Source organism: Salvelinus alpinus, chromosome 12 (assembly GCF_045679555.1).
Source record: "Salvelinus alpinus chromosome 12, SLU_Salpinus.1, whole genome shotgun sequence".
Lineage (NCBI taxonomy): Eukaryota > Metazoa > Chordata > Actinopteri > Salmoniformes > Salmonidae > Salvelinus > Salvelinus alpinus.
The window spans coordinates 41,724,911-41,869,089 of NC_092097.1; the positions used below are offsets into that span (position 1 = coordinate 41,724,911).

The window sequence follows — 144,179 nt, forward strand, 5'->3', positions numbered from 1 at the left end:
GTGAAACAGGCTTGTCTGCATGATTTAAGGCAGACAGGTCCTCTTGTGTCAGGCAAGGTAACTGTCATAATTTGAATGGAGTAGCAGGACTAAGTTGTAATAATGTGTATGTCTATGTCCAAATGGCAACATATTCCCTATTTTGTGCACTACTTTTGACCAGAGTCCTATATGGGCCCTGATCAAAAGTAGTACAGTTAATAGGGAATAGGGTGTCATTTGTGATGGACATAATGTCTCTCTGTGCAGGTTTCTGTGTATAATATTTAAGTTGGTCTGTCTGTGCAGGTGAGCCTACAGTCAGTCTGAATGGGTCTACAGCCAAAGCTCCAGTAGAGTCAGAAAGACGAGCACGTTCAGGTACCAGTCACTTGGATACGTTCACCTCCACCTCTGAACCCGTCCAGACCAAGCAGCCCTGCTCCCTCAAGGGTTCCCTCTCTTCAGACAACATTTACGCTGGAGCTGGACTACATGGAGAGAGGACAGGACCACAAGCTTCACCAGGCCAAGGTGACCTACAAACTACACATCCCAGTCATGCAAATGGAGAACATTATCACTAGGATTACAAAATTCTGGTAACTTTCCCAAAATTACCAGGTTTTCCAAAACTCCTGTTCGGAGGATTCCAGATTTCCTGCTTATTTTCCGTCCTGAGTAAATATTCCAACCGGGATTTCGGGAAAACCTGGGATTTTTGGGAAAAGGTGCAGAATTTTGCAACCCTAACTATCCATTTTTTTACAGTAATGTCACTGAAGTGGCAAGCTACAGATACAGCTTCTGGGTCATTCTCATGTTTAGAGTAAGGACTGCAATGGGATGCCTTAGCAAATTATGGGACATGTAAAGTCTTATCACAGGTACAGAGGAGGATCAAAACGGAAGTAGGATGGTGCAACGTTTCGGTCACATCGACCTTAATCAGGCATCTGCAGCCTTTAACCTTTATGGTTCTGACATGGTTTGTTGTTCAAACCCATCTCTAATGTGTGTTCTGTCCAGAGCTGTGTGCTCTTCTTACCCTGGTGTCCTGTGTTTCCTCTCCTCCTCCTCTCCTCCTCTTCTCCACAGGCTGGCCGTCTTACCCTCCACCACCAGAGAGAGTGACCTATAAATCCAGTAGCAAACCACGCGCTAGATTCCTCAGTGGGCCTGTGTCTCTGTCTATCTGTTTGTATCACCTCCTCTCCTCTCCTGCACTGCTCTCCTTCCTCTCCTCCTCCTCTCCTCCATCGCTCCACCACTCACTCTGCTCCTTGTCCTCCTGCACTGCTCTCCTTCCTCTCCTCCTCTTTTCTCCTCTTCTCATGTCCTCTTCTTTTATCTTCCTTGGTTCTCCTCTTCACTGTCTCACTCCTATCCCTCATCTCTTCATCTCCTTCTCTTTACTGTCTCACTCCTATCCCTCATCTGTTCATCTCCTCCTCTTTACTGTCTCACTCCTATCCCTCATCTGTTCATCTCCTCCTCTTTACTGTCTCACTCCTATCCCTCATCTCTTCATCTCCTTCTCTTTACTGTCTCACTCCTATCCCTCATCTGTTCATCTCCTCCTCTTTACTGTCTCACTCCTATCCCTCATCTCTTCATCTCCTTCTCTTTACTGTCTCACTCCTATCCCTCATCTGTTCATCTCCTCCTCTTTACTGTCTCACTCCTATCCCTCATCTGTTCATCTCCTCCTCTTTACTGTCTCACTCCTATCCCTCATCTCTTCATCTCCTTCTCTTTACTGTCTCACTCCTATCCCTCATCTGTTCATCTCCTCCTCTTTACTGTCTCACTCCTATCCCTCATCTCTTTATCTCATTCTCTTTACTGTCTCACTCCTATCCCTCATCTGTTTATCTCCTCCTCTTTACTGTCTCACTCCTATCCCTCATCTCTTCATCTCCTTCTCTTTACTGTCTCACTCCTATCCCTCATCTGTTCATCTCCTCCTCTTTACTGTCTCACTCCTATCCCTCATCTCTTCATCTCCTTCTCTTCACTGTTTCACTCCTATCCCTTATCTCCTTCTCTTTACTGTCTCACTCCTATCCCTCATCTCTTTATCTCATTCTCTTTACTGTCTCACTCCTATCCCTCATCTGTTCATCTCCTCCTCTTTACTGTCTCACTCCTATCCCTCATCTCTTCATCTCCTTCTCTTTACTGTCTCACTCCTATCCCTCATCTGTTCATCTCCTCCTCTTTACTGTCTCACTCCTATCCCTCATCGGTTCATCTCCTTCTCTTTACTGTCTCACTCCTATCCCTCATCTCTTCATCTCCTTCTCTTTACTGTCTCACTCCTATCCCTCATCTCTTCATCTCCTTCTCTTTACTGTCTCACTCCTATCCCTCATCTCTTCATCTCCTTCTCTTTACTGTCTCACTCCTATCCCTCATCTCTTCATCTCCTTCTCTTTACTGTCTCACTCCTATCGCTCATCTCTTCATCTCCTCATCCCACCTTATCCTCTGTGTCTCTCTGAGCTAGTTAAATGTTTCTCTCTGTCTGTTGTGCTTGGCTGATGAGTAGTGCATGTACAGTATAGTGATGCACTGCAGCAGCACTGTGTGCTCAGCTCACTCTTACTCTCCTCTCCTGCCTGTCTGCTCGGCACAGATCCTCTCAATGTATCCCTGTCTCTGCCCCTGCAGTCCTACATAGTGGACCCCGTCTGCACTGTCTACACACAGCCACTGTTATGTTGCGCCCTGTTGGTTAGGATCTCTCTCTCTCTCTCTCTCTCTCTCTCTCTCTCTCTCTCTCTCTCTCTCTCTCTCTCTCTCTCTCTCTCTCTCTCTCTCTCTCTCTCTCTCTCTCTCTCTCTCTCTCTCTCTCTCTCTCTCTCTCTCTCTCTCTCTCTCTCTCTCTCTCTCTCTCTCTCCTCTTACAGTTCTGTAGCTCACTTCTGGAGTGACTGCATGATTGGCCTTGTCCATCAGTATTCAGATAGTTGACTGAACCATGCTTTCCCACAGTGTTATGTACTGTATGTGTTAATGTTGCATATGGCCATTGAGCAGCTCTGTGCAGCAGCGTGTCTGTATGTTTGTAGACATACATCTGCGTGTTTATGTCTTCATGCTGCATGGAGTCCTAACTCTGTTGTCCCCTAGGGTCAACTCTGAAACGACTCTGCCTTGGAAAAGAACGTGGAAGGGGTAAGAATAACTTGCAGCAAAGACATTAGCCATTTAGAAAACCCCAATCTATGTGTATTATGTATTTATTGTAGCTACTCCTCTACCCTGTTTTCCATCCCCAAAGTTGTTATCATAAGCACATTTTATTAGATAGAATGCATTTTATAAACAGGATTGTCCATCTAATGTTCATGGTAGCTACATTTAGTTAAAATAACATGCTTTAGCAACAGAGCTAGTTTGAACTTGAGGCAGGGTCTGAACAGCATGTCCATCTCCCAGGGACTGGAGCAGGCCCAGGCCCAGGCACAGGTGCATCCACCCAGCCTCCCCAACAACAGACAGCCAGCTCTACCCCTCCTCCCCACCAGCCAGTAGCAGGGTTGGCCCAAGCCCAGGCCAACAACAGCAACAACAAGACAGGCACCTACACCGGCACCTACATGGGCTCCTACACAGAGTCCTTCACAGACTCCCCTCACAGGATAGTGGATGATTGGACCATGGAGGCCCTGGGTGTCGCCCGGCGCCCGCGGACCAGCTCCCTCAGCCTCAGTGGGCAACCACTTTGGAACGAGGACCCCAGGGGGCCCAGAACAAGAGACAGACTGTTCAGCGCTCCAGATGTGAGTAGTTGTTCGATACGGTATGTATGTGAGTTTATGTATTATCCATTATTTAGTAGTGGTGTAGCTAAATGTAATGTATGTTTTGTGTTTGTGGGGATAGCGTGTGTATAGTTTAGGCCTGGGTTCAAATCGTGTTTGTTTTCTATAAAATGATGAAATTATTTAACTGCACTTGATCGAGCATGTTTGGCACAATAGAACCGATGGAATAGTCCTACAAGTGCAGACGCTGCCAGCTGGCACTGCAGGCAGACTTAATCAAATGTTTATTGTATTTAAAAGAAAACAAATACTATTTGAAGTCAGGTCTGGTACAGTCAAGGTGAAAGTCTGTGGTGACTGAAAGCTCACCTCCATATATTTCTCTTAAGGCACCTGCCAGGACAGCCCCTGGCTCTGAAGGCCCCCAGCTCCCCCTGTCATGGCCGATGATTGACAACCAGGCCCTGGGCTCAGTGATGAAGACCAGCTCCCCGAGACAGGCAGGGTTCCATCCTGGCTACGTGCTGGCCCATTCAGGCCCAGACCTGTTTGGGGGGCTGCTGCTCTCGCCCCTCTGTGTAAGCCTTTGGCCTGAGCTGCTGTCCCCCTTGAGTTCAGGGGTGTTTGCTTTACCTGCCGTGCCCCCAACCTGGGGCACCACCATCCCTGGTCCACCCTACGAACCACCCGACCCCAAACCCAGGAATCTCTAACCTCTGTAGCACCATGTCTTCCAACTATATTTCCAAAATTAGTTATATGTAGTTAGAGCTCTAGTCTTCCCTTACCACAATGTAAACTGTTTCTATTTAACCAGCATCTATGTATATAATAAGTATTTGTATACACACTGAGTGTACAAAACATTAAGAACACCTTCCTACTATTGAGTTGCCCCCCACCTTTTGCCCTAAGAACAGCCTAAAATCGTTGGGGCATGGACTCTACAAAGTGTCGAAAGCGTTCCACAGGGATGCTGGCCCATGTTGACAGGGATGCTGGCCCATGTTGACACAGTTGTGTCAAGTTGGCTGGATGTCCTTTGGGTGGCGGACCATTCTTGATAAACACGGAAAACTGTTGAGGGTGAAAAACCCAGTAGCGTTGCAGTTCTTGACATAGACCGGTGTGCCTGGCACATACTACCATATCCCATTCAAAGGCACTTAAATATTTTGCCTTGCCCATTCACCCTCTGAATGGCACACATACACAATCCATGTCTCAATAGTCTCAAGTCTTAACAATATTTTTTAACCTGTTCTCCCCTTTATCTACACTGATTGAAGTGGATTTAACAAGTGACATCAATAAGGGATCATAACTTTCACCTGGATTCACCTGGTCAGTCTATGTCATGGAAAGAACATGGAACGTTCTTAATGTATTGTACACTCAGCGTATGCTGTTATCAATGTGTGTGACATTATCAACCTCAATTGACATACCTCAATTGACATACCTCATATTTATGTACATAAGGGACATATGTCTATCTTATCACCTGTGAGAATGTGCTGTAGTGTATATAAATAAGGTGTATGTGCATAATCCATTCGTTTCTTTGTGTATAAAGCTTTTGTGTATTTACATTATCTATTTGTATATTATTCATTCATACTGTATGTCTTTGTACATAAATTGTTCATGTTTGTGTGTAAATTACCCATATGTGTGTACAGTATGTGTATGTATATACAGTAACCCCTGTGTGTTTTTGTGTGAGCGTGTGTACATTAGGTGCTGCAGGGCTCTGTCTTAACTCAGCAGAGAGCCATTCACCATCTTGCCATCACTGTGAAGCCTTGTCACACTGGTTACCAGCCTGGTCACCCTGGTTACCAGCCTTGTCACCCTGTTTACCAGCTGTGTCATCCTGGTTACCAGCCTGGTCACTCTGGTTACCAGCTGTGTCGCCCTAGTTACCAGCCTGAGCCCCTAGTTAAAAGCCTGGTACCCCTGGTTACAAGCCTGGATTATCTGGTTACCATGACCCTCTGCTTTATTACTCTGCTATTTATGTTGTAATATATTTCAGCTTCCTCAAACTTCATTGAAATGCGTACAACACAAGTGCTTGAAATAGTCTGAAGAAATGTGGAAGAACTTGAACTTAAAGTGCCTTGAACAGTAGTTTCAATGAACTCTGGAGACGAGCATGAGGCCATTTGAGATAAGATAGGATAATGTGGTCATGTGTATGGTTCAGCCTTCAGAGGTACTACATACATTTGTGTGATTCACTTATGAATGTTGTATTTAGGGAAAGAAACTGGTTGGTTAGTTTTAGGTTGCCAATTTAGAATGTTGGGAGCATGACCATGTTATTGGTTGTTTTGTGAATATTATAATAACAGATGGTAAAGTATCTCCTTTAGCACTGTAAGATTCACACAGGGGACTGAAGCTATGTTGGTCCCTTTGTCCAGAAGCTTGTACAAAGCAATAGCTACACAATTTTTCTCAACACTTACCACAACCTGCATGAACACACACTCTGAAGCTTGCACAGGATAAAAGGTGGAGAGTCAGACCTTAGCATTCTCTGGGTGATAACTAGTGTTACTTGGCTGTCATTAAGTGAGTAATAATTTCATTGTTAGTCCACACCTGTTGTTTATGAAGCATGTGACAAATACAATTTGATTTGATTTGATTAACACCATGCAATAAACAGTGGATGTTTCATACTGTACTGAAGCAGGCTATAGGTGATTTCTCCTACAGTATGCCTCACTGTAGGTTTGAGTCATTTACCTTAAAGAGCTCTGTATGGTTTTGGTGGGTTAATGCATTAGATGTACACAGTAACGTATGACATATATGGATGTTAGAGGCAGGTATGATATGTGATTTATTGCAGGACCTAAGCAAGTAGACTACTATAAAGACAATGCTATACCTATTGGGATACACATGTCATACTGTATCTTTTGGGTTTATGTATGGTTATAAAAAGTAATAATGTTCAATAAGGAGTTTCATCATTGTTGTAAAATCAGTGATAATCTGTATCATAAGGATCATAAGGACACAGTAACTCCTGTAGTGCTCTGGGTTGATGACAGAGAAGTCATCTTTTAAATGCACAGTTTTTCTACTGTTCTTCTGTGGTCCTGAGATTCATAACAAGACCAGCCTAGTGTGTAGAAATCAATGCTTCTTTCAGTTTGGTTTTGTGTTGTATGACACAATAATTTCAATCCAATGCAACATACATCATCTTGTACAATAATACAGTCATATCTATCAAAATAGTTCAGAAATCACATTACCTAAACAATCCAAGCAAAGGCTGTCAAGCCTGTGGTTGTGTATGAGATAAACAGTGTCTTTCGATACCACTTTCGATACCACATGTCAACCAGTTGGCAATTCTTGGATATTACTGATTAGCTTGTTATGGTTTGAAACCCTTTCGTAACTGTAGTCATTCAGTCAATTCAGTTTGAATATAACTTTTTAGTCGAATAGTGCAGAACAGATCTATATTTAGATATACACACTACATTAACAAATGTATGTGGACATCTGCTCGTCGAACATCTCATTCCAAAATCATGGGCATTAATATGGAGTTGGTCCCCCCTTTGCTGCTATAACAGCCTCCACTCTTCTGGGAAGAGATGTTGGAACATGGCTGCAGGGACATACTTCCATTCAGACACAAGAGCATTAGTGAGGTCGGGCACTGATGTTGGGCGATTAGGCCTGGCTCACAGTCAGCGATCCAGTTTATCCCAAGTGTTTGATGGGGTTGAGGTCAGGGCTATGGGCAGGACAGTAAAGTTCTTCCACACCAATCTCGACAAACCATTTCTGTATGGACCTCGCATTGTGCATGGTGGCATTTGGGATGCTGAAACAGGAAAGGGCCTTCCTCAAACTGTTGCACAAAGTTAGAAGCAAAGAATCGTCTAGAATGTCATTGTATGCTCCTAGCATTAAAATGTCCCTTCACTGGAACTAAGGGGCCTAGCCCGAACCATGAAAAACAGCCCCAGACCATTATTCTTTTTCCACCAAACTTTACAGTTGGCACTATGCATTGGGGCAGGTAGCATTCTCCTGGCATCCGCCAAACCCAGATTCGTCCGTCGGACTGCCAGATGGTGAAGAGTAATGTATCACTCCAAAATCCAAAGGTGGCGAGCTTTACAAATCTCCAGCCGACGCTTGGCATTGCGTATGGTGATCTTTGGCTTGTGTGCGGCTGCTCGGTCATGGAAACCCATTTCATGAAGCTCTCGATTAACAGTTATTGTGCTGACGTTGCTTCCAGGGGCAGTTTGGAACTCGGTAGTGAGTATTGCAACTGAGGACAGATGATTTTTACGTGCTACGCTTCAATTTGAAGGGTGTCCACATATGTTTGTAAATATATATATATCTATATATACAGTGCATTCGGAAAGTATTCAGACTCCTTGACTTTTTCCACACTTTGTGATGTTACAGCCATGTTCTAAAATGGATTCAATTGTTTTTCCCCCTCTGTATCAATCTATACACAATACCCTGTAATGACAAAGCAAAAATATGTTTATTTTTTATTTTTTTGCAAATGTATTAAGACAAAGTACTTTGTTGAAGCACCTTTGGCAGTGATTATAGCCTCAAGTCTTCTTGGGTATGACGCTACAAGCTTGGCACACCTGTAATTGGGGAATTTCTCCCATTCTCTACAGATCCTAACAAGCTCTGACTGGTCAGGTCTCTTCAGAGATGTTCGATTGGGTTCAAGTCTGGGCTCTGGCTGGGCCAAACAAGGACATTCAGAGACATGTCCCGAAGCCACTCCTGCGTTGTCTTAACTGTGTGCTTAGGGTTGTTGTCCTGTTGGAAGGTGAACCTTCACCCCAGTCTGAGGTCCTGAGCGCCCTAAAGCTGGTTTTCATCAAGGATCTCTTTATACTTCGCTCCGTTCATCTTGCCCTCAATCCTGACTAGTCTCCCAGTCCCTGCCACTGAAAAACATCCCCACAGCATGATGCTGCAACCACCATGCTTCACCGTAGGGATGGTGCCAGGTTTCCTCCAGATGTGATGTTTGTCATTCAGGCCAAAGTTCAATCTTGGTTTCATCGGACCAGAGAATCTTGTTTCTCATGGTCTGAGTTCTTTAGGTGCCTCTTCGCAAAATTCAAGTTGCCTTAAATGTGCCTTTAATGAGGAGTGTCTTCCGTCTGGCTACTCTACCATAAAAGCCTGATTGGTGGAGTGCTGCAGAGATGGTTGTCCATCTGGAAGGTTCTCCCATCGCCATAGAGTAACTCTGGAGCTGTCAGAGTGACAATCGGTTTCTTGGTCACCTCCCTGACCAAGGCTCTGTTTGGCCTGGCATCCAGCTCTAGGAAGAGTCTTGGTGGTTCCAAACTTCTTCCATATAAGAGTGATGGAGGCCACTGTGTGCTTGGGGACCTTCAATGCTGTAGACATTTGTTGGTACCCTTCCCCAGATCTGTGCCTCGACACAATCCTGTCTTGGAGCTCCACAGACAATTCCTTTGACCTCATGGCTTGGTTTTTGCTCTGACATGCATTGTCAACTGTGGGACCTTATATAGACAGCTGTGTGCCTTTCCAAATCATGTCCAATCAATTGAATTTACCACAGGTAAATCAAGTTGTATAAATATCTCAAGGATGATCAATGGAAACAGGATGCACCTGAACTCAATTTTGAGTCTCTTAGCAAAGGGTCTGAATACTTTTAAAAATCTATAAAAACCTGTTTTCGCTTTGTCATTATGGAGTACTGTGTGTAGATTGATGAGGTGAAAAAATGTGTCAATCCATTTTAGAATAAGGCTGTAACATAACAAAATGTGGAAAAAGTCAAGGGGTCTGAAAACTTTCCGAATGCACTGTATATACTGTACCGTTCAAAAGTTTGTACACACCTACTCATTATAGAGTTTTTCTTTATTTTTTACTATTTTCTACATTGTAGAATAATAGTGATGACTTCAAAACTATAAAATAACACATATGGAATCTTGTAGTATTCCACCCTCAGGGGTGTGTGCTCAGTCCCCTCCTGTACTTCCTGTTCACTCATGACTGCACAGCCAGGCACGACTCCAACACCATCATTAAATTTGCCGATGACACAACAGTGGTAGGCCTGATCACAGACAACGATGAGACAGCCTATAGGGAGGAGGTCAGAGACCTGGCCGTGTTGTGCCAGGACAACAACCTCTCCCTCAACGTGATCAAGACAAAGGAGATGATTGTGGACTACAGGAAAAAGAGGACTGAGCACGCCCCCATTCTCATCGATGGTGCTGTAGTGGAGCAGGTTGAGAGCTTCAAGTTCCTTGGTGTCCACATCACCAACAAACTAACATGGTCCAAGCACACCAAGACAGTCGTGAAGAGGGCATGACAAAACCTATTCCCCCTCAGGAGACTGAAAAGATTTGGCATGGGTCCTCAGATCCTCAAAAGGTGATACAACTGTACCATCGAGAGCATCCTGACTGGTTGCATCACTGCCTGGTACGGCAACTGCTCGGCCTCCGACCGCAAGGCACTACAGAGGGTAGTGTGTACGGCCCAGTACATCACTGGGGCCAAGCTTCCTGCCATCCAGGACCTCTACACCAGGCAGTGTCAGAGGAAGGCCCTAAAAATGGTCAAAGACTCCAGCCACCCTAGTCATAGACTGTTCTCTGTTCAACCACACAGCAAGCGGTACCGGAGCGCCAAGTCTAGGTCCAAGATGCTTCTAAACAGCTTCTACCCCCAAGCCATAAGACTCCTGAACATCTAATCAAATGGATACCCAGACTATTTGCATTGCCCCCCCCTTTTACACCGGTGCTACACTCTGTTGTTAACATCTATGCATAGTCACTTTAATAACTCTACCTTCATGTACATATTACCTCAACTAACCGGTGCCCCCACACATTGACTCTGTACCGGTACCCCCTGTGTATAGTCTTGCTATTGCTATTTTACTGCTGCTCTTTAATTACTTCTTACTTTTATTTCTTATTCTTACTCATATTTTTTTATTTTTAAACTGCATTGTTGGTTAGGAGCTCGTAAGTAAGCATTTCACTATAAGGTCTACACTATTGTTTTCACTATTATTCTACAATGTAAAAAACAAAATTAAAATAAAGAAAACCCTTGAATGAGTAGGTGTGTCCAAACTTTTGACTGGTACTGTGTATATATGGCTCTGGTGCATAATGTTCTGCTCAGACTCCAATCTTTCATTCCATGTAGAAAGAGACTTGTGTTCTCTGTAAACAGCATTTGGCCTATGCAGCTATTGATAGGACTCATCATGCACTCCTCACAGCAAGGCTTTCTCTTTGAACTCGGTTGCACTAGAAGCTCTGCTTTGTGTACGATTGCTCTGCTCTGTGTATGATTGCATTTGCCTGCTCTAGCTCATACTCTCCCTGCACTTTCCTGACCACTGGTCAGTAGCACTCGTCTCGCTCACAAAGATTGTACATTTTTGAAGACAGAAATAAATAATACACCAATTTTTGCTTGACAGCATGTTCTCTCTGCCTCTGTCATATTACTTCTCTAGTCCAAATTCACTTCACAAATGGCACCCCTTTCCCTTGACCAAAGTAGTCAACTACAGGGAATAGGGTGCCATTTGGAAGGGGCCCCACATCTCCAGCACCAATGCACACTGAACACATTGTAACCGATCTCTGCAGTGTTTATTGACTTCTCCCAGCAACACATGCTGAGTTGTTCTGTTGTGTGCAGGTTTCACAGTGGAGTTTCTCAACCTTTAGTCTGTGGACTGGCTTACCCCTCTCTAACCCCATAAATGAGAAGGGTTACGGGAAACCAATCCCCTCATCTGAAGTCAGGTTAAAACTATTGATCAATTCTCACTTCTCTAAAAGTTTGAACTCTTGTTACCATTGTACTTATTTAATATTAATACCCTATGGGACATAAGGCTACAATGAGCTCCTTCCACTGCTCTTTGTCCTAGGCCATGTGTTGTGCCTCGCCCAAGAAAGGTTCATCTTGGCCAGCTCATCCGTCACAGTTCTGCACCAGGTAGTTTTAGACCTACCAGGGTTTCTTTCCCAGGTGGAGTCTACCTTAGGGATATCTTTGGCATGCGATCCTGCACCTCATCTTTCCTGTAGAGTTTGTGGTTGGTGATTTTATGTAGCCAAAAAATGTAGCAAATTCTTCAAAGGCATTCATGACGGAATGTCTGAACCTTTAACGACATTCCAGCATTCAAACCCATACAACAGGATGGACGTCACATTGCTGTTCTGAAGGTGGACCTTTGTCCAGGCTGTACTATTTGGACTTTCAGATGGTACAGAGTTGGGAGAAGGCACTCTGAGCTTTTCCCAATCTTGCCTTGATTCTTTTTGAGCCCTGCTGTACTTGCTGATGAGGCTGCCCAGGTATGTGAAGTCATCCACAAACTCAAATGGATCTAAATTCACTCAACAGAGACTGCTCTTCTATGTGTCACTGTCAAAGCTGACTCTCTCCCCTCTGTTATCATCCACCTAAACCTATCTGCTGCTTTCGACATCAGATCCTCCTCTCCTTGGGGCTGGGCGTCTCAGGCTCTGCATGCTCCTACCAGGTGATGTGGAGAGGATCTGTGTCTGCACCACATACTCTCACTACTGGTGACCCCCAGAGCTCGGTTCTTGGCCCTCTCCTCTTCTGTCCACACACCAAGTCACTCTGCTTTGTCATATCCTCACATGGTCTCTCCTATCATTGCAATGAGGATGACACTCAACTACTTTTCTCCTTCCCTGCCTTTCTGACACCCAGGTGGTGACACGCATCTCTGCGTGCCTGGCAAATATCTCCGTTTGGATGTCTGCCCAGCACCTCAACTTCAACAAGACAGAGCTGCTCTTCCTCCCTGCTCAAAGACAACTCCGTCAAGGTTGACAAGTCCACTGTGTCGCCCTCCCAGAGTGCAAAGAACCTTGGCATGACCCTGGAGAACACCCTGTTGTTCTCTGCAAACAAAAGCAGTGACTCGCTCCTGTAGGTTCATCAATCAATCAATCAATTTTATTTTATATAGCCCTTCGTACATCAGCTAATATCTCGAAGTGCTGTACAGACACCCAGCCTAAAACCCCAAACAGCTAGTAATGCAGGTGTAGAAGCACGGTGGCTAGGAAAAACTCCCTAGAAAGGCCAAAACCTAGGAAGAAACCTAGAGAGGAACCAGGCTATGAGGGGTGGCCAGTCCTCTTCTGCCTGTGCCGGGTGGAGATTATAACAGAACTATGCCAAGATGTTCAAAAATGTTCATAAGTGACAAGCATGGTCAAATAATAATCATGAATAATTTTCAGTTGGCTTTTCATAGCCGATCATCAAGAGTTGAAAAACAACAGGTCTGGGACAGGTGGCGGTTCCATAACCGCAGGCAGAACAGCTGAAACTGGAATAGCAGCAAGGCCAGGCGGACTGGGGACAGCAAGGAGTCACCACGGGCGGCAGTCCCGACGCATGGTCCTAGGGCCCAGGTCCTCCGAGAGAAAGAAAGAGAGAAGGAGAAAATTAGCTCATGCTCTACAACATCCGGAGAGTACGACCTTAACTCACACAGGAAGTGGCGCAGGTCCTAATCCAGTCCAGGCACTTGTTCTATCCTGTCTGGACTAGTGCAATTCTCTATTGGCTGGGCTCCCTGCTTGTGCCATGAAATCCCTGCAACTTATCCAGAAAGCTGTATCCCGCCTGGTTTTCAATTTATCCAAGTTCTACATTGTCACCTCACTCCTCCGCACACTCCACTGGCTTCCAGTCAAACTTCGCATCCACTACAAGACCATGGTGCTTGCCTACGGAGCAGCGAGAGGAACTGCCCCTCACTACCTTCAGGCTATGCTCAAACCCTACACCCCAAACCAAGCACTCATTCTGCCACCTCTGGTCTCTCGGCCCTCCCACCCCTATGGAAGTGCAGCTCCCGCTCAGTCTTCTCTGGCCTGGCACCCCAATTGTCACGTTCTGACCTTAGTTCCTTTGTTTTGTCTATTGTTTTAGTATGGTCAGGGCGTGAGTTGGGTGGGTTGTCTATGTTAGTTTTTCTATGATTTTCTATTTCTGTGTTTGGCCTGATATGGTTCTCAATCAGAGGCAGCTGTCAATCGTTGTCCCTGATTGGGAACCATATTTAGGTAGCCTGTTTTCTGTTGGGTTTTGTGGGTGGTTATTTTCAGTCTTTGTGTGTCTGCACCAGACAGAACTGTTTCAGTTGTTTCTTTGTTATTTTGTTATTCAGTGTTCTGTTTTGATGATTATTAAACATCATGAACACTTACCACGCTGCACTTTGGTCCTCACCTTCTTCCACCGACGACAGCTGTTACTGAACCACCCACCAAAAAAGGACCACGCAGCGTGGTAACAGGCAGCAGCAGGAGCAGCGCTATAAGGAGGAATGGACATGGGAGGACATTCTGGACGGCAAGGGTTGCTACACATGGGAGGAGATCCTGGCTGGAAGGGATCGCCTCCCATGGGAACAGGTGGAGGCAGCCAGGAGAGCGGAGGCAGCAGCTAAAGGGAGCCAGCGCTTTGAGGGAACACGGCTGGCAAGGAAGCCCGAGAGGCACCCCCAAAAATGTCTTGGGGGGGGGGGGGGGTCTAAAGGGGAGTGTGGCGAAGTCAGGTAGGAGACCTGCGCCAACTCCCCGTGCTTACCGTGGAGAGAAAGGGACCGGGCAGGCACCGTGTTATGCCGTTAGGCGCACAGTGTTCCAGGTGCGTGTGCATAGCCCGGTGCGGTACATTGCAGCGCCTCGTATCGGCCGGGCTAGAGTGGGCATCGAGCCAGGTGCCATGAAGCCGGCTCAGCGTATCTGGTCTCCAGTGCGTCTCCTCGGGCCGGTGTACATGGTACCAGCCTTACGCATGGTGTCCCCGGTTCGCCAGCACAGCCCAGTGCGGGCTATTCCACCTCGCCGCACTGACCTGGCTACGGGGAGCATTCAACCAGGTAAGGTTGGGCAGGCTTGGTGCTCGAGACCTACTGTGCACCTCCAGGGTCCAGTATGCCCTGTTCCTGCTCCCCGCACTCGCCCAGAGGTGTGTGTCCCCAGCCCGGTACCACCAGTTCCGGCACCACGCACCAGGCCTACTCTGCGCCTCCAGGGTCCAGTATGCCCTGTTCCTGCTCCCCGCACTCGCCCAGAGGTGCGTGTCCCCAGCCCGGTACCACCAGTTCCGGCACCACGCACCAGACCTACTGTGCACCTCCAGGGTCCAGTATGCCCTGTTCCTGCTCCCCGCACTCGCCCAGAGGTGCGTGTCCCCAGCCCGGTACCACCAGTTCCGGCACCACGCACCAGGCCTACTGTGCACCTCCAGGGTCCAGTATGCCCTCTTCCTGCTCCCCGCACTCGCCCAGAGGTGCGTGTCCCCAGCCCAGTAAGGTTGGGCAGGCTTGGTGCTCGAGACCTACTGTGCGCCTCCAGGGTCCAGTATGCCCTGTTCCTGCTCCTCTCACTCGCCCAGTGGTGCGTGTCCCCAGCCCGGTACCACCAGTTCCGGCACCATTTATTAGGGTTCCCAGGCCAAGGTCGGCGGCGAGGGTCGCAGCTCAAAAGACGCTACTGAAGCGGACTAAGACAATGGTGGAGTGGGGTCCACGTCCAGCGCCAGAGCCGCCACCGCGGACAGATGCCCATCCAGACCCTCCCCTATAGGTTCAGGTTTTGCGGCCAGAGTCCGCACCTTGGGGGGGGGGGGGGGGGTTTGGTACTGTCACGTTCTGACCTTAGTTCCTTTGTTTTGTCTTTTGTTTTAGTATGGTCAGGGCGTGAGTTGGGTGGGTTGTCTATGTTAGTTTTTCTATGATTTTCTATTTCTGTGTTTGGCCTGATATGGTTCTCAATCAGAGGCAGCTGTCAATCGTTGTCCCTGATTGGGAACCATATTTAGGTAGCCTGTTTTCTGTTGGGTTTTGTGGGTGGTTATTTTCAGTCTTTGTGTGTCTGCACCAGACAGAACTGTTTCGGTTGTTTCTTTGTTATTTTGTTATTCAGTGTTCTGTTTTGATGATTATTAAACATCATGAACCCTTACCACGCTGCACCTTGGTCCTCACCTTCTTCCACCGACGACAGCCGTTACACCAATGGTGGAACCAACTTCCCCTGAAGCTAGGACATACAGTAAGAGTCCCTGCCTATCTTCTGAAAGCACCTGAAACCTTTCTTCTTCAAAGAGAATATCTCAAGTAATCCCCCTCCTCACCTCAACTCCCCTTCAAAAATAAATAATAATAACATTTTCCTTAAACACAATTGCACTTGAAACCCCTCCCCCATCCTCCCCCCTCCCCAAAACACACACTTTGAAGCTCGGTGTCACGGCCGTCGTAGGGAGGAGACCAAGGCGCAGCGTGATAAGCGTACATTCTTCTTTATCTATAGAACGAACACTGAACAAAACGAACAAAATAACAAAACGAACCGTGAAGCTAATATGGCTAGTGCAGACAGGCAACTAAACATAGAATAAGAATCCACAAATACCCAAGAGAAAATGGCAACCTAAATATGATCCCCAATCAGAGATAACGATAAACAGCTCCCTCTGATTGGGAACCAATTCAGGCCACCATAAACCTACATATGCCTAGACTTACAAAAACCCTAGACAATACAAAACAAGCATACCCACCCTCGTCACACCCTGACCTGACCAAAATAATAAAGAAAACATAGATAACTAAGGTCAGGGCGTGACACTCGGACTTTGCTGATAGCTACTTTATTGAGGAAAAGTGTACGTGGTTTTCCTACCCAGCTATCTGAAGGTGAATGCACTAACTGTACGTCACTCTGGATAAGAGCGTCTTCTAAATGAAACATTTTTAAATGTGAATGTGAACAACTGGTGCTGGGGTGGTGGTGTTGATCTACATCACCTGAGTTGAGACCAGTCTGCCTAGCAAAGTTAAGACTGTTGTTTTTTTCCCCCTGTAGGTTGGAGTGGTTGGTGGAGAGAACAGCGAGGTCATCTGCAAAGTCCAAGTCTTCCAGCTGGGTGAACAGGGCCCACTGGATGCCTCTGGGTTTATGGGATGTGGTTTGGGTTATGATTCAGCGGTAAGGAGGAAGAGGATAGGAGAGATGATGCACCTTTTGTCTCAATGCAGAGATGGTATTACCTATGAAGACCCCGCATTCAAAGTGTTCATATAATTGTCCTATGATTGTACTCTTAGAAAACAATAGGCTATCTAGAACCTAAAAGGGTTCTTCAGCTGTTTCCATAGGATAACCCATTTAAGAACCATTTTTGGTTCCAGGTAGAACCCTGTTGGTTCCCGTTGGAAACCTTTTTGGTTCCATGTAGAACATTTTCTACAGAGGGTTCTACATGGAACCAAAAAGGGTTGTCCTATAGGGAAAGCCGAATAACTCTTTTGAAACCTTTTTTTCTAAGAGTGTAATGATCTTCGATGGAAGCCCATAGGAGCTCACTGTTTTGCATAGGGTGTTTCTATGTACACAATTAAAAGCCTTTCTTGAAGTCAACAAAATTGATAAAAAGGGGTGTGTTCCACTGTAAGCATAGTTCTATAATGTTTCACAGTGCAAATACCTGGTCCATACAATACTGGCTCTTCCTTTCCAGAATCCTTCCTGCTCTTGCCTGAGTGCATTGAGGAAAACCTTGCTTGCTATGAATAGTAAATTAATTCCTCGCCAGTTATCACAGTTCTTGAGAGCGCCTTTTTGGGGGAATTATCACTGAGGCCTTTCAACCAGTCATCAGGAATGGTGTCATTCTACCAGATGTTTTTAATGAGGTCGGTCAGAACTTTAGTTGTTGTGATGTCTCCCTTCACTTCTTTAACCTTGGTTTTGTAGGCTACCTGGGCCTGTTCCTGAAGCCTTGGTGATTTGGTGATCAGTAATCCTACTTTCAGTTGTTTCCTCACCTCCATTTTCTATGGAACGCCATTTGGATCTTTGTGTGTAAAAAAATGGTCTGCGTCAAATAAGCTTTTTAATAACAAAATTATATTCTAGAATGTTGTGTGAATTTGCATCCGCAAGCCAAGCGCCACCACTACAGTCAGTCAGTAGCACTGCCAAAGCTGTAAAAAAAAATTAAGTATGGAAACAAGCACACACAGCGGCCACGATGTGTTTACAATACCACGAATTTACGAAGCACCCAAATGTCCATTGAGAAAGCACAACGACTATACCATTTAGCTAAGAATGACGAGAATAATCAAGACCATAAATGTTGGGTAGTTAGATGTATAACTACTAACGTTAGGTAGCTAGCTAACATACCGGTACATTCTGCTGTAATAATATGCTATGTGGTTCTTAAGGACAGCGTAGCTAACAAATTGTCAGCCAACATAATGTGCAAAGTAACTTATTTGAAAAGTTATTACTTTATTACATTGAGTAGCAAGCTACCCCTTGGTCATTAGGGCAAATCTGGTCTGTGATAGGAGTTTTTTTTTCACACCTAGCTTGGCTATTAGACTATTCTTTAGTAAAGGTTGAATAGTCTATTGTTCAGCTATTAGCCCTACCCAACTTGCAACAAATTGCTGTTCCCATCTCATTCCTTTTCCTCTTCCACGTGTCATCATTCTGCTCCTGAGTGGCTCGCTTGTGGGCGTGCTGGCAGGATATGGCAGCATCTTCGGTTGTGCGTCAAGAATTCTGAATACAGTAGCACGTTTGTATGAAGGTGTGGTTATTCACAGGCAAATTGTTATATGCTATGAAGGTACATTTGTGTCTTTTTGTCGAGCAAAACCTTTTTAATTTTCAATCAAAAATAATTGTTCTGAAAGCAATTTTTTTCTGACACAAAGGAAGTCAAAGCGGACACCTACAAAGATGGCATCTCAGGTGAGCAGCCCTGGGCTTTATTGGGAACGGTCATATCTCAGTTATTGTTTTTATATCCACAAAAAATAAGCTGTTTTCTTTACTTTCAGAGAGCGAGCTGACCAAGGGGTGGAAAATGTAGATATTGCCAGATGTTCACTGTCCGAGGAACAGGCTGTGGAAGCTGTATTGCTGGCAAAAGTGTCCATAACCAGAGGTAAACTGTTCTGTGTTCTTTTTCTCAATTTCTGCCTGTCTTGTTGTACATGGAACCTGTCTCACATGCATTAATTAAAAAAAAACTTAAGATGTCAGCTGCTAATTTTCAGATTTACACCACATAAAGACAGCCATTTTCAATGGACTATCTTTTGCTGCCAAGTCATGATTTCCCTGGGGGTTAGCCTTGCAATAACCAAGTGGTGAGACACATAGCCCTCTATATTTAAATGTTTCAGGTACACTCCGATAGGTGTCTGCGTCACATACAGTATCTTCTATTGACATTATCTTCTATTGTTTGTCCTCATGTCTGTTTTCAGCATAAAGTACGCTGTAGCCACTTAGTGTGGACACCACACACACACAATACGTCCCTCTTCTCTCTTCACTTCATCCCTCTCCCCCTTCTCCCTAAATCCTCTAGGTTATATCAGCTGTTTTGGTGAACCCCTCCCGCATCTGAACTGGCTGACACAGAGGGCACAGCATGATCATAGGTGAGATGTCACTTGGTCAGGTCAACAGGAAGTATTATTAAAGAGATGCTTTACATTGAAATACAGACAGAGATGTAGTAGTCCCAGAGTTAATGATCCAAGGTCAGTTTTGCATCTCACCTCCTGATTTAAGATGACTGACCGTGTTAGAATACAAAAACAAGGCTTAGTCATGCTCTCTCGTCTGCAGGTATTTTTTGACGTGAGAGAGGAAGCCAATCCCGTCATCGCCACCCCACCCACTCTTAAGATAACCTTCGAGCCAACTGGGGGCCCAAGGCTGGTTAGGAAACACCGCAATTGTGATGAACTGAGAGAATTTTAGGATATCACTGTAATTCATGAATCATATGTTGCCTGCCCGTTCTTACCTTTTTCTCTTTCTGTCTTCTACACCTCTCTCCCCACCTTGTCTTTCTTCCTCGTTTTATAATGCACAACATATGTGCATTGAAGTACAGATTGAACTTGTATTTATAATATTACAATTATTATAATTATTATGTATTTATGTATTTATAAAACCTGGATAATGAACTTCTTTCAATAAAGCGTTTCACATCCTCCACTGGTTGAAATTAAGTATATCATTGTAATACTATCTTGTGTCCTCAGATTAATGTAGATGAAGGGAGTTAGATATGCATAGGTTTTTGTTCTGTATATATGAATTACAAGTCAATCATGTTTCTAGTCTATTGCATAGTTACAATGTGTAATCATTGATGTCCCAGGAGCAGGAGTGGTAAACACTGCTGAAGTGTATAATTGTAATACATACATGCTGACACGACATCATTCAAATAATGGAGTTTGATATGACTGAAAAAGAATGTCTCAGAGATTCATACCTAAACCGCACCTTTATTTGCCAAGGAAGAGTACATGATCAGTGAATATATTCAATGTACAGGCTACAATGTGGGAATCTCATGCGTGGTAATAACTTCAGTACATGTGTATATAGGACTTGCATCCTTGGCACAATAAAGTTATTATATTCTACTCTATCCATAGGCTTCATTAATGCTATTCAGACTTGAAGTTGATACAACAACTATAATAGCTGAGGTTCATAGATAGGTTCTGAACTAATATTCATACCAAACGTTTTAGGGTCCATACACAGATCGGCTAAATACTGTAGCTAGCTACACATCCATAGGCATAGTTATTTTTGTTATCCTCCACTACACAATAAGCAAGTAAATAGTTAGCTATGTTATTTCAGCTGCATTGCAAGGCAAGCTTACCCAATTGTACATTCAATTTGCAGTAAATGCTTAGCTAGCTAGATTCTTTACATCCACTGTTTCACAAGATGACAGCCTTGTTTGCTGGTTTTCTCAGGAGTCCCTAAAACATTAAACAACACAAATTACAAATTCATTCTCCTAACACTAGCTATCTGGCTAATGTTAGCTAGTCAGTTAACTTGGGAAATAGCGATTTTCGTAAATTAACTTTATGACAAAAAAATATGCCAAAACGTTTGTCTCTATGTAACAGTATAACTTTAGTCCGTCCCCTCGCCCCGACCCGGGCGCGAACGAGGGACCCTCTGCACACATCAACAACAGTCACCCACGAAGCATCGTTACCCATCGCTCCACAAAAGCCGCGGCTCTTGCAGAGTAAGGGGAACCACTACTTCAAGGTCTCAAAGCGAGTGACGTCACCGATTGAAATGCTATTAGCGCACGCTATTAGCGCGCACCACCGCTAACTAGCTAGCCATTTCACATCGGTTACATCTACATTAACTAACATATTCCTCTCAATTGTACATTTTTCGCTTGACTCGTTATGACGTTATAAAAACTTACATCTGGTTCCACAGTAATGTTTTGTCAGCCATCTTTGTTGAGGAACGCCACAAGGCAAGGGTGGCTCGCGTCAAAATTCGTCATTGGAACCAATCAATATGATTGGTCATGTAAAAACCTTGGGACCCAAATGCATAATGAGTGCTCTAACTCCCCCTTGTAGTGGTCTGGAGCAATGAAGCCGTGATGCTGTATACCTCTAAGTCCCGCTGTTCATTCATCCCCCTCCTCTCCCCTGTAACTATTTCCCAGGTCGTTGCTGTAAATGAGAACGTGTCCTCAGTCAACTTATCTGGTAAAATAACGGTACAAAAAAGGTTGGAACTTTTAAAGGAGGAACCATTGTAGTTGATTACCCCTTCCCTCCCACTTCTTAGAAAGATACAGTGCATTTGGAAAGTATTCAGACCCCTCGACTTTTTCCACAGTTGTTACATTACAGCCTTATTCTAAAATTGATTAAATCTTTTTTTTCCTTCATCAATCTACACACAATACCCCATAAAGACAAAGCAAAAACAGGTTTTTAGAAATGGTTGTCCTTCTGGAAGGTTCTACCATCTCCACAGAGGAACTCTGGAGCTCTGTCAGCATGACCATCGGGTTCTTGGTCACCTGCCTGACCAAGGCCCTTCTCCCCCGATTGCTCAGTTTAGCCAGGGGGTGCCAGCTCTAGGAAGAGTCTTGGTGGTTTCAAACTTCTTCCATTTAAGAAGAATGGAGGCCACTGTATTCTAGGGGACCTTCAATGCTGCAGATTTTTTTTTGTACCCTTCCCCAGGTCTGTGCTTTGACACAATGCTATCTCGGAGCGCTACGGACAATTCCTTCGACCTCATGGACTGGTTTTTGCTCTGACATGAACTGTCAACTGTGGGACCTTATATAGACAGGTGTGTGCCTTTTCAAATCATGTCCAATCAATTCATTTTACCACAGGTGGACTCCAATCAAGTTGTAGAAACATCTCAAGGATGATCAATGGAAACAGGATGCACCTGAGCTCAATTTCGAGCCTCATAGCAAAGGGTCTGAATACTTATGTGCATACATTTTATTTTATAAATTAGCAAAAATAAAAATAAAAACATGTTTTCGCTTTGTCATTAGGGAGTGTTGTGTGTAGATTGATGAGAAAAACAATTAATTGAGTACATTTTAGAATAAGACTGCAATGTAACAAAATGTGGAAAAGGGGAAGTGGTCTGAATACTTTCCGAATGCACTGTACTTTGGGATTTTGGCAATGAGGCCCTTTATCTACTTCCACAGAGTCAGATTAACTTGTGGATAACATTTTTATTTCTCTATGTCCAGTGTGAAGAAAGTTAGAGGTAGTTTTGCAAGCCTTGCTATTTAGCGTTAGCACAATGAAGATACCCATAGACTTACAGTCATTACGCTAACGCTACTTAGCATTGGCTTGCAAAACTACCTCTAACTTCCCTTAATCACTTTGCTATACCCTAGGTTAGCTGAAATGACGCCCCTGCTCTCTGGTTGCTGGCCAATAGCATACTGTGCTCCTCTTTAAAAGGCTGTGTGTGTTTTGTGGTGCTTCATTTCTGCTGAGGTCATGATGGAGGGAGTCACAGTACGAGTCGGCCTTCTTGGACTGCTGCTGGCCTGCGTTACCACAGCAATGACCAATAAGGTACAGTAGGGTCACGCACAGGACACAGGGTCACAAGGGGGAGGGCACTCTGTCAGCGATGGTATTGTGTTTTGTTGTGTTGATTAGCATGCATGTGATTGACTGTGTGTTTTTGTGGGGTTACATCAGTTCAGATGTGTCTTTTGACTACAGTTTTGGATGTGCAGAGAGCACAAGGTTGGAGAGCTCAAGATCCCCTCAAGTTTTAGGGGTTAGATTGAGCTATACTGTGTTAGACTTAGACAAGTCTACTGTTGTCCTGGTTGCTGTTTCCCTAAACCGTCCTATCAGCTCAAAACAGATAGAGTGCACCATGTCTCCTAGCTAGACAAACAGCAACATGTTATCATATCACGTCTGGGGTGAAAGACCGACTGGTCAACACCTTTTTCTCTTTCGAGAGTGCATGAGTCTAGAATGCAGTCAAACAAACAAGTAGGTGTAACCAGTCCGAGCCCAATCAGGTTTCAGATATACTAATCTTGAGTTCTACTAGTTATTATTTATTTGTAAGTGGTGTGATTGCTTATGTGTGTGTGGGCGCTCGCGCGCGTGTGTGTGTGACTTGAGTGAGTGTGTGTACAGAGGCAGTCTTGTTTTCTGAGCAAGTCATGCCACAGCATGCCACAGTATTATAGAGGGTTATCATTGCTAATTTTAAAATGCAACTCTTAAATGCTAAATTGCATTAATAATTTTTGCATCCCAATCATTAAATGTAATTTGGAATGGGTATTGACAAATGCAATGCTTAAATGCTAAATTGGAATTTCAATTGATTATTTAAGCATTTAATTTGAGAAATTGCACTGCTAACACTGTGTGTGCAAAAAAAGTCTACATCTGTGTTCAAATGTTGTCTGACAGTTAACAGTGCTGATGGTGTTTCCTGATCCTTTATAGAACAGGGACTGGGACATCTACAGCTTTCACGTCAACTCCACAGTGACCAGTCGCTATGCGACCACTATTATCACCAGTCGCGTGGCCAATCGGATCAACCAGTTACAGGAAATAGAATTCCATGTCAAAATTCCCAAGACGGCCTTCATCAGTAAATTCAAAATGTGGGTCTACATGAATGTATCCCTATTGAGCCTGAGCAGATATCTCTACTGTCTTACATATAGCTTACACAAATGTTTGCATATATACTCTCTCTTCCTCAGGACCATTGAGGGGCAGACGTACGATGGGGTTGTGAAACAGAAGGAGGAGGCTCAGCAGCAGTACACTCAGGCAGTGTCTCGTGGCCAAAGCGCTGGCATAGTCAGGTGTGTGTGTGGGTGTCTGCAGGGCCGATCCTAGCCAATAAGGGACATAAGTGGCCACTTGTTTGTGGAACTCAGTCATGGTCTCAACCTACTGTTGAGCGTTAGAGTAGTAGACGACACAAGGTTCAATTTCAAAATTTGGTAGTGCATCAACAGTTTTCCTATTATGTAAGTCACTAACAGTCACTCAATTACCAATAGGGGTCAGTGGTATAGTGGAGGGTAAATGCAAGTAAACACAGTTTGCCCACCTTTTGAGAAAAAATGCATTGCAAGTATAGGGAGTCTTACTTTTTCACTGTGACCAGCAATCAGAGTTTTCCCATCTATCTTTTTACCACTATATCTTGGTATACTACAAAGCAGGATCAATGCGTTAGCCAGCTAATTTGCCTACATATAATGAAATATTCTCTCCCCCATCGTAAAAATGTGTAGAATTGCAGGAAATTAATTTTAAAACAGCAACATCTTCTCTTAGCCACACGACAAAATGTTTGCAGACAATTTGCTTTAAAACTGCAAAATGTTCTCTAAGATCAATGGCAAAAATGCGTAGAATTTAACGAAATTTACTTTAAAACTACAGATTTTTCTCTCTGCTACCGAGGGGGACCCCTCTGTGCGTCTCTGTCTAGTGTCTACAGTATGTGCGTGTTGGTGTGTGCTAGACTGTCTCTATATGTCTCCTCAGTTCTGTGGGGAGGACCCTTGAGGAGTTTAAGACGTCTGTGACTGTGGCCGCGCTCAGTAAGGTGACCTTTGAACTGACCTATGAGGAGCTGCTGAAACGCCGACTGGGCAAGTACGAATTACTGATCCACGCTCGACCCATGCAGCCTGTCGCTGACTTCAAGGTGAGAGAGAAATTGAGAGAGAGACAGAACATTGATTGATGAGTCATTAGCATTATCAAGGCATATACTCATGCACAGTGCATTCGGGAAGTATTCAGACCATTTCCCTTGTTCCACATTTTGATATATTACGGCCATATTCTAAAATGTATTAAATCATTTTTTCACTCATCAATCTACACACAATACCCCATAATGACAAAGTGAAAAAAATTGTTTTTAGAAATTTTGGCAGAAATACCTTATTTACATAAGTATTCAGACCCTTTGCTATGAGCCTCGAAATTGAGCTCAGGTACATTCTATTTACATTGATCATCCTTGAGATGTTTCTAATACTTGATTGGAGTCCACCTGTGGTAAATTCAATTGATTGGACATGATTTGAAAAGGCACACACCTGTCTATATAAGTTCCCACAGTTGACAGTACAAGTCAGAGCAAAACCAGTCCATGAGGTCGAAGGAATTGTCCGTAGAGCTCCAAGACAGGATTGTGTCGAGGCACAGATCTGGGGAAGGGTACCAAAAAATGTCTTGAGCATTGAAGGTCCCCAAGAACACAATGGCCTCAATCATTCTTAAATGGAAGAAGTTTGGAACCATTAATAAGACTCTTCCTAGAGCTGGCCGCCCCGCCAAACTGAGCAATGGGGAAGAAGGGCCTTGGTCAGGGAGGTGACCAAGAACCCGATGGTCACGCTGACAGAATTCCTCTGTGGAGATGGGAGAACCTTCCCGAAGGAGAAGTATCTCTGCAGCACTCCACCAATCAGGCCATTATGGTAGAGTTGCCAGTTGGAAGCCACTCCACAGTAAAAGGCACATGACAGCCCACTTGGAGTTTGCCAAAAGGCACCTAAAGGACTCAGACCAGGAGAAACAAGATTCTCTGGTCTGATGAAACCAAGATTACACTATTTGGCTGAATGCCAAGCATCACATCTGGAGGAAACCTGACACTATCCTTATGGTGAAGCATAGTGGTGGCAGCATCATGCTGTGGGGATGTTTTTCATCATCAGGGACTAGTCAGGATCAATGAAAAGATGAATGGTTGTCACGCGGGACTAGGTGGGTGAAGGAATCAGACGCAGAGAGTTCCACTGGGGAAAAGTGCTCTTTACTTCGGCACACAAAATGATAAGCCCAACAATACAGGGCGCGGACAACAACGTGACAACCCAAAAAACACAGGGTGCCAAGTTTAAGAAAATAAATCCACCTCTACCTAAAACGCACACACGTAACATAAAGACAATCCCGCACAAAACAAGGGCGGGTCCACCTACAAAAAATAGGGAAGCTCATTAAACCAAACAACAGAAACACAGGTGAAACTAATAAGACAAAACAAACAGACAAACGAAAAAGGGATCGGTGGCGGCTAGTAGGACGGTGACGACGACCGCCGAGCACCGCCCGAACAGGCAGGGGAGCCAACTTCGACGGAAGTCGTGACAAAGGTGCAAAGTACAGAGATCCTTGATGAAAACCTGCTCCAGAGAGCTCAGGACCTCAGACTGGAGCGTAGGTTCACATTTCAACAGGACAACGACCCTAAGCACACAGCCAAGACAATGCAGGAGTGATTTCGGAACAAGTCTCTGAATATCCTTGCCAGTGGCCCAGCCAGAGCCCGGACTAGAACCCGATCGAACATCTCTGGAGAGACCTGAAAATAGCTGTTCAGCAATGCTCCCCATCCAACCTGACAGAGCTTGAAAGGATCTACAGAGAAGAATGGGAGAAACTCCCCAAATACAGGTGTGCCAAGCCCCATACCCAACAAGATTCGAGGCTGTAATACCTGCCAAAGGTGCTTCAACAAAGTACTTTGTAAAGAGTCTGAATACTTATGTAAATGTGATATTTCATTTTTTGGATATTTGTCATTATGGGGTATTGTGTGTCTATGGATAAAAAAATATATATATATATCATGAATTTTAAAATAAGGCTGTAATGTAACAAAATGTGGAAGAAGTCAAGGTGTCTGAATACTTTCCGAATGCACCGTACAGTAATACTCATCCTAGTTAATCAGGTGGATAGTGCTCATAAGGGTTGATGTGATGTTTTCCTTCTCTTCCTTATGGCCAGATTGACGTGTACATCAATGAGCGACCAGGCATTAACTTCCTGGAGATAAAAGGAGGGCTGAGCACCAAAGAGCTGGCTAATGCCATCACCAAAACACACGCTTCTAGTGAGGTAGTGTCCACAACAGAGTAATGTAGAGCTAACCAAAAGAACATGTCAAATCAAATCAAGTTTTATTGGTCACATACAGGTGTTTAGCAGATGTTATTGTGGGTGTAGCGAAATACTTGTGTTTCTTGCTCCGACAGTGCAGTAATATCTGACAAGTAACATTAACAATTTTACAACATATACCCAATACACACAAATCTAAGTAAAGGAATGGAATTAAGAGTATATAAATACAGTGGGGAGAACAAGTATTTGATACACTGCCGATTTTGCAGGTTTTCCTACTTACAAAGCATGTAGAGGTCTGTAATTTTTATCATAGGTACACTTCAACTATGAGAGACGGAATCTAAAACAAAAATCCAGAAAATCACATTGTATGATTTTTAAGTAATTAATTTGCATTTTATTGCATGACATAAGTATTTGATACACCTACCAACCAGTAAGAATTCCGGCTCTCACAGACCTGTTAGTTTTTCTTTAAGAAGCCCTCCTGTTCTCCACTCGTTACCTGTATTAACTGCACCGGTTTGCACACGTTACCTGTAGCAGGGACACCTGGCCCACAACCTCAACCAAACAGACTCCAACCTCTCCACAATGCCTTCAGGTTCCAGGGAGCTGTCGCTGGGCGATATCAGGGCTAAATTGTAGCTACCTCCACAAGGTTGGCGATTGGGCTACAGGACAATAGGCAAGCAGCTTGGCTGAGAAGGCAACAACTGTCGGCGCACTCATTAGAAGATGGAAGAACTTCAAGATGATGGTCAATCACCCTCGGTCTGGGGCTCCATGGCAAGATCTCGCCTCGTGGTGCATCAATGATCATGCTGGAAGGTGAGGGCCCAGCCCACGAACCACATCGTCAATGACTCTGGTCACTGACCGGAAGGAGAGCTGTTGGACCACAGATCTCAGCGATAACCATTGGCCACACATCCAAGCCGTCCTGGCTCAAAATCGCTGCAGTCGCACGCATGGTCCCCCTTGCTCAAGCCAGCGCATGTCCAGGCCCGTCTGAAGTTTGCCAATGACCATCTGGATGATCCAGAGGAGGAATGGGAGAAGGTCATGTGGGCTGTTGAGACAAAAATAGAGCTTCTTCGTCCTCCAAACACGAAACGCTGTGAGTTAGACCAAGAAGCTCGATTTTTGTCTCATCAGACCACATGACCTTCTCCCATTCCAACCTCTGGATCATCCAGATGGTCATTGGCAAACTTCAGACAGGCCTGGACATGCACTGGCTGTAAGCAGGGGGACCTTGCGTGCGACTGCAGGATTGTAATCCATGACGGCGTAGTGTGTTACTAATGGTTTTCTTTGAGACTGTGGTCCCAGCTCTCTTCAGGTCATTGACCAGGTCCTGCCGTGTAGTTCCGAGCTAATCCCTCACCTTCCCTCATGATCATTGATGCCTCGACGAGGTGAAATCGTTGCATGGAGCCTTCCAGACCGAGGGTGATTGACCGTCATCTTGAAACACTCATCCAGTGTTACTAAGTAGTGGCGCCATACAGTAGTTTCCTTCTCACCAGGCTGCCTGCCGAGTGGCCTGTAGCCCAGTCTCCAGACCTTGAGCCCAGGTCGTACAATTTTAGCCCGGATGTCCTTACACAGCTCTCTGGTCTTGGCCATTGTGGAACCTGAGGATCTGGAGAAGGTCTGTTTGGATTGAGTGTGTGCGACAGGTGTCCTTTTAGCTACAGGTAACGTAGTTGCAAACAAGGTGCAGTTAATACAGGTAACTGATGTGGAGATACAGTCATGTAAGGTGCATTAACTTAAAGACAAAACTAACTAGTGTCTCCCGTGAAGAGTCCATGGTAATTCCCTCTACTGCTTTGTTAGGTCATCGTAGTGTATCAAATACTTATGCTCCACTGCAATAAAATCGCAAATTAATTATTTAATAAATCATACAATTTGTGCATTCTTCTGGTATTTTTGTTTTAGATTCCGTCTCTCACAGTTGAAGTGTACCTATGATAAAAATTACAGACCTCTACATGCTTTGTAAATAGGAAAACCTGCAAAATCGGCAGTGTATCAAATACTTGTTCTCCCCACTGTATATGGACGAGCAATGTCAGAGAGGCATAAACTTAGATACAGTAAAATAGCATAGAATACAGTATATACAGTACATATGAGATGAGTAATGCAAGATATGTGAACATTATTATAGTGCATTATAAAAGAGACTAGTGTTACATTTTTTAAAGTGGCCAGTGATTTCAAGTCTGTGTAGCCTCTCTGTGCTAGTGATGGAAATGTAACAGTCTGTTGGCTTTGAGATAGAAGTTGTTTTTCAGTCCCTCGGTCCCAGCTTTGATGCACCTGTACTGACCTCGCCTTCTGGATGATAGCAGGGTGAACAGGTAGTGGCTCGGATGGTTGATGTCCTTGATGATCTTTTTGGCCTTCCTGTGACATCGGGTGCTGTAGGTGTCCTGGAGGGCAGGTAGTTTGCCCCCGGTGATGTGTTGTGCAGAACACACCACCCTCTGGAGAGCCCTGTGGTTGCAGGCGGTGCAGTTGCCGTACCAGGCGGTGATACAGCCCGACTCTCAATTGTGCATCTATAGAAGTTTGTGAGGGTTTTAAGTGACAAGCCACATTTCTTCAGCCTCCTGAGGTTGAACAGGCGCTATTACGCCTATTGCGCTATTGCGCCTTCTTCACCACACTGTCTGTGTGGGTGGACCATTTCAGTTTGTCAGTGATGTGTACGCCGAGGAACTTGAAACTTTCCACCTTCTCCACTGCGGTCCTGTCAATGTGGATAGGGGGTGCTACCTCTGCTGTTTCCTGAAGTCCACGATCATCTCCTTTGTTTTTTTGACATTGAGTGAGAGGTTATTTTCCTGACACCACACTCCCAGAGCCCTCACTTCCTACCTGTAGGCCGTCTCGTCAATGTTGGTAATCAAGCCCACTACTTTTGTGTCGTCTGCAAACTTGATGATTGAGTTGGAGGCGTGCTTGGCCACGCAGTCATGGGTGAACAGGGAGTACAGGAGGGGGCTGAGCACACACCCTTGTGGGACCCCAGTGTTGAGGATCAGCGAAGTGGAGGTGTTGTTTCCTACACGTCAGGAAGTCTAGGACCCAATTGCACAGGGCGGGATTCAGACCCAGGGCCTCAAGCTTAATGATGAGCTTGGAGGGTACTATGGTGTTGAATACTGAGCTATAGTCAATGAAAAGCATTCTTACATAGGTATTCCTCTTATCTAGATGGGATAGGGCAGTGTGCAGAGTGATGCCGATTGTATCGTCTGTGGATCTATTGTGGCGGTAAGCAAATTGAAGTGGGTCTAGGATGGCATGTAAGGTAGAGGTGATATGATCCTTGAATAGTCTCTCAAAGCACTTCATGATGACAGAAGTGAGTGCTACGGGGCAATAGTCATTAAGTTCAGTTACCTTTGCATTCTTGGGTAAAGGAAAAATGGTGGCCACCTTGAAGCATGTGGGGACAGACTGGGACAGGTAGAGATTGAATACAGTATGTCTGTAAACACACCAGCCAGCTGGTCTGCGCATGCCCTGGTCAATACATAACATATATCACATGAAGATGAGCTAAAGGGATTGACACCTTCAAATGTATTAATTTCAAAACATTGTAAAATATGGTGGCATAATTTCAAACCCTATTCTTCGCACCCATGTCATTGTCACATATCTGTGCATGTTAATTCTAATGATCTCAAGCTGAGGTAAGCTAAATTAGGCTGTATTTGTAAAAGCAGAAGCCTAAACTACCACCATCTCCGCAGGCCTGGGTACATTTCTACCCAAGCAAGGAGCAGCAGAGTCAGTGTGACAGCTGTGGAGAACAGGGTCTGAACGGAGACCTGGTCATTGTCTATGACGTCCACAGGAAGACATCCATGGGAGAGCTCAAGGTACACTTATCTCACTCTAATCGTGTCATTAATTTCTTTATTTCTACCCTGTCATTTAATCACCATCTCTGATTCTCTATTCAGGAGTCAAAGGGGTATTTTGTCCATCACTTTGCTCCCAGTGACCTACCACGCATACCAAAGAATGTAGTGTTCATCATCGATCAGAGTGGCTCCATGCATGGCAGGAAAATGGAGCAGGTTTGTTTGTGTGTTTTGAATGTGTTGCCTGCTTTAATGACGCTAAAAGCTTAACGATTGAGCATTGTACACATATTTCTATTTAATGCATGTAACAATTAATTTTGATTGGTTGATTGGTTAATTTTGATTGGATGCACTGTCAGACCCGTGAGGCCTTGTTGAAGATCCTGGTAGACCTGGTGGAGGACGACCACTTTGGCCTGATCACCTTCGACTACACTGTGTCTACCTGGAAGAAGGAGCTGCTGCCGGCCAACCAGGAAAACTTGGAGGCTGCCAAGAGCTTTGCACGACACATTCGCGACAGAGGAGGTACAATTGATTATTTACCCTGCAATCCTCTTCCCTATTTTCAAAGGTTTCCAAAGCCAACGGTACAATTACACTGTATCATAATTTTGTAAGACTCAGTCTGCATTTACACTGGCAGCCCAATTCATATTTCCTATTGTGTAAACAGCGATAACCACATGGTATCCCATCATTTAACTTCTGATTTATACCATCTCCATATGTAGATTTGGTTTGGATCAGATTTGGTTCATCTGAAGTGGGTTTTTTTTGGCACATGACCTGCCGTTACCATGACAACCACCCCAACATTTTTAAAGGAAGAGTGACAAGAAATCGACAGTCAGAAAGAAACATTGGATTTCGAAAGAAAATCAGATTTGGGTTCTTGGGTTGGCTGTGTAAACAAATCAAAAGTGCACAAAAATCTGTAGATTCTATTCGATTAGATAGATTGAAATTGTACGTTAAACATCATAGCATAGTTGAAAGATATGTGTTGCGTAGAAACACGAAGTGGGTGGCCAGCAGAGACAGATGGGATGGGCTGAGGGAAGCTGAGGGTTGGCATGTGGAATTGGAGACAAGTGGGAGTGGAGTTGCTGTGTGAGAGAGAGAATGATGGTCAAAAGATAAAGGGAAAAAAAAGTCAAAATAAAACAGAATAAAAGTATATTTGAATGACACTAAGTGGCAGTGTTTTTACAACTAATGCCGGTTTGCCTGAGGCTGATGCCGTGCAGGTGTTTGTACACATGCATATACACACACTCTCATTCAAATAAAAACATACAAGAACACACACATACATGTAATAGTGGCAGACATGCACACAAACATATAAATTAGGCATTGCTGTTATGATTTCAGTTGTCCTTGATGTACTTTGTTTTAAATGTATTTATTTTTATTTATTTTCCATTGTTTGTTTGCTGTTTTCTTCTGTCTTTTCCTTTTTTCTCTTTAGTTAATTATCTTGGTTGTTGGTGCATTGGGGGGGTTCTTGGGGGTGGGGAATGGAATTAATTGTATTTTAAAAAACAAATCTTCTGGGGGGGCTGTGGGAGGGGTCTCGAATGGTTGAGGGACAGCTATTGGGGAACTGTGGGGGGATCTTGGAGGGTTCGGGTTTCACAAGATTGTGATCATGAAAAAGGAAACTATGACATATATTTTATATCACTATCATGCACACGCACCCTCACACATAAGGATGGCTCTGTTGCAGAAAAACGGATACATGTTTGATAGTGTCTTGATGCTGTATTGTTTGTCCTTCATGTTGTAATACTTTAATGTTACCCCTTAATAAAAATAATGGATAAAAATACATTACATTTTTTTTAAAGTGCACTAAAGGGTAAAATAATGGGAGCTATGAACAATAGCCTAGTTAGTGACAATAGGAGCTAATACATACAATACATCCTCTCTCTTCTCTTCTTAGCCACCGACATCAATGCTGCTGTGTTGGAGGGCACAGCCATGCTAAACCGAAACCCACGAGAGGGCTCAGCCTCCCTCCTTATACTACTCACTGATGGAGACCCAACCACAGGTACACACACGCACACGCACACACACACACACACACACACACACACACACACACACACACAATAACACAATAAAAGCCAATCTCACTTTCCTCAGGTGAGACCAACCTGGAAAAGATCCACAAGAATGTAAAGGAAGCCATTGGTAAGAAATTCCCGCTCTACTGTCTCGGTTTTGGAATGGATGTCAACTTTGAGTTCCTGGAAAAGATGGCACTGGAGAACAGCGGTGTGGGACGCAGAATATATGAGGATTCTGATGCTGCTCTGCAGCTGCAGGTAAGGGAACACCCACTGTGAAGCAGTGCATTCACACTACAGTCTCTGCACTACAATGGATTTGAATGATTTAAATCATAAAACACCAATGATCAAAAATGGTCCCAAGTAAGCATAATTAGCTGGAATATAAAAGGGCTGAACCAACCTTTAAAGCGCAATAAGATCATATCTCATCTAAGGAGGCTTTACTGTTATGTCTTGATTTCCTAAATGTAGATTATGCGAGAGGAAACCAGGAGGAGCAAGGGGCGTGACTAATGGCCTCTGTACATTTTAGTCATTTAGCAGACACTCTTATCCAGAGTGACTTACAGGAGCAATTAGGGTTAAGTGCCTTGCTCAAGGGCACATCAACACATTTTTCATATAGTCGGCTCTGGGATTTGAACCATCAACCTTTCGGTTACTGGCCCAACACTCTTAACCTCTAGGTTACCTGTAATGTATGATTAACAGGGCTTTTATGAAGAGGTGGCCACACCCCTATTGACGGACGTGCAGATGGTGTATGTGGGTGGGGCTAACCTGACCCAGACCAACTTCAGCCAGTACTACAACGGCTCCGAGATCGTGGTGTCTGGCCAGATCACCGACAACAACATAGAGACATTCACTGCAGAGGTCATAGCCATATCGGTGAGGTCACCTCTACTCTGCTACCTTCACAAGTTAATAGGTTTTGTCCCTTGTTTTGTATGTTCTTTTGATTTTGAAAGCAATAAAAAAAATATATATAAAAATTACCACTCCATATGAGTACTTTGGAGAGAGTTCAGCCAAATGTCAAAATATACAATAAAGTCAATGTTTAGTATTGTAATGTGAGGATGCCTTGATTATTTCAGAAAAGCAATAGGGTGATGTACTCTGAGACAATACCAACGGACGAGCCCATTGAAGCCAGGCCTGATAGCCACATCCAAAGGCTGTGGGCCTACCTCACTGTGAAGCAGCTACTGGACAAAGAGTGAGTCTGCTTTGCATGGCATTGTGTCTGTTAGTGGGTGTATTTGCACCTGTGTCTATGCAGGTCTCCATCCTAGTTGTTCTTATATTATTTTAAAAGATACTGATCTAATTAGTGTTTATTCATCTTCCTCTGAAAAATGCAGTCCCCACTTTTGATGTCACTACCAAAACACACACATTAAAAGACTGTAGAATGAATGTGCCTTAAGACACACCCCTACAATTAAAATCAGGAAATGGGATTGCAACCCTCTCCATCATGGCCACATAGTGAGTAGTCTGTCTGCCACATTTTAAGAAAATTTGAGAAAAAGTTAATAAATCTTCATGTATTTCTAAGAAGTGCCAATACCGAACATATAATATTTTAAATATATAAAGTTTGGTTTTGGGACTCACATATGTTTTACGGGGGATGTACATCTGTCCAAAGGATATGCCAGCCATGGGGATTCATTAAAGTCCAAAGTAAGTCTATTGACACTGTTTTTCTTTACATTGATTGAAAAAAACATCTGATGTGATGATCTACATTAAAAACATAGATATCAACATATCGACTGTACTACTTGCGCTGCTAAGACTCTCGACCATTGCTATTCAAACTTCCGGGAATGCTGACAACGCCCTCCCCCGCCCTCCTTTTGGCAAATCTGACCACGACTCCATCTTGCTCCTCCCGTCCTATAGGCAGAAACTCAAACAGGAAGTACCCATGCTTCGAACTCTTCAATGCTGGTCTAACCAATCGGAATTCACGCTTCAGGATTGTTTTGATCACGTGGACTGGGATATGTTCCGGGTAGCTTGCGAAAATAATCTACACGCATACACGGATATGGTGACTGAGTTTATAAGGAAGTGTATAGGAGACGTAGTACCTACTGTGACTATTAAAACCTACCCTAACCAGAAACCGTGGATAGATGGTAGCATTCGCGCAAAACTGAAAGTGTGAACCACCACATTTAACCATGGCAAGGTGACTAACAGTGTAGTTATTCACTCCGCAAGAAAATCAAACAAGCTAAATTTCAGTATAGAGATAAAGTGGAGTCGCAATTCAACGGCTCAGACACGAGACGTACAATATGTAGTAGGGACTACAGACAATCACGGACTACAAAAGGAAAACCAGCCACGTGGCCGAGACCAGCGTCTTGCTTCCGGACAGGCTAAACACATTCTTCGCATGCTTTGAGGATAACACAGTGCCACCAACGCGGCCCACTACCAAGGACTGTGAGCTCTCCTTTTCCGTGGCCGACATGAGTAAAACATTTAAACGTGTTACCCCTCACAAGTCTGCCGCTCCAGACGGCATCCCTAGCCACGTCCTCAGAGCATGCGCAGACCAGCTGGCTGGTGTGTTTACGGGCATATTCAATCTCTACCTATCCCAGTCTGCTATCCCCACATGCTTCAGGATGGCCACACTGTCGCCCCATAGCACTCACTTCTGTCATCATGAAGTGCTTTGAGAGACTAGTCAAGGATCATATCACCTCTACCTTACCTGCCACCCTAGACCCACTTCAATTTGCTTACCGCCCCAATAGATCCACTGATGATGCAATCGCCATCACTCTGCACACCGCCCTATCCCATCTGGACAAGAGAAATACCAATGTAGGAATGCTGTTCATTGACTACAGCTCAGCATTCAACACCATAGTACCCTCCAAGCTCATCATTAAGCTTGAGGACCTGGGTCTGAACCCCGCCCTGTGCAACTGGGTCCTGGACTTCCTGACAGGCCGCTCCCAGGTCGTGAAGGTAGGACACATCACCTCCGCTCCTCTGATCGTCAACACTGGGTCCCCACAAGGGTGCGTGCTCAGCCCCCTCCTGTACTCCTTGTTCACCTATGACTGCATGGCCAAGCAAGCCTCCAACTCAATCATTAAGTTTGCAGACAACACAACAGTAGTAGGCTTGATTACCAACGATGACGATAGGAGGCGAGGGCTCTGGGAGTGTGGTGCCTGGAAAACAACCTCTCACTTAACGTCAACAAAACAAAGGAGAGGATTGTGGACTTCAGGAAACAGCAGAGGGTGCACCACCCTATCTACATCGACGAGACCGCAGTGGAGAAGGTGGAAAGCTTAAGTTCCTTGGCATACACATCACTGACAAACTGAAATGGACCACCCACACAGACAGTGTGGTGAAGAAGGCGCAACAGAGCCTCTTCAACCTCAGGAGGCTGAAGAAATGTGTCTTGTCACCTAAAACACTCACAAGTTTCTACAGATGAACAATTGAGAGCATCACCGCCTGGTACGGCAACTGCACCGCCTGCAACCGCAAGGCTCTCCAGAGGGTGGTGCGGTCTGCCCAACCCATTACCGGGGGCAAACTACCTGCCCTCCAGGACACCTATAGCACCTGACGTCACAGGAAGGCCAAAATGATCATCAAGGACATCAACCATCCGAGCCACTGCCTGTTCACCCCGCTATCATCCAGAAGGCGAGGTCAGTACAGGTGCATCAAAACTGGGACCGAGAAACTGAAAAACAGCTTCTATCTCAAGGCCATCAGACTGTTAAACAGCCATCACTAGCACATTAGAGGCTGCTTCCTATAGGCATAGACTAGAAATCACTGGCCACTTTAATAAATTGAGCACTAGTCACTTCAATAATGTGTACATATCTGGCATTACTCACATCATATGTATATACTGTATTCTATACTATTCTACTGTATCTCATTCACTTAATGTTTACATATCTTGCATTACTCCTCTCATATGTATGTACTGTATTCTATACTATTCCACTGTATCTTAGTCCGTTCCACTCTGACATCGCTCGTCCATATTTATATAGTCATAATTAATTCCTACTTAGATTTGTGTGTATTGGGTATATGCTGTGTAATTTGTTAGATATTAATTGTTAAATTTCACTGCACTGTTGGGGCTAGAAGCTCAAGCATTTCGCTACACCCGCAATAACATCTGCTGATCACGTGTATGTGAACAATAAAATTTGATTTAATAATTTCTGTTTTGGATTATTTGTAGTTATTGAAGGACAGGGACATCCATTAGGTGCCAACATGCTGAAAAGTACAGCAGAAAGACAGAGAGGATAAAAACTACCCCTGTGATATATCAAAAATATTTGAAAAAAGAAAGGGTAAAAAATGCTAAAAGAAAGGAAGAAGGAAATGTACATTTAAAATATTTATCTGAGAGGGAGAGGATGTATACAAGGGCAAGATGGAGGTCAAGTCAAAGACAACACAGGGCAGGAGTGAAAAGGCAAAAAGTCACAGACAAAAATACTGAAATGAATGTATTTAATTGATTGTGATAATAGTATACAGTATGTCAATCACATATGCCAAGGTTCATGGAAGCTGTTCTGGCTCGTGGTGGCCCAATGCTCTATTAAGACGCTTTAGCCTGTGTTTCCTTTATTTTGGCAGTTACCTGTATATGAAAGGTCACAACCAAAACAAAACACAAAATAAAGATAGGAAAAGTGAATTAAAACATATACCAACATAATTAATTAACAAGGGCGATCCGGATGGAGACGGTGGAACTCCCGCAACAACGAAGGGTCCAAGACGTCCTCCACCGGCACCCAGCATCTCTCCTCCGGACCGTACCCATCCCACTCCACGAGGTACTGAAGGCCCCTCGGTGTCCAGAGGGGGCGGAGGAACCTCCCGCACCTCAGACTCCTGGAGTGAACCAGCCACCACCGGCCTTAGGAGAGACACATGGAACGAGGGATTAATACGGTAATCTGGGGGAAGCTGTAACCTGTAGCATACCTCGTTCAGTTTCCTCAGGACTTTGAATGGCCCCACAAACCGCGGAACCCAGCTTCCGGCAGGGCAGGCGGAGGGGCAGGTTTCGGGTCGAGAAACCTCACTGCGGTGGCGGTCGGCGCTCGCCTTCGGCAGCCTCATGGCCCGTTGCAAATGCACATGGGCGGCGTCCCAGGTCTCCTCCGAGCGCTTAAACCATTCGTCCACCGCAGGAGCTTCGATCTGGCTCTGATGCCAAGGTGCCAGAACCGGCTGATACCCCAGTACGCACTGGAAGGGAGAGAGGTTAGTGGAGGAGTGGCGGAGTGAGTTTTGGGCCATCTCTACCCAGAAGATGAACGCTGCCCAGTCCCCCGGCCGGTCCTGGCAATATGACCGCAGAAACCTACCCACATCCTGGTTTACTCTCTCCACCTGGGTGAAAACCTGAGGTGAGGCTGACCGAGACCCCCAGACCTTCCATGAACGATCAGAGACTATGTCCTCAGGCACCCCGTAGTGCCGGAAGACGTGAGTGAACAGGGCCTCAGCAGTCTGTAGGGCCGTAGGGAGACCAGGCAAAGGGAGGAGACGGCAGGACTTAGAGAACCGATCCACAACAACCAGGATCGTTGTGTTGCCCTGTGAGGGAGGAAGATCCGTCAAGAAGTCCACCGACAGGTGCGACCACGGCCGTTGTGGAACGGGTAGGGGTTGTAACTCTGGGCAGGTGCCTGGGAGCCTTGCACTGGGCGCACACCGAGCAGGAGGAAACATAAACCCTCACGTCCTTGGCCAAGGTGGACCACCAGTACTTCCCACTAAGGCAAATGAACGGTCAATAAAATTCCCAGCTGGGACTGAATCTACGAGCGCCTTATGCAGGGAAAACTCAGGAAATGTAATAAACACATACATGTGAGCAACAGGGGGCTCTGGGTGAGCCTGGTGCCAACCCACCTGGGGTGACACGATAGTGCCCTGCCTGCTGCCTCGACTCCCTGAGGAACCTCCCCAGCACCGACCAGCAGTGTGCCCTCTCTGGCCACAGATGGTGCAGGGAATGGCCCCTTCTCCGGTCGCCCTAAGCCCAGCACCTCGAATCCCGCTGGGACCGGGTGAAGGAGGGGTGGACAGTGGGGCCTGCTGTAGTGGGGCTGGTGGAGGCGCTGGACTACCTCCTCCTCTCTCCCAACGATCCATCGTCTGCAGCATGCGATCCATGGCGGTGCCCAGACGTTGCAACATGGTCGCGTGCTGCTGGACGCACTCCTCTACCGCCACAGGGAGGGCGTCTTCTCCTGCTGACTCCATTCGTTGGTGAGTAATTCTGTAAAGCGACTTCGGTGGATGTCGTGACAGCGAGCTGCACTTGGTAATGAACTAACTAGGTCAAGCTAAAATGTCTAACCCAATGACTACACAAAACCCGCCCACAAGGCCTGAAAACTAGCCTCCGCAGTCTGTAGGGCCGTAGGGAGACCAGGCAAAGGGAGGAGACGGCAGGGCTTAGAGAACCGATCCACAACAACCAGGATGTTGTTTTTTTGCAGCAAGAGGGGAGTTGCCACATTTAGCTAATAAACCCTTTTTTCATAATGTTATCGAGCGAACTAAGAATTAATCTCGACTTAACTTCTAACAACCTAAGAATCAAAATTTGGTTTTCCATCAAAATAATAATTATTGCGAGCTATTGTGACTAATAAAGGAATTTGAATATGTAGCAATAGAAAATATAATTTGCCCTTATTAAACTTCAAAAAATGTATGTTAAGCTATTTTCTGGCAGTCGTGACATTATTATGTGCCAGATGTTAAGACTACAAACTGTTATAAATGGCTTATTTGCGAGATTGACATTTCAATTGGCATCTGGGTTTATGATTTGTAATTCAACTTTGTCATGGTTGGGTTAGCTAGATGCAGGTAACCTATAGCTCCTGATAGGCCTACATCTAATTTCAGAGAGCCTACAGTAGCCTAGGCAAGATTTTAGATGAACGATTTAGCAGCTTGCTTAGTTAAAATTGACAGACTCATTTATTCAACATGAACAGCGAGGCGATTTCGAGATAAGAAGTGCTTCCGTTGCCCAACAGCCTGTTGGAATAGGCTACTGAGGATGGGGTTGTAATTTCAATCACTGAATCAAATATTAAAATATGGATATGAACTGAATAGGCATGTGCTTGTCAACAACAGCCAGTGTTGTTTTTACCTGTAGCCTAATCTGACTGACTGTTGCCTTCAATCTAATGCATTCTAACATCAGCTGATCGGCAATTGCGACAGAATTGTGACTATGATCACAATTGATAACTTCCAATTTTATTAACTAAACATGTCCATAAATAATTGAATAATAACACAAGGCTACAACAATAATAATCTGAAGTAAGTTATAGGCTATTTATTAAATCTGTTTGTCAGCTCCAGATAGGCTACACAAGTGGCACAAATTGATTTCCAATGACTCCAGTGATATCATCATTTCAACATATTTTTTGTATTAAATGGTAGCCTACATAGGCATAGCAAATAACAGGCTAATTCATGGCCAGTAGATGCAAATGTATCATTCTCCACATTTTAATGTTAGTTTCATTGTGGACTTTTACCCATAACCAGTGCTTAATTTTATGCCGGATCCTGTCACCGTTCCGTATTGGACTGTTTTGTTCTGAAACCTATTTTGCCAGATCCGATACCTCTCATGGCATGAAAAATAATTTAGACTTTTTACAATGTAAAACTTATAATAAAAATGTTACAAACAAAGAGACAAAAATCAATCGAGTTACCACCTGGACTGGTCACAGATAGACAAACGTATCTTTTTGAGAAGATTAGGGTGTTTTGCGACAAAGAGGCTATGGACAGAAACAGGCTCTCCGAATATAGATTCCCTTGTTCATGCGTGGTTCGGCTGGACCAGTCATCAGCACTAAAACACACGCCATACGTTGCTGCTACTGTTTTTTAAAATCCTGCTGCTCAGCCACTTTACCCGTGATTGTATGCATATAACCACCTCGTCTATCACTATCATTATTGATATTGTTTGTGCACATACTGTATATTATTTAATTTATATTGACACTATCTATTTCTGATATTGCTACTACGCAAGTAACCATTTGGCTGTACCATTTACACCTTCTGTAGAGACCCATCCACTTAGCAAGACTTATATAAAATGAATATTGATATGTGTGATCGTAACATGATTTTGTAACATACCACAACAATGTCATGTGACCATATCAAGTGCCCAACACATAAATATATGGTGCATGCATCTGTTTATGTACTGTACATGCGCATCTCACTAAGGTATCAACTCAGGTTGCATGGCCTTAACTTATGTATGGAATACTAGTTTATAAGTGCGTGTGTAACAGAATGATAAGTATGCTAATGTAATGGTGTGAAGGCATTTGGGCAGTGGTGTACTTCAGTTAAAATACTTTAAAGTACTACTTAGGTATTTTTTGGAGGTATCTGTACATGACTTAACTATTTACATTTTTGGCAACTTTCACTTCACTACATTCCGAAAGAAAATAATATACTTTTTACTCCATACATTTTCCCTGACACCCAAAAGTACTCGTTACATTTTGACAGGACTTATCAAGAGAACATCCATACAACATCTGATCTGGCAGACTCACTAAACACAAATGCTTCGTTTGTAAATTATGTCTGAGTGTTGGAGTGTGCCCCTGGCTATCCATCAATACATTTTTTTTTTAATTGGTCCGTCTGGTTTAATATAAGGAATTTGTAATTATTTATACTTTTACTTCTGATACTTGAGTACATTTTTGAAATTCCATTTACTTTTGATACTTAAGTATTTTTGAATCCAAATACTTTGACTTTTACTCAAGTAGTATTTTACTGGGTGACTTTTATTTCACTCATTTTCTATTAAGCTATCTTTTACATTTATCCAAGTATGACAATTTAGTCATTTTTCCACCACCAGATGTGGCTGGGTGTTATAGTATTTCCTTCACATGACCCATCAATTTAGACAAGTTTGTCTGGGTAAGGGTCATAAAATATTCATATCTGGACACATAAATAATAGCCCACTACACTATGAGAAGGCCAATATATATATATTTTTTTATATAGCCTAGATGTAGATGTAGCCCAATAACCAGGCAGTCTACAGGAGGGAACACTCTGAAAATCTGCCAGTAAACAAACAGCATGCTGACAACAGACCTCTAGCAATATTTAAAATGCAATAGCGGGAAAACACAGATTGGAAAGCAAATGGCTCCTGCTGAAAAGAGAAGACTCTATGCTGTAGGCTACCAAAATATTTTAATAACTTCCAAATATTGTTTAACGAAGTGCTTTGGCACGAGTGCCACCTATGCCATCACAAAGGAGTGTGAAACTGGAAATAATTTTTAGGACTAATTCCTCCTCATATTGTAGCCTACAATATGGGAAAGGGAGGATTCCTAATCAGTTGTACAACTGAATGCATTCAACTGAAATATGTCTTCCGCATTTAACCCAACCCCTCTGTCATAATTGACATCCACAGCGCCCGGGGAACAGTGGGTTACTGCTTTGCTCAGGGGCAGAACAGATTTTTACCTTGTCAGCTCAAGGATTCGATCCAGGAACCTTTTGGTTACTGGCCCAACGCTCCAACCACTAGGCTACCCGCTGCCCCTCAATGTCTCCAAACACCTAGACCTAGGCTATTGATGGATTCATGACATGGCTGTTTTTATTGATCTCAGTTTGTCAGTGTCAAAGTAGCCTGTCATTGCGATTATTTGTGTGGTATTAAAAAAGATTATGCCAAAGTCTCCAGTCATGTAAAGTAATGTTGAATTGCATGAAATGCATTTATAAAAGGCCACATTTTTCCCAGACCCTAGGCTACTAAAAATGTTCCCCATGTGTGCAACTTCTGTAAGTGCCTCTACTCTACTGCTCAATGCCACTACATACAGTGGGGAGAACAAGTATTTGATACACTGCCGATTTTGCAGGTTTTCCTACTTACAAAGCATGTAGACGTCTGTAATTTTTATCATAGGTAGACTTCAACTGTGAGAGACGGAATCTAAAACAAAAATCCAGAAAATCACATTGTATGATTTTTAAGTAATTAATTTGCATTTTATTGCATGACATAAGTATTTGATACATCAGAAAAGCAGAACTTAATATTTGGTACAGAAACCTTTGTTTGCAATTACAGAGATCATACGTTTCCTGTAGTTCTTGACCAGGTTTGCACACACTGCAGCAGGGATTTTGGCCCACTCCTCCATACAGACCTTCTCCAGATCCTTCAGGTTTCGGGGCTGTTGCTGGGCAATACGGACTTTCAGCTCCCTCCAAAGATTTTCTATTGGGTTCAGGTCTGGAGACTGGCTAGGCCACTCCAGGACCTTGAGATGCTTCTTACGGAGCCACTCCTTAGTTGCCCTGGCTGTGTGTTTCAGGTCATTGTCATGCTGGAAGACCCAGCCACGACCCATCTTCAATGCTCTTACTGAGGGAAGGAGGTTGTTGGCCAAGATCTCGTGATACATGGCCCCATCCATCCTCCCCTCAATATGGTGCAGTTGTCCTGTCCCCTTTGCAGAAAAGCATCCCCAAAGAATGATGTTTCCACCTCCATGCTTCACGGTTGGGATGGTGTTCTTGGGGTTGTACTCATCCTTCTTCTTCCTCCAAACACGGCGAGTGGAGTTTAGACCAAAAAGCTCTATTTTTTGTCTCATCAGACCACATGACCTTCTCCCATTCCTCCTCTGGATCATCCAGATGGTCATTGGCAAACTTCAGACGGGCCTGGACATGCGCTGGCTTGAGCAGGGGGACCTTGCGTGCGCTGCAGGATTTTAATCCATGACGGCGTAGTGTGTTACTAATGGTTTTCTTTGAGACTGTGGTCCCAGCTCTCTTTAGGTCATTGACCAGGTCCTGCCGTGTAGTTCTGGGCTGATCCCTCACCTTCCTCATGATCATTGATGCCCCACGAGGTGAGATCTTGCATGGAGCCCCAGACCGACGGTGATTGGCAGTGTATCAAATACTTGTTCTCCCCACTGTAAGTGTCACGGCCGTCGTAGGGAGGAGACCAAGGCGCAGCGTCGTATGCGTACATTCTCTTTATTTTAAGAATGAACACTGAACAAAACTATCAAAACAACAAAACGAACCGTGAAGCTATACAAAGAGTGCTAACAGGCAACTACACATAGACAAGAACCCACGAAACCAAAAGGGAAAATGGCAACCTAAATAGGATCCCCAATCAGAGACAACGATAAACAGCTGCCTCTGATTGGGAACCAATTCAGGCCACCATAGACCTACAATTACCTAGACTTACAAAAACCCCTAGATCTACAAAAACCCTAGACAAGACAAAACAAGCATACCCACCCTCGTCACACCCTGACCTAACCAAAATAATAAAGAAAACATAGATAACTAATGTCAGGGCGTGACAATAAGGCTGCATTGAGACAATTACTTATCAATGACCCAAGACCAGATCAGTTAATCCCTACCATTGTGTCGCTGAATTGTCATAATGCTGCAGCAAATGTACATTATCCCAGGGGCGTTGGCAGACACAATGTAAGTAACTTAATGTCTGTCCCCGTAACTGCCCTGAATGCCTCTGTTGATCCTACATCTATTGTATGCAGTAATCATATGCCTATGAACCAGAGTTCTGCTGTTAGCACTGAGGCGGTGTGCCCTAGTTCGAAGTCCACTGTGTACAACTTACCCTGCACTATCAGCTCAAATATAAATAACATGTGCATGTCTACTTCTGATTCGCTTCCCAGTAAAGCAATAAAAACAATCAAGCATCCCAGAAAAGTGCTAAAAATAGCCCACATTAACATATGTGGCCTAAGAAACAAGGTTAATGAAGTCAATAACTTGCTAGTAACAGATGACATTCATATTTCTGAAACTCACTTAGATAATATCTTAGATACAGTGGTAGCAATACATGGTTATAACATCTACAGAATACAGAAATGCCAGTGTGGTGGTGTTGTGGTCTATATTCAGAGACGCTTTCCTGTAAAGCTTAGAGAGGATTTCGTTTTAAATACTGTCGAAGTAATATGGCTACAGATTCCTCTGCCTCACCTAAAGCCCATTCGTGTGGGAAGCTGCTATAGACCACTGAGTGCTAATAGTCAGTATCTGGATCATATGTGTGAAAGTATTGATAATGTATGTGATATCAACAGAGAGGTATATTTTCTGTTTGATTTCAATTTGGACTGGCTTTCATCAAGTTCAAGAAAAATTTGAGAGAACATTACACCGCACCACACCAGGGTTAGAGTAGTACAGAAAGTGTTGTATGCCGAAGGAGTATACAGGGTGATAGAGGAAGATGGGTACAGGGTGAGGGATCCTGAGAGGATTCCTGAGAGGATTCCTGTGAGTAGGCAGAGATCAAGAGAGAGAGCGATAGGAAGAATATGTGATTCAGTAAGGTGGGCTTTTTAGCATTTATAGCCATGGTTGTCAATTGTACTGCAGAAATGGATCAAAGGTCACAGAAAATAGACGTTGTGGTGGCAGCGGTAGAGAAAACTAGAGCCTGTAGGACCTGCTTTGTTAATAGTGTTAAAAAGGCAGAGTAACGCTTTATTACGGACAGACTTCTCCCCGTCATAGCTACTGTTGTATTACCATGTTTTGACCATGACAGTTTATAATTCAGGGTTACTATAATATAGCAGGGGGTGTAAAGCTACAACACATATGTTTTTCCAGCTGTAGACTATGATCGATAATGTCAAAAGCCGCAGTGAAGTCTAACAAAACAGCTCGCACGATCTTTTCAGCATTTTCTCTCAGCCAATCATCAGTCATTTGTGTAATTGTTGTGCTTGTTGAATGTTCTTCCCTATATGCATTGTGAAAGTCTGTTATCAATTTCTTTACAGTAAAATAGTATTGTATCTGGTCAAACAGTTTACTAAGGGTTGGTAACAGGCTGATTAGTTGGCTATTTGAGCCAGTAAAGGGGGCTTTACTATTCTTGGTTAGCCGAATTACTTTGGCTTCCCTCCAGGCCTGAGCTCTCACTTTCTAGTAGGCTTAGATTGAAGATACGGCAAATAGGAGTGTCAATATCGTCTACTATTATCCTCAGCCATTTATCATCTAAGTTGTCAGATCTCGGTGTCTTGTCATTATTGACAGATAACAATAACTTTTTCACTTCTTACTTACTTTACGGAATTCAAAATTACAATGCTTGTCTTTCATAATTTGATCAGATATACTTGGATGTGTAGTATCAGCGTTTGTTGCTGGCATGTCATGCCTAAGTTTGCTAATCTTGCCAATGAACAAAATCATTAACTTCTACAGGGTCGGTGGGTCCCCAGCTGGACGGTTGAGCTAACGTAGGCTAATGTGATTAGCATGAGGTTATAAGTAACAAGAACATTTCCCAGGACATAGACATATCTGATATTGGCAGAAAGCTTAAATTCTTGTTAATCTAACTGTACTGTCCAATTTACAGTAGCTATTACAGTGAAAGAATAACTTGCTATTGTTTGAGGAAAGTGCACAGTTATGAACTTGAAAATGTATTAATAAACCAATTAGGCACATTTGGGCAGTCTTGATACAACATTTTGAACAGAAATACAATGGTTCATTGATCAGTCTAAAACTAGTGGACTAAATTTAAATTGTGCCTGGGCTGGAATAATACATTATGGCCTTTCTCTTGCATTTCAAAGATGATGGTATTATCTTTTACCAGATCTAATGTGTTATATTCTCCTACATTAATTTAAGATTTCCACAAACTTCTAAGTGTTTCCTTTCAAATGGTATCAAGAATATGCATATCCTTGCTTCAGGTCCTGAGCTACTGGCAATTAGATTTGGGTATATCATTTAAGGTGAAAATTGAAAAAAAGGTGCGGAGCCTTTAGAGGTTTTAAAGTAGTTGGCAATATCAGTGGGTTTTGTGATGAATGAGCCATCTAATTCAATGAATGATGGAGCTTTAATGATAAATTAAATTACATTTAACGAGCTCAAAAGCTTTTTACTGTCATTAATTATGTAATTTATCTATGTTTCATAGCGTAGTTTCTTCTTTTTATTCAGTTTAGTCACATGATTTCTCAATTTGAAGTACGTTTGCCAATCGGTTGTGCAGCCAGACTTATTTGCCATTCCTTTTGCCTCATCCCTCTCAGCCATAAAATTGTTAAATTCCCCATCAATCCACGGAGATTTAACAAGTTGTGCAGTCATTTTCTTAATGGGTGCATGCTTATTAGTAACTGAAATAAGCAATTTCATAAATGCGTCAAGTGCAGTGTCTTGTTGCTCCTCATTACACACCACAGACCAACAAATATTTTTTACATCAACAACATTGGAATCACTACTGAACTTATGGAATGACCTCTTATACACTATATTAGGCCCAACCTTTGGAACTCTGCTTTTCCTAGATATGGCTACTATATTTTGATCACTACATCTAATGGATTTGGATACTGCTTTAAAACAAATTTATGCAGCATTAATAAAGATGTGATCAGTACATGTTGATTATTTCATTCCTGTGCTGTTTTTAACTACCCCGGTAGGTTGACTGATAACCTGAACCACGTTGCAGGCACTAGTTAAATTTTGACGCTTTATCTTGAGATGAAAGCCAGTAAATTTTTAAATCACCCAGAAAATATACCTCTGTTAATATCACAAACATTATCAAGCATTTCACACGTGCTATTCAGATACTGACTGTTAGTACTTGGTGGTCTATAGCAGCTTCCCACCAGAATGGGCTTTAGGTGAGGCAGATAAATCTGTAGCCATATTACATCAACAGTATTTAACATGAGATCCTCTCTATCAAAACAAATCAATGGTTATCTCTCACATGCGCCAAACACAACAGGTGTACACCTTACCGTGAAATGCTTACTTACAAGCCCTTAACCAACAATGCAGTTCAAGAAATAGAATTCAGAAAATATTTACAAAATAAACGAAAGTTTAAAAAAATTCAATCAAAATGTAACACAAGAAAATGACATAACAATAACGAGGCTATATACAGGAGGTACCGGTACCAAGTTAATATGCAGGGGTACAGGTTAGTCGAGGTAATTTGTAAAGTGACTATGCATACTGTAGATAATAAACAGCGAATAGCAGCAGTGTAAAAACAAAGGGGGGTCAATGTAAATAGTCGGGGCGGCCATTTGATTAATTGTTCAGCAGTCTTATGGCTTGGAGGTAGAAGCTGTTAAGGGGCCTTTTGGTCCTAGACTTGGCGCTCCGGTACCGCTTACCGTGCGGTAGCAGAGAGAACAGTCTATGACTTGGGTGACTGGAGTCCTTGACAATTTTTGGGGCCATCCTCCTCCCATGTAAAGCCATGTGACATACAATTATTTTTAAGGTCCCTCAGTCGAGCAGTGAATTTCAAACACAGATTCAACCACAAAGACTAGGGAGGTTTTGTTGCTTTGGGGAGGGTTGTGTGTTTTTTCTTTATTGGGCACAGGGGAGGATAGTGCGTTTTTCCCCCCTAGGTTTACATTTGCTTTTCTGCTCGTATTTTCCCTTTAAACAATGGCTTGACGTACTTTGATGTTACCCTAATAAAGTTTAGAAATGTTTGTGAAGGTGTGGTATTGTGTGGCTGTTATTAAGCTTTAACTAATGCAGGCCTATGATATGAAGGAAGTGCGCCCCAGCGATCCAACTGACTCTGACAATTGAACTTGAGGTAAGGAAGACTGTTTCAGACCTACCAGAGTTACTTCTATGATCTAACAATACAATGCTTATATACAAAATATTCTGACCGAACGATAACAAATGACCCTCCTTCTGTATGTCTATATCTGTTTGGCAGACGTAGTAGCCATCTGACATAAAGAAAAGCACGTCGGTGTAATAACATGCCACATATACAGCTCTGGAAAAAAGCTGTATAATGATCTGTAAAATGATCAGTTTCTCTGTGTAACGACGTTCTAGATCTTCCTCCTCCTCAGACGAGGAGAGGAGAGAAGGATCGGAGGACCAATACGCAGCGAGGTATGATGACATAATGTAATTTATTGAAAGACGAACACGAACACGAAAACACTTGGAAAATTACAAATTAAGAAAACGACGTAGACGAAACCTGAACATGGAACTTACATAACTACACGCAGAACTCACGAACAGGAACAGACTACATCAAACGAACGAACAGCCATAACAGTCCCGTGTGGTGCACAGACACGAAAGACACAGGAGACAACCACCCACAAACAAACACTGTGAAACTACCTACCTTAATATGATTCTCAATCAGAGGAGATGAAAACCACCTGCCTCTAATTGAGAACCATATCAGGTACCCATTAACCAACATAGAAACACAAAACATAGAAATGCCCACCCACACTCACGCCCTGACCGACTAACACATACAAAACAACAGAAAATAGGTCAGGAACGTGACACTCTGGTTTTACTATTTATAGGTATGTGTTTGGGTAAAATGAACATTTTGTTTTATTCTTTAAACTACTGACAACATTTCTCCCAAATTCCAAATAAAAATATTGTAATTTAGAGCATGTATTTGCAGAAAGTTACAACTGGTCAAAATTACAAAAAATGTCAGACCTTGAACAATGCAAAGAAAATAAGTTAATATTAATTTTTAAACAACACAATACTAATGTTTTAACTTAGGAAGAGTTCAGAAATCAATATTTGGTGGAATAACCCTGATTTTCAATCACAGCTTTCATGCGTCTTGGCATGCTCTCCACCAGTCTTTCACATTGATGTTGGGTGACTTTATGCCGCTCCTGGCGCAAAAAAATGAAGCAGCTCGGCTTTGTTTGATGGCTTGTGACCATCTGTCCTCCTCTTGATCACATTCCAGAGGTTTTCAATGGGGTTCAGGTCTGGAGATTGGGTTGGTCATGACAGGGTCTTGATCTGGTGGTCCTCCATCCACACCTTGATTGACCTGGCTGTGTGGCATGGAGCATTGTTCTGCTGGAAAAAACAATCCTCAGAGTTGGGGAACATTGACAGCAAGCAAGTTTTCTTCCAGGACAACCTTGTACGTGGCTTGATTCATGCGTCCTTCACAAAGACAAATCTACCTGATTCCAGCCTTGCTGAAGCACCCCCAGATCCTCACTGGTCCTCCACCAAATTTCACAGTGGGTGCGAGGCACTGTGGCTTGTAGGCCTCTCCAGGTCTTTCACCCAGTGAAATTTGGTGATTTAGTTATTGTTTTAGGAAAGTAGTCTAAAAAACAATAAATAATAACCTATCAAGTTTCCCATGTGCTTCACGTTGAAACACCAGGAATAGTGTTTTTGTAAATTGGTATAGGCTGTTTTTAGGGACACGTAAATGTGGCTCATTTTGCCAATAACCCTTGTTGATGGCGTTGGCTGCGCCAGGTCAGATCTGAATGTTTGTTGATGGCGCTGGCTGCGCCAGGTCAGATCTGAATGTTTGTTGATGGCGCTGGCTGCGCCAGGTCAGATCTGAATGTTTGTTGATGGCGCTGGCTGCGCCAGGTCAGATCTGAATGTTTGTTGATGGCGCTGGCTGCGCCAGGTCAGATCTGAATGTTTGTTGATGGCGCTGGCTGCGCCAGGTCAGATCTGAATGTTTGTTGATGGCGCTGGCTGCGCCAGGTTAGATCTGAATGTTTGTTGATGGCGCTGGCTGCGCCAGGTCAGATCTGAATGTTTGTTGATGGCGCTGGCTGCGCCAGGTCAGATCTGAATGTTTGTTGATGGCGCTGGCTGTGCCAGGTCAGATCTGAATGTCCAGCACCAACATTTCCTAAAGGAAACTAAAATGGCATATTGTTTTTATGAAGATTTTAGAATATTCGCATGAAAATCTGTAGACAATTGGATGGAAACCTAGCTAGTGAGCTAGTCCAGAGTCACTTTGGTTATGGCTGTGCATCATGGTTCTACAGCAGCCCCAAACATCTAAAGAATAAGCTACCAGCCAGACAAGCTTTTAAGAACTTTACTTAAACTCTCTCCTCATAGTCATCTGGAGGTTGTGTCTGTATCTATGTAATTGTATAAGTATTTACGTAAAATATAGGGACCACAATGGAAATAAGTCCCCGGCTTTATTGTGCAATCCCGGTCGCTTTAAAAAATCTTTGTGCATATACGGTAAGTATTTTTTTAGCGACAAATAGAATAAATCAATAAATCAATACAAACTGTGCATTGGCCAACTGATTAATGCCACCAAACATTTTAATGACATTCAGAAATTGGTGGGGGGAATTTGGAAAGTATTCAGACCCCTTGACTTTTTCCACATTTTGTTACGTTACAGCCTTATTCTAAAATTGATTAAATTGTTTTTTCCCCCTCATCAATCTAGATACATTACCCCATAATGACAAAGCAAAAACAGGTTAAGACATTTTGCAAATGTACTACAAATAAAAAATGGAAATATCACATTTACATAAGTATTCAGACCCTTTACTCAGTAGTTAGTTGAAGCATCTTTGGCAGCAATTACAGCCTTGAGCCCCCCCAGTAAATGTCGATCTGTCCATAACTTAATTGATAGAGTGAAAGAAGGAAGCTTGTACAGAATAAAAAATATTCAAAAAACATGCATCCTGCAACAAGGCACTGAAGTTATCTTCTTTGGGCTGCAAGCCCGACGTCGGTACACGTATGACAACAGCCAGGCCAAGTGCAGGGCGCGAAATTCAAAATATATTTTTTAGAAATATTTAACTTTCACACATTAACAAGTCCAATACAGCAAATGAAAGATACACATCTTGTGAATCCAGCCAACATGTCCGATTTTTAAAATGTTTTACAGCGAAAACACCACGTATATTTATGTTAGCTCACCACCAAATACAAAAAAGCACAGACATTTTTCACAGCACAGATAGCTTGCACAAAACCAACCTAACTAACCAAGAAACAACCAAACTAACCAAGAAACAACTTCATCAGATGACAGTCTTATAACATGTTATACAATAAATCGATGTTTTGTTCGAAAAATGTGCATATTTCGGGTATAAATCATAGTTTTACATTGCACCTGCAATCACAAATAGCACCGAAGCAGCTAGAACAATTACAGAGACCAAATTGAAAAACCTAAATACTCATCATAAAACATTTATGAAAAATACATGTTGTACAGCAAATGAAAGACAAAACATCTTGTGAATCCAGCCAATATTTCCGATTCTTTAAGTGTTTTACAGTGAAAACACAATATAGCATTATATTAGCTTACTACAATAGCCAACCACACAACAGCATTGATTCAAGCCAACAGTAGCGATAACGAATAAACCAGCAAAAGATATAAATTTTTTCACTAACCTTCTCAAACTTCATCAGATGACAGTCCTATAACATCATATTACACAATACATATATGGTTTGTTCGAAAATGTGCATATTTAGCGGCACAAATCGTGGTTATACAATGTGAATACGTAGGCAAAATGCAATAAAATGTCCGGAGAAATCTTGGAGAGGCACCTAATCTAATCAAATAACTATTCATAAACTTTACTAAAAAATACATGTTGGACAGCAAATTAAAGATAGCTTAGTTCTTAATGCAATCGCCGTGTTAGAATTCTAAAAATAACTTCAGTACGACATCCAGCTTACGTTATAGCGAGACACCGCCCAAAATCAAAGCGGAAAACACAACGACACATTTTCGACAGAAATAGGAAATAACATCATAAATGGGTCCTACTTTTGCTGATCTTCCATCAGAATCTCGCACAAGTGGTCCTTTGTCCAGAACAATCGTTGTTTGGTTTTAGAATGTCCTTTTTCCCTCTCGAATTAGCAAGCAAAACTAGCTAAGTGGCACGAAGCTGTCCGTCGTCAACAAACGCAGAGAATGGAACACGCCAAAACTCCCGAAAAAAATTCAATAATCTGATTAAACTATATTGAAAAAACATACTTTACGATGATATTGTCACATTTATCAAATAAAATCAAAGCCGGAGATATTTGCCGTCTATAACAACAGCTTTTCAGAAGCCAATGCGGAAGTCCTTTCTGCGTCTATCTGAACAAAGGAAATTGGGGTCCTGTCATTCCAAGCGCTCTCTTTTGACCATAGAAAGAGCTAGAGACCCCATTTCACCTCTCACAGCCTATTGACATCTAGTGGAAGGCGTATGAAGTGCATGTATACTAATAGATTTCAAGCAAAAGATTAGGGAGGCCCTGGAACAGAGCCTCGATTTCAGATTTTTAACTTTCTGACAGGAAGTTTGCTGCAAAATGAGTTCTGTTTTACTCACAGATATAATTCAAACGGTTTTAGAAACTTGAGTGTTTTCTATCCAATAGTAATAATAATATGCATATTGTACGAGCAAGAATTGAGTACGAGGCCGTTTGAAATGGGCACCTTTCATCCAAGTTACTCAATACTGCCCCTGCAGCCATAAGAAGATTTATACTGCAAAAAAATGTGGCAAAGCAGTTCACTTTTTTGACCTGAATACAAAAGTGTTATGTATGGGGGAAATCCACAAAAAAAATATATATATATTTTCAAGGATAGTGGTGGCTGCATCATGTTATGGTTATGCTGGGGAGTTTTTCAGGATTTAAAAAGAAATTGAATAGAACTAAGCACAGGCAAAATCCTAGAGGAAAACCTGCTTCAGTCTGCTTCCCACCAGACACTGGGAGATGAATTCAGCTTTCAGCAGGACAATAAGGCCAAATCTACAGTGGAGTTGTTTACCAAGACGACATTGAATATTCCTGAGTGGCCCAGTTAAAGTTTTGACTTAAATCTACTTGAAAATCTATGGCAAGACCTGAAAATAATTGTCTAGCAATGATCAATAACTAATTTGACAGAGCTTGAATAATTTTGAAAAGAAAGGGCAAAATTGCACAATCCAGCTGTGGAAACCTCTTTGACACTTACCAAGACAGACACAGCTGTAATGGCTGCCAAAGGTGCTTCTACAAAGTATTGACTCAGGAGTGTCAATACTTATGTAAATGAGACATTTCTGTATTTCATTTTCAATAAATGTTTTCACTTTGTCATTATGGGATATTGTTTTTAAATGGGTGAGAAAAATATTTAATACATTTTGAATTCAGGCTGTGACACAAAAAAATTTGAAATAAGTTAAAGGGTATAAATACTTTCTGACCATAAATGTCTACATTTTTATTTTCTTGGAAAGCTTTTGCATTTACAACTTGTCTAAGATTTCAGCCAGTCTATGGCTGTGGATTGACTGCATTGTTTGAATGGAATGTTGGCATATTGGCAGTTAATTAAAAAAAATGTATAGAATCTTTCCTCTAAAACTGTCTGGCTAGTTAGCTAACAAACATACAGTGCAGATAAATTCTTCAAGTTAATTATTTTAAACAATATTTTATCACAGCCCTGGCAAACCGTGGTTGACCATTTCCCTGACCTTTATCCCATCATAAGAAGATTCATGTCCATTCTAGTTGATGGTTGAATAATTTGGTCCACTGTTTAGTTTGAGCACAAAATATATACTTTCTCATGCAATATCGACGGATGGAGGTGTTCTAGACAATTATGCCCGTACCATATATTGGCTGACATGGCGATCAGGATTGCAGGTAAATAGAAAGTGTTATGAAATGTGATAGTTTTTATTCCATAACTCCATTGACGAGAATCTTATTGTGATGATGTGGCACAACACGATTTCGTGATTTCACAGATGGACCACTTAAAAGGAGAATTTAACCCAAATCTCTATATTTTTAAATATAAACAGCATGTTATAGAAGGGTCTAGACACTTTGTTTTCCAATTTTACCCCCAACCAGCGATACACTTTCTTATCCTTGCAGTATGGAGGCTCTGAAAAAAAATGAACAAATGCTCAAAAAAAAAACAAATACTGTATGTCCTTTTAGAAAGGGAAAAGCTCTCAGTATAGTGACGCAGGTCTTTACATGTTGTACACATAAAACTGTCATTCAAACTTTATCCGCCGAAATTACAGAAGTTAAATTCTCGAGTGGATTATCCCATTAAAGGTTTTGCAAACCAGGTAAAAAAAAACATTTTACTATTTTGTAAATGTTTTATGCAAATAAAATTATTATTGTACTTAAATCATACCTGTGTGTGTGTGTGTGTGTTTCAGGGTGCAGTCAAGCGGGAAGGCGAAGGAGAAGGTGAAGAAAGAGGCCCTGGACCTTTGTCTGAAGTACGGCTTTGTGACTCCTCTCACCTCCATGGTGGTCACCAAGCCCCAGGGAGAAACCTCACAGGTGGCCCACAAGCCCAAGGAGGGAGAGAAGCCCTCAGGAACCAGGCAAGGCTTCTCTGGGTGGAGTTTCCAGTTCATGAGTGGCCAAGCCGGATACCCCGGTGAGCAAAACTACCATCATCAACACAAGCACACCAGCACGCATGCACACACCATAGGTATACTGTCGTGGCATTTTCCTGTATTACCAAATGAGGAGAGTTACAAACCACACACCAGTCAGAGTTATACTTAAATTTCATCTTTAATAATATTATATGAGCTTCACCATAGCCCTTTGACTCTCAGATCAATTCAGTGTCTATAATGTATTTTGAGAGTGCCTACAAAAGAATACCAATATCTTTTATAGCCAAGATACACCCCTCTCAACTTACATGACGAACCACAGATCATAGAAAAACTTCACAAAGGGCCTTTTACTTGAGAAGGGAGTATCCCATAGCCAGATAGCATTAGCTGTAAATTATCGTTCAGTTAGGTCTCTAAGACGAGGTTCTAATCTCGTTCCTGGTACTTCATAGTACCAAAACATTACCTCATCCAAGGCATAACTCAATTGTCAACTCTATTTTCTCCCATCTCAAGTAAACCCCCTCTTCTCCCCACTCCTGGACAAGCTCACTGAGGGGAGTGACTTGCGCACAGACATTGTGGAGCCAAGAGATAATTGGTTCCCCCTTAATCACGCCATCCCTTCACATGGTTTAACAGATACATTCACATATGAAGACAATGTTCCATTCTGACCTCTCCGTTTCTGATATTCTGCATATTACCAGACATGTAAAAGACAAGCCTGACCTCTCCCCTCTCTGGGCCCCAAGTGAATTTTCCCTAGCTGAGAAGGGAAAAGTGCAACTGCCAACCCTATAGTCCAAAGGGAAACATTCTAATGACAAGTATCTCACATAAGCATATTATGCAAATAAAACATCTTATCTATGTTACCCAACTAATTCTGATTCAGCCGCCACAATACACACACATACTGTCTACAACAGTGAATGACAATTACTGTATGGTGTGAGTCAATGGAGTAAATAAAAGAGCAAATACTGTCATTCTATAAACGTAACATTATAACTACCAGACCAAAAGTATGTGGACACCTTCTCATCGAACATCTCATTCCAAAATCATGGACATTAATATGGAGTTGGTCCCCCTTTTGCTGGAATAACAGCCTCCACTCTTCTGGGATGGCTTTCCACTAGATGTTGGAACATTGCTGCAGGGACTTGCTTCCATTCAGCCACAAGAGCATTAGTGAGGTCGGGAAGTGATGTTGGGCGATTAGGCCTGGCTCGCAGTTGGCGTTCCAATTCATCCCAAAGGTGTTCGATGGGTTTGAGATCAGGGCTCTATGCAGGCCAATCAAGTTCTTCCACACCGATCTCGACAAACCTTTTCTGCATGGACCTCGCATTGTGCACAGGGGCATTATCGTGCTGAAACAGGAAAGGGCCTTCTTCAAACTGTTGCCACAAAGTTGGAAGCACAGAATTGTCTAGAATGTCATTGTATGCCGTAGCATTAAGATTTCCCTTCACTGGAACTAAGGGGCCTAGCCCGAACCATGAAGAACAGCACCAGACCATTATTCCTCCTCCACCAAACTTTACAGTTGGTACTACACATTGGGGCAGGTAGCGTTCTCCTGCCATCAGCCAAACGCAGATTAATCCGGTCGAACTGCCAGATGGTGATTCATCACTCCAGAGAATACGTTTCCACGACTCCATATTCCAATGGCGGCGAGCTGGTTCAACCGACGCTTGGCGTTGCGCATGGTGATCTTAAGCTTGTGTGTGACTGCTCGGCCTGGAAACCTATTTCATGAAGCTCCCGACTAACAGTTATTGTGCTGACGTTGCTTCCAGGGGCAGTTTGGAACTTAGTAGTGAGTGTTGCAACCGGGGACAGACCATTTTTACACACTACGCGCTTCACCACTCGGCGGTCCCGTTCTGTGAGCTTGTACCACTTTGCGGCTGAGACGTTGTTACTTGTAGACATTTCCACTTCACAATAACAGCACTTACAGTTGACCGGGGCAACTCTAGCAGGGCAGAAATTTGACGAAATGACTTGTTGGAAAGGTGACATCCTATGACGGTGCCACGTTGAACGTCACTGAGCTCATCAGTAAGGCCATTCCACTGACTGAAATAGCCGAATCCACTCATTTGAAGGGCTGTCCACATACCCTATATATACAAAAGTATGTTTTCTGTTTACCAGGGCACCCTGCACAGCCAGTGCCAGGTTATGGTGGTTAAACAAATACCCTACCCCTAATTTTAATCTTCAATCTTCGCTGGGATATTCACTTCAGGATTTCCGGAAAACCAGGAAACTTTGAGAAAGTTGCTTGAATTTTTCAACCCTTACTGCTATTAATCCATACAAACGCATACTGCACATACATGGCAAAACAATGAATCAAAAGGAAGTATGTTTTGAAGCGTCTGAAATAGATCTGAGAGATATAGTAAAGTCCTGGGGGAAAAAATCGATAATTGTGTATGATAGTCTATGTGGAATAAACCCTATCAGCTCCAATTCATTTTACCGTAGAGTAATTTTTTGGGGAGTTAGGACTTCGGCGTCCTTGGGTCCTGTACAGTTTGTGAGCGTCATTGTACACAACAGACGACGTGCGTGTTCGTGAGAGAATTCGGTCATTATAGTTTGTAGCTCAAACCGTTGTAGCGTAACACTGCTCTAGGTTAGCTCCCATCCACCGCACAGGCAAATGGATGCATTGTAATGAGACGTGTCGCATGCAAGATCCTGGAAGTCTATAATTCAAACTCACAGATCTTGACAGTAATTTAACAGCGTCGACATTCATCTTAATTAAAGCTGGAATCCATAGTGGTGAAACTGCCAAGTCCGTTTGCGATATTACAACAACAAACACTCGACAAGGACATCATTGTATGTAGTAACAAAACTATAACAAATAGCCTGGGCGGCCAGTGGCGTTGATTCGCCTATTGCGGAACTCAGCGTTAAAGGCCCAGTGCAGTCAAAAACGTGAATATCTTATGTTTTATTTCCAGAGTGGACAAAACATTAAGAACGCCTCCCTAATATTAATATGGCTGCAGCCCGACGCCGTACACCTATGACAACATCCAGCTCAAGTGCACGGCGCGAAATTCAAAATCTATTTTTTTTTTTAAATATTTAACTTTCACACATTAACAAGTCCAATACAGCATTTGAAAGATAAACATCTTGTCAATCCAGCCAACATGTCCGATTTTTTAAATGTTTTACAGAGAAAACACCACATATATTTATGTTAGCTCACCACCAAATAAAAAAGGAGGACAGACATTTTTCACAGCACAAGTAGGATGCAAGTAGCATGCACAAGCCAACCTAACTAACCTAAATAACCTAGAAAAAACTACCTCAGATGACAGTCCTACAACATGTTACACAATAAATCTATGTTTTGTTCAAAAAATGTGCATATTTTAGCTATAAATCAGTTTTACATTACTGCTACCATCATAGCTACAGTCAGAAATCGCACGGGAGTAGCCAGAGAAAATACAGACACCAACGTCAACTACTAATTACACATCATAAAACATTTCAGAGAAATATATGGTGGATAGCTAATGAAAGAGAAAGATCTTGTGAATAGAGGCAATATTTCCGATTTTTGAAGTGTTTTACAGCGAAAACACAATATATCGTCATATTAGCTTACTACAATAGCTAACATCACAACAGCATTGACTCAAGGCAAACGGTAGCATAGCACAGTTCGACAGATATATGAAAAAGCATCCCAAATTGGGTCCTTATCTTTGTTGATCTTCCATCAGAATGTTCTCCAAGGGGTCCTTTGTTCAGAAATGTCTTTATTTCGATCCAGAACGAACAATTTCCCTCTTGAATTAGCAAGCACACTGGCAGTGCGACGCTAACCTCTCCATCTTGAAAAAATTATTGCGTCGCATCACGTCTAAAGTCCAGAATACATTTCAATAATATAATTAAACTATATTGAAATAACATACTTTAGGATGATATTGTGACATGTATCAAATAAAATCGAAGCCAGAGATCATATTCACCTTTACAGAGTGTTTTCCAGGAGCCGAGTCCAGGTCCTACTTCGCGCCCAGAAAGAAAAATAAACTGCGCAACACTCACTCCAAGAGGTTGTGTTCAAATCCAGGAGGAGATAATCAAGTGATTTCTTCTCTCACTTCCGCATGACACCCAGAGGAAGGCGTATGACGTGTTTCTACAGTCCTAAGTGACATGCCCTTTTATAGACAAGGGCTTGAAGAGCAAAAATTGATTAAGAGGCCGTTTTTCAATACGCCCCCTGCAGCCATAACAAGTTGTATTTCTGTACATTCAGTGTATACAAACACTGAAACCACTATAAATAGCATCAGGATCAGGGTGATCAGGTTTAGATTAGTACAGGTAGATGCAATGATTAAAATGAAATGAAATCTAATTTTTTTTAACGTGTGATTTTTCAACAAAATAATTGTCATAATACTGTACACTTACTAACATAACAAAAAGGAGAGTCAAAATGTGTAGAGGGAAAATATTCCAATCAAAAAAATGCCAACAACAGTAGAGAGATGCTATATTAGTGCATTGGCCCAACGCTATTAAGCCAATACACTTTCCTTTTGTCATTCCCTAGCTGGTTCTTCCCCCACCAAAATAACATCAACTAAAAGCCAAGTCTAACCGCTTTGAGAGTGTAGTGCAAAAAAACCCACTCTGCAATGGTTGAATTCAGACCAATTCTAAACAATTCTGTGAGGAGTTTTACAACTACTCCTGCCTCAACTGCTTTACAGGACAAGCTCAGGCAATGGGAGGAAGAAGAGGAGGAGGTGGAGTAGGAGGAGGTGGATCAGGAGGAGGAGGAGGAGGTGGAGTAGGAGGAGCAGGGGGGGGAGCAGGCGGAGCGGGACGAGGAAGAGGCAAGTGACTACTGTATCTTTCCCCTACATCATAGCTCCACTTGTTGAACATCAGTTTAGGTGTGCTCAACGTGTGATGTCTTTTGTCATAGGCTTGCTGCTTTCTGCTGCGGAGGATTCATATTCTGCCTATATAATGGGTAATTGTTCCACGTTATAAAATAATTGTAGAATATTTTTTGTCTGTTTGTACTGTCTGTGTGTAGAGCCATGCCTGTTTAAATGCCCTCACTGACCAACTGATTGACTGTACGGTATGTGTGCGTGTGTGTGTGTGCGTGCATTTGTGTATGTGTGCGCACGAGTGCGTGTCTGGCTGGCCGGCCGTCTGGCAATGGCTGTGTGTGTGTGTGTATGTCTGTGTTTAGGATCCTTTGTGTAATGTTCTGACTGTGTGTAGGATTGTCTTTGTAAATGTTCTCTCATGTTACATTTTCAACTGAAATAGAGAAACATCAACCATCTCACTCAACTAAAACTACAACAACTAAAACTACAACTAGAGCTACACCTACAACTGGTACTGCAATATTTATATACCTTTTTTAAAATTAAGATGTTGCTGTTTTTTCATAAACGAATTATCCTTATCTCTCTACCCTCTGCATCCTATCTCCCAGTCTCTCTCTCTCTCTCTCTCTCTCTCTCTCTCTCTCTCTCTCTCTCTCTCTCTCTCTCTCTCTCTCTCTCTCTCTCTCTCTCTCTCTCTCTCTCTCTCTCTCTCTCTCTCTCTCTCTCTCTCTCTCTCTCTCTCTTTCACTCAATTACATTTTCAATTTAATGGTCTTTTTTGGCATGGGAAATATATGTTTACATTGCGAAGCAAGTGAAATAGATAATAAACCAAAGTGAAATATATACAGTATATATATATTTTATAGTAAACATTACACTCGCAGAAGTTCCAAAGGAATAAAGACATTTCAAATGTCCTCTCTCTCTCTCTCCCTCTCTCCCTCCCCCTCTCTCTTTCTCTCTCTCTCTCTCTCTCTCTCTCTCTCTCTCTCTCTCTCTCTCTCTCTCTCTCTCACTCACTCACTCACTCACTCACTCACTCACTCACTCACTCACTCACTCACTCACTCACTCACTCACTCACTCAGTGAGTCCTCCCCTGAGGTTCCTGTTGCCAGCTGAGGGTCAGGCCCTGCCACTGTGCTATGACATCCCTGTGGCTCTCTCGCTCAGACTCCTAAAGGACCCCAACAATGGTGACCTGACCTTAGAAATCAAATGTTTTTCAATGCCTTACATCATTCATTAGTAAATTCATTCATTCCTTGACCTGTCCACATTATCCCCTCACTCCTCAAACATCTTTGAATGAATGAATTGTGTCCATCTTTTCCCAGAGTTGTCTATGAACGGTCAGCTTGGACAATCAGCCAGCGCAGGCTACCAGAAGATTGTGATCCACTACAAAAACAATCAACATATTGAGTTAGACACCATTGTCATCACCTTCAACAATGGACAGGATGCAACATATTTCTCCTGGAGCCTGAACATCAATCACAAAACAGACAGGTTCTGAATCACAGACAAGCTACAGTATTGTTTTGTTTCTGTGATTAGATTTCTGCTTTAGCTTATTGTGCAGTGCAAGGTGTTTTAATTATAGCCTGGTTAAACCAAGTGAAGTGAGACAATAGTGAGTGCAGTGTTCAGTCTGGTTTAGGCCTCAGGTATTTAATGTTGGGAACACAAGTATTGTATGGAGACGTGAAGATCTCTACAGTGTACACTAAGTATATCAAATATTAGGAACACCTTACTAATGTTGAATTGCACAGTACCCCACCGCACTCCCACTCCAGAACAGCCACAATTCGTTGGGGAATGGACTCTACTAGGTGTCGAAAGCGTTCCACAAGGATGCTGGCCCATGTTGACCCCAATGCTACACACAGGAAACTGTTGAGCATGAAAAACCCATCAGCGTTGCAGTTCTTCACACACTCAAACTGGTGCGCCTGGCACATACTCCCATACCCCGTTCAAAGGCACTTCATTCTTTGGTCTTGCCCATTCACCCTCTGAATGGCACACATACACAATCCATATCTTAATTTTCTCAAGGTTTAAAAATCCTTCTTTAACCTGTTTCCTCCCCTTCATCTACACTGATTAACAAGTAACATCAATAAGGGATCATAGCTTTCACTTGAGTTCACCTGGTCAATCTATGTACTGAAAAGAGCAGGTGTTCTTAATGTTTTGTGCACCCAGTGTATATTACTTAAGTTGCCTTTCTACATTTAAACATTTGGTCAAAATAGATATTTACTTTTTTTTTTTCAATTAAATTGATATCCTGCAGTGTGTCTCTGATCCTACGGGACAAGGAGGTGGACATCACCATAGGGTCAACACAGATCATCATCATGCTCTATGAGAGGAATGGAATTAAGTTCCTGTGGCCCACGCTGAGGCAGCGCCCAACGGGAGGCAATATTATGGGGATCGTGGGTGAGTGAAACATTATCAGTTAGGACTACATTCCACTTCATATTCCTTTGTTTCTATGTGAGTGATTACATTTTGTTAACAGACGCTTTTGAAAAAAACAACTACTCTAACTAGGAAATGTGTCCAAAAGAATTCCCACCATGGATGCTCACTAAATTAATGAAAATACAGTAGTTAATGACACAGTATAGTATATGCTGTTTAGCACTCACTTTTATCCAAAGCAACTTACAGTGACGCATTCATACATTTTACGTATGGGTGGTCCCGGGAATCAAACCCTCGATTCTGGCATTGCAAGCACAATCTCTACCAACTGAGCTACAGAGGAACACTCCGGATTTATTGTAGCTGGGGATAGATTTTAACAAGGCTAATCTGAAAACATCAGCATATCAAATGCACGACACGGGCTGGCAAAGTTCTGGACCATTGTTACTCTAACTTCCGCGACGCATACAAAGCCCTCCGTCGTGTCTTTGGCATCATTAAAGTGAAGACTGTTATTTTATCAAATCAATTCTCTGTAATTATTATTACGTGATTAAACTAATCATGTAAATGTAATTAACTAGGAAGTCGGGGCACCAAGGAAAATCTTCAGATTACAAAGTTATAATTTTCCTCATATAACTTTTCAGATATTTTAATATCTGATCAATTAGTCTTCAAATTAATGAATTGTTCTTTACCTCACGTTAGTCTCATTCCAAATGTTGTAAATTGTTGGTTATCTGCACGAACCCAGCCATCACTAGGAATCATCCATACATCAATTGTCTTAATCATTTATTTACTAACAAAATAAATAATCACAGAAATGCATAAACAACAAACAAAGTAGTGTCACGGCCGTCAAAAGGTGGAGACCAAGGCACAGCGTGGTATGTGTACATTCTCTTTATTTTAAGAATGAACACTGAACAAAACTAACAAAACAACAAAACGAACCGTGAAGCTGTACAAAGAGTGCTAACAGGCAACTACACATGGACAAGAACCCACGAAACCAAAAGGGAAAATGGCAACCTAAATAGGATCCCCATTCAGAGACAACGATAAACAGCTGCCTCTGATTGGGAACCAATTCAGGCCACCATAGACCTACAATTACCTAGACTTACAAAAAACCCTAGATCTACAAAAACCTTAGACAAGACAAGCATACCCACCCTCGTCACACCCTGACCTAACCAAAATAATAAAGAAAACATAGATAACTAATGTCAGGGCGTGACAAGTAGATATGGTTACAAGGAAATGATAGGAGATGTGCCCTATTGGGCTAAACCGATATGACGGTTTGGTAGACAAAGGGACTGAGAAGGGCGCGAAAGACAAAAGACACTACACAGTTGATAATTATAATAATTGAAATGCTAATCCTTTGCACATGAACGCTCACTCATTCGGAAATAATTGCAATCAATATATATATTTACGCTCAGTGTGTCGTCATGATCTCTGTTGGAATCGTCCGTCTCTCTGTTGTAAAGTTCATCTGAACTTCTCTTTGCATCCCTGGAGTCTTTCGTGGTTAGAATGGATACTTCAGAGTCCCATTCAGAAATGTTCTTATAGATAGATGTTTCGGCGGTTGTCGGTCTTCGCATTCCAGGTTGACATAAATTCTAGCTGCAGACTAGTAATTAGAATCGAAGATTTGCTCTTATTCTGTCGGTATCGATAGTCTCAGAGTTTAACCATTTATGGGTGGAGGAATACATGGTCTCTACTGAAAACTTAGCCCTCTCGGTAATCGAGGTACGCTTGGTCTGGAGTGGGCTTCTCCAGGTGGGGTTTATATTCGGAACAGCAGAAAAGGGCTGTCCCATGACGCCAGATCAATGTCTGTGCTCATGGGGCGGGCCAATGACTTAGTTAAAATTTTAAAAGGAATTGGATTCTGTTTCATTAATCACATTACATAATTTCAGAAATAGTTTCATCTTTACTCATTCATTTTATACAATAATTAGATGCAAATCTCGGAGACTCTTGTATAAACAGAGTTATGGTAATGTGGCTGTATTGTCTCTCATGAGGTCACAAATAGTAGACAAAATGGACCGGTCGTAACTGGATTCTCCACCAACCGTTTACACATTCTGCAAAACATGGATATTGTTCAGTTCTCAAGTTCTGTGAGGTAGAAGAAGTTCCTTTGTTCTTCTGTGAACCCTCTCTCTATAACGCATGGCCGTCTCCTCATGGAATTTACGACCTGAGATAACAGAGCCTTGGTAGGTGGGAGAGAGAGGTGGTAAGAGAGAGCGGAGGGTACTCACTATACCCAAAGAGGGCCACGTCATGACACCTCCCTCGCCCTCCTTTCGGCAAATCTGACCACGTCTCCATTTTGTTGCTCCCAGCCTATAGACAGAAACTAAAACAGGAAACGCCCGTGCTCAGGTCTGTTCAACACTGGTCCGACCAATCTGATTCCACACTTCAAGATTGCTTCGACAACGTGGACTGGGATATGTTTCGGGTAGCATCGAACAACAACAATGATGTATACGCTGATTCAATGAGCGAGTTTAATAGCAAGTGCATCGGTGAAGTTGTACCCACGGCGACCATTAAAACCTTCCCCAACCAGAAACCGTGGATTGATGGAAGCATTGGCACAAAACTGAAAGCACGAACAACTGCTTTTAATCAGGGCAAGGCGATCGCCAGGCAATCAAACAAGCTAGGCGTCAGTATAGAGACAAAGTAGAGTTGCAATTCAACGGCTCAGACACGAGAGGTATGTGTCCTCTTCTGGCTGTGCCGGGTGGAGATTATAACAGAACATGGTGTTCAAATGTTCATAAATGACCAGCATGGTCAAATAATAATAATCACAGTAGTTGTCGAGGGTGCAGCAAGTCAGCACCTGAGGAGTAAATGTCAGTTGGCAATCAATCCCTATCCCAGTCTGCTGTTCCCACATGCTTCAAGAGGGCCAAAATTGTTCCTGTTCCCAAGAAAGCTAAGGTAACTGAGCTAAACGACTATCGCCCTGCAGCACTCACTTCCGTCATCATGAAGTGCTTTGAGAGACTAGGGAAGGACCATATCACCTCCACCCTACCTGACACCCTAGACCCACTCCAATTTGCTTACCGCCCCTATAGGTCCACAGACGACGCAATTGCAATCACACTGCACACTGCCCTAACCCATCTGGACAAGAGGAATACCTATGTAAGAATGCTGTTCATCGACGACAGCTCAGCATTTAACACCATAGTACCCTCCAAACTTGTCATTAAGCTCGAGACCCTGGGTCTCGACCCCACCCTGTTCAACTGGGTCCTGGACTTCCTGATGGGACGCCCACAGGTGGTGAGGGTAGGAAGCAACATCTCCACCTTGCTGATCCTCAACACTGGGGCCCCACAAGGGTGCGTTCTCAGCCCTCTCCTGTACTCCGTTTTCACCCATGACTGCGTGGCCATGCACGCCTCCAACGCAATCATCAATTTTGCAGACAACACTACAGTGGTAGGCTTGATTACCAACAACAACAAGACGGCCTACAGGGAGGAGGTGAAGGCCCTCGGAGTGTGGTGTCAGGAAAATAACCTCACACTCAACGTCAACAAAACAAAGGAGATGATCGTGGACTTCAGGAAACAACAGAGGGAGCACCCCAGTATCCACATCGACGGGACAGTAGTGGAGAAGGTGGAAAGTTTTAAGTTCCTCTGCGTACACATCACAGACAAACTGAAATGGTCCACCCACACAGACAGCGTGGTGAAGAAGGCGCAACAGCGCCTCTTCAAACTCAGGAGGCTGAAGAAATTTGTCTTGTCACCAAAAACACTCACAAACTTTTACAGATGCACAATTGAGAGCATCCTATCGGGCTGTATCACCGCCTAGTACGGCAACTGCTCAACCCAAAACCATAAGGCTCTTCAGAGGGTGGTGAGGTCTGCACAACGCATCACCGGGGGGCAAACTACCTGCCTTCCAGGACACCTACACCACCCGATGTCACAGGAAGGCCAAAAAGATCATCAAGGACAACAACCACCTGAGCCACTGCCTGTTCACCCCGCTATCATCTAGAAGGCGAGGTCAGTACAGGTGCATCAAAGCTGGGACCGAGAGACTGAAAAACAGGTTCTACTTCAAGGCCATCAGACTGTGAAACAGCCATCACTAACATTGAGTGGCTGCTGCCAACATACTGACTCAAATCTCTAGCCACTTAATAATACAAAATTGGATGTAATAAATGTATCACTAGCCACTTTAAACAATGGCACTTTATATAATGTTTACATACACTACATTACTCATCTAATATGTATATACTGTACTCTATACCATCTACTGCATCTTGCCTATGCCGTTCGGCCATCGCTCATCCATATATTTATATGTACATATTCTTATTAATTCCCTTTACACTTGTGTGTAAAAGGTAGTTATTGTGAAATTGTTAGATTATTGTTAGATATTACTGCATGGTCGGAACTAGAAGCACAAGCATTTCGCTACACTCGCATTAACACCTGCGTGTCACATGTGTATGTGACCAATAACATTTTATTTGATTTGATTAGAGCTACAGAGGACCACCTGCTCATACTGTCCATTTGATTCATGGTGACAGTATTTGTACTGTGTTTTACAGCCCATCCACCTGTTGCCTATGAGGAGGTCCAGGGGACAACAATGAAACTGAAGATTCAGGACAAAGAAGTAGAAGTCTCCAGGTAAGATCAACTGTCTATCAGAAACTAACTGCGTGTATAGTGATCTTGACTGTTCATAGGTTGTGTGTGTTACTACTGTGTATCTTCAGCAATAATGTGTCTTTAGTGTATTTATTGAGTTTATATTTTGATGATTATGTGTTATTGTATAGTTCTGTGAGAATAGTTAGGGAAACTGGAGTGTTCTGTTTATGCTAAGAACCTTGGTGTGTGTGTGTGTGTGTGTGTGTGTGTGTGTGTGTGTGTGTGTGTGTGTGTGTGTGTGTGTGTGTGTGTGTGTGTGTGTGTGTGTGTGTGTGTGTGTGTGTGTGTGTGTGTGTGTGTGTTGTAGGGACTCTGCTGTGGATCTCAGCGTTCGCTCTGCCCCCACCGTGGCATGCTGGTTGCTGCCTCTTCAGTCTGCCCTACAGGGGGAGCTAGCTGACTTCACCGTCACACAACTCTAACTGACCATGTAGTTGCTCCCATCACCAACTAATCAACACTATACAGTAATTCTGTTCTAGAATTAAGAAGAGAAACAATAAAGCCTGAGGTTTCTTTATAGAGTCCAACGAGTTCACATAATAACACAGCTAAATTCTCCTGTAACATATTCATTGTTGAATAAATGTATCCTTTTTTGAACAGTGACAACTTTTGTGTTGCATTCCACACTCTTCAATAAATAATGTATTTGTGACTAAACTCAAGCTAAGGATCAATATAGAACAAAACAGAATTGGCACCATATACACACTCTCTCTCTCTCTCACACACATACACAAGCACACACTCACATACTGTATGCGCACACACACACACACACACACACACACACACACACACACACACACACACACACACACACACACACACACACACACACACACACACACACACACACACACACCCATGCACACCCACTCACATGCATACACACACACACACACACACACGCACAAATACACAAACCACACAAACACACACACACAAGCCTATTGTGTGTCTGCATTTGCATTCATTTTTCACTCTCTAACTTCCGTTTACACTGTGAGGTCAATGGCTGTTTGCACTGGGTGGGTCTGGGAGGTGATGGGTCACCATGTTCATAGCATGGACATTAAACATTCTCTATTTACAGCTAACCATAATTTTGTCAGCTGTGTATTGTATGATCTTAGTCAAGTCATGTGTGTATCATCGCCACCAGGGAAAAGCTATTAAGCAATCCAGGAATGCATTTCTGTAATGGTTCTCTTGAAGTAAGGTGACTAATACATTTTACAGGACACCCTGCTGAAGGAAACAAACTGAACAGGAAAACTGTGCCTTGAACCACTACGTACAGTATCACTGATATTTTCACTAAATCTACAATCTAATTGTAGACTCTTCTGTGGGTCTTGACATGACTAAGCGTACAGTATGTTAACAGACAGACACATGCTTGACAGGCTTTACATTGGATTTATACCTAACTGATAACACACACACACAGCCAAGGATATAGACTTTGATCCGTCTGGGTACATTAGTTAAAGTTTTACCACAATAAACAAGCAGGGTTCCTGCTGGATATTACTGCTGCGTTGCCTTGTCTATTACCATGGGTTTTATGTCACTGCTTTTTGGGTTGTAATGTGTGTGTTTTTCATGTTTTTTTTTTTTTAACTAGGCAAATCAGTTAAGAACAAATTCTTATTTCACAATGACGGCCTACTCCAGCCAAACCCGGATGACGCTGGGCCAATTGTGCGCCACCCTATGGGACTTCCAATCATGGCCCGTTGTGATACAGCCTGGAATCGAACACGGGTCTGTAGTGACGCCTCTAGCACTGAGATGCAATGCCTTCGACCGCTGCGCCAAACTCGGGAGTATGGGTGTTGTTTGTGTGTGTGAGAGAGAGAGAGTGTGTGAGAGTGTGTGTGTCTGTCGGGGGGGGGGCTGGACAAGGACACGGACACGGGGGGGGGCTGGACAAGGACACAGAGGGGAGGGATCATGCCATGGTTGAGAGACAATCACCACATGACTCAACCTACCAAATACCAGTTACCTGGCATTGACAGAGCACACTAACAATGAAACTGTTGGATTTCACAGGATACATAATCACGGTATTCCCTTACTGTGTAGATTTGTAGCTTTTTCAATCAAGGAATGTAATATACTCTGGCAGATGGATGTGAAGATAAAATATCTATGCTGTAAGTATTACACATGTATGCTCATGTAACCGCTGATTAGAATAACATACTACATATGATAGACACTGAGTGTACCAAACATTAAGAAAACCTGCTCTTTTCATGACATAGACTGACCAGGTGAATCCAGGTGAAAGCTATGATCCCTTATCGATGTCACTTGTTAAATCCACTACAATAAGTGTAGATGAAGGGGAGACGACATGTTAAAGAAATATTTTAAGCCTTGAGACAATTGAGACATGGGTTATGTATGTGTGCCATTCAGAGGGTGAATGTGCAAGACAAAAGATTGAGGTGCCTTTGAATGTGGTATGGTAGTAGGTGCCAGGTGCACCGGTTTGTGTCAAGAACTCTAACACTGTTGGGTTTTTCACGCTCATACGTTTCCTGTGTGTATCAAGGATGGTCCACCACCCAAAGGACATCCAGCCAACTTGACACAACTGTAGGCTATTCTCTCATTCTATCATGGCTAGGCTGTCATTCATTTTTACTGTACCAGTTGAAATTGAGCAAGGCATGTCACAAATGTCTATCTAATCTTAGTTTACAGGCAGCACTTTGTTCTCTCTGTTTCCCTCAGGTAATCCCCTCAATTCTTCAACACAGGCTGGTGTCTGACATCAGGAAGTTGGCATCAGTCTAGACTTCTAACAAAGCTCAATGCCAGGAAATAGGACTTGCTCAACTTGATTTTAGGACTTGCTCAACTTGTTTTCCATGTGTCGGCAGAAACACAGAGGCGTGCTGATGGGGTTGTGTGTGGACATATCTGACAACAGTTGATAATCACAGATGAAGAAAACAAGTGCTTGAGGATCCAAGTGGTACAAACCTCTGAATGTGTAAAATTTGAGGAAAATTATGAAAGCAATGTTTTTGTGGTGGTCGCTTGCAATCCTTCTCTTGATCCAGATTTTCGCTTCAGCTTTGGAGTTGGAAATGCTTGACTATAAGAGTGAACACTTCACCTGCTCAAAGGTAATAAACTAATGATCATGATAACGAGAGGTCAACAATCAAGGTGTGTGTGAGAGAAAGAGAGAGAGAGGGAGAGAGTTAAGAAGTCTGACACAGAAATGAGTGAGAGGAAAGACAGAGATGGGAACGGAACAGAGAAAGTGTGCCTCTGAATTCTTTCCAAATAATAAACATTTATGAAAATTAACAAATGTACGGAAAGATCCGTGCAAAGGCCAAATTACAGAGGAATAACTTTTTGAGGCTATTAAATCCTTTCAGTCTGGAAAATCCCCAGGGCTTGATGGGATACCAATAGAGGTATATCAATATACTACATTATTTTATTTTTTAATCTTTATTTAACTAGGCAATTCAGTTAAGAACAAATTCTTATTTACAATGATGGGTTAACAGGGGGTTAACTGCATTGTTCAGGGCAGAATGACAGATTTTTACCTTGTCAGCTCAGGGATTCGATCCAGCAACCTTTCGGTTACTGACCTAATTCTCTAACCACTAACCCTAATCCTTTTGTTTAGTTGTTAGATTGTTCCATTGTTAGCTTGTTTTAACTACTCCTATATAAATGGTGGTCTATCATGTACTCAGCAGGAAGGTCTGATTTCACTATTACTAAAACAAGATCCAGATGGCAAATATAAAGATCCAGTCTATCTAAAAAACTGGAGGTCTCTTACACTTCAATGTTGTGATGCAAAAATACTAGCAAAATGCATAGCACTCAGAATTAAAAAGGTTTTACCAGGTATTGTTCATCCTGATCATACAGGTTTTTTACATGAATGATACATTGGAGATAATATACGACAACTACTAGAAATAATAGAACATCATGAAACATCTAAGAGGCCAGGCCTGGTACTTATAGCGTATTTTGAAAAGGCCTTTGATAACGAAAGACTGGAATTTACTTATAAATGCCTGAATTTTAAACATTTCGGTGATTCTCTTATAAAATGTGTAAAAGTAATGTATAGCAACCCTAGGTGTAAAATAGTAAATAGTGGCTACTTCTCAGAGAGTTTTCAATTGTCAATAGGAGTTAAACAAGGGTGTCTGCTGTCACAATATCTATTTGTTTTGGCCATCGAAATGCTAGCTATTAAAATCAGATCCAATCACAACATTAGAGGATTAGAAATCCAAGGCTTAACAACAAAGTTTTCCATGTATGCCGATGACTCAAGTTTTATATTAAGTCCGCAAGCTAGATCCCTGCAATGTCTCATTGAAGATAACTTTTCTGGACTCTCTGGACTAAAACCTAATTATGATGTGTACAATATTACATATTGGATCTTTAAAAAATACAACTTTTACATTACCCTGCAGTTTACCTATAAAATGGGCTGATGGTGAAGTAGACATACTTGGTATTCATATCACAAAATATATAAATGAGCTCTCCACAATGAATTTCGAGAGGTAAATATCTGTCTATTTATGGAAAAATTGCCCTGATTAACTCCTTAGTCATATTTCAGTTTATTCACTTACTTATGGCGCTGCCTACTCCTGATGATACATTTTTTCAAATCATATGAGCAAAAAATATTTAATTTTATCTGGAACGCTAAACCAGACAAAATAAAGTGTGCCTATCTATATAATGAATATGAATTGGGTGGGTTGAAATTATTAAATAGAAAAGCACTAAACCTCTCTCTAAAAGCTTCACTTATTCAAAAGTGTTAGTTGAACCCTAAATGGTTTTCTAGCAGATTATTAAGAAAAGCTCATCCATTGTTTAAAAATTGCCATTTTGCCTTTGTGCGGATTGCCATGTCTCATTTTCGATTAATTGAAAATTATACTTTTTTCAAAGTATCTCACTTTTTCAAAAAAGCATTGCAGAGCTGGCTACAATTTCAATTTCATCCCCCTGAAAAGACAGAACAAATATTACAACAAATATTATGGCTGAACTGAAATATGCTGGTTGATAAAATTGGAAATTGTAATGGTAGAGTTATGTCTTTCATGGAGTTCAGAATTGTATGGGAAGGTCTGCTCAATCCAAGAGTACAACCAACTGAATACAGTATTACCCCAAAAATGGAGGAGGCACGTGGCAGCGGGAGGAGGTAGGGAACTGGTCTGTCTGCCCAATATAAAGGATCAAAACTGGCGGAGGAATAAAAATAGCATAAATAGGAAAGTATACCAGTTTCATTTGAGGACCAGGATGTTGACAACTGTGCCATACAGATTGCAAAATAGTTGGGAAGAGATTTTTGATGTACCGATTCCATGGTACAGGGTGTATGAGTTGATATATAAAACAAATATTATTTTTTTTGAAATTCTTTCGATTTTTTTTGTCAATTATACATGTATAAGAACTGTATGAACATACTTTCATAATATTTTATTGTCATATTTTTTTTACTTGTCCATAAAGCATATGTTTTGTCCATTTGCAATATGATTTCATAGGATTTCAAAGTCCAAGTCAAAAGTCAGTGAACCATTGCCAAATGCCATAAGAAATGTCCAAATGCAACATGAAAGTATTGAATGTGCCAAATCAGGATGTTATGTCCATTTGCCGTGTACCATCATAGGAAGTCGGTTTCCAAACCTAAAAGTCAGTGGACCATGTCCAAATGGCATTTATACTGCCCAAATTATATATATCACTATGTTAAGCCATGAATCAACCTAGATGGTCTATTTGTCATGTATGATGAGGGAGAAGTGGGACTCCGTTGTTTTTTAACAATAAAAAAAAAAAAACGTCCAAAATGACCCCTATTGGATGGGCACGGGTGGGGGGTGCTCCCTACCCAACTGTAGACTCCTTGCACCCCCCTAAAGGCATTAACTTCTTATGGCTGCAGGGGCAGTATTGAGTAGCTTGGATGAAAGGTGCACAGAGGTGACCAGAGTAAACAGTCTGCTCCTCAGTCATAGTTGCGTGGCAGACCAGTCATGGCAGACCTGACTAATTCCCCTCTCATGCCAGTAGAGGCATCAGACAAGGTTCTACAGACTGTTGACATCTAGTGGAAGCCGCAGGAAGTGCAAACTCATCCATATCTCGCTGTGATTTCAATAGGATCTTGGTTGAAATTTCCACTTCCTGTTTGTATTTTTTCTCAGATTTTTGCCTGCCATATGAGTTCTGTTATACTCACAGACATAATTCAAACAGTTTTAGAAACTTCAGAGTGTTTTCTATCCAATAGTAATAATAATATGCATATATTAGCATCTGGGACAGAGTAGGAGACAGCTCAATTTGGGCACGCTATTCATCCAAAGTGAAAATGCTGCCCCCTATGCCTAAAAAGTTAAATGTATGTTGTGGTCCATGCGACTGATAATGATGGAGCAAGTTACATATGTTTTACACATTTGTAATAATTTTTCTCATGTTCGTTCAACAATGACCTGCTAATTGCAAAGGAAAATGCTTTAAGGCTTGTAAATTAAATCCATTAATCTATCCTTCTGGATGATATCAATTTTGTCAGGTTATTGTGTATGCTAGCAAGTTAACTTCATTAATGACAGTGGCAAACTATGTAAACACAACCATAAGCACTGCATATCCACAGAGAGGAAGAGGTGACTATCTCTGATGTACAAAAACATTTTTAAGGCAATACGCATGTGCAAACTATGAAATTTGCTCAAATGAATGAATGTAGCTAGCACCATAGGTAATTTACAGTGCTTGCTCTTTCCATCAACAGTGAAAAGAGTCAGGAATATGATTTGAATGCGTTTCAATGAAGGGGAAGGTAGGCACTGCATCTGGCAATCAGTGATGCATACCCTGGCACCTCTCCTGAGTGTTTCTTATGCAGTTTTCGCAAATGTTGGTATTTTCAGCGTACAAACCACCAGAATCATTGAGAGAAAACATTAGATATTTGTTTGTGGTTGTGAAAATGTATTTTTTATTATATTTTTTATTTGGATTTTCACAACAGTTATTTTGATTCGATTATCACAGGATAGGCACTGGCTAACTTGCCTACCCTGACTGCACGTCACTGGGTTGAACACAGTAGGGTACTTATCGGTAGGTATGTAGTTACTGTGTATGTATGGATGAATAGAGTATAATACTGCATACAACAACGGTAGTTGTGTAGTGACTGTTTACCTTTTTTCTCATCAGGGTCTCTCTAACTGCACAGTGAAGGCAGGTGCTGTGGTTCTGATCCCAAAGTGTCCTGTCGATGACATGGGTCTGGAGGTGCAGCCAGTGCTGTGCTGCAGACAGGGCACAGCATGCGGACCCTGCCTACACATTCACCTTGACATCCAGCTCAGAAACCACCAGACAGGTTGTGTGAACCATCTAAACCCCATTTTTTATGCTGCTGTTAAAATTGAAAAAGACAACAGTTTGGTAGAGTGCACCCGTATTAGCTTGTAACGCATGGTTTATTTAAAATACTCTCATCTTGTGTCAGTAAGTCATGCTATCCTCACTCCTGCAGCCTACTGGGTTCTCTGTGTTTCAGCATCATATGTGAATGTATGTTACAACGTACCAGAGCTAGAAATGGACATTTGCAAGATTCTGGAGTTCACAGTGATCCTTGCTGCTCTGGATGGGCAAGCTACATCCAAGGTACATTCCATATGTGTGTGTGTGTGTGTGCGTGTGTGCATGCTAGCATGTGTATGTGTGCATACGTATGTGTGTGTGTGTGTGTGTGCGTGTGTGCGTCTGTGTGTGTCCATGCGTAGGTGCATGTGTGTGTGTGTTTTGTGATTCATTTCTATGTTCATATACACCCAGCAGGCATGGCTGTCACTGCTGCTTAAAGATAATGCAGTGTCCTTCAACAGTCAGGTGACTGTGTATGTTTGTTCCAACCACTCTAAAGTGGTGCTTCCCTCAGTGGATGAAGGTATTGCATTTCCCATAGTGATCTAACATTTTATGTAATTGCTTTGACTGTCAATACATATTTATTAGTAATTGATCCTCTGAAATTTTGAGATCTGATAATTATTTGTCCTATCTTCCCTTAGTGTGCTCATCTGCTGCACAGGGGGTTGTAGAAGAGTGTGACGGTGAGTTACATGCTCTATGTTCTACATTTGTTTGTTTCTATGGTTCCTATGTTGTTATTAACATATAAATATAATTACTAGAATGGGTATCTAGTCAGGAGTGTAACCATAGGAGTAAAGCAAGAAGTAAAATCAGAAAGCACTGTACAGCATTCAATCGGGTTCCATTTCTATTCTACTCATTCTAATTCTATGGTTATTACATCTCCTGAGTACTGTGTGCAGATATATTGGTCTTACTTTAATATTGGTCTAACTTTAATGGATCGTCCTCTATAGATGATTAACCCATAAGTTTAAGCCCTGCCTAAGCCGGGGGAGGGGGGTTCTACTAAGCTATATGGAATTATTTTAAGAAGGTCATACCAAGGATCATTTAGCTATTTGATTTAGAATTGTAAGACCCCTTGAAGTATATATATTTTTTATATATTACAAAATAATTTGATGAAAAAAGATTTTTGGCCTTCCTGCTACTAGCCCTTACAAACGGATTGAATAACAGATTCACTACATGGAACAGATAGACCCCCCAAAATATTCAAAAGGAAGTTTTTTCTGAAGTGTGTGTTCTATATCTGAGAGATATAAGAAAGATCAGGATATATATATATATATATATACAGTGGGGAGAACAAGTATTTGATACACTGCCGATTTTGCAGGTTTTCCTACTTACAAAGCATGTAGAGGTCTGTCATTTTTATCATAGGTACACTTCAACTGTGAGAGACGGAATCTAAAACAAAAATCCAGAAAATCACATTGTATGATTTTTAAGTAATTAATTAGCATTTTATTGCATGACATAAGTATTTGATCACCTACCAACCAGTAAGAATTCCGGCTCTCACAGACCTGTTAGTTTTTCTTTAAGAAGCCCTCCTGTTCTCCACTCATTACCTGTATTAACTGCACCTGTTTGAACTCGTTACCTGTATAAAAGACACCTGTCCACACACTCAATCAAACAGACTCCAACCTCTCCACAATGGCCAAGACCAGAGAGCTGTGTAAGGACATCAGGGATAAATTGTAGACCTGGGATGGGCTGGGATGGGCTACAGGACAATAGCCAAGCAGCTTGGTGAGAAGGCAACAACTGTTGGCGCAATTATTAGAAAATGGAAGAAGTTCAAGATGACGGTCAATCACCCTCGGTCTGGGGCTCCATGCAAGATCTCACCTCGTGGGGCATCAATGATCATGAGGAAGGTGAGGGATCAGCCAAGAACTACACGGCAGGACCTGGTTAATGACCTGAAGAGAGCTGGGACCACAGTCTCAAAGAAAACCATTAGTAACACACTACGCCGTCATGGATTAAAATCCTGCAGCGCACGCAAGGTCCCCCTGCTCAAGCCAGCGCATGTCCAGGCCCGTCTGAAGTTTGCCAATGACCATCTGGATGATCCAGAGGAGGAATTGAAGAAGGTCATGTGGTCTGATGAGACAAAAATAGAGCTTTTTGGTCTAAACTCCACTCGCCGTGTTTGGAGGAAGAAGAAGGATTAGTACAACCTCAAGAACACCATCCTAACCGTGAAGCTTGGAGGTGGAAACATCATTCTTTGGGGATGCTTTTCTGCAAAGGGGACAGGATGACTGCACCGTATTGAGGGGAGGATGGATGGGGCCATGCATCGCGAGATCTTGGCCAACAACCTCCTTCCCTCAGTAAGAGCATTGAAGATAGGTCGTGGCTGGGTCTTCCAGCATGACAACGACCCGAAACACACAGCCAGGGCAACTAAGGAGTGGCTCCGTAAGAAGCATCTCAAGGTCCTGGAGTGGCCTAGCCAGTCTCCAGACCTGAACCCAATAGAAAATCTTTGGAGGGAGCTGAAAGTCCGTATTGCCCAGCGACAGCCCCGAAACCTGAAGGATCTGGAGAAGGTCTGTATGGAGGAGTGGGCCAAAATCCCTGCTGCAGTGTGTGCAAACCTGGTCAAGAACTACAGGAAACGTATGATCTCTGTAATTGCAAACAAAGGTTTCTGTACCAAATATTAAGTTCTGCTTTTCTGATGTATCAAATACTTATGTCATGCAATAAAATGCGAATTAATTACTTAAAAATCATACAATGTGATTTTCTGGATTTTTGTTTTAAATTCCGTCTCTCACAGTTGAAGTGTACCTATGATAAAAATTACAGACCTCTACATGCTTTGTAAGTAGGAAAACCTGAAAAATCGGCAGTGTATCAAATACTTGTTCTCCCCACTGTATATATATATATATATATATATATATATACATACAGTGGGGCAAAAAAGTATTTAGTCAGCCACCAATTGTGCAAGTTCTCCCACTTTAAAAAATGAGAGAGGCCTGTAATTTTCATCATAGGTACACTTCAACTATGACAGACAAAATGAGAAAAAAAACTCCAGAAAATCACATTGTAGGATTTTTAATTAATTAATTAGCTAATTATGGTGGAAAATAAGTATTGACTCATTGCGGTACACACAGCGATACAAAACAGGAGAATGAGTCCTTTTCCCTATTCAAACTGGTTGAATTTGTGATTTTTATATTGTGGTGCATTATGGTGCATTATGTTAAAAAAGTGCAAGGGTGCTAATATTTTTGGTACTGGGGGACCTTCAAATGAGTCTTGTGACAAAACCGACATGTACGTGTTCATGAGAGTCTCACCTTTGCATAGTGGAGTCAAATTAGTGTGTAGCCCACACTGTTCGGACGCTACAGATCGGCTGTACTGACTTCAGACCCCTTCAGTCCCCTTCAGACGATTTTTGGGGATGTAGAGCAAAACGGAGAACACCATCGTGTTCGTGAGAGTCTCATCTTTCCATAGAGGGGTCATAATAGTTTGGACGCTACAGACGATTTTCTGAGAAGACCGATTTTCGGGATGTCTCATGGTCTGACAAACACCTCCTATGATCTGTTACCTTTCACCGCAGATGTGTAAGTGCGACATAGGCGGATGCGGTGAATTGTGATGCATCCAATGCAAAATCGGACATATTTTTATGGGGATTTTTGTATTATGCTAATTTGATTATCGATTGCCTCCCTGTTGAAATGCAACCTCTTGTCTAGGGCTATACCAAGGATTAGAGTTAGAGTAAGGGTTAAGACTAGAGTTAGGGTTAGTGCATAATTAAAGTAGTTGAACAGTTTTTAATAGTTTGTCCGTGGCCATTTGTTCTGTTTTTCCATAATGATTCTGGTTTATTTGAAGAGAGAAAGAGACATTTTTCTGCTCTGTAATTGGCCAGTGTGTCTGTCAGTCCCCAGTTTCAGCACTCTGATTGATCAGGAAAGTCATGAGGTGAGGCTGCAAGTCAACACGGCAGATGACAGCCCCTACCCACTGGAAATGTGCCTACAACATGAAGATAACGGAGTGTGCAGGGTCCGTGTTGTTCATTTAAACTCAGTTAATATGCAACGATTTTCTCAGACTTTCACCCTTCCCAGTGATAGCATGTTGCTTGTTGTCTTACAGACCTGTAAGGAGAGTACAGTTCCACTGCACTCTGTCACCCCCTGCATGTGCTTCCAGGTACTGATTTTATTTCCCCTTACCATTTTTAAAAATTGAACTAGGCAAGTCAGTTAAGAACAAATTCTTATTTACAATGACAGCCTACCCCAGGCAAACCCAGACGACGCTGGGTCAATTGTGCACCACTTTATGGCACTCCCAATCACAGCCTGGATTTGAACTAGGGACTGTAGTGACACCTCTTGCACTGAGATGCAGTGCCTTAGACCACTGCACCACTCAGAATCTCAATCTGGATTAGGCCTACAGTACTTTTGTCAGTAGTGCTGTTACTAGACACATCCAACTCAGTGTAAGAGACAAGGTTATCCTTTTTGTGTTGCTCTCTGTTTCTGTGTGTGTTTTTTAGTAATCGGTGTGTGTGTGTTTCAGGTGGGTATTAATCAGTGTGTGTTAATAGGGGTGTGTGTTTCAGGTGTGCTAATTGGTTGTGTGTGTGTGTGTGTTTCAGGTGTGGTGGAATAAAGGAGACGAGAGGTCTCATCGATCCATTAGCTGTCCCTTTAGAAACCACACCGGTAAGAGAAGAACCATGCAGCATCCTTCTTGTTACGCCTGTGTTACACTATGACAGTAAAGAATGTGGGCCATGAAGTTCATTCCCATTGCATCTATAACTCCACTATAGAGTATGGTATATTAAACCTTTATGTCTCTCCACCAGAGCTGTTGCAGAGGAATGTATGGGAGAATGTGTCAGTATCTGTGGTGCAGGGCCAAATGAACAATGGTGGTGCCATGCTATCCTGGAACCTGACTGCCCCCTGTAGGGTGGAGGCAGAAGTGTGGCCCTGCCAGAAAGAGAAAGGCTTGGACATGGACAGGTGCACAGAGCTGGTTGCCTTTAGGCAGCGTCTGTCAGATGACATGTGGAGGGAAAACAGCAGGGGACACTGGGTACATATATCCAACCATTTGATTGATGCTTTTGATAATTTTTTCTGCTTTTTATTGGTACGTCTTTAGTGACCTTTTCGTTGTTGGGATATAACGTTACTGTCATCATTTGTAGCAATTGTTTGTTTTGTTTTTTACTTGTGGCTTTTTTATGGTCTGGTGAGATATGAATAAGACATATTTTGATTGAATGATTGATACATTTGTTTTATGTTTTAGCTGATGCCCGGTGTGTTTGAGGATGTCGTACTTGGCCTTGATCTCTGTGTGATGGTAAGACACTTCTACAGGTTGACTCTCGTTGTTCCCCAGTATTGAACTGGGATCCTGTCGTATCATGATGAGAGCTCATCTTATGTTAAGTGTGTGTGTGTGTGTGTGTGTGTGTGTGTGTGTGTGTGTGTGTGTGTGTGTGTGTGTGTGTGTGTGTGTGTGTGTGTGTGTGTGTGTGTGTGTGTGTGTGTGTGTGTGTGTGTGGGGGGGGGGGGGGTCTCCGTCCCTCCAGGTTAAGGTAAACGGGAAGAACAGTGAGCTTGGCCCCTTCTGTCCCATTGACTGTGAGTATTTTAGGAGAGGGCTGAGGTATCATTATCAAAGTTGATATGGATCCTACTGAAACTAATACAAGTTAGATTTCCTGGCCACAGATTTTTGGTGTTTAAAAAGATGGCTGTTATGTTCGAATCTGTATCATCAATAAAGTATTTATTTGTATACTCAATAAAATACATGTTCACAGTAGGGAAGCTGGTAAGAAATTCTAGGAGGATTGGAAAATAATCATGTCTTTACTTCTCCCTCTCAGCCAGTTGGTGGCACTGGCGCTGGAGTCTGTTGGTCCTGCTCTCCCTGATGCTGGCTGTCCTAGCAGCAATTTGTCTATATTTCCTGCATGGTAAACTGAAACGTGAGTCACTCTGGTCCTTCTCCCCAACTACACACATGCAAAGGGAGACAAAAAGAGACAAAAAGAGTCCAAAAGTGTTAAACTTGTGTTAGGTTTGTGTTGTGTTACACTGTGGTGAAGTGAGTGCTAGGCTCTTCTCACCACAGATGTGCTCTCTGCCTCCCACCAAATCAGTCTTAATAGAGAGAGAGGAGTAGTTTTAAAGGAGATCAACATGTCGAGCAAGAGTGCCCCCCGAGTGGCGCAGCGGTCTGAGGCACTGCATCGCTGTGCTTAGAGGTGTCACTACAGACCAGGGTTTGATCCCAGGCTGCATCACAACCAGCCTTGATTGGGAGTCCCATAGGACAGCGCACAATTGGCCCAGTGTTGTTAGGGGAGGGTTTGACCAAGGGGGTTTTACTTTGCTCATCACGCTCTAGCGACTCCTTGTAGCTCCTGCAGGCTGACCTTGATCGTCAGTTGAACTGTGTTTCTTCTGACACATTGGTGCAGGCTGACCTCAGTCGTCAGTTGAATGGTGTTTCCTCTGACACATTGGTGCAGGCTGACCTCAGTCGTCAGTTGAATGGTGTTTCCTCTGACACATTGGTGCAGGCTGACCTCAGTCGTCAGTTGAATGGTGTTTCCTCTGACACATTGGTGCTGGCTGACCTCAGTCGTCAGTTGAATGGTGTTTCCTCTGACACATTAGTGTGGTTGGCTTCCGGGTTAAGTGGGCGGGTGTTAGGAAGCGTGGTTAGGTGGGTTATGTTTCAGAGGACGCATTACTCGACCTTCGCCTCACGTGCCCGTTGGGGAGTTGCAGCGATGAGACAAGATTGAAAAAATATAAAACATTTAGAGAAAGAGAATGAAGATCTTTCCTATACTACATGTATTCCTCAATGTCCCAGATCCCCCCTCCTCTCAATAGCTCCATTCATGTGTCTCTGACTGACTTGTGGGTGTTTATTACAGTTAGGAATTTTGGGGGTGGACAATGGCCCAGGGCTTTTTGTAAAGGACAAACAACTCTTACTTGAAATGACACAGGAGACTCTGTGTTACAGAACCATGTCAGTGTGTTTCACATCACATTTCTGTCTCTCCAACAGGGAGGGCATGGGAATGGTACCAGGAGGAGTGTGGTCGACGTAAGCAGGTTTCTCATACTCCAAATATACAATCTGAAAATTAAGAAGATACATATTCATCTAGCAATAATCATTGACAAAACAATGGAAAATGAATGTTTCTAACTCCCCATGCCCTTTGCCTCCCTCCCTCCTTCCTTTCTTCTTTCCGTCCCTCCCTCCTTTCCTCCTCCCTCCCTCCCTCTGTCCTGCCCTCCCCTCCCTCCCTCCCTCCTGCCCTCCCTCCTTCCTTCCGTCCTGCCCTCCCTTCCCTCCATTTCTTCCCTCCCTCCTTATATCCCTCCTTTCTTTCCCTCCCTCCCTCCCTCCCTCCCTCCCTCCCTCCCTCCCTCCCTCCCTCCCTCCCTCCCTCCCTCCCTCCCTCCCTCCCTCCCTCCCTCCCTCCCTCCCTCCCTCCCTCCCTCCCTCTGTAGTAGCCAACAGGGGACACATAGTGCTGCTGAGCCCGCCGAACGTGGATGGCTCTGTGTCAGAGCTGGTGTGTGAGCTCGGTTCCTCTCTGTGTGCCCAGGGCTTCAGTGTCTCTGTGGACCTGTGGAGTCGGGCTGAGCTGTGCTCTCTGGGGGCCCTGCCATGGCTGCACTCCCAGCTGCAGCACCTGGACAGTCAAGGGGTCCGGGCAATACTGGTACTGACACAGGCGGCCTGGGAGAGGACAGAGGACTGGGTCCGACAGTGGGACCAGCAGGGCCAACAGGGAAAGAATATAGTCCAGGGAGTGGAGAAGGAGGAGGGGGGTGAGGAGGTGGAGGGGGCGGATAAGGTGCTTCTCCAGGGCTTGTCCTCCCCGTATGCAGACGTGTTCAGTGCCGCTCTGAGCTGCATCAAGGCAGACCACAAACTGGGCTGTGCTGGAGAGCGCTTCCTACTGGTGCACTTTGAGGCCCATTCTGCCAAGCCCCCCAGCAGTGAGAGGGGTCTCCCAGAGCTGTTCCAAGGGCTGCCCATGTTCCACCTGCCCTCCCAGAGCCAGGGGCTCCTTGCTGAGCTGGCCATGGGGCCCACAGGGCCTGAGGCTGGTATAGGTGGACATAGGGTCTGAAGGAAGCTACACAGAGACTGTCTGGGGGACTTATGACTTTGTGGAGAGACTCAGGGGGGTTCCTGATTAAGGAGCTGCCTCATAAGTGTGTTGTCACTGGATAGCAGGCTGTGCCATTACAGCAGAACAGTCACCCTGAGCTCTAACTCTGATCTAACTGGCAGCTGGAAGGCTGCTGCTCTCTGATCCCATGTAACATCTTCTGTCATTGTGCCCTTAAGCAAGGCACTCTACACCCAACATTTGCTCTCCATCCAGGGGTGCTGTCCTGCTGCTGACCCGCTGCCTCTCATAGTGTGTGTGTGTCTGTGGGTGTTGAGAAAGGCAGAAGACAAATTCCTGTTCTAACCAGTGGACAATAAAGATATATTTTATTATATTCTCCTTATCTGTTTATGCATTAGTGTAGAAATTAAATGTGGAAAGCCTATGTAAATGACCTAAATAATTATTGACCAAAACATAATATCTATCATGGACTGAATAATGCATTCTTTTTTCAACGTCAAAGATGAAAAATAAATATATTTCGATACAAACAAGAATTTCTCATCACAATTTATATTGTCACTAGGACGAAAATAGTACTTTGCAATTTCAAAAATGTTTTAAAAAAGACAACAATATCTGTGGGAAATAGCCGCGAGAGGGGTTGCGCGACAGCCAGGAATGCAGTCCCGGTCTCACACTTGTGCAGTTATAAATAACATTGATTATCTGTGTGGTGGTGCTCTGGCTGGCCAATGTGTACAGTAGTCCCGGACCCTTTCGCCCCTCAAGAGGGATGAGGACTGGCTCGCCTCTCCTGGCTGCAGGGCTGTACTCAGTGCTGTCCCAGGTGGTTCTGGTCCGAGGCTATCCAGACTCAGGTAAGGAATGCTCAGGGCCTCAGAATGACCTGTGTCTGGAGTGCAGAACAGGCTGGATCCTCCATGTCAACACATGTGTGTGTGCGTGTGAGTGTGTCGCAGATGAAAGAAGAGTTGGATCAACATCTAACCTCTTTCTCTAAATCCTGTGTGGCTCAGTTGGTAAAGCTTGGCGCTTGTAACTTTTTTATTTTATTGACATTTTTTAAGTTAACCTTAATTTAACTAGACAAGTCAGTTACGAACAAATTATTATTTACAATGATGGCCTACATCTTCCAAACCCGGATGACGCTCGGCCAATTGTGCGCCGCCCTATGGGACTCCCAATCATGGTCGGTTGTGGGTTTGATTCCTTGATTCCCACCGGAAAACAGTACGGAAATGTATACACTCACTACTGTACGTCGCTCTGGATGAGAGCGTGTGCTAATTGTCAATGACAATTTTGGCATATGTGTTTATAATGTATAATGCATTAGTTTATAAAAAATACTGTACTGCAATTTATATAATACCTGCTCTGTTCCTATAATACCTGTTCTGTTTCTATAATACCTGTTCTGTTCTGTTTCTATAATACCTGTTCTGTTTCTATAATACCTGTTCTGTTCTGTTTCTATAATACCTGTTCTGTTCTGTTCCTATAATACCTGCTCTGTTCTGTTCCTATAATACCTGTTCTGTTTCTATAATACCTGTTCTGTTCTGTTCCTATAATATCTGTTCTGTTTCTATAATACCTGTTCTGTTCTGTTTGTATAATACCTGTTCTGTTCTGTTCCTATAATACCTGCTCTGTTTCTATAATACCTGTTCTGTTTCTATAATACCTGTTCTGTTCCTATAATACCTGTTATGTTTCTATAATACCTGTTCTGTTCTGTTTCTATAATACCTGTTCTGTTCTGTTCCTATAATACCTGCTCTGTTCCTATAATACCTGTTCTGTTTCTATAATACCTGTTCTGTTCTGTTCCTATAATACCTGCTCTGTTCTGTTCCTATAATATCTGTTCTGTTCTGTTCCTATAATACCTGTTCTGTTTCTATAATACCTGTTCTGTTCCTGTAATACCTGTTCTGTTCCTATAATACCTGTTCTGTTCTGTTTCTATAATACCTGTTCTGTTCTATTCCTATAATACCTGTTCTGTTTCTATAATACCTGCTCTGTTCTGTTTCTATAACACCTGTTCTGTTCTGTTCCTATAATACCTGTTCTGTTTCTATAATTCCTGCTCTGTTCTGTTTCTATAATTCCTGCTCTGTTCTGTTTCTATAACACCTGTTCTGTTCTGTTCCTATAATACCTGCTCTGTTCTGTTCCTATAATACCTGTTCTGTTTCTATAATTCCTGCTCTGTTCTGTTTCTATAACACCTGTTCTGTTCTGTTCCTATAATACCTGTTCTGTTTCTATAATACCTGTTCTGTTCTGTTCCTATAATACCTGCTCTGTTCTGTTCCTATAATATCTGTTCTGTTCTGTTCCTATAATACCTGTTCTGTTTCTATAATACCTGTTCTGTTCTGTTCCTATAATATCTGTTCTGTTTCTATAATACCTGTTCTGTTCTGTTTCTATAATACCTGTTCTGTTCTGTTCCTATAATACCTGCTCTGTTTCTATAATACCTGTTCTGTTTCTATAATACCTGTTCTGTTCCTATAATACCTGTTATGTTTCTATAATACCTGTTCTGTTCTGTTTCTATAATACCTGTTCTGTTCTGTTCCTATAATACCTGCTCTGTTCCTATAATACCTGTTCTGTTTCTATAATACCTGTTCTGTTCTGTTCCTATAATACCTGTTCTGTTTCTATAATACCTGCTCTGTTCTGTTTCTATAATACCTGTTCTGTTTCTATAATACCTGTTCTGTTCTGTTCCTATAATACCTGCTCTGTTCTGTTCCTATAATATCTGTTCTGTTCTGTTCCTATAATACCTGTTCTGTTTCTATAATACCTGTTCTGTTTCTATAATACCTGTTCTGTTCTGTTCCTATAATACCTGCTCTGTTCTGTTCCTATAATATCTGTTCTGTTCTGTTCCTATAATACCTGTTCTGTTTCTATAATACCTGTTCTGTTCCTGTAATACCTGTTCTGTTCCTATAATACCTGTTCTGTTCTGTTTCTATAATACCTGTTCTGTTCTATTCCTATAATACCTGTTCTGTTTCTATAATACCTGCTCTGTTCTGTTTCTATAACACCTGTTCTGTTCTGTTCCTATAATACCTGTTCTGTTTCTATAATTCCTGCTCTGTTCTGTTTCTATAATTCCTGCTCTGTTCTGTTTCTATAACACCTGTTCTGTTCTGTTCCTATAATACCTGCTCTGTTCTGTTCCTATAATACCTGTTCTGTTTCTATAATTCCTGCTCTGTTCTGTTTCTATAACACCTGTTCTGTTCTGTTCCTATAATACCTGTTCTGTTTCTATAATACCTGTTCTGTTCTGTTCCTATAATACCTGCTCTGTTCTGTTCCTATAATATCTGTTCTGTTCTGTTCCTATAATACCTGTTCTGTTTCTATAACACCTGTTCTGTTCTGTTCCTATAATACCTGTTCTGTTTCTATAATACCTGTTCTGTTCTGTTCCTATAATACCTGCTCTGTTCTGTTCCTATAATACCTGCTCTGTTCTGTTCCTATAATACCTGTTCTGTTTCTATAATTCCTGCTCTGTTCTGTTTCTATAACACCTGTTCTGTTCTGTTCCTATAATACCTGTTCTGTTTCTATAATACCTGTTCTGTTCTGTTCCTATAATACCTGCTCTGTTCTGTTCCTATAATATCTGTTCTGTTCTGTTCCTATAATACCTGTTCTGTTTCTATAATACCTGTTCTGTTCTGTTCCTATAATACCTGTTCTGTTTCTATAATACCTGTTCTGTTCTGTTCCTATAATACCTGCTCTGTTCCTATAATACCTGTTCTGTTCCGTTCCTATAATACCTGTTCTGTTCTGTTCCTATAATACCTGCTCTGTTCTGTTTCTATAATACCTGTTCTGTTTCTATAATACCTGTTCTGTTCTGTTCCTATAATACCTGCTCTGTTCTGTTCCTATAATACCTGCTCTGTTCCTATAATACCTGTTCTGTTCTGTTCCTATAATACCTGCTTTGTTCTGTTCCTATAATACCTGCTCTGTTCCTATAATACCTGCTCTGTTCTGTTCCTATAATACCTGCTCTGTTTCTTTTCCGATAATACCTGTTCTGTTTCTATAATACCTGTTCTGTTCTGTTCCTATAATACCTGCTCTGTTCTGTTTCTATAATACCTGTTCTGTTTCTATAATACCTGTTCTGTTCTGTTCCTATAATACCTGCTCTGTTCTGTTCCTATAATACCTGCTCTGTTCTGTTTCTATAATACCTGTTCTGTTTCTATAATACCTGCTCTGTTCTGTTTCTATAATACCTGTTCTGTTTCTATAATACCTGTTCTGTTCTGTTTCTATAATACCTGTTCTGTTTCTATAATACCTGTTCTGTTCTGTTCCTATAATACCTGCTCTGTTCTGTTCCTATAATATCTGTTCTGTTCTGTTCCTATAATACCTGTTCTGTTTCTATAATACCTGTTCTGTTCCTGTAATACCTGTTCTGTTCCTATAATACCTGTTCTGTTCTGTTTCTATAATACCTGTTCTGTTCTATTCCTATAATACCTGTTCTGTTTCTATAATACCTGCTCTGTTCTGTTTCTATAACACCTGTTCTGTTCTGTTCCTATAATACCTGTTCTGTTTCTATAATTCCTGCTCTGTTCTGTTTCTATAATTCCTGCTCTGTTCTGTTTCTATAACACCTGTTCTGTTCTGTTCCTATAATACCTGCTCTGTTCTGTTCCTATAATACCTGTTCTGTTTCTATAATTCCTGCTCTGTTCTGTTTCTATAACACCTGTTCTGTTCTGTTCCTATAATACCTGTTCTGTTTCTATAATACCTGTTCTGTTCTGTTCCTATAATACCTGCTCTGTTCTGTTCCTATAATATCTGTTCTGTTCTGTTCCTATAATACCTGTTCTGTTTCTATAACACCTGTTCTGTTCTGTTCCTATAATACCTGTTCTGTTTCTATAATACCTGTTCTGTTCTGTTCCTATAATACCTGCTCTGTTCTGTTCCTATAATACCTGCTCTGTTCTGTTCCTATAATACCTGTTCTGTTTCTATAATTCCTGCTCTGTTCTGTTTCTATAACACCTGTTCTGTTCTGTTCCTATAATACCTGTTCTGTTTCTATAATACCTGTTCTGTTCTGTTCCTATAATACCTGCTCTGTTCTGTTCCTATAATATCTGTTCTGTTCTGTTCCTATAATACCTGTTCTGTTTCTATAATACCTGTTCTGTTCTGTTCCTATAATACCTGTTCTGTTTCTATAATACCTGTTCTGTTCTGTTCCTATAATACCTGCTCTGTTCCTATAATACCTGTTCTGTTCCGTTCCTATAATACCTGTTCTGTTCTGTTCCTATAATACCTGCTCTGTTCTGTTTCTATAATACCTGTTCTGTTTCTATAATACCTGTTCTGTTCTGTTCCTATAATACCTGCTCTGTTCTGTTCCTATAATACCTGCTCTGTTCCTATAATACCTGTTCTGTTCTGTTCCTATAATACCTGCTTTGTTCTGTTCCTATAATACCTGCTCTGTTCCTATAATACCTGCTCTGTTCTGTTCCTATAATACCTGCTCTGTTTCTTTTCCGATAATACCTGTTCTGTTTCTATAATACCTGTTCTGTTCTGTTCCTATAATACCTGCTCTGTTCTGTTTCTATAATACCTGTTCTGTTTCTATAATACCTGTTCTGTTCTGTTCCTATAATACCTGCTCTGTTCTGTTCCTATAATACCTGCTCTGTTCTGTTTCTATAATACCTGTTCTGTTTCTATAATACCTGCTCTGTTCTGTTTCTATAATACCTGTTCTGTTTCTATAATACCTGTTCTGTTCTGTTTCTATAATACCTGTTCTGTTTCTATAATACCTGTTCTGTTCTGTTCCTATAATACCTGCTCTGTTCTGTTCCTATAATATCTGTTCTGTTCTGTTCCTATAATACCTGTTCTGTTTCTATAATACCTGTTCTGTTCCTGTAATACCTGTTCTGTTCCTATAATACCTGTTCTGTTCTGTTTCTATAATACCTGTTCTGTTCTATTCCTATAATACCTGTTCTGTTTCTATAATACCTGCTCTGTTCTGTTTCTATAACACCTGTTCTGTTCTGTTCCTATAATACCTGTTCTGTTTCTATAATTCCTGCTCTGTTCTGTTTCTATAATTCCTGCTCTGTTCTGTTTCTATAACACCTGTTCTGTTCTGTTCCTATAATACCTGCTCTGTTCTGTTCCTATAATACCTGTTCTGTTTCTATAATTCCTGCTCTGTTCTGTTTCTATAACACCTGTTCTGTTCTGTTCCTATAATACCTGTTCTGTTTCTATAATACCTGTTCTGTTCTGTTCCTATAATACCTGCTCTGTTCTGTTCCTATAATATCTGTTCTGTTCTGTTCCTATAATACCTGTTCTGTTTCTATAACACCTGTTCTGTTCTGTTCCTATAATACCTGTTCTGTTTCTATAATACCTGTTCTGTTCTGTTCCTATAATACCTGCTCTGTTCTGTTCCTATAATACCTGCTCTGTTCTGTTCCTATAATACCTGTTCTGTTTCTATAATTCCTGCTCTGTTCTGTTTCTATAACACCTGTTCTGTTCTGTTCCTATAATACCTGTTCTGTTTCTATAATACCTGTTCTGTTCTGTTCCTATAATACCTGCTCTGTTCTGTTCCTATAATATCTGTTCTGTTCTGTTCCTATAATACCTGTTCTGTTTCTATAATACCTGTTCTGTTCTGTTCCTATAATACCTGTTCTGTTTCTATAATACCTGTTCTGTTCTGTTCCTATAATACCTGCTCTGTTCCTATAATACCTGTTCTGTTCCGTTCCTATAATACCTGTTCTGTTCTGTTCCTATAATACCTGCTCTGTTCTGTTTCTATAATACCTGTTCTGTTTCTATAATACTTGTTCTGTTCTGTTCCTATAATACCTGCTCTGTTCTGTTCCTATAATACCTGCTCTGTTCCTATAATACCTGTTCTGTTCTGTTCCTATAATACCTGCTTTGTTCTGTTCCTATAATACCTGCTCTGTTCCTATAATACCTGCTCTGTTCTGTTCCTATAATACCTGCTCTGTTTCTTTTCCGATAATACCTGTTCTGTTTCTATAATACCTGTTCTGTTCTGTTCCTATAATACCTGCTCTGTTCTGTTTCTATAATACCTGTTCTGTTTCTATAATACCTGTTCTGTTCTGTTCCTATAATACCTGCTCTGTTCTGTTTCTATAATACCTGTTCTGTTTCTATAATACCTGTTCTGTTCTGTTCCTATAATACCTGTTCTGTTTCTATAATACCTGTTCTGTTCTGTTCCTATAATACCTGCTCTGTTCTGTTCCTATAATACCTGCTCTGTTCTGTTTCTATAATACCTGTTCTGTTTCTATAATACCTGCTCTGTTCTGTTTCTATAATACCTGTTCTGTTTCTATAATACCTGTTCTGTTCTGTTTCTATAATACCTGTTCTGTTTCTATAATACCTGCTCTGTTCTGTTTCTATAATACCTGTTCTGTTTCTATAATACCTGCTCTGTTCTGTTTCTATAATACCTGTTCTGTTTCTATAATACCTGTTCTGTTCTGTTCCTATAATACCTGTTCTGTTCCTATAATACCTGCTCTGTTCTGTTCCTATAATACCTGTTCTGTTCTGTTCCTATAATACCTGCTCTGTTCTGTTTCTATAATACCTGTTCTGTTTCTATAATACCTGTTCTGTTCTGTTCCTATAATACCTGCTCTGTTCTGTTCCTATAATACCTGCTCTGTTCTGTTTCTATAATACCTGCTCTGTTCCTATAATACCTGTTCTGTTCTGTTCCTATAATACCTGCTCTGTTCTGTTTTTATAATACCTGCTCTGTTCCTATAATACCTGCTCTGTTCTGTTCCTATAATACCTGCTATGTTCTGTTTTTATAATACCTGCTCTGTTCCTATAATACCTGCTCTGTTCTGTTCCTATAATACCTGCTCTGTTCTGTTTTTATAACACCTGCTCTGTTCCTATAATACCTGTTCTGTTCCTATAATACCTGCTCTGTTCCTATAATACCTGCTCTGTTCTGTTCCTATAATACCTGTTCTGATCTGTTCCTATAATACCTGCTCTGTTCTGTTCCGATAATACCTGTTCTGTTTCTATAATACCTGTTCTGTTCTGTTCCTATAATACCTGCTCTGTTCTGTTTCTATAATACCTGTTCTGTTTCTATAATACCTGCTCTGTTCTGTTCCTATAATACCTGTTCTGTTTCTATAATTCCTGCTCTGTTCTGTTTCTATAACACCTGTTCTGTTCTGTTCCTATAATACCTGTTCTGTTTCTATAATACCTGTTCTGTTCTGTTCCTATAATACCTGCTCTGTTCTGTTCCTATAATATCTGTTCTGTTCTGTTCCTATAATACCTGCTCTGTTCTGTTTCTATAATACCTGCTCTGTTCCTATAATACCTGTTCTGTTCTGTTCCTATAATACCTGCTCTGTTCTGTTTTTATAATACCTGCTCTGTTCCTATAATACCTGCTCTGTTCTGTTCCTATAATACCTGCTATGTTCTGTTTTTATAATACCTGCTCTGTTCCTATAATACCTGCTCTGTTCTGTTCCTATAATACCTGCTCTGTTCTGTTTTTATAACACCTGCTCTGTACCTATAATACCTGTTCTGTTCCTATAATACCTGCTCTGTTCCTATAATACCTGCTCTGTTCTGTTCCTATAATACCTGTTCTGATCTGTTCCTATAATACCTGCTCTGTTCTGTTCCGATAATACCTGTTCTGTTTCTATAATACCTGTTCTGTTCTGTTCCTATAATACCTGCTCTGTTCTGTTTCTATAATACCTGTTCTGTTTCTATAATACCTGCTCTGTTCTGTTCCTATAATACCTGTTCTGTTTCTATAATTCCTGCTCTGTTCTGTTTCTATAACACCTGTTCTGTTCTGTTCCTATAATACCTGTTCTGTTTCTATAATACCTGTTCTGTTCTGTTCCTATAATACCTGCTCTGTTCTGTTCCTATAATATCTGTTCTGTTCTGTTCCTATAATACCTGTTCTGTTTCTATAATACCTGTTCTGTTCTGTTCCTATAATACCTGTTCTGTTTCTATAATACCTGTTCTGTTCTGTTCCTATAATACCTGCTCTGTTCCTATAATACCTGTTCTGTTCCGTTCCTATAATACCTGTTCTGTTCTGTTCCTATAATACCTGCTCTGTTCTGTTTCTATAATACCTGTTCTGTTTCTATAATACCTGTTCTGTTCTGTTCCTATAATACCTGCTCTGTTCTGTTCCTATAATACCTGCTCTGTTCCTATAATACCTGTTCTGTTCTGTTCCTATAATACCTGCTTTGTTCTGTTCCTATAATACCTGCTCTGTTCTGTTTCTATAACACCTGTTCTGTTCTGTTCCTATAATACCTGTTCTGTTTCTATAATTCCTGCTCTGTTCTGTTTCTATAATTCCTGCTCTGTTCTGTTTCTATAACACCTGTTCTGTTCTGTTCCTATAATACCTGCTCTGTTCTGTTCCTATAATACCTGTTCTGTTTCTATAATTCCTGCTCTGTTCTGTTTCTATAACACCTGTTCTGTTCTGTTCCTATAATACCTGTTCTGTTTCTATAATACCTGTTCTGTTCTGTTCCTATAATACCTGCTCTGTTCTGTTCCTATAATATCTGTTCTGTTCTGTTCCTATAATACCTGTTCTGTTTCTATAACACCTGTTCTGTTCTGTTCCTATAATACCTGTTCTGTTTCTATAATACCTGTTCTGTTCTGTTCCTATAATACCTGCTCTGTTCTGTTCCTATAATACCTGCTCTGTTCTGTTCCTATAATACCTGTTCTGTTTCTATAATTCCTGCTCTGTTCTGTTTCTATAACACCTGTTCTGTTCTGTTCCTATAATACCTGTTCTGTTTCTATAATACCTGTTCTGTTCTGTTCCTATAATACCTGCTCTGTTCTGTTCCTATAATATCTGTTCTGTTCTGTTCCTATAATACCTGTTCTGTTTCTATAATACCTGTTCTGTTCTGTTCCTATAATACCTGTTCTGTTTCTATAATACCTGTTCTGTTCTGTTCCTATAATACCTGCTCTGTTCCTATAATACCTGTTCTGTTCCGTTCCTATAATACCTGTTCTGTTCTGTTCCTATAATACCTGCTCTGTTCTGTTTCTATAATACCTGTTCTGTTTCTATAATACCTGTTCTGTTCTGTTCCTATAATACCTGCTCTGTTCTGTTCCTATAATACCTGCTCTGTTCCTATAATACCTGTTCTGTTCTGTTCCTATAATACCTGCTTTGTTCTGTTCCTATAATACCTGCTCTGTTCCTATAATACCTGCTCTGTTCTGTTCCTATAATACCTGCTCTGTTTCTTTTCCGATAATACCTGTTCTGTTTCTATAATACCTGTTCTGTTCTGTTCCTATAATAACTGCTCTGTTCTGTTTCTATAATACCTGTTCTGTTTCTATAATACCTGTTCTGTTCTGTTCCTATAATACCTGCTCTGTTCTGTTTCTATAATACCTGTTCTGTTTCTATAATACCTGTTCTGTTCTGTTCCTATAATACCTGTTCTGTTTCTATAATACCTGTTCTGTTCTGTTCCTATAATACCTGCTCTGTTCTGTTCCTATAATACCTGCTCTGTTCTGTTTCTATAATACCTGTTCTGTTTCTATAATACCTGCTCTGTTCTGTTTCTATAATACCTGTTCTGTTTCTATAATACCTGTTCTGTTCTGTTTCTATAATACCTGTTCTGTTTCTATAATACCTGCTCTGTTCTGTTTCTATAATACCTGTTCTGTTTCTATAATACCTGCTCTGTTCTGTTTCTATAATACCTGTTCTGTTTCTATAATACCTGTTCTGTTCTGTTCCTATAATACCTGTTCTGTTCTGTTCCTATAATACCTGCTCTGTTCTGTTCCTATAATACCTGTTCTGTTCTGTTCCTATAATACCTGCTCTGTTCTGTTTCTATAATACCTGTTCTGTTTCTATAATACCTGTTCTGTTCTGTTCCTATAATACCTGCTCTGTTCTGTTCCTATAATACCTGCTCTGTTCTGTTTCTATAATACCTGCTCTGTTCCTATAATACCTGTTCTGTTCTGTTCCTATAATACCTGCTCTGTTCTGTTTTTATAATACCTGCTCTGTTCCTATAATACCTGCTCTGTTCTGTTCCTATAATACCTGCTATGTTCTGTTTTTATAATACCTGCTCTGTTCCTATAATACCTGCTCTGTTCTGTTCCTATAATACCTGCTCTGTTCTGTTTTTATAATACCTGCTCTGTTCCTATAATACCTGTTCTGTTCCTATAATACCTGCTCTGTTCCTATAATACCTGCTCTGTTCTGTTCCTATAATACCTGTTCTGATCTGTTCCTATAATACCTGCTCTGTTCTGTTCCGATAATACCTGTTCTGTTTCTATAATACCTGTTCTGTTCTGTTCCTATAATACCTGCTCTGTTCTGTTTCTATAATACCTGTTCTGTTTCTATAATACCTGCTCTGTTCTGTTCCTATAATACCTGTTCTGTTTCTATAATTCCTGCTCTGTTCTGTTTCTATAACACCTGTTCTGTTCTGTTCCTATAATACCTGTTCTGTTTCTATAATACCTGTTCTGTTCTGTTCCTATAATACCTGCTCTGTTCTGTTCCTATAATATCTGTTCTGTTCTGTTCCTATAATACCTGTTCTGTTTCTATAATACCTGTTCTGTTCTGTTCCTATAATACCTGTTCTGTTTCTATAATACCTGTTCTGTTCTGTTCCTATAATACCTGCTCTGTTCCTATAATACCTGTTCTGTTCCGTTCCTATAATACCTGTTCTGTTCTGTTCCTATAATACCTGCTCTGTTCTGTTTCTATAATACCTGTTCTGTTTCTATAATACCTGTTCTGTTCTGTTCCTATAATACCTGCTCTGTTCTGTTCCTATAATACCTGCTCTGTTCCTATAATACCTGTTCTGTTCTGTTCCTATAATACCTGCTTTGTTCTGTTCCTATAATACCTGCTCTGTTCCTATAATACCTGCTCTGTTCTGTTCCTATAATACCTGCTCTGTTTCTTTTCCGATAATACCTGTTCTGTTTCTATAATACCTGTTCTCTTCTGTTCCTATAATACCTGCTCTGTTCTGTTTCTATAATACCTGTTCTGTTTCTATAATACCTGTTCTGTTCTGTTCCTATAATACCTGCTCTGTTCTGTTTCTATAATACCTGTTCTGTTTCTATAATACCTGTTCTGTTCTGTTTCTATAATACCTGTTCTGTTCTGTTCCTATAATACCTGCTCTGTTCTGTTCCTATAATACCTGCTCTGTTCTGTTTCTATAATACCTGTTCTGTTTCTATAATACCTGCTCTGTTCTGTTTCTATAATACCTGTTCTGTTTCTATAATACCTGTTCTGTTCTGTTTCTATAATACCTGTTCTGTTTCTATAATACCTGCTCTGTTCTGTTTCTATAATACCTGTTCTGTTTCTATAATACCTGCTCTGTTCTGTTTCTATAATACCTGTTCTGTTTCTATAATACCTGTTCTGTTCTGTTCCTATAATACCTGTTCTGTTCTGTTCCTATAATACCTGCTCTGTTCTGTTCCTATAATACCTGTTCTGTTCTGTTCCTATAATACCTGCTCTGTTCTGTTTCTATAATACCTGTTCTGTTTCTATAATACCTGTTCTGTTCTGTTCCTATAATACCTGCTCTGTTCTGTTCCTATAATACCTGCTCTGTTCTGTTTCTATAATACCTGCTCTGTTCCTATAATACCTGTTCTGTTCTGTTCCTATAATACCTGTCCTGTTCTGTTTTTATAATACCTGCTCTGTTCCTATAATACCTGCTCTGTTCTGTTCCTATAATACCTGCTATGTTCTGTTTTTATAATACCTGCTCTGTTCCTATAATACCTGCTCTGTTCTCTTCCTATAATACCTGCTCTGTTCTGTTTTTATAATACCTGCTCTGTTCCTATAATACCTGCCCTTCTCTGTTCCTATAATACCTGCTCTGTTCCTATAATACCTGCTCTGTTCTGTTCCTATAATACCTGTTCTGATCTGTTCCTATAATACCTGCTCTGTTCTGTTCCGATAATACCTGTTCTGTTTCTATAATACCTGTTCTGTTCTGTTCCTATAATACCTGCTCTGTTCTGTTTCTATAATACCTGTTCTGTTTCTATAATACCTGTTCTGTTCTGTTCCTATAATACCTGCTCTGTTCTGTTTCTATAATACCTGTTCTGTTTCTATAATACCTGTTCTGTTCTGTTCCTATAATACCTGTTCTGTTTCTATAATACCTGTTCTGTTCTGTTCCTATAATACCTGCTCTGTTCTGTTCCTATAATACCTGCTCTGTTCTGTTTCTATAATACCTGTTCTGTTTCTATAATACCTGCTCTGTTCTGTTTCTATAATACCTGTTCTGTTTCTATAATACCTGTTCTGTTCTGTTCCTATAATACCTGCTCTGTTCTGTTTCTATAATACCTGCTATGTTCTGTTTTTATAATACCTGCTCTGTTCCTATAATACCTGCTCTGTTCTGTTCCTATAATACCTGCTCTGTTCTGTTTTTATAATACCTGCTCTGTTCCTATAATACCTGCTCTGTTCTGTTCCTATAATACCTGCTCTGTTCCTATAATACCTGTTCTGATCTGTTCCTATAATACCTGCTCTGTTCTGTTCCGATAATACCTGTTCTGTTTCTATAATACCTGTTCTGTTCTGTTCCTATAATACCTGCTCTGTTCTGTTTCTATAATACCTGTTCTGTTTCTATAATACCTGTTTTGTTCTGTTCCTATAATACCTGCTCTGTTCTGTTTCTATAATACCTGTTCTGTTTCTATAATACCTGTTCTGTTCTGTTCCTATAATACCTGCTCTGTTCTGTTCCTATAATACCTGCTCTGTTCCTATAATACCTGTTCTGTTCTGTTCCTATAATACCTGCTCTGTTCCTATAATACCTGCTCTGTTATGTTCCTATAATACCTGCTCTGTTTCTTTTCCGATAATACCTGTTCTGTTTCTATAATACCTGTTCTGTTCTGTTCCTATAATACCTGCTCTGTTCTGTTTCTATAATACCTGTTCTGTTTCTATAATACCTGTTCTGTTCCTATAATACCTGCTCTGTTCTGTTTCTATAATACCTGTTCTGTTTCTATAATACCTGTTCTGTTCTGTTCCTATAATACCTGTTCTGTTTCTATAATACCTGTTCTGTTCTGTTCCTATAATACCTGCTCTGTTCTGTTCCTATAATACCTGCTCTGTTCTGTTTCTATAATACCTGTTCTGTTTCTATAATACCTGCTCTGTTCTGTTTCTATAATACCTGTTCTGTTTCTATAATACCTGCTCTGTTCTGTTTCTATAACACCTGTTCTGTTCTGTTCCTATAATACCTGTTCTGTTTCTATAATTCCTGCTCTGTTCTGTTTCTATAATTCCTGCTCTGTTCTGTTTCTATAACACCTGTTCTGTTCTGTTCCTATAATACCTGTTCTGTTTCTATAATTCCTGCTCTGTTCTGTTTCTATAACACCTGTTCTGTTCTGTTCCTATAATACCTGTTCTGTTTCTATAATACCTGTTCTGTTCTGTTCCTATAATACCTGCTCTGTTCTGTTCCTATAATATCTGTTCTGTTCTGTTCCTATAATACCTGTTCTGTTTCTATAATACCTGTTCTGTTCTGTTCCTATAATACCTGTTCTGTTCTGTTCCTATAATACCTGCTCTGTTCCTATAATACCTGTTCTGTTCCGTTCCTATAATACCTGTTCTGTTCTGTTCCTATAATACCTGCTCTGTTCTGTTTCTATAATACCTGTTCTGTTTCTATAATACCTGTTCTGTTCTGTTCCTATAATACCTGTTCTGTTTCTATAATACCTGTTCTGTTCTGTTCCTATAATACCTGCTCTGTTCTGTTCCTATAATACCTGCTCTGTTCTGTTTCTATAATACCTGTTCTGTTTCTATAACACCTGCTCTGTTCTGTTTCTATAATACCTGTTCTGTTTCTATAATACCTGTTCTGTTCTGTTTCTATAATACCTGTTCTGTTTCTATAATACCTGCTCTGTTCTGTTTCTATAATACCTGTTCTGTTTCTATAATACCTGCTCTGTTCTGTTTCTATAATACCTGTTCTGTTTCTATAATACCTGTTCTGTTCTGTTCCTATAATACCTGTTCTGTTCTGTTCCTATAATACCTGCTCTGTTCTGTTCCTATAATACCTGTTCTGTTCTGTTCCTATAATACCTGCTCTGTTCTGTTTCTATAATACCTGTTATGTTTCTATAATACCTGTTCTGTTCTGTTCCTATAATACCTGCTCTGTTCTGTTCCTATAATACCTGCTCTGTTCTGTTTCTATAATACCTGCTCTGTTCCTATAATACCTGTTCTGTTCTGTTCCTATAATACCTGCTCTGTTCTGTTTTTATAATACCTGCTCTGTTCCTATAATACCTGCTCTGTTCTGTTCCTATAATACCTGCTATGTTCTGTTTTTATAATACCTGCTCTGTTCCTATAATACCTGCTCTGTTCTGTTCCTATAATACCTGCTCTGTTCCTATAATACCTGCTCTGTTCTGTTCCTATAATACCTGCTCTGTTCCTATAATACCTGCTCTGTTCTGTTCCTATAATACCTGTTCTGATCTGTTCCTATAATACCTGCTCTGTTCTGTTTCTATAATACCTGTTCTGTTTCTATAATACCTGTTCTGTTCTGTTCCTATAATACCTGCTCTGTTCTGTTCCTATAATACCTGCTCTGTTCCTATAATACCTGTTCTGTTCTGTTCCTATAATACCTGCTCTGTTCCTATAATACCTGCTCTGTTATGTTCCTATAATACCTGCTCTGTTTCTTTTCCGATAATACCTGTTCTGTTTCTATAATACCTGTTCTGTTCTGTTCCTATAATACCTGCTCTGTTCTGTTTCTATAATACCTGTTCTGTTTCTATAATACCTGTTCTGTTCTGTTCCTATAATACCTGCTCTGTTCTGTTTCTATAATACCTGTTCTGTTTCTATAATACCTGTTCTGTTCTGTTCCTATAATACCTGTTCTGTTTCTATAATACCTGTTCTGTTCTGTTCCTATAATACCTGCTCTGTTCTGTTCCTATAATACCTGCTCTGTTCTGTTTCTATAATACCTGTTCTGTTTCTATAATACCTGCTCTGTTCTGTTTCTATAATACCTGTTCTGTTTCTATAATACCTGCTCTGTTCTGTTTCTATAATACCTGTTCTGTTTCTATAATACCTGTTCTGTTCTGTTCCTATAATACCTGCTCTGTTCTGTTCCTATAATACCTGCTCTGTTCTGTTTCTATAATACCTGCTCTGTTCCTATAATACCTGTTCTGTTCTGTTCCTATAATACCTGCTCTGTTCTGTTTTTATAATACCTGCTCTGTTCCTATAATACCTGCTCTGTTCTGTTCCTATAATACCTGCTATGTTCTGTTTTTATAATACCTGCTCTGTTCCTATAATACCTGCTCTGTTCTGTTCCTATAATACCTGCTCTGTTCTGTTTTTATAATACCTGCTCTGTTCCTATAATACCTGCTCTGTTCTGTTCCTATAATACCTGCTCTGTTCCTATAATACCTGCTCTGTTCTGTTCCTATAATACCTGTTCTGATCTGTTCCTATAATACCTGCTCTGTTCTGTTTCTATAATACCTGCTCTGTTCCTATAATACCTGCTCTGTTCCTATAATACCTGTTCTGTTTCTATAATACCTGTTCTGTTTCTATAATACCTGTTCTGTTTCTATAATTCCTGCTCTGTTCTGTTTCTATAATACCTGTTCTGTTCTGTTCCTATAATACCTGTTCTGTTTCTATAATACCTGTTCTGTTCTGTTCCTATAATACCTGCTCTGTTCTGTTCCTATAATACCTGCTCTGTTCCTATAATACCTGTTCTGTTCTGTTCCTATAATACCTGCTCTGTTCTGTTCCTATAATACCTGCTCTGTTCCTATAATACCTGCTCTGTTCTGTTCCTATAATACCTGCTCTGTTCTGTTCCTATAATACCTGTTCTGTTTCTATAATACCTGTTCTGTTCCTATAATACCTGCTCTGTTCTGTTCCTATAATACCTGCTCTGTTCCTATAATACCTGCTCTGTTCTGTTCCTATAATACCTGTTCTGATCTGTTCCTATAATACCTGCTCTGTTCTGTTTCTATAATACCTGCTCTGTTCCTATAATACCTGCTCTGTTTCTATAATACCTGTTCTGTTCTGTTCCTATAATACCTGCTCTGTTCTGTTCCTATAATACCTGCTCTGTTCCTATAATACCTGCTCTGTTCCTATAATACCTGCTCTGTTTCTATAATACCTGTTCTGTTCTGTTCCTATAATACCTGCTCTGTTCTGTTCCTATAATACCTGCTCTGTTCTGTTCCTATAATACCTGCTCTGTTCTGTTCCTATAATACCTGCTCTGTTCTGTTCCTATAATACCTGCTCTGTTCTGTTCCTATAATACCTGCTTTGTTCTGTTCCTATAATACCTGCTCTGTTCCTATAATACCTGTTCTGTTCCTATAATACCTGCTCTGTTCTGTTCCTATAATACCTGCTCTGTTCTGTTCCTATAATTCCTGCTCTGTTCCTATAATACCTGTTCTGTTCTGTTCCTATAATTCCCGCTCTGTTCTGTTCCTAGAATTCCTGCTCTGTTCTGTTCCTATAATACCTGCTCTGTTCTGTTCCTATAATTCCTGCTCTGTTCCTATAATACCTGTTCTGTTCTGATCCTATAATACCTGCTCTGTTCTGTTCCTATAATACCTGCTCTGTTTCTATAATACCTGTTCTGTTCTGTTCCTATAATTCCTGCTCTGTTCTGTTCCTATAATACCTGTTATGTTCTGTTTCTATAATACCTGCTCTGTTCCTATAATACCTGCTCTGTTTCTATAATACCTGTTCTGTTTCTATAATACCTGTTCTGTTCTGTTTCTATAATACCTGTTCTGTTTCTATAATACCTGTTCTGTTCTGTTCCTATAATACCTACTCTGTTCTGTTCCTATAATACCTGTTCTGTTCTGTTTCTATAATACCTGCTCTGTTCCTATAATACCTGCTCTGTTCTGTTCCTATAATACCTGCTCTGTTCCTATAATACCTGTTCTGTTCCTATAATACCTGTTCTGTTCTGTTCCTATAATACCTGCTCTGTTCTGTTCCTATAATATCTGCTCTGTTCCTATAATACCTGTTCTGTTCTGTTCCTATAATTCCTGCTCTGTTCTGTTCCTATAATACCTGCTCTGTTCTGTTCCTATAATACCTGCTCTGTTTCTATAATACCTGTTCTGTTCTGTTCCTATAATACCTGCTCTGTTCCTATAATACCTGCTCTGTTCCTATAATACCTGTTCTGTTCCTATAATACCTGTTCTGTTCTGTTCCTATAATACCTGCTCTGTTCTGTTTCTATAATACCTGTTCTGTTTCTATAATACCTGTTCTGTTCTGTTCCTATAATACCTGCTCTGTTCTGTTCCTATAATACCTGCTCTGTTCCTATAATACCTGCTCTGTTCTGTTCCTATAATACCTGTTCTGATCTGTTCCTATAATACCTGCTCTGTTCTGTTTCTATAATACCTGCTCTGTTCCTATAATACCTGCTCTGTTTCTATAATACCTGTTCTGTTCTGTTCCTATAATACCTGCTCTGTTCTGTTCCTATAATACCTGCTCTGTTCCTATAATACCTGCTCTGTTCCTATAATACCTGCTCTGTTTCTATAATACCTGTTCTGTTCTGTTCCTATAATACCTGCTCTGTTCTGTTCCTATAATACCTGCTCTGTTCCTATAATACCTGCTCTGTTCCTATAATACCTGCTCTGTTTCTATAATACCTGTTCTGTTCTGTTCCTATAATACCTGCTCTGTTCTGTTCCTATAATACCTGCTCTGTTCTGTTCCTATAATACCTGCTCTGTTCTGTTCCTATAATACCTGCTCTGTTCTGTTCCTATAATACCTGCTCTGTTCTGTTCCTATAATACCTGCTCTGTTCTGTTCCTATAATACCTGCTCTGTTCCTATAATACCTGTTCTGTTCCTATAATACCTGTTCTGTTCTGTTCCTATAATACCTGCTCTGTTCTGTTCCTATAATACCTGCTCTGTTCTGTTCCTATAATACCTGCTCTGTTCCTATAATACCTGCTCTGTTCCTATAATACCTGCTCTGTTTCTATAATACCTGTTCTGTTCTGTTCCTATAATACCTGCTCTGTTCTGTTCCTATAATACCTGCTCTGTTCCTATAATACCTGCTCTGTTCCTATAATACCTGCTCTGTTTCTATAATACCTGTTCTGTTCTGTTCCTATAATACCTGCTCTGTTCTGTTCCTATAATACCTGCTCTGTTCTGTTCCTATAATACCTGCTCTGTTCCTATAATACCTGCTCTGTTCCTATAATACCTGTTCTGTTCCTATAATACCTGTTCTGTTCTGTTCCTATAATACCTGCTCTGTTCTGTTTCTATAATACTTGTTCTGTTTCTATAATACCTGTTCTGTTCTGTTCCTATAATACCTGCTCTGTTCTGTTCCTATAATACCTGCTCTGTTCCTATAATACCTGCTCTGTTCTGTTCCTATAATACCTGTTCTGATCTGTTCCTATAATACCTGCTCTGTTCTGTTTCTATAATACCTGCTCTGTTCCTATAATACCTGCTCTGTTTCTATAATACCTGTTCTGTTCTGTTCCTATAATACCTGCTCTGTTCTGTTCCTATAATACCTGCTCTGTTCCTATAATACCTGCTCTGTTCCTATAATACCTGCTCTGTTTCTATAATACCTGTTCTGTTCTGTTCCTATAATACCTGCTCTGTTCTGTTCCTATAATACCTGCTCTGTTCCTATAATACCTGCTCTGTTCCTATAATACCTGCTCTGTTTCTATAATACCTGTTCTGTTCTGTTCCTATAATACCTGCTCTGTTCTGTTCCTATAATACCTGCTCTGTTCTGTTCCTATAATACCTGCTCTGTTCTGTTCCTATAATACCTGCTCTGTTCTGTTCCTATAATACCTGCTCTGTTCTGTTCCTATAATACCTGCTCTGTTCCTATAATACCTGTTCTGTTCCTATAATACCTGTTCTGTTCTGTTCCTATAATACCTGCTCTGTTCTGTTCCTATAATACCTGCTCTGTTCTGTTCCTATAATTCCTGCTCTGTTCCTATAATACCTGTTCTGTTCTGTTCCTATAATTCCCGCTCTGTTCTGTTCCTAGAATACCTGCTCTGTTCTGTTCCTATAGTACCTGCTCTGTTCTGTTCCTATAATTCCTGCTCTGTTCCTATAATACCTGTTCTGTTCTGATCCTATAATACCTGCTCTGTTCTGTTTCTATAATACCTGCTCTGTTCCTATAATACCTGCTCTGTTCCTATAATACCTGTTCTGTTTCTATAATACCTGTTCTGTTTCTATAATACCTGTTCTGTTTCTATAATTCCTGCTCTGTTCTGTTTCTATAATACCTGTTCTGTTCTGTTCCTATAATACCTGTTCTGTTTCTATAATACCTGTTCTGTTCTGTTCCTATAATACCTGCTCTGTTCTGTTCCTATAATACCTGTTCTGTTCCTATAATACCTGTTCTGTTCTGTTCCTATAATACCTGCTCTGTTCTGTTTCTATAATACCTGCTCTGTTCCTATAATACCTGCTCTGTTTCTATAATACCTGTTCTGTTCTGTTCCTATAATACCTGCTCTGTTCTGTTCCTATAATACCTGCTCTTTTCCTATAATACCTGCTCTGTTCCTATAATACCTGCTCTGTTTCTATAATACCTGTTCTGTTCTGTTCCTATAATACCTGCTCTGTTCTGTTCCTATAATACCTGCTCTGTTCCTATAATACCTGCTCTGTTCCTATAATACCTGCTCTGTTTCTATAATACCTGTTCTGTTCTGTTCCTATAATACCTGCTCTGTTCTGTTTCTATAATACCTGCTCTGTTCCTATAATACCTGCTCTGTTTCTATAATACCTGTTCTGTTCTGTTCCTATAATACCTGCTCTGTTCTGTTCCTATAATACCTGCTCTGTTCCTATAATACCTGCTCTGTTCCTATAATACCTGCTCTGTTTCTATAATACCTGCTCTGTTTCTATAATACCTGTTCTGTTCTGTTCCTATAATACCTGCTCTGTTCTGTTCCTATAATACCTGCTCTGTTCCTATAATACCTGCTCTGTTTCTATAATACCTGTTCTGTTCTGTTCCTATAATACCTGCTCTGTTCTGTTCCTATAATACCTGCTCTGTTCTGTTCCTATAATACCTGCTCTGTTCTGTTCCTATAATACCTGCTCTGTTCTGTTCCTATAATACCTGCTCTGTTCTGTTCCTATAATACCTGCTCTGTTCTGTTCCTATAATACCTGCTCTGTTCCTATAATACCTGTTCTGTTCCTATAATACCTGTTCTGTTCTGTTCCTATAATACCTGCTCTGTTCTGTTCCTATAATACCTGCTCTGTTCTGTTCCTATAATTCCTGCTCTGTTCCTATAATACCTGTTCTGTTCTGTTCCTATAATTCCCGCTCTGTTCTGTTCCTAGAATACCTGCTCTGTTCTGTTCCTATAGTACCTGCTCTGTTCTGTTCCTATAATTCCTGCTCTGTTCCTATAATACCTGTTCTGTTCTGATCCTATAATACCTGCTCTGTTCTGTTTCTATAATACCTGCTCTGTTCCTATAATACCTGCTCTGTTCCTATAATACCTGTTCTGTTTCTATAATACCTGTTCTGTTTCTATAATACCTGTTCTGTTTCTATAATTCCTGCTCTGTTCTGTTTCTATAATACCTGTTCTGTTCTGTTCCTATAATACCTGTTCTGTTTCTATAATACCTGTTCTGTTCTGTTCCTATAATACCTGCTCTGTTCTGTTCCTATAATACCTGCTCTGTTCCTATAATACCTGTTCTGTTCTGTTCCTATAATACCTGCTCTGTTCTGTTCCTATAATACCTGCTCTGTTCCTATAATACCTGCTCTGTTCTGTTCCTATAATACCTGCTCTGTTCTGTTCCTATAATACCTGTTCTGTTTCTATAATACCTGTTCTGTTCTGTTCCTATAATACCTGCTCTGTTCTGTTCCTATAATACCTGCTCTGTTCCTATAATACCTGCTCTGTTCTGTTCCTATAATACCTGTTCTGATCTGTTACTATAATACCTGCTCTGTTCTGTTTCTATAATACCTGCTCTGTTCCTATAATACCTGCTCTGTTTCTATAATACCTGTTCTGTTCTGTTCCTATAATACCTGCTCTGTTCTGTTCCTATAATACCTGTTCTGATCTGTTCCTATAATACCTGCTCTGTTCTGTTTCTATAATACCTGCTCTGTTCCTATAATACCTGCTCTGTTTCTATAATACCTGTTCTGTTCTGTTCCTATAATACCTGCTCTGTTCTGTTCCTATAATACCTGCTCTGTTCCTATAATACCTGCTCTGTTCCTATAATACCTGCTCTGTTTCTATAATACCTGTTCTGTTCTGTTCCTATAATACCTGCTCTGTTCTGTTCCTATAATACCTGCTCTGTTCCTATAATACCTGCTCTGTTCCTATAATACCTGCTCTGTTTCTATAATACCTGTTCTGTTCTGTTCCTATAATACCTGCTCTGTTCTGTTCCTATAATACCTGCTCTGTTCTGTTCCTATAATACCTGCTCTGTTCTGTTCCTATAATACCTGCTCTGTTCTGTTCCTATAATACCTGCTCTGTTCTGTTCCTATAATACCTGCTCTGTTCTGTTCCTATAATACCTGCTCTGTTCCTATAATACCTGTTCTGTTCCTATAATACCTGTTCTGTTCCTATAATACCTGCTCTGTTCTGTTCCTATAATACCTGCTCTGTTCTGTTCCTATAATTCCTGCTCTGTTCCTATAATACCTGTTCTGTTCTGTTCCTATAATTCCCGCTCTGTTCTGTTCCTAGAATACCTGCTCTGTTCTGTTCCTATAGTACCTGCTCTGTTCTGTTCCTATAATTCCTGCTCTGTTCCTATAATACCTGTTCTGTTCTGATCCTATAATACCTGCTCTGTTCTGTTTCTATAATACCTGCTCTGTTCCTATAATACCTGCTCTGTTCCTATAATACCTGTTCTGTTTCTATAATACCTGTTCTGTTTCTATAATACCTGTTCTGTTTCTATAATTCCTGCTCTGTTCTGTTTCTATAATACCTGTTCTGTTCTGTTCCTATATTACCTGTTCTGTTTCTATAATACCTGTTCTGTTCTGTTCCTATAATACCTGCTCTGTTCTGTTCCTATAATACCTGCTCTGTTCCTATAATACCTGTTCTGTTCTGTTCCTATAATACCTGCTCTGTTCTGTTTCTATAATACCTGCTCTGTTCCTATAATACCTGCTCTGTTTCTATAATACCTGTTCTGTTCTGTTCCTATAATACCTGCTCTGTTCTGTTCCTATAATACCTGCTCTTTTCCTATAATACCTGCTCTGTTCCTATAATACCTGCTCTGTTTCTATAATACCTGTTCTGTTCTGTTCCTATAATACCTGCTCTGTTCTGTTCCTATAATACCTGCTCTGTCCCTATAATACCTGCTCTGTTCCTATAATACCTGCTCTGTTTCTATAATACCTGTTCTGTTCTGTTCCTATAATACCTGCTCTGTTCTGTTTCTATAATACCTGCTCTGTTCCTATAATACCTGCTCTGTTTCTATAATACCTGTTCTGTTCTGTTCCTATAATACCTGCTCTGTTCTGTTCCTATAATACCTGCTCTGTTCCTATAATACCTGCTCTGTTCCTATAATACCTGCTCTGTTTCTATAATACCTGCTCTGTTTCTATAATACCTGTTCTGTTCTGTTCCTATAATACCTGCTCTGTTCTGTTCCTATAATACCTGCTCTGTTCCTATAATACCTGCTCTGTTTCTATAATACCTGTTCTGTTCTGTTCCTATAATACCTGCTCTGTTCTGTTCCTATAATACCTGCTCTGTTCTGTTCCTATAATACCTGCTCTGTTCTGTTCCTATAATACCTGCTCTGTTCTGTTCCTATAATACCTGCTCTGTTCTGTTCCTATAATACCTGCTCTGTTCTGTTCCTATAATACCTGCTCTGTTCCTATAATACCTGTTCTGTTCCTATAATACCTGTTCTGTTCTGTTCCTATAATACCTGCTCTGTTCTGTTCCTATAATACCTGCTCTGTTCTGTTCCTATAATTCCTGCTCTGTTCCTATAATACCTGTTCTGTTCTGTTCCTATAATTCCCGCTCTGTTCTGTTCCTAGAATACCTGCTCTGTTCTGTTCCTATAGTACCTGCTCTGTTCTGTTCCTATAATTCCTGCTCTGTTCCTATAATACCTGTTCTGTTCTGATCCTATAATACCTGCTCTGTTCTGTTTCTATAATACCTGCTCTGTTCCTATAATACCTGCTCTGTTCCTATAATACCTGTTCTGTTTCTATAATACCTGTTCTGTTTCTATAATACCTGTTCTGTTTCTATAATTCCTGCTCTGTTCTGTTTCTATAATACCTGTTCTGTTCTGTTCCTATAATACCTGTTCTGTTTCTATAATACCTGTTCTGTTCTGTTCCTATAATACCTGCTCTGTTCTGTTCCTATAATACCTGCTCTGTTCCTATAATACCCGTTCTGTTCTGTTCCTATAATACCTGCTCTGTTCTGTTTCTATAATACCTGCTCTGTTCCTATAATACCTGCTCTGTTTCTATAATACCTGTTCTGTTCTGTTCCTATAATACCTGCTCTGTTCTGTTCCTATAATACCTGCTCTTTTCCTATAATACCTGCTCTGTTCCTATAATACCTGCTCTGTTTCTATAATACCTGTTCTGTTCTGTTCCTATAATACCTGCTCTGTTCTGTTCCTATAATACCTGCTCTGTTCCTATAATACCTGCTCTGTTCCTATAATACCTGCTCTGTTTCTATAATACCTGTTCTGTTCTGTTCCTATAATACCTGCTCTGTTCTGTTTCTATAATACCTGCTCTGTTCCTATAATACCTGCTCTGTTTCTATAATACCTGTTCTGTTCTGTTCCTATAATACCTGCTCTGTTCTGTTCCTATAATACCTGCTCTGTTCCTATAATACCTGCTCTGTTCCTATAATACCTGCTCTGTTTCTATAATACCTGCTCTGTTTCTATAATACCTGTTCTGTTCTGTTCCTATAATACCTGCTCTGTTCTGTTCCTATAATACCTGCTCTGTTCCTATAATACCTGCTCTGTTTCTATAATACCTGTTCTGTTCTGTTCCTATAATACCTGCTCTGTTCTGTTCCTATAATACCTGCTCTGTTCTGTTCCTATAATACCTGCTCTGTTCTGTTCCTATAATACCTGCTCTGTTCTGTTCCTATAATACCTGCTCTGTTCTGTTCCTATAATACCTGCTCTGTTCTGTTCCTATAATACCTGCTCTGTTCCTATAATACCTGTTCTGTTCCTATAATACCTGTTCTGTTCTGTTCCTATAATACCTGCTCTGTTCTGTTCCTATAATACCTGCTCTGTTCTGTTCCTATAATTCCTGCTCTGTTCCTATAATACCTGTTCTGTTCTGTTCCTATAATTCCCGCTCTGTTCTGTTCCTAGAATACCTGCTCTGTTCTGTTCCTATAGTACCTGCTCTGTTCTGTTCCTATAATTCCTGCTCTGTTCCTATAATACCTGTTCTGTTCTGATCCTATAATACCTGCTCTGTTCTGTTTCTATAATACCTGCTCTGTTCCTATAATACCTGCTCTGTTCCTATAATACCTGTTCTGTTTCTATAATACCTGTTCTGTTTCTATAATACCTGTTCTGTTTCTATAATTCCTGCTCTGTTCTGTTTCTATAATACCTGTTCTGTTCTGTTCCTATAATACCTGTTCTGTTTCTATAATACCTGTTCTGTTCTGTTCCTATAATACCTGCTCTGTTCTGTTCCTATAATACCTGCTCTGTTCCTATAATACCTGTTCTGTTCTGTTCCTATAATACCTGCTCTGTTCTGTTCCTATAATACCTGCTCTGTTCCTATAATACCTGCTCTGTTCTGTTCCTATAATACCTGCTCTGTTCTGTTCCTATAATACCTGTTCTGTTTCTATAATACCTGTTCTGTTCTGTTCCTATAATACCTGCTCTGTTCTGTTCCTATAATACCTGCTCTGTTCCTATAATACCTGCTCTGTTCTGTTCCTATAATACCTGTTCTGATCTGTTACTATAATACCTGCTCTGTTCTGTTTCTATAATACCTGCTCTGTTCCTATAATACCTGCTCTGTTTCTATAATACCTGTTCTGTTCTGTTCCTATAATACCTGCTCTGTTCTGTTCCTATAATACCTGTTCTGATCTGTTCCTATAATACCTGCTCTGTTCTGTTTCTATAATACCTGCTCTGTTCCTATAATACCTGCTCTGTTTCTATAATACCTGTTCTGTTCTGTTCCTATAATACCTGCTCTGTTCTGTTCCTATAATACCTGCTCTGTTCCTATAATACCTGCTCTGTTCCTATAATACCTGCTCTGTTTCTATAATACCTGTTCTGTTCTGTTCCTATAATACCTGCTCTGTTCTGTTCCTATAATACCTGCTCTGTTCCTATAATACCTGCTCTGTTCCTATAATACCTGCTCTGTTTCTATAATACCTGTTCTGTTCTGTTCCTATAATACCTGCTCTGTTCTGTTCCTATAATACCTGCTCTGTTCTGTTCCTATAATACCTGCTCTGTTCTGTTCCTATAATACCTGCTCTGTTCTGTTCCTATAATACCTGCTCTGTTCTGTTCCTATAATACCTGCTCTGTTCTGTTCCTATAATACCTGCTCTGTTCCTATAATACCTGTTCTGTTCCTATAATACCTGTTCTGTTCTGTTCCTATAATACCTGCTCTGTTCTGTTCCTATAATACCTGCTCTGTTCTGTTCCTATAATTCCTGCTCTGTTCCTATAATACCTGTTCTGTTCTGTTCCTATAATTCCCGCTCTGTTCTGTTCCTAGAATACCTGCTCTGTTCTGTTCCTATAGTACCTGCTCTGTTCTGTTCCTATAATTCCTGCTCTGTTCCTATAATACCTGTTCTGTTCTGATCCTATAATACCTGCTCTGTTCTGTTTCTATAATACCTGCTCTGTTCCTATAATACCTGCTCTGTTCCTATAATACCTGTTCTGTTTCTATAATACCTGTTCTGTTTCTATAATACCTGTTCTGTTTCTATAATTCCTGCTCTGTTCTGTTTCTATAATACCTGTTCTGTTCTGTTCCTATATTACCTGTTCTGTTTCTATAATACCTGTTCTGTTCTGTTCCTATAATACCTGCTCTGTTCTGTTCCTATAATACCTGCTCTGTTCCTATAATACCTGTTCTGTTCTGTTCCTATAATACCTGCTCTGTTCTGTTTCTATAATACCTGCTCTGTTCCTATAATACCTGCTCTGTTTCTATAATACCTGTTCTGTTCTGTTCCTATAATACCTGCTCTGTTCTGTTCCTATAATACCTGCTCTTTTCCTATAATACCTGCTCTGTTCCTATAATACCTGCTCTGTTTCTATAATACCTGTTCTGTTCTGTTCCTATAATACCTGCTCTGTTCTGTTCCTATAATACCTGCTCTGTTCCTATAATACCTGCTCTGTTCCTATAATACCCTATAATACCTGCTCTGTTCCTATAATACCTGCTCTGTTTCTATAATACCTGTTCTGTTCTGTTCCTATAATACCTGCTCTGTTCTGTTTCTATAATACCTGCTCTGTTCCTATAATACCTGCTCTGTTTCTATAATACCTGTTCTGTTCTGTTCCTATAATACCTGCTCTGTTCTGTTCCTATAATACCTGCTCTGTTCCTATAATACCTGCTCTGTTCCTATAATACCTGCTCTGTTTCTATAATACCTGCTCTGTTTCTATAATACCTGTTCTGTTCTGTTCCTATAATACCTGCTCTGTTCTGTTCCTATAATACCTGCTCTGTTCCTATAATACCTGCTCTGTTTCTATAATACCTGTTCTGTTCTGTTCCTATAATACCTGCTCTGTTCTGTTCCTATAATACCTGCTCTGTTCTGTTCCTATAATACCTGCTCTGTTCTGTTCCTATAATACCTGCTCTGTTCTGTTCCTATAATACCTGCTCTGTTCTGTTCCTATAATACCTGCTCTGTTCTGTTCCTATAATACCTGCTCTGTTCCTATAATACCTGTTCTGTTCCTATAATACCTGTTCTGTTCTGTTCCTATAATACCTGCTCTGTTCTGTTCCTATAATACCTGCTCTGTTCTGTTCCTATAATTCCTGCTCTGTTCCTATAATACCTGTTCTGTTCTGTTCCTATAATTCCCGCTCTGTTCTGTTCCTAGAATACCTGCTCTGTTCTGTTCCTATAGTACCTGCTCTGTTCTGTTCCTATAATTCCTGCTCTGTTCCTATAATACCTGTTCTGTTCTGATCCTATAATACCTGCTCTGTTCTGTTTCTATAATACCTGCTCTGTTCCTATAATACCTGCTCTGTTCCTATAATACCTGTTCTGTTTCTATAATACCTGTTCTGTTTCTATAATACCTGTTCTGTTTCTATAATTCCTGCTCTGTTCTGTTTCTATAATACCTGTTCTGTTCTGTTCCTATAATACCTGTTCTGTTTCTATAATACCTGTTCTGTTCTGTTCCTATAATACCTGCTCTGTTCTGTTCCTATAATACCTGCTCTGTTCCTATAATACCCGTTCTGTTCTGTTCCTATAATACCTGCTCTGTTCTGTTTCTATAATACCTGCTCTGTTCCTATAATACCTGCTCTGTTTCTATAATACCTGTTCTGTTCTGTTCCTATAATACCTGCTCTGTTCTGTTCCTATAATACCTGCTCTTTTCCTATAATACCTGCTCTGTTCCTATAATACCTGCTCTGTTTCTATAATACCTGTTCTGTTCTGTTCCTATAATACCTGCTCTGTTCTGTTCCTATAATACCTGCTCTGTTCCTATAATACCTGCTCTGTTCCTATAATACCTGCTCTGTTTCTATAATACCTGTTCTGTTCTGTTCCTATAATACCTGCTCTGTTCTGTTTCTATAATACCTGCTCTGTTCCTATAATACCTGCTCTGTTTCTATAATACCTGTTCTGTTCTGTTCCTATAATACCTGCTCTGTTCTGTTCCTATAATACCTGCTCTGTTCCTATAATACCTGCTCTGTTCCTATAATACCTGCTCTGTTTCTATAATACCTGCTCTGTTTCTATAATACCTGTTCTGTTCTGTTCCTATAATACCTGCTCTGTTCTGTTCCTATAATACCTGCTCTGTTCCTATAATACCTGCTCTGTTTCTATAATACCTGTTCTGTTCTGTTCCTATAATACCTGCTCTGTTCTGTTCCTATAATACCTGCTCTGTTCTGTTCCTATAATACCTGCTCTGTTCTGTTCCTATAATACCTGCTCTGTTCTGTTCCTATAATACCTGCTCTGTTCTGTTCCTATAATACCTGCTCTGTTCTGTTCCTATAATACCTGCTCTGTTCCTATAATACCTGTTCTGTTCCTATAATACCTGTTCTGTTCTGTTCCTATAATACCTGCTCTGTTCTGTTCCTATAATACCTGCTCTGTTCTGTTCCTATAATTCCTGCTCTGTTCCTATAATACCTGTTCTGTTCTGTTCCTATAATTCCCGCTCTGTTCTGTTCCTAGAATACCTGCTCTGTTCTGTTCCTATAGTACCTGCTCTGTTCTGTTCCTATAATTCCTGCTCTGTTCCTATAATACCTGTTCTGTTCTGATCCTATAATACCTGCTCTGTTCTGTTCCTATAATTCCTGCTCTGTTCCTATAATACCTGTTCTGTTCTGTTCCTATAATACCTGTTCTGTTTCTATAATACCTGTTCTGTTTCTATAATACCTGTTCTGTTTCTATAATTCCTGCTCTGTTCTGTTTCTATAATACCTGTTCTGTTCTGTTCCTATAATACCTGTTCTGTTTCTATAATACCTGTTCTGTTCTGTTCCTATAATACCTGCTCTGTTCTGTTCCTATAATACCTGCTCTGTTCCTATAATACCTGTTCTGTTCTGTTCCTATAATACCTGCTCTGTTCTGTTCCTATAATACCTGCTCTGTTCCTATAATACCTGCTCTGTTCTGTTCCTATAATACCTGCTCTGTTCTGTTCCTATAATACCTGTTCTGTTTCTATAATACCTGTTCTGTTCTGTTCCTATAATACCTGCTCTGTTCTGTTCCTATAATACCTGCTCTGTTCCTATAATACCTGCTCTGTTCTGTTCCTATAATACCTGTTCTGATCTGTTACTATAATACCTGCTCTGTTCTGTTTCTATAATACCTGCTCTGTTCCTATAATACCTGCTCTGTTTCTATAATACCTGTTCTGTTCTGTTCCTATAATACCTGCTCTGTTCTGTTCCTATAATACCTGTTCTGATCTGTTCCTATAATACCTGCTCTGTTCTGTTTCTATAATACCTGCTCTGTTCCTATAATACCTGCTCTGTTTCTATAATACCTGTTCTGTTCTGTTCCTATAATACCTGCTCTGTTCTGTTCCTATAATACCTGCTCTGTTCCTATAATACCTGCTCTGTTCCTATAATACCTGCTCTGTTTCTATAATACCTGTTCTGTTCTGTTCCTATAATACCTGCTCTGTTCTGTTCCTATAATACCTGCTCTGTTCCTATAATACCTGCTCTGTTCCTATAATACCTGCTCTGTTTCTATAATACCTGTTCTGTTCTGTTCCTATAATACCTGCTCTGTTCTGTTCCTATAATACCTGCTCTGTTCTGTTCCTATAATACCTGCTCTGTTCTGTTCCTATAATACCTGCTCTGTTCTGTTCCTATAATACCTGCTCTGTTCTGTTCCTATAATACCTGCTCTGTTCTGTTCCTATAATACCTGCTCTGTTCCTATAATACCTGTTCTGTTCCTATAATACCTGTTCTGTTCTGTTCCTATAATACCTGCTCTGTTCTGTTCCTATAATACCTGCTCTGTTCTGTTCCTATAATTCCTGCTCTGTTCCTATAATACCTGTTCTGTTCTGTTCCTATAATTCCCGCTCTGTTCTGTTCCTAGAATACCTGCTCTGTTCTGTTCCTATAGTACCTGCTCTGTTCTGTTCCTATAATTCCTGCTCTGTTCCTATAATACCTGTTCTGTTCTGATCCTATAATACCTGCTCTGTTCTGTTTCTATAATACCTGCTCTGTTCCTATAATACCTGCTCTGTTCCTATAATACCTGTTCTGTTTCTATAATACCTGTTCTGTTTCTATAATACCTGTTCTGTTTCTATAATTCCTGCTCTGTTCTGTTTCTATAATACCTGTTCTGTTCTGTTCCTATATTACCTGTTCTGTTTCTATAATACCTGTTCTGTTCTGTTCCTATAATACCTGCTCTGTTCTGTTCCTATAATACCTGCTCTGTTCCTATAATACCTGTTCTGTTCTGTTCCTATAATACCTGCTCTGTTCTGTTTCTATAATACCTGCTCTGTTCCTATAATACCTGCTCTGTTTCTATAATACCTGTTCTGTTCTGTTCCTATAATACCTGCTCTGTTCTGTTCCTATAATACCTGCTCTTTTCCTATAATACCTGCTCTGTTCCTATAATACCTGCTCTGTTTCTATAATACCTGTTCTGTTCTGTTCCTATAATACCTGCTCTGTTCTGTTCCTATAATACCTGCTCTGTTCCTATAATACCTGCTCTGTTCCTATAATACCTGCTCTGTTTCTATAATACCTGTTCTGTTCTGTTCCTATAATACCTGCTCTGTTCTGTTTCTATAATACCTGCTCTGTTCCTATAATACCTGCTCTGTTTCTATAATACCTGTTCTGTTCTGTTCCTATAATACCTGCTCTGTTCTGTTCCTATAATACCTGCTCTGTTCCTATAATACCTGCTCTGTTCCTATAATACCTGCTCTGTTTCTATAATACCTGCTCTGTTTCTATAATACCTGTTCTGTTCTGTTCCTATAATACCTGCTCTGTTCTGTTCCTATAATACCTGCTCTGTTCCTATAATACCTGCTCTGTTTCTATAATACCTGTTCTGTTCTGTTCCTATAATACCTGCTCTGTTCTGTTCCTATAATACCTGCTCTGTTCTGTTCCTATAATACCTGCTCTGTTCTGTTCCTATAATACCTGCTCTGTTCTGTTCCTATAATACCTGCTCTGTTCTGTTCCTATAATACCTGCTCTGTTCTGTTCCTATAATACCTGCTCTGTTCCTATAATACCTGTTCTGTTCCTATAATACCTGTTCTGTTCTGTTCCTATAATACCTGCTCTGTTCTGTTCCTATAATACCTGCTCTGTTCTGTTCCTATAATTCCTGCTCTGTTCCTATAATACCTGTTCTGTTCTGTTCCTATAATTCCCGCTCTGTTCTGTTCCTAGAATACCTGCTCTGTTCTGTTCCTATAGTACCTGCTCTGTTCTGTTCCTATAATTCCTGCTCTGTTCCTATAATACCTGTTCTGTTCTGATCCTATAATACCTGCTCTGTTCTGTTTCTATAATACCTGCTCTGTTCCTATAATACCTGCTCTGTTCCTATAATACCTGTTCTGTTTCTATAATACCTGTTCTGTTTCTATAATACCTGTTCTGTTTCTATAATTCCTGCTCTGTTCTGTTTCTATAATACCTGTTCTGTTCTGTTCCTATAATACCTGTTCTGTTTCTATAATACCTGTTCTGTTCTGTTCCTATAATACCTGCTCTGTTCTGTTCCTATAATACCTGCTCTGTTCCTATAATACCTGTTCTGTTCTGTTCCTATAATACCTGCTCTGTTCTGTTCCTATAATACCTGCTCTGTTCCTATAATACCTGCTCTGTTCTGTTCCTATAATACCTGCTCTGTTCTGTTCCTATAATACCTGTTCTGTTTCTATAATACCTGTTCTGTTCTGTTCCTATAATACCTGCTCTGTTCTGTTCCTATAATACCTGCTCTGTTCCTATAATACCTGCTCTGTTCTGTTCCTATAATACCTGTTCTGATCTGTTACTATAATACCTGCTCTGTTCTGTTTCTATAATACCTGCTCTGTTCCTATAATACCTGCTCTGTTTCTATAATACCTGTTCTGTTCTTATAATACCTGCTCTGTTCTGTTCCTATAATACCTGCTCTGTTCCTATAATACCTGCTCTGTTCCTATAATACCTGCTCTGTTTCTATAATACCTGTTCTGTTCTGTTCCTATAATACCTGCTCTGTTCTGTTCCTATAATACCTGCTCTGTTCCTATAATACCTGCTCTGTTCCTATAATACCTGCTCTGTTTCTATAATACCTGTTCTGTTCTGTTCCTATAATACCTGCTCTGTTCTGTTCCTATAATACCTGCTCTGTTCTGTTCCTATAATACCTGCTCTGTTCTGTTCCTATAATACCTGCTCTGTTCTGTTCCTATAATACCTGCTCTGTTCTGTTCCTATAATACCTGCTCTGTTCCTATAATACCTGTTCTGTTCCTATAATACCTGTTCTGTTCTGTTCCTATAATACCTGCTCTGTTCTGTTCCTATAATACCTGCTCTGTTCTGTTCCTATAATTCCTGCTCTGTTCCTATAATACCTGTTCTGTTCTGTTCCTATAATTCCCGCTCTGTTCTGTTCCTAGAATTCCTGCTCTGTTCTGTTCCTATAATACCTGCTCTGTTCTGTTCCTATAATTCCTGCTCTGTTCCTATAATACCTGTTCTGTTCTGATCCTATAATACCTGCTCTGTTCTGTTCCTATAATACCTGCTGTGTTTCTATAATACCTGTTCTGTTCTGTTCCTATAATTCCTGCTCTGTTCTGTTCCTATAATACCTGTTATGTTCTGTTTCTATAATACCTGCTCTGTTCCTATAATACCTGCTCTGTTTCTATAATACCTGTTCTGTTTCTATAATACCTGTTCTGTTCTGTTTCTATAATACCTGTTCTGTTTCTATAATACCTGTTCTGTTCTGTTCCTATAATACCTACTCTGTTCTGTTCCTATAATACCTGTTCTGTTCTGTTTCTATAATACCTGCTCTGTTCCTATAATACCTGCTCTGTTCTGTTCCTATAATACCTGCTCTGTTCCTATAATACCTGTTCTGTTCCTATAATACCTGTTCTGTTCTGTTCCTATAATACCTGCTCTGTTCTGTTCCTATAATATCTGCTCTGTTCCTATAATACCTGTTCTGTTCTGTTCCTATAATTCCTGCTCTGTTCTGTTCCTATAATACCTGCTCTGTTCTGTTCCTATAATACCTGCTCTGTTTCTATAATACCTGTTCTGTTCTGTTCCTATAATACCTGTTCTGTTCTGTTCCTATAATACCTGCTCTGTTCCTATAATACCTGCTCTGTTCCTATAATACCTGTTCTGTTCCTATAATACCTGTTCTGTTCTGTTCCTATAATACCTGCTCTGTTCTGTTCCTATAATACCTGTTCTGTTTCTATAATACCTGTTCTGTTCTGTTCCTATAATACCTGCTCTGTTCTGTTCCTATAATACCTGCTCTGTTCCTATAATACCTGCTCTGTTCTGTTCCTATAATACCTGTTCTGATCTGTTCCTATAATACCTGCTCTGTTCTGTTTCTATAATACCTGCTCTGTTCCTATAATACCTGCTCTGTTTCTATAATACCTGTTCTGTTCTGTTCCTATAATACCTGCTCTGTTCTGTTCCTATAATACCTGCTCTGTTCCTATAATACCTGCTCTGTTCCTATAATACCTGCTCTGTTTCTATAATACCTGTTCTGTTCTGTTCCTATAATACCTGCTCTGTTCTGTTCCTATAATACCTGCTCTGTTCCTATAATACCTGCTCTGTTCCTATAATACCTGCTCTGTTTCTATAATACCTATTCTGTTCTGTTCCTATAATACCTGCTCTGTTCTGTTCCTATAATACCTGCTCTGTTCTGTTCCTATAATACCTGCTCTGTTCTGTTCCTATAATACCTGCTCTGTTCTGTTCCTATAATACCTGCTCTGTTCTGTTCCTATAATACCTGCTCTGTTCTGTTCCTATAATACCTGCTCTGTTCCTATAATACCTGTTCTGTTCCTATAATACCTGTTCTGTTCTGTTCCTATAATACCTGCTCTGTTCTGTTCCTATAATACCTGCTCTGTTCTGTTCCTATAATTCCTGCTCTGTTCCTATAATACCTGCTCTGTTCTGTTCCTATAATTCCCGCTCTGTTCTGTTCCTAGAATACCTGCTCTGTTCTGTTCCTATAGTACCTGCTCTGTTCTGTTCCTATAATTCCTGCTCTGTTCCTATAATACCTGTTCTGTTCTGATCCTATAATACCTGCTCTGTTCTGTTTCTATAATACCTGCTCTGTTCCTATAATATCTGCTCTGTTCCTATAATACCTGTTCTGTTTCTATAATACCTGTTCTGTTTCTATAATACCTGTTCTGTTTCTATAATTCCTGCTCTGTTCTGTTTCTATAATACCTGTTCTGTTCTGTTCCTATAATACCTGTTCTGTTTCTATAATACCTGTTCTGTTCTGTTCCTATAATACCTGCTCTGTTCCTATAATACCTGTTCTGTTCTGTTCCTATAATACCTGCTCTGTTCTGTTCCTATAATACCTGCTCTGTTCCTATAATACCTGCTCTGTTCTGTTCCTATAATACCTGCTCTGTTCTGTTCCTATAATACCTGCTCTGTTCTGTTCCTATAATACCTGCTCTGTTCTGTTCCTATAATACCTGCTCTGTTCCTATAATACCTGCTCTGTTCTGTTCCTATAATACCTGTTCTGATCTGTTCCTATAATACCTGCTCTGTTCTGTTTCTATAATACCTGCTCTGTTCCTATAATACCTGCTCTGTTTCTATAATACCTGTTCTGTTCTGTTCCTATAATACCTGCTCTGTTCTGTTCCTATAATACCTGCTCTGTTCCTATAATACCTGCTCTGTTCCTATAATACCTGCTCTGTTTCTATAATACCTGTTCTGTTCTGTTCCTATAATACCTGCTCTGTTCTGTTCCTATAATACCTGCTCTGTTCCTATAATACCTGCTCTGTTCCTATAATACCTGCTCTGTTTCTATAATACCTGTTCTGTTCTGTTCCTATAATACCTGCTCTGTTCTGTTCCTATAATACCTGCTCTGTTCTGTTCCTATAATACCTGCTCTGTTCTGTTCCTATAATACCTGCTCTGTTCTGTTCCTATAATACCTGCTCTGTTCTGTTCCTATAATACCTGCTCTGTTCCTATAATACCTGTTCTGTTCCTATAATACCTGTTCTGTTCTGTTCCTGTAATACCTGCTCTGTTCTGTTCCTATAATACCTGCTCTGTTCTGTTCCTATAATTCCTGCTCTGTTCCTATAATACCTGTTCTGTTCTGTTCCTATAATTCCCGCTCTGTTCTGTTCCTAGAATTCCTGCTCTGTTCTGTTCCTATAATACCTGCTCTGTTCTGTTCCTATAATTCCTGCTCTGTTCCTATAATACCTGTTCTGTTCTGATCCTATAATACCTGCTCTGTTCTGTTCCTATAATACCTGCTCTGTTTCTATAATACCTGTTCTGTTCTGTTCCTATAATTCCTGCTCTGTTCTGTTCCTATAATACCTGTTATGTTCTGTTTCTATAATACCTGCTCTGTTCCTATAATACCTGCTCTGTTTCTATAATACCTGTTCTGTTTCTATAATACCTGTTCTGTTCTGTTTCTATAATACCTGTTCTGTTTCTATAATACCTGTTCTGTTCTGTTCCTATAATACCTACTCTGTTCTGTTCCTATAATACCTGTTCTGTTCTGTTTCTATAATACCTGCTCTGTTCCTATAATACCTGCTCTGTTCTGTTCCTATAATACCTGCTCTGTTCCTATAATACCTGTTCTGTTCCTATAATACCTGTTCTGTTCTGTTCCTATAATACCTGCTCTGTTCTGTTCCTATAATATCTGCTCTGTTCCTATAATACCTGTTCTGTTCTGTTCCTATAATTCCTGCTCTGTTCTGTTCCTATAATACCTGCTCTGTTCTGTTCCTATAATACCTGCTCTGTTTCTATAATACCTGTTCTGTTCTGTTCCTATAATACCTGTTCTGTTCTGTTCCTATAATACCTGCTCTGTTCCTATAATACCTGCTCTGTTCCTATAATACCTGTTCTGTTCCTATAATACCTGTTCTGTTCTGTTCCTATAATACCTGCTCTGTTCTGTTCCTATAATACCTGTTCTGTTTCTATAATACCTGTTCTATTCTGTTCCTATAATACCTGCTCTGTTCTGTTCCTATAATACCTGCTCTGTTCCTATAATACCTGCTCTGTTCTGTTCCTATAATACATGTTCTGATCTGTTCCTATAATACCTGCTCTGTTCTGTTTCTATAATACCTGCTCTGTTCCTATAATACCTGCTCTGTTTCTATAATACCTGTTCTGTTCTGTTCCTATAATACCTGCTCTGTTCTGTTCCTATAATACCTGCTCTGTTCCTATAATACCTGCTCTGTTCCTATAATACCTGCTCTGTTTCTATAAAACCTGTTCTGTTCTGTTCCTATAATACCTGCTCTGTTCTGTTCCTATAATACCTGCTCTGTTCCTATAATACCTGCTCTGTTCCTATAATACCTGCTCTGTTTCTATAATACCTGTTCTGTTCTGTTCCTATAATACCTGCTCTGTTCTGTTCCTATAATACCTGCTCTGTTCTGTTCCTATAATACCTGCTCTGTTCTGTTCCTATAATACCTGCTCTGTTCTGTTCCTATAATACCTGCTCTGTTCTGTTCCTATAATACCTGCTCTGTTCTGTTCCTATAATACCTGCTCTGTTCCTATAATACCTGTTCTGTTCCTATAATACCTGTTCTGTTCTGTTCCTATAATACCTGCTCTGTTCTGTTCCTATAATACCTGCTCTGTTCTGTTCCTATAAATCCTGCTCTGTTCCTATAATACCTGTTCTGTTCTGTTCCTATAATTCCCGCTCTGTTCTGTTCCTAGAATACCTGCTCTGTTCTGTTCCTATAGTACCTGCTCTGTTCTGTTCCTATAATTCCTGCTCTGTTCCTATAATACCTGTTCTGTTCTGATCCTATAATACCTGCTCTGTTCTGTTTCTATAATACCTGCTCTGTTCCTATAATACCTGCTCTGTTCCTATAATACCTGTTCTGTTTCTATAATACCTGTTCTGTTTCTATAATACCTGTTCTGTTTCTCTAATTCCTGCTCTGTTCTGTTTCTATAATACCTGTTCTGTTCTGTTCCTATAATACCTGTTCTGTTTCTATAATACCTGTTCTGTTCTGTTCCTATAATTCCTGCTCTGTTCCTATAATACCTGTTCTGTTCCGTTCCTATAATTCCCGCTCTGTTCTGTTCCTAGAATTCCTGCTCTGTTCTGTTCCTATAATACCTGCTCTGTTCTGTTCCTATAATTCCTGCTCTGTTCCTATAATACCTGTTCTGTTCTGATCCTATAATACCTGCTCTGTTCTGTTCCTATAATACCTGCTCTGTTTCTATAATACCTGTTCTGTTCTGTTCCTATAATTCCTGCTCTGTTCTGTTCCTATAATACCTGTTATGTTCTGTTTCTATAATACCTGCTCTGTTCCTATAATACCTGCTCTGTTTCTATAATACCTGTTCTGTTTCTATAATACCTGTTCTGTTCTGTTTCTATAATACCTGTTCTGTTTCTATAATACCTGTTCTGTTCTGTTCCTATAATACCTACTCTGTTCTGTTCCTATAATACCTGTTCTGTTCTGTTTCTATAATACCTGCTCTGTTCCTATAATACCTGCTCTGTTCTGTTCCTATAATACCTGCTCTGTTCCTATAATACCTGTTCTGTTCCTATAATACCTGTTCTGTTCTGTTCCTATAATACCTGCTCTGTTCTGTTCCTATAATATCTGCTCTGTTCCTATAATACCTGTTCTGTTCCTATAATTCCTGCTCTGTTCTGTTCCTATAATACCTGCTCTGTTCTGTTCCTATAATACCTGCTCTGTTTCTATAATACCTGTTCTGTTCTGTTCCTATAATACCTGTTCTGTTCTGTTCCTATAATACCTGCTCTGTTCCTATAATACCTGCTCTGTTCCTATAATACCTGTTCTGTTCCTATAATACCTGTTCTCTTCTGTTCCTATAATACCTGCTCTGTTCTGTTCCTATAATACCTGTTCTGTTTCTATAATACCTGTTCTGTTCTGTTCCTATAATACCTGCTCTGTTCTGTTCCTATAATACCTGCTCTGTTCCTATAATACCTGCTCTGTTCTGTTCCTATAATACCTGTTCTGATCTGTTCCTATAATACCTGCTCTGTTCTGTTTCTATAATACCTGCTCTGTTCCTATAATACCTGCTCTGTTTCTATAATACCTGTTCTGTTCTGTTCCTATAATACCTGCTCTGTTCTGTTCCTATAATACCTGCTCTGTTCCTATAATACCTGCTCTGTTCCTATAATACCTGCTCTGTTTCTATAAAACCTGTTCTGTTCTGTTCCTATAATACCTGCTCTGTTCTGTTCCTATAATACCTGCTCTGTTCCTATAATACCTGCTCTGTTCCTATAATACCTGCTCTGTTTCTATAATACCTGTTCTGTTCTGTTCCTATAATACCTGCTCTGTTCTGTTCCTATAATACCTGCTCTGTTCTGTTCCTATAATACCTGCTCTGTTCTGTTCCTATAATACCTGCGCTGTTCTGTTCCTATAATACCTGCTCTGTTCTGTTCCTATAATACCTGCTCTGTTCTGTTCCTATAATACCTGCTCTGTTCTGTTCCTATAATACCTGCTCTGTTCCTATAATACCTGTTCTGTTCCTATAATACCTGTTCTGTTCTGTTCCTATAATACCTGCTCTGTTCTGTTCCTATAATACCTGCTCTGTTCTGTTCCTATAAATCCTGCTCTGTTCCTATAATACCTGTTCTATTCTGTTCCTATAATTCCCGCTCTGTTCTGTTCCTAGAATACCTGCTCTGTTCTGTTCCTATAGTACCTGCTCTGTTCTGTTCCTATAATTCCTGCTCTGTTCCTATAATACCTGTTCTGTTCTGATCCTATAATACCTGCTCTGTTCTGTTTCTATAATACCTGCTCTGTTCCTATAATACCTGCTCTGTTACTATAATACCTGTTCTGTTTCTATAATACCTGTTCTGTTTCTATAATACCTGTTCTGTTCTGTTCCTATAATACCTGTTCTGTTTCTATAATACCTGTTCTGTTCTGTTCCTATAATACCTGCTCTGTTCTGTTCCTATAATACCTGCTCTGTTCCTATAATACCTGTTCTGTTCTGTTCCTATAATACCTGCTCTGTTCTGTTCCTATAATACCTGCTCTGTTCCTATAATACCTGCTCTGTTCTGTTCCTATAATACCTGCTCTGTTCTGTTCCTATAATACCTGTTCTGTTTCTATAATACCTGTTCTGTTCTTATAATACCTGCTCTGTTCTGTTCCTATAATACCTGCTCTGTTCCTATAATACCTGCTCTGTTCTGTTCCTATAATACCTGTTCTGATCTGTTCCTATAATACCTGCTCTGTTCTGTTTCTATAATACCTGCTCTGTTCCTATAATACCTGCTCTGTTTCTATAATACCTGTTCTGTTCTGTTCCTATAATACCTGCTCTGTTCTGTTCCTATAATACCTGCTCTGTTCCTATAATACCTGCTCTGTTCCTATAATACCTGCTCTGTTTCTATAATACCTGTTCTGTTCTGTTCCTATAATACCTGCTCTGTTCTGTTCCTATAATACCTGCTCTGTTCCTATAATACCTGCTCTGTTCCTATAATACCTGCTCTGTTTCTATAATACCTGTTCTGTTCTGTTCCTATAATACCTGCTCTGTTCTGTTCCTATAATACCTGCTCTGTTCTGTTCCTATAATACCTGCTCTGTTCTGTTCCTATAATACCTGCTCTGTTCTGTTCCTATAATACCTGCTCTGTTCTGTTCCTATAATACCTGCTCTGTTCCTATAATACCTGTTCTGTTCCTATAATACCTGTTCTGTTCTGTTCCTATAATACCTGCTCTGTTCTGTTCCTATAATACCTGCTCTGTTCTGTTCCTATAATTCCTGCTATGTTCCTATAATACCTGTTCTGTTCTGTTCCTATAATTCCCGCTCTGTTCTGTTCCTAGAATTCCTGCTCTGTTCTGTTCCTATAATACCTGCTCTGTTCTGTTCCTATAATTCCTGCTCTGTTCCTATAATACCTGTTCTGTTCTGATCCTATAATACCTGCTCTGTTCTGTTCCTATAATACCTGCTCTGTTTCTATAATACCTGTTCTGTTCTGTTCCTATAATTCCTGCTCTGTTCTGTTCCTATAATACCTGTTATGTTCTGTTTCTATAATACCTGCTCTGTTCCTATAATACCTGCTCTGTTTCTATAATACCTGTTCTGTTTCTATAATACCTGTTCTGTTCTGTTTCTATAATACCTGTTCTGTTTCTATAATACCTGTTCTGTTCTGTTCCTATAATACCTACTCTGTTCTGTTCCTATAATACCTGTTCTGTTCTGTTTCTATAATACCTGCTCTGTTCCTATAATACCTGCTCTGTTCTGTTCCTATAATACCTGCTCTGTTCCTATAATACCTGTTCTGTTCCTATAATACCTGTTCTGTTCTGTTCCTATAATACCTGCTCTGTTCTGTTCCTATAATATCTGCTCTGTTCCTATAATACCTGTTCTGTTCTGTTCCTATAATTCCTGCTCTGTTCTGTTCCTATAATACCTGCTCTGTTCTGTTCCTATAATACCTGCTCTGTTTCTATAATACCTGTTCTGTTCTGTTCCTATAATACCTGTTCTGTTCTGTTCCTATAATACCTGCTCTGTTCCTATAATACCTGCTCTGTTCCTATAATACCTGTTCTGTTCCTATAATACCTGTTCTGTTCTGTTCCTATAATACCTGCTCTGTTCTGTTCCTATAATACCTGTTCTGTTTCTATAATACCTGTTCTGTTCTGTTCCTATAATACCTGCTCTGTTCTGTTCCTATAATACCTGCTCTGTTCCTATAATACCTGCTCTGTTCTGTTCCTATAATACCTGTTCTGATCTGTTCCTATAATACCTGCTCTGTTCTGTTTCTATAATACCTGCTCTGTTCCTATAATACCTGCTCTGTTTCTATAATACCTGTTCTGTTCTGTTCCTATAATACCTGCTCTGTTCTGTTCCTATAATACCTGCTCTGTTCCTATAATACCTGCTCTGTTCCTATATTACCTGGTCTGTTTCTATAATACCTGTTCTGTTCTGTTCCTATAATACCTGCTCTGTTCTGTTCCTATAATACCTGCTCTGTTCCTATAATACCTGCTCTGTTCCTATAATACCTGCTCTGTTTCTATAATACCTGTTCTGTTCTGTTCCTATAATACCTGCTCTGTTCTGTTCCTATAATACCTGCTCTGTTCTGTTCCTATAATACCTGCTCTGTTCTGTTCCTATAATACCTGCTCTGTTCTGTTCCTATAATACCTGCTCTGTTCTGTTCCTATAATACCTGCTCTGTTCTGTTCCTATAATACCTGCTCTGTTCCTATAATACCTGTTCTGTTCCTATAATACCTGTTCTGTTCTGTTCCTATAATACCTGCTCTGTTCTGTTCCTATAATACCTGCTCTGTTCTGTTCCTATAAATCCTGCTCTGTTCCTATAATACCAGTTCTGTTCTGTTCCTATAATTCCCGCTCTGTTCTGTTCCTAGAATACCTGCTCTGTTCTGTTCCTATAGTACCTGCTCTGTTCTGTTCCTATAATTCCTGCTCTGTTCCTATAATACCTCTTCTGTTCTGATCCTATAATACCTGCTCTGTTCTGTTTCTATAATACCTGCTCTGTTCCTATAATACCTGCTCTGTTCCTATAATACCTGTTCTGTTTCTATAATACCTGTTCTGTTTCTATAATACCTGTTCTGTTTCTCTAATTCCTGCTCTGTTCTGTTTCTATAATACCTGTTCTGTTCTGTTCCTATAATACCTGTTCTGTTTCTATAATACCTGTTCTGTTCTGTTCCTATAATACCTGCTCTGTTCTGTTCCTATAATACCTGCTCTGTTCCTATAATACCTGTTCTGTTCTGTTCCTATAATACCTGCTCTGTTCTGTTCCTATAATACCTGCTCTGTTCCTATAATACCTGCTCTGTTCTGTTCCTATAATACCTGCTCTGTTCTGTTCCTATAATACCTGTTCTGTTTCTATAATACCTGTTCTGTTCTTATAATACCTGCTCTGTTCTGTTCCTATAATACCTGCTCTGTTCCTATAATACCTGCTCTGTTCTGTTCCTATAATACCTGTTCTGATCTGTTCCTATAATACCTGCTCTGTTCTGTTTCTATAATACCTGCTCTGTTCCTATAATACCTGCTCTGTTTCTATAATACCTGTTCTGTTCTGTTCCTATAATACCTGCTCTGTTCTGTTCCTATAATACCTGCTCTGTTCCTATAATACCTGCTCTGTTCCTATAATACCTGCTCTGTTTCTATAATACCTGTTCTGTTCTGTTCCTATAATTCCCGCTCTGTTCTGTTCCTAGAATACCTGCTCTGTTCTGTTCCTATAGTACCTGCTCTGTTCTGTTCCTATAATTCCTGCTCTGTTCCTATAATACCTCTTCTGTTCTGATCCTATAATACCTGCTCTGTTCTGTTTCTATAATACCTGCTCTGTTCCTATAATACCTGCTCTGTTCCTATAATACCTGTTCTGTTTCTATAATACCTGTTCTGTTTCTATAATACCTGTTCTGTTTCTCTAATTCCTGCTCTGTTCTGTTTCTATAATACCTGCTCTGTTCTGTTCCTATAATTCCTGCTCTGTTCCTATAATACCTGTTCTGTTCTGATCCTATAATACCTGCTCTGTTCTGTTCCTATAATACCTGCTCTGTTTCTATAATACCTGTTCTGTTCTGTTCCTATAATTCCTGCTCTGTTCTGTTCCTATAATACCTGCTCTGTTCCTATAATACCTGCTCTGTTCTGTTCCTATAATACCTGCTCTGTTCTGTTCCTATAATACCTGTTCTGTTTCTATAATACCTGTTCTGTTCTTATAATACCTGCTCTGTTCTGTTCCTATAATACCTGCTCTGTTCCTATAATACCTGCTCTGTTCTGTTCCTATAATACCTGTTCTGATCTGTTCCTATAATACCTGCTCTGTTCTGTTTCTATAATACCTGCTCTGTTCCTATAATACCTGCTCTGTTTCTATAATACCTGTTCTGTTCTGTTCCTATAATACCTGCTCTGTTCTGTTCCTATAATACCTGCTCTGTTCCTATAATACCTGCTCTGTTCCTATAATACCTGCTCTGTTTCTATAATACCTGTTCTGTTCTGTTCCTATAATACCTGCTCTGTTCTGTTCCTATAATACCTGCTCTGTTCCTATAATACCTGCTCTGTTCCTATAATACCTGCTCTGTTTCTATAATACCTGTTCTGTTCTGTTCCTATAATACCTGCTCTGTTCTGTTCCTATAATACCTGCTCTGTTCTGTTCCTATAATACCTGCTCTGTTCTGTTCCTATAATACCTGCTCTGTTCTGTTCCTATAATACCTGCTCTGTTCTGTTCCTATAATACCTGCTCTGTTCCTATAATACCTGTTCTGTTCCTATAATACCTGTTCTGTTCTGTTCCTATAATACCTGCTCTGTTCTGTTCCTATAATACCTGCTCTGTTCTGTTCCTATAATTCCTGCTATGTTCCTATAATACCTGTTCTGTTCTGTTCCTATAATTCCCGCTCTGTTCTGTTCCTAGAATTCCTGCTCTGTTCTGTTCCTATAATACCTGCTCTGTTCTGTTCCTATAATTCCTGCTCTGTTCCTATAATACCTGTTCTGTTCTGATCCTATAATACCTGCTCTGTTCTGTTCCTATAATACCTGCTCTGTTTCTATAATACCTGTTCTGTTCTGTTCCTATAATTCCTGCTCTGTTCTGTTCCTATAATACCTGTTATGTTCTGTTTCTATAATACCTGCTCTGTTCCTATAATACCTGCTCTGTTTCTATAATACCTGTTCTGTTTCTATAATACCTGTTCTGTTCTGTTTCTATAATACCTGTTCTGTTTCTATAATACCTGTTCTGTTCTGTTCCTATAATACCTACTCTGTTCTGTTCCTATAATACCTGTTCTGTTCTGTTTCTATAATACCTGCTCTGTTCCTATAATACCTGCTCTGTTCTGTTCCTATAATACCTGCTCTGTTCCTATAATACCTGTTCTGTTCCTATAATACCTGTTCTGTTCTGTTCCTATAATACCTGCTCTGTTCTGTTCCTATAATATCTGCTCTGTTCCTATAATACCTGTTCTGTTCTGTTCCTATAATTCCTGCTCTGTTCTGTTCCTATAATACCTGCTCTGTTCTGTTCCTATAATACCTGCTCTGTTTCTATAATACCTGTTCTGTTCTGTTCCTATAATACCTGTTCTGTTCTGTTCCTATAATACCTGCTCTGTTCCTATAATACCTGCTCTGTTCCTATAATACCTGTTCTGTTCCTATAATACCTGTTCTGTTCTGTTCTTATAATACCTGCTCTGTTCTGTTCCTATAATACCTGTTCTGTTTCTATAATACCTGTTCTGTTCTGTTCCTATAATACCTGCTCTGTTCTGTTCCTATAATACCTGCTCTGTTCCTATAATACCTGCTCTGTTCTGTTCTGTTCTGTTCCTATAATACCTGTTCTGATCTGTTCCTATAATACCTGCTCTGTTCTGTTTCTATAATACCTGCTCTGTTCCTATAATACCTGCTCTGTTTCTATAATACCTGTTCTGTTCTGTTCCTATAATACCTGCTCTGTTCTGTTCCTATAATACCTGCTCTGTTCCTATAATACCTGCTCTGTTCCTATATTACCTGGTCTGTTTCTATAATACCTGTTCTGTTCTGTTCCTATAATACCTGCTCTGTTCTGTTCCTATAATACCTGCTCTGTTCCTATAATACCTGCTCTGTTCCTATAATACCTGCTCTGTTTCTATAATACCTGTTCTGTTCTGTTCCTATAATACCTGCTCTGTTCTGTTCCTATAATACCTGCTCTGTTCTGTTCCTATAATACCTGCTCTGTTCTGTTCCTATAATACCTGCTCTGTTCTGTTCCTATAATACCTGCTCTGTTCTGTTCCTATAATACCTGCTCTGTTCTGTTCCTATAATACCTGCTCTGTTCCTATAATACCTGTTCTGTTCCTATAATACCTGTTCTGTTCTGTTCCTATAATACCTGCTCTGTTCTGTTCCTATAATACCTGCTCTGTTCTGTTCCTATAAATCCTGCTCTGTTCCTATAATACCAGTTCTGTTCTGTTCCTATAATTCCCGCTCTGTTCTGTTCCTAGAATACCTGCTCTGTTCTGTTCCTATAGTACCTGCTCTGTTCTGTTCCTATAATTCCTGCTCTGTTCCTATAATACCTCTTCTGTTCTGATCCTATAATACCTGCTCTGTTCTGTTTCTATAATACCTGCTCTGTTCCTATAATACCTGCTCTGTTCCTATAATACCTGTTCTGTTTCTATAATACCTGTTCTGTTTCTATAATACCTGTTCTGTTTCTCTAATTCCTGCTCTGTTCTGTTTCTATAATACCTGTTCTGTTCTGTTCCTATAATACCTGTTCTGTTTCTATAATACCTGTTCTGTTCTGTTCCTATAATACCTGCTCTGTTCTGTTCCTATAATACCTGCTCTGTTCCTATAATACCTGTTCTATTCTGTTCCTATAATACCTGCTCTGTTCTGTTCCTATAATACCTGCTCTGTTCCTATAATACCTGCTCTGTTCTGTTCCTATAATACCTGCTCTGTTCTGTTCCTATAATACCTGTTCTGTTTCTATAATACCTGTTCTGTTCTGTTCCTATAATACCTGCTCTGTTCTGTTCCTATAATACCTGCTCTGTTCCTATAATACCTGCTCTGTTCTGTTCCTATAATACCTGTTCTGATCTGTTCCTATAATACCTGCTCTGTTCTGTTTCTATAATACCTGCTCTGTTCCTATAATACCTGCTCTGTTTCTATAATACCTGTTCTGTTCTGTTCCTATAATACCTGCTCTGTTCTGTTCCTATAATACCTGCTCTGTTCCTATAATACCTGCTCTGTTCCTATAATACCTGCTCTGTTTCTATAATACCTCTTCTGTTCTGTTCCTATAATACCTGCTCTGTTCTGTTCCTATAATACCTGCTCTGTTCCTATAATACCTGCTCTGTTCCTATAATACCTGCTCTGTTTCTATAATACCTGTTCTGTTCTGTTCCTATAATACCTGCTCTGTTCTGTTCCTATAATACCTGCTCTGTTCTGTTCCTATAATACCTGCTCTGTTCTGTTCCTATAATACCTGCTCTGTTCTGTTCCTATAATACCTGCTCTGTTCTGTTCCTATAATACCTGCTCTGTTCTGTTCCTATAATACCTGCTCTGTTCCTATAATACCTGTTCTGTTCCTATAATACCTGTTCTGATCTGTTCCTATAATACCTGCTCTGTTCTGTTCCTATAATACCTGCTCTGTTCTGTTCCTATAATTCCTGCTCTGTTCCTATAATACCTGTTCTGTTCTGTTCCTATAATTCCCGCTCTGTTCTGTTCCTAGAATTCCTGCTCTGTTCTGTTCCTATAATACCTGCTCTGTTCTGTTCCTATAATTCCTGCTCTGTTCCTATAATACCTGTTCTGTTCTGATCCTATAATACCTGCTCTGTTCTGTTCCTATAATACCTGCTCTGTTTCTATAATACCTGTTCTGTTCTGTTCCTATAATTCCTGCTCTGTTCTGTTCCTATAATACCTGTTATGTTCTGTTTCTATAATACCTGCTCTGTTCCTATAATACCTGCTCTGTTTCTATAATACCTGTTCTGTTTCTATAATACCTGTTCTGTTCTGTTTCTATAATACCTGTTCTGTTTCTATAATACCTGTTCTGTTCTGTTCCTATAATACCTACTCTGTTCTGTTCCTATAATACCTGTTCTGTTCTGTTTCTATAATACCTGCTCTGTTCCTATAATACCTGCTCTGTTCTGTTCCTATAATACCTGCTCTGTTCCTATAATACCTGTTCTGTTCCTATAATACCTGTTCTGTTCTGTTCCTATAATATCTGCTCTGTTCCTATAATACCTGTTCTGTTCTGTTCCTATAATTCCTGCTCTGTTCTGTTCCTATAATACCTGCTCTGTTCTGTTCCTATAATACCTGCTCTGTTTCTATAATACCTGTTCTGTTCTGTTCCTATAATACCTGTTCTGTTCTGTTCCTATAATACCTGCTCTGTTCCTATAATACCTGCTCTGTTCCTATAATACCTGTTCTGTTCCTATAATACCTGTTCTGTTCTGTTCCTATAATACCTGTTCTGTTTCTATAATACCTGTTCTGTTCTGTTCCTATAATACCTGCTCTGTTCTGTTCCTATAATACCTGCTCTGTTCCTATAATACCTGCTCTGTTCTGTTCCTATAATACCTGTTCTGATCTGTTCCTATAATACCTGCTCTGTTCTGTTTCTATAATACCTGCTCTGTTCCTATAATACCTGCTCTGTTTCTATAATACCTGTTCTGTTCTGTTCCTATAATACCTGCTCTGTTCTGTTCCTATAATACCTGCTCTGTTCCTATAATACCTGCTCTGTTCCTATAATACCTGCTCTGTTTCTATAATACCTGTTCTGTTCTGTTCCTATAATACCTGCTCTGTTCTGTTCCTATAATACCTGCTCTGTTCTGTTCCTATAATACCTGCTCTGTTCTGTTCCTATAATACCTGCTCTGTTCTGTTCCTATAATACCTGCTCTGTTCTGTTCCTATAATACCTGCTCTGTTCTGTTCCTATAATACCTGCTCTGTTCCTATAATACCTGTTCTGTTCCTATAATACCTGTTCTGTTCTGTTCCTATAATACCTGCTCTGTTCTGTTCCTATAATATCTGCTCTGTTCCTATAATACCTGTTCTGTTCTGTTCCTATAATTCCTGCTCTGTTCTGTTCCTATAATACCTGCTCTGTTCTGTTCCTATAATACCTGCTCTGTTTCTATAATACCTGTTCTGTTCTGTTCCTATAATACCTGTTCTGTTCTGTTCCTATAATACCTGCTCTGTTCCTATAATACCTGCTCTGTTCCTATAATACCTGTTCTGTTCCTATAATACCTGTTCTGTTCTGTTCCTATAATACCTGCTCTGTTCTGTTCCTATAATACCTGTTCTGTTTCTATAATACCTGTTCTGTTCTGTTCCTATAATACCTGCTCTGTTCTGTTCCTATAATACCTGCTCTGTTCCTATAATACCTGCTCTGTTCTGTTCCTATAATACCTGTTCTGATCTGTTCCTATAATACCTGCTCTGTTCTGTTTCTATAATACCTGCTCTGTTCCTATAATACCTGCTCTGTTTCTATAATACCTGTTCTGTTCTGTTCCTATAATACCTGCTCTGTTCTGTTCCTATAATACCTGCTCTGTTCCTATAATACCTGCTCTGTTCCTATATTACCTGGTCTGTTTCTATAATACCTGTTCTGTTCTGTTCCTATAATACCTGCTCTGTTCTGTTCCTATAATACCTGCTCTGTTCCTATAATACCTGCTCTGTTCCTATAATACCTGCTCTGTTTCTATAATACCTGTTCTGTTCTGTTCCTATAATACCTGCTCTGTTCTGTTCCTATAATACCTGCTCTGTTCTGTTCCTATAATACCTGCTCTGTTCTGTTCCTATAATACCTGCTCTGTTCTGTTCCTATAATACCTGCTCTGTTCTGTTCCTATAATACCTGCTCTGTTCTGTTCCTATAATACCTGCTCTGTTCCTATAATACCTGTTCTGTTCCTATAATACCTGTTCTGTTCTGTTCCTATAATACCTGCTCTGTTCTGTTCCTATAATACCTGCTCTGTTCTGTTCCTATAAATCCTGCTCTGTTCCTATAATACCAGTTCTGTTCTGTTCCTATAATTCCCGCTCTGTTCTGTTCCTAGAATACCTGCTCTGTTCTGTTCCTATAGTACCTGCTCTGTTCTGTTCCTATAATTCCTGCTCTGTTCCTATAATACCTCTTCTGTTCTGATCCTATAATACCTGCTCTGTTCTGTTTCTATAATACCTGCTCTGTTCCTATAATACCTGCTCTGTTCCTATAATACCTGTTCTGTTTCTATAATACCTGTTCTGTTTCTATAATACCTGTTCTGTTTCTCTAATTCCTGCTCTGTTCTGTTTCTATAATACCTGTTCTGTTCTGTTCCTATAATACCTGTTCTGTTTCTATAATACCTGTTCTGTTCTGTTCCTATAATACCTGCTCTGTTCTGTTCCTATAATACCTGCTCTGTTCCTATAATACCTGTTCTATTCTGTTCCTATAATACCTGCTCTGTTCTGTTCCTATAATACCTGCTCTGTTCCTATAATACCTGCTCTGTTCTGTTCCTATAATACCTGCTCTGTTCTGTTCCTATAATACCTGTTCTGTTTCTATAATACCTGTTCTGTTCTGTTCCTATAATACCTGCTCTGTTCTGTTCCTATAATACCTGCTCTGTTCCTATAATACCTGCTCTGTTCTGTTCCTATAATACCTGTTCTGATCTGTTCCTATAATACCTGCTTTGTTCTGTTTCTATAATACCTGCTCTGTTCCTATAATACCTGCTCTGTTTCTATAATACCTGTTCTGTTCTGTTCCTATAATACCTGCTCTGTTCTGTTCCTATAATACCTGCTCTGTTCCTATAATACCTGCTCTGTTCCTATAATACCTGCTCTGTTTCTATAATACCTGTTCTGTTCTGTTCCTATAATATCTGCTCTGTTCTGTTCCTATAATACCTGCTCTGTTCCTATAATACCTGCTCTGTTCCTATAATACCTGCTCTGTTTCTATAATACCTGTTCTGTTCTGTTCCTATAATACCTGCTCTGTTCTGTTCCTATAATACCTGCTCTGTTCTGTTCCTATAATACCTGCTCTGTTCTGTTCCTATAATACCTGCTCTGTTCTGTTCCTATAATACCTGCTCTGTTCTGTTCCTATAATACCTGCTCTGTTCTGTTCCTATAATACCTGCTCTGTTCCTATAATACCTGTTCTGTTCCTATAATACCTGTTCTGATCTGTTCCTATAATACCTGCTCTGTTCTGTTCCTATAATACCTGCTCTGTTCTGTTCCTATAATTCCTGCTCTGTTCCTATAATACCTGTTCTGTTCTGTTCCTATAATTCCCGCTCTGTTCTGTTCCTAGAATTCCTGCTCTGTTCTGTTCCTATAATACCTGCTCTGTTCTGTTCCTATAATTCCTGCTCTGTTCCTATAATACCTGTTCTGTTCTGATCCTATAATACCTGCTCTGTTCTGTTCCTATAATACCTGCTCTGTTTCTATAATACCTGTTCTGTTCTGTTCCTATAATTCCTGCTCTGTTCTGTTCCTATAATACCTGTTATGTTCTGTTTCTATAATACCTGCTCTGTTCCTATAATACCTGCTCTGTTTCTATAATACCTGTTCTGTTTCTCTAATTCCTGCTCTGTTCTGTTTCTATAATACCTGTTCTGTTCTGTTCCTATAATACCTGTTCTGTTTCTATAATACCTGTTCTGTTCTGTTCCTATAATACCTGCTCTGTTCTGTTCCTATAATACCTGCTCTGTTCCTATAATACCTGTTCTATTCTGTTCCTATAATACCTGCTCTGTTCTGTTCCTATAATACCTGCTCTGTTCCTATAATACCTGCTCTGTTCTGTTCCTATAATACCTGCTCTGTTCTGTTCCTATAATACCTGTTCTGTTTCTATAATACCTGTTCTGTTCTGTTCCTATAATACCTGCTCTGTTCTGTTCCTATAATACCTGCTCTGTTCCTATAATACCTGCTCTGTTCTGTTCCTATAATACCTGTTCTGATCTGTTCCTATAATACCTGCTTTGTTCTGTTTCTATAATACCTGCTCTGTTCCTATAATACCTGCTCTGTTTCTATAATACCTGTTCTGTTCTGTTCCTATAATACCTGCTCTGTTCTGTTCCTATAATACCTGCTCTGTTCCTATAATACCTGCTCTGTTCCTATAATACCTGCTCTGTTTCTATAATACCTGTTCTGTTCTGTTCCTATAATATCTGCTCTGTTCTGTTCCTATAATACCTGCTCTGTTCCTATAATACCTGCTCTGTTCCTATAATACCTGCTCTGTTTCTATAATACCTGTTCTGTTCTGTTCCTATAATACCTGCTCTGTTCTGTTCCTATAATACCTGCTCTGTTCTGTTCCTATAATACCTGCTCTGTTCTGTTCCTATAATACCTGCTCTGTTCTGTTCCTATAATACCTGCTCTGTTCTGTTCCTATAATACCTGCTCTGTTCTGTTCCTATAATACCTGCTCTGTTCCTATAATACCTGTTCTGTTCCTATAATACCTGTTCTGATCTGTTCCTATAATACCTGCTCTGTTCTGTTCCTATAATACCTGCTCTGTTCTGTTCCTATAATTCCTGCTCTGTTCCTATAATACCTGTTCTGTTCTGTTCCTATAATTCCCGCTCTGTTCTGTTCCTAGAATTCCTGCTCTGTTCTGTTCCTATAATACCTGCTCTGTTCTGTTCCTATAATTCCTGCTCTGTTCCTATAATACCTGTTCTGTTCTGATCCTATAATACCTGCTCTGTTCTGTTCCTATAATACCTGCTCTGTTTCTATAATACCTGTTCTGTTCTGTTCCTATAATTCCTGCTCTGTTCTGTTCCTATAATACCTGTTATGTTCTGTTTCTATAATACCTGCTCTGTTCCTATAATACCTGCTCTGTTTCTATAATACCTGTTCTGTTTCTATAATACCTGTTCTGTTCTGTTTCTATAATACCTGTTCTGTTTCTATAATACCTGTTCTGTTCTGTTCCTATAATACCTACTCTGTTCTGTTCCTATAATACCTGTTCTGTTCTGTTTCTATAATACCTGCTCTGTTCCTATAATACCTGCTCTGTTCTGTTCCTATAATACCTGCTCTGTTCCTATAATACCTGTTCTGTTCCTATAATACCTGTTCTGTTCTGTTCCTATAATATCTGCTCTGTTCCTATAATACCTGTTCTGTTCTGTTCCTATAATTCCTGCTCTGTTCTGTTCCTATAATACCTGCTCTGTTCTGTTCCTATAATACCTGCTCTGTTTCTATAATACCTGTTCTGTTCTGTTCCTATAATACCTGTTCTGTTCTGTTCCTATAATACCTGCTCTGTTCCTATAATACCTGCTCTGTTCCTATAATACCTGTTCTGTTCCTATAATACCTGTTCTGTTCTGTTCCTATAATACCTGTTCTGTTTCTATAATACCTGTTCTGTTCTGTTCCTATAATACCTGCTCTGTTCTGTTCCTATAATACCTGCTCTGTTCCTATAATACCTGCTCTGTTCTGTTCCTATAATACCTGTTCTGATCTGTTCCTATAATACCTGCTCTGTTCTGTTTCTATAATACCTGCTCTGTTCCTATAATACCTGCTCTGTTTCTATAATACCTGTTCTGTTCTGTTCCTATAATACCTGCTCTGTTCTGTTCCTATAATACCTGCTCTGTTCCTATAATACCTGCTCTGTTCCTATAATACCTGCTCTGTTTCTATAATACCTGTTCTGTTCTGTTCCTATAATACCTGCTCTGTTCTGTTCCTATAATACCTGCTCTGTTCTGTTCCTATAATACCTGCTCTGTTCTGTTCCTATAATACCTGCTCTGTTCTGTTCCTATAATACCTGCTCTGTTCTGTTCCTATAATACCTGCTCTGTTCTGTTCCTATAATACCTGCTCTGTTCCTATAATACCTGTTCTGTTCCTATAATACCTGTTCTGTTCTGTTCCTATAATACCTGCTCTGTTCTGTTCCTATAATACCTGCTCTGTTCTGTTCCTATAATTCCTGCTCTGTTCCTATAATACCTGTTCTGTTCTGTTCCTATAATTCCCGCTCTGTTCTGTTCCTAGAATTCCTGCTCTGTTCTGTTCCTATAATACCTGCTCTGTTCTGTTCCTATAATTCCTGCTCTGTTCCTATAATACCTGTTCTGTTCTGATCCTATAATACCTGCTCTGTTCTGTTTCTATAATACCTGTTCTGTTCTGTTCCTATAATTCCTGCTCTGTTCTGTTCCTATAATACCTGTTATGTTCTGTTTCTATAATACCTGCTCTGTTCCTATAATACCTGCTCTGTTTCTATAATACCTGTTCTGTTTCTATAATACCTGTTCTGTTCTGTTTCTATAATACCTGTTCTGTTTCTATAATACCTGTTCTGTTCTGTTCCTATAATACCTACTCTGTTCTGTTCCTATAATACCTGTTCTGTTCTGTTTCTATAATACCTGCTCTGTTCCTATAATACCTGCTCTGTTCCTATAATACCTGCTCTGTTCCTATAATACCTGTTCTGTTCCTATAATACCTGTTCTGTTCTGTTCCTATAATACCTGCTCTGTTCTGTTCCTATAATATCTGCTCTGTTCCTATAATACCTGTTCTGTTCTGTTCCTATAATTCCTGCTCTGTTCTGTTCCTATAATACCTGCTCTGTTCTGTTCCTATAATACCTGCTCTGTTTCTATAATACCTGTTCTGTTCTGTTCCTATAATACCTGTTCTGTTCTGTTCCTATAATACCTGCTCTGTTCCTATAATACCTGCTCTGTTCCTATAATACCTGTTCTGTTCCTATAATACCTGTTCTGTTCTGTTCCTATAATACCTGCTCTGTTCTGTTCCTATAATACCTGTTCTGTTTCTATAATACCTGTTCTGTTCTGTTCCTATAATACCTGCTCTGTTCTGTTCCTATAATACCTGCTCTGTTCCTATAATACCTGCTCTGTTCTGTTCCTATAATACCTGTTCTGATCTGTTCCTATAATACCTGCTCTGTTCTGTTTCTATAATACCTGCTCTGTTCCTATAATACCTGCTCTGTTTCTATAATACCTGTTCTTTTCTGTTCCTATAATACCTGCTCTGTTCTGTTCCTATAATACCTGCTCTGTTCCTATAATACCTGCTCTGTTCCTATAATACCTGCTCTGTTTCTATAATACCTGTTCTGTTCTGTTCCTATAATACCTGCTCTGTTCTGTTCCTATAATACCTGCTCTGTTCCTATAATACCTGCTCTGTTCCTATAATACCTGCTCTGTTTCTATAATACCTGTTCTGTTCTGTTCCTATAATACCTGCTCTGTTCTGTTCCTATAATACCTGCTCTGTTCTGTTCCTATAATACCTGCTCTGTTCTGTTCCTATAATACCTGCTCTGTTCTGTTCCTATAATACCTGCTCTGTTCTGTTCCTATAATACCTGCTCTATTCTGTTCCTATAATACCTGCTCTGTTCTGTTCCTATAATACCTGCTCTGTTCCTATAATACCTGTTCTGTTCCTATAATACCTGTTCTGTTCTGTTCCTATAATACCTGCTCTGTTCTGTTCCTATAATACCTGCTCTGTTCCTATAATACCTGCTCTGTTCCTATAATACCTGTTCTGTTCCTATAATACCTGTTCTGTTCTGTTCCTATAATACCTGCTCTGTTCTGTTCCTATAATACCTGTTCTGTTTCTATAATACCTGTTCTGTTCTGTTCCTATAATACCTGCTCTGTTCTGTTCCTATAATACCTGCTCTGTTCCTATAATACCTGCTCTGTTCTGTTCCTATAATACCTGTTCTGATCTGTTCCTATAATACCTGCTCTGTTCTGTTTCTATAATACCTGCTCTGTTCCTATAATACCTGCTCTGTTTCTATAATACCTGTTCTGTTCTGTTCCTATACTACCTGCTCTGTTCTGTTCCTATAATACCTGCTCTGTTCCTATAATACCTGCTCTGTTCCTATAATACCTGCACTGTTTCTATAATACCTGTTCTGTTCCTATAATACCTGCTCTGTTCTGTTCCTATAATACCTGCTCTGTTCCTATAATACCTGCTCTGTTCCTATAATACCTGCTCTGTTTCTATAATACCTGTTCTGTTCTGTTCCTATAATACCTGCTCTGTTCTGTTCCTATAATACCTGCTCTGTTCTGTTCCTATAATACCTGCTCTGTTCTGTTCCTATAATACCTGCTCTGTTCTGTTCCTATAATACCTGCTCTGTTCTGTTCCTATAATACCTGCTCTGTTCTGTTCCTATAATACCTGCTCTGTTCCTATAATACCTGTTCTGTTCCTATAATACCTGTTCTGTTCTGTTCCTATAATACCTGCTCTGTTCTGTTCCTATAATACCTGCTCTGTTCTGTTCCTATAATTCCTGCTCTGTTCCTATAATACCTGTTCTGTTCTGTTCCTATAATTCCCGCTCTGTTCTGTTCCTAGAATACCTGCTCTGTTCTGTTCCTATAGTACCTGCTCTGTTCTGTTCCTATAATTCCTGCTCTGTTCCTATAATACCTGTTCTGTTCTGATCCTATAATACCTGCTCTGTTCTGTTCCTATAATACCTGCTCTGTTTCTATAATACCTGTTCTGTTCTGTTCCTATAAATCCTGCTTTGTTCTGTTCCTATAATACCTGTTCTGTTCTGTTTCTATAATACCTGCTCTGTTCCTATAATACCTGCTCTGTTTCTATAATACCTGTTCTGTTTCTATAATACCTGTTCTGTTCTGTTTCTATAATACCTGTTCTGTTTCTATAATACCTGTTCTGTTCTGTTCCTATAATACCTGCTCTGTTCTGTTCCTATAATACCTGTTCTGTTCTGTTTCTATAATACCTGCTCTGTTCCTATAATACCTGCTCTGTTCTGTTCCTATAATACCTGCTCTGTTCCTATAATACCTGTTCTGTTCCTATAATACCTGTTCTGTTCTGTTCCTATAATACCTGCTCTGTTCTGTTCCTATAATACCTGCTCTGTTCCTATAATACCTGTTCTGTTCTGTTCCTATAATTCCTGCTCTGTTCTGTTCCTATAATACCTGCTCTGTTCTGTTCCTATAATACCTGCTCTGTTTCTATAATACCTGTTCTGTTCTGTTCCTATAATACCTGTTCTGTTCTGTTCCTATAATACCTGCTCTGTTCTGTTCCTATAATACCTGCTCTGTTCTGTTCCTATAATACCTGCTCTGTTCTGTTCCTATAATACCTGCTCTATTCTGTTCCTATAATACCTGCTCTGTTCTGTTCCTATAATACCTGCTCTGTTCCTATAATACCTGTTCTGTTCCTATAATACCTGTTCTGTTCTGTTCCTATAATACCTGCTCTGTTCTGTTCCTATAATACCTGCTCTGTTCCTATAATACCTGCTCTGTTCCTATAATACCTGTTCTGTTCCTATAATACCTGTTCTGTTCTGTTCCTATAATACCTGCTCTGTTCTGTTCCTATAATACCTGTTCTGTTTCTATAATACCTGTTCTGTTCTGTTCCTATAATACCTGCTCTGTTCTGTTCCTATAATACCTGCTCTGTTCCTATAATACCTGCTCTGTTCTGTTCCTATAATACCTGTTCTGATCTGTTCCTATAATACCTGCTCTGTTCTGTTTCTATAATACCTGCTCTGTTCCTATAATACCTGCTCTGTTTCTATAATACCTGTTCTGTTCTGTTCCTATACTACCTGCTCTGTTCTGTTCCTATAATACCTGCTCTGTTCCTATAATACCTGCTCTGTTCCTATAATACCTGCACTGTTTCTATAATACCTGTTCTGTTCCTATAATACCTGCTCTGTTCTGTTCCTATAATACCTGCTCTGTTCCTATAATACCTGCTCTGTTCCTATAATACCTGCTCTGTTTCTATAATACCTGTTCTGTTCTGTTCCTATAATACCTGCTCTGTTCTGTTCCTATAATACCTGCTCTGTTCTGTTCCTATAATACCTGCTCTGTTCTGTTCCTATAATACCTGCTCTGTTCTGTTCCTATAATACCTGCTCTGTTCTGTTCCTATAATACCTGCTCTGTTCTGTTCCTATAATACCTGCTCTGTTCCTATAATACCTGTTCTGTTCCTATAATACCTGTTCTGTTCTGTTCCTATAATACCTGCTCTGTTCTGTTCCTATAATACCTGCTCTGTTCTGTTCCTATAATTCCTGCTCTGTTCCTATAATACCTGTTCTGTTCTGTTCCTATAATTCCCGCTCTGTTCTGTTCCTAGAATACCTGCTCTGTTCTGTTCCTATAGTACCTGCTCTGTTCTGTTCCTATAATTCCTGCTCTGTTCCTATAATACCTGTTCTGTTCTGATCCTATAATACCTGCTCTGTTCTGTTCCTATAATACCTGCTCTGTTTCTATAATACCTGTTCTGTTCTGTTCCTATAAATCCTGCTTTGTTCTGTTCCTATAATACCTGTTCTGTTCTGTTTCTATAATACCTGCTCTGTTCCTATAATACCTGCTCTGTTTCTATAATACCTGTTCTGTTTCTATAATACCTGTTCTGTTCTGTTTCTATAATACCTGTTCTGTTTCTATAATACCTGTTCTGTTCTGTTCCTATAATACCTGCTCTGTTCTGTTCCTATAATACCTGTTCTGTTCTGTTTCTATAATACCTGCTCTGTTCCTATAATACCTGCTCTGTTCTGTTCCTATAATACCTGCTCTGTTCCTATAATACCTGTTCTGTTCCTATAATACCTGTTCTGTTCTGTTCCTATAATACCTGCTCTGTTCTGTTCCTATAATACCTGCTCTGTTCCTATAATACCTGTTCTGTTCTGTTCCTATAATTCCTGCTCTGTTCTGTTCCTATAATACCTGCTCTGTTCTGTTCCTATAATACCTGCTCTGTTTCTATAATACCTGTTCTGTTCTGTTCCTATAATACCTGTTCTGTTCTGTTCCTATAATACCTGCTCTGTTCCTATAATACCTGCTCTGTTTCTATAATACCTGTTCTGTTCTGTTCCTATAATACCTGCTCTGTTCTGTTCCTATAATACCTGCTCTGTTCTGTTCCTATAATACCTGCTCTGTTCTGTTCCTATAATACCTGCTCTGTTCTGTTCCTATAATACCTGCTCTGTTCTGTTCCTATAATACCTGCTCTGTTCTGTTCCTATAATACCTGCTCTGTTCCTATAATACCTGTTCTGTTCCTATAATACCTGTTCTGTTCTGTTCCTATAAAACCTGCTCTGTTCTGTTCCTATAATACCTGCTCTGTTCTGTTCCTATAATTCCTGCTCTGTTCCTATAATACCTGTTCTGTTCTGTTCCTATAATTCCCGCTCTGTTCTGTTCCTAGAATTCCTGCTCTGTTCTGTTCCTATAATACCTGCTCTGTTCTGTTCCTATAATACCTGCTCTGTTTCTATAATACCTGTTCTGTTCTGTTCCTATAATTCCTGCTCTGTTCTGTTCCTATAATACCTGTTATGTTCTGTTTCTATAATACCTGCTCTGTTCCTATAATACCTGCTCTGTTTCTATAATACCTGTTCTGTTTCTATAATACCTGTTCTGTTCTGTTTCTATAATACCTGTTCTGTTTCTATAATACTTGTTCTGTTCTGTTCCTATAATACCTACTCTGTTCTGTTCCTATAATACCTGTTCTGTTCTGTTTCTATAATACCTGCTCTGTTCCTATAATACCTGCTCTGTTCTGTTCCTATAATACCTGCTCTGTTCCTATAATACCTGTTCTGTTCCTATAATACCTGTTCTGTTCTGTTCCTATAATTCCTGCTCTGTTCTGTTCCTATAATACCTGCTCTGTTCTGTTCCTATAATACCTGCTCTGTTTCTATAATACCTGTTCTGTTCTGTTCCTATAATACCTGTTCTGTTCTGTTCCTATAATACCTGCTCTGTTCCTATAATACCTGCTCTGTTCCTATAATACCTGTTCTGTTCCTATAATACCTGTTCTGTTCTGTTCCTATAATACCTGCTCTGTTCTGTTCCTATAATACCTGTTCTGTTTCTATAATACCTGTTCTGTTCTGTTCCTATAATACCTGCTCTCTTCCTATAATACCTGCTCTGTTCTGTTCCTATAATACCTGTTCTGATCTGTTCCTATAATACCTGCTCTGTTCTGTTTCTATAATACCTGCTCTGTTCCTATAATACCTGCTCTGTTTCTATAATACCTGTTCTGTTCTGTTCCTATAATACCTGCTCTGTTCTGTTCCTATAATACCTGCTCTGTTCCTATAATACCTGCTCTGTTCCTATAATACCTGCTCTGTTTCTATAATACCTGTTCTGTTCTGTTCCTATAATACCTGCTCTGT

The 144,179-nt window shown here is 40.6% G+C and overlaps 3 protein-coding genes across 7 annotated transcripts in view; all 3 read left to right on the top strand.

Moving 5' to 3' along the window:
* LOC139536154 (serine/threonine-protein kinase WNK2-like) overlaps positions 1–6,519 on the top strand; it is a 77,334-nt gene extending 70,815 nt beyond the window's left edge. For 2 of the 3 annotated variants that reach the window (XR_011667264.1, XR_011667265.1), the window contains exons 24-26: positions 289–513; positions 1,078–3,159; positions 3,424–3,500. Coding sequence is in view for 1 of the 3 variants with exons in the window: in XM_071336392.1 (XP_071192493.1) it covers positions 289–513; positions 1,078–1,176; positions 3,115–3,159; positions 3,424–3,767; positions 4,142–4,465 (1,037 nt within the window). In the remaining 2 variants the exon portion in view is untranslated. Of the gene's footprint in view, positions 1–288; positions 514–1,077; positions 3,160–3,423; positions 3,768–4,141 lie in introns of those variants that run through there. The other variant, XM_071336392.1, reaches the window with a different exon arrangement.
* Positions 6,520–22,685: 16,166 nt separating this feature from the next.
* Positions 22,686–68,320, top strand: LOC139536155 (inter-alpha-trypsin inhibitor heavy chain H3-like). Its single transcript, XM_071336393.1, has 21 exons — positions 22,686–22,815; positions 23,719–23,882; positions 23,985–24,089; positions 24,784–24,946; positions 27,049–27,159; positions 30,948–31,076; positions 31,161–31,277; positions 31,424–31,592; positions 33,019–33,129; positions 33,225–33,406; positions 33,866–34,045; positions 34,255–34,376; positions 55,393–55,619; positions 60,372–60,497; positions 60,590–60,637; positions 60,946–61,017; positions 61,601–61,708; positions 61,850–62,024; positions 62,818–62,966; positions 67,603–67,684; positions 68,016–68,320. The coding sequence occupies exons 1-21, from the start codon at positions 22,738–22,740 to the stop codon at positions 68,128–68,130; spliced, it is 2,733 nt and encodes a 910-aa protein (XP_071192494.1). The 5' UTR covers positions 22,686–22,737; the 3' UTR covers positions 68,131–68,320.
* A 1,391-nt stretch (positions 68,321–69,711) lies between these two features.
* On the top strand, positions 69,712–83,965 carry LOC139536150 (interleukin-17 receptor C-like). Of its 3 annotated transcripts, none has more exons than XM_071336383.1 (15): positions 69,712–69,876; positions 70,463–70,860; positions 74,993–75,161; positions 75,342–75,451; positions 75,623–75,734; positions 75,859–75,900; positions 79,167–79,291; positions 79,385–79,441; positions 79,896–79,962; positions 80,109–80,341; positions 80,561–80,614; positions 80,847–80,898; positions 81,147–81,248; positions 82,346–82,384; positions 82,798–83,965. In XM_071336383.1, the coding sequence occupies exons 2-15, from the start codon at positions 70,744–70,746 to the stop codon at positions 83,424–83,426; spliced, it is 1,908 nt and encodes a 635-aa protein (XP_071192484.1). In that variant the 5' UTR covers positions 69,712–69,876; positions 70,463–70,743; the 3' UTR covers positions 83,427–83,965. The 3 variants fall into 3 exon arrangements, with proteins under 3 accessions (XP_071192484.1, XP_071192485.1, XP_071192486.1); XM_071336384.1 differs by having other exon boundaries at positions 75,626–75,734; XM_071336385.1 differs by lacking the exon at positions 69,712–69,876 and adding an exon at positions 74,825–74,893 and having other exon boundaries at positions 70,723–70,860.
* The last annotated feature ends 60,214 nt before the right edge of the window (positions 83,966–144,179 follow it).

Coding starts and splice junctions, on each gene's coding strand:
- LOC139536155 (XM_071336393.1), top strand. CDS start 22,738: ATGATGGAGGGAGTCACAGTACGAGTCGGCCTTCTTGGACTGCTGCTG. Junction 60,498..60,589: donor CGGAGCGGGACGAGGAAGAG/GCAAGTGACTAC, acceptor CTTTTGTCATAG/GCTTGCTGCTTTCTGCTGCG. Junction 62,967..67,602: donor CAATATTATGGGGATCGTGG/GTGAGTGAAACA, acceptor TGTGTTTTACAG/CCCATCCACCTGTTGCCTAT.
- LOC139536150 (XM_071336383.1), top strand. CDS start 70,744: ATGAAAGCAATGTTTTTGTGGTGGTCGCTTGCAATCCTTCTCTTGATC. Junction 70,861..74,992: donor AACACTTCACCTGCTCAAAG/GTAATAAACTAA, acceptor TTTTCTCATCAG/GGTCTCTCTAACTGCACAGT. Junction 79,292..79,384: donor AAGATAACGGAGTGTGCAGG/GTCCGTGTTGTT, acceptor GTTGTCTTACAG/ACCTGTAAGGAGAGTACAGT.